Genomic DNA, 144,179 nt, shown 5'->3' on the forward strand with positions numbered 1-144,179 from the left:
AACAAATCTGATTCCCCTGCACATTAAAGATGGGGGAATATCACTAAACAAAGTGCATATGCACCATGTGTCCCTTTGAAATTGTGCACATGCACTGCTGCACAGCATCCTAACACAGCACACTGGCCACATGTTTGCATCTGGAACCCAAACAGACTTTTATACCCCAGAAAACTGTGAATGACAGAAGTGGATTGGTGGCAGCGAGAGCAAAAGAGAAGGCAGCGAGATCAGCAGTGATGCAGGCGAGGAGGCAAAGATGAAGATGCTAAGATCTTCTGTTGGATAAGAAAGGAGTACAGATGGTCTGGGCACGTACAGAGCGACAGTGGATATGTTGGACAAAGGATGATGAAGATGGAGCTGCCAGGCAGGAGGAAAAGAGGAAGACCTCAGAGAAGATTTGTGGATGTAGTGAAAGAGGACATGCAGAGGGTTGGTGTGACAGAGGAGGATGCTGGGATTGGAGGAGATGGAGGCAGGTGTTATACCCCAGAAAGTCTGTCTATATTAACACTGTGTGCATTTGGGGTCCAACATAATTTTTTTCCAGCTACAACTAACAGCGTCAGCATCGTCTCCCTTGTGTGACTGATGGCTTCACTCTACGCTTAAAACAGCACTAAATAATTCTAGTCGAGATCTTCAGCCTCCGCTCTCTCTATCATTGCCCAACCTCACTTTTACAGTGTGGAAAAGCAAGGTGATCTGAAGCCACGTCTCCATGCTTTGACAGACAAGCTTTAATTGTTCATAATCAAGCTTATAGACATGTCCAAAGCATTGTAAAAACCAAGATACCAGAGAGGAACAAGCAACTGAGGACAAAGGATTTTTATGACACAGGTAGAAGTTAACCAAGGGTATAATACGGTAAAACATTTCTCATGACGTTGTGGTTCATTATATATAACACTCGCTGTTATAGAGTACCTTTCAAATAAAATGAAAGAAAAAAAGTTGGAAAGAGCATTGTTGAAACACACACCATTTGTGTCACATTTGAATCATCCAAAGGAGAGAAAAAAATAAAAATAGAAACAAAATCTTTCTGCTCACAAATGATTTTCCCTTTTATTTTAAAGTTTTTTTTCATATACAACATTATATTTACATGTTCTAGTACTATTTACACAAAATTAGCAAGTGGCACTGTGTAGTTAGTTCTTTTTTATTCTTGATCCCTACAGGTGTCTTATTTTCAAACAAAATTAGAAAAGATAAATTAAAAAGAAGAACATTTGAACAATGCTTTATGCCTCATCTTTTTCTCTCTCTCTCAGTAGGACTTCCTGCCAATCAGCCTTCTACAAAGTGCCGTCTCATCTTTGTTATCTTTACAAAAATACAGCTAACCTGAGCCCTCCCCGCGCCCCTCCACACTACTTCAGCTCAGTACCCTTGGACACACAGACAGTACCGATTACGTGTCAACAACAAAAACACGTCGAACACAGACGGCTCGAATCCTCCGTCATCGACTTCTCACCGCACGTTTTCTCCTCTCAAGTTTTTTGGTGGCACTTTTAATTCTGCTGCCAAAAACAAAAGCTTCACTTCTTCCAGAGTGCAGACTCACAGATTTGGGCCTGCGGTGCATTTGTCAATAAATGCAAAAGTTTAAAAAAAAAATAGCCGACCCTCCCATGACTAGCCTCAGTTTGTCCTTCTGTGGAAAACAGGCTGTTTGATACTGTACCCACGGTATTCTGCACGGATGTGTCACTCGCCTCGAGGCCGTGCAGAGAGTGGGATCCATGTATAATGATCCAAAAAGAGAGGCAGCTGGGGAAAAACAATGAGGAGAGCGAACTGTGGATGTTGCGTGGGCTCTGCAGAAATGACTGAAGTGTGTTAGGCCGATTTTGGGAGAGGGATGCAACACAGGAGAGATTAAGGAGGAGGAGGAGGAGGGAAAAAAGAAAAGAGTGAAGAGGAAAGCAGTTTCGAGGCTCTTCTTAATCCCACCTCTACATGTGGCCAAGGATGATTCAGCTGTTTGAAAGGGAGACATGAGCACAAAGTGAATTGTTTCACAGGCGAAGATTCAGCCCGTTTCTTTTTTAAACCACACTTCAGGAAGGCTCTGTTTCTATTTTTTATTTTGTTTCTTCTGTCTTGTTTTTTCCAGAAACTTGAGATCAGGTTCGAACAGGTTTGCGGCTTCATGACACAACCTTTAATTCCAGTTTACAGACAAGCAGGCTGAGAGCCGACAGCTGACAAAGTACATGTTAGAGATGGCTGAGGAACAGAGAGGGAGAGGAAACGGAGGACGGAAACCACACACACACACACACACACACAGCGGTATTTGTTTCCAGCAGAATCCGCTGCGAGAGCCGAGATGAAAATCATCACCACACTCGAGCACAGCAGCATCACCGGTTTTTAAAAATAAAACCGACTACCTGGGTTCTGTGAATTGAAAATACGAAAATCGTCTAGTCTCACTCATCGTCTCCACCTCAAAATCTAAACACGTCTTACAAAGATGAGGTACCGTTTAGGGAAAAGAGAACAAACAAAAAGGGAAATATTGGCTGAATGTTGCGTTTGTGCTGCTTCTGTGACAACTCTCAAGCACCGGCTGCTTTCAGACCTCTCACAGCTCAGAGTTTTCTCAGGTTAACGCCGAATCACGTGACTGCTCAGCGTAACCACACTTCCACCTGGACTGTGAGCATGCAGCCGGGTTTGCTCCGGTCTGGGCTGAAAAAACAAAAATCGAAACACGGGGAGATCGATGGAGGGAGTGATTAAAGTTTGCTGTTACTGTGCAAACGCTCTGGGGGGAGGGGGGTGAAAAAAATACTGATTGCACAAAACTTCTAGCAGCTTTCACCCACAGATGTCTGACCCTCTTCCTGTTCCTTTAAACCTTAAAGACCTGTGCAAAGAAAGCAAGAACTATCTGAGTTGCATAAAGAAGACCAGTATTTCCAGCCTGAGGAAGCAAGGTCAACATATCCAGGGGTTCTTTCTCTGCTAACCCGGGTTCTCTGCTTCAGGCTCACATAAAGCGGCACGTCTGCCTCTTCTTCTGCAATAATGAAATGGACCAATTAACTGAAGTCACTATATTTGATTTAGAATTTGATGTGGCTAGAGACTAGAGGTGTGAAACATGAGAGGATACTGCAGGAGACGTGGGAATCACTTTAGTTTCATGGCCAATTGAACATTACTGAAGAATTTTCTAATCTGTGCAGTTTCTAATCGTCTTCATTTCCTGCAGTGTAATTTAAAAAAACCTTAATCACCGAATGAACACATTCAAATTCAGTGCAGCAGAGTTTATGTTGCTGTAGCTTCACATCTGTAACTGGGCTCTACAGGTTGCATATATAAAACATGAACGGCGTTTTCAGGTAGACAGTGAGGAAAATGTGGCGCTTCCTGATGATTTTAAGCCAAAACCAGTGTTTTGGCTTAAAACACAACCTGCTCCGGACCGGGTTCAGCAGAAGGTACCGCCCGGCGTGATCCAGCTCGGTAAAAAGAAGCCATCTTTGTCATAATAAAGACTTCAGGCTCCACATGAATCCTGATCCACAGTGCACCCCTCTGGTCGGAGAGATGCTGTCCGGCTCGAGGACGCCGGGGTTTTTAGTGAGATGATATCTGCAGGCTACCAGCGAATCGATGCAGGAGCGTGAAAGTGAGCGAAAGCGGACGGGAGCTGTGTTCACGAGGATCAAAAACCCCACCAAACGACGTCCACTCGTGCGTCTGTGGGCTCAAACACACCACTCACAGCAGGATCGAGTACCAAACTCCCCCCAGCGCCGAACGAGAGGCGAGACGAGAAAGATCAAAGCAAGTACAATAAATTAAATCACTGTTGTTGTTTTTGCCCCCCCAAACCACAAAAATCAAAAGAAATAAAGAAGTAGTTCGAAGAAGAGGAATCACACTACTTTACTACCTAAGATTTAATCAGGAAAGCATGAAGCTCTAGACTCGTACAAACAAAACATACAGCGTTTTTTTGTTCAGTGGACAGGGTTTGACACAAACTAAAACACAATAAATACTCTGAGGAACAAAAGATAAGGTTTTTCTCTTTATCAGCTAAAAGGACACAAAAAAAAAAAAAAAAAAAAAGGCAGGTCCGTCTGGCAGACTCGCTCCGAAGGGGACAGGGCAACCCTTTGGGATTAAAAAAACTAAAATAATAAGAGAGAGCGGAGGGGATGCTTTCCATCCACAGTGGCGGCCCTTCCCCTTCGTACTTATGGCACTACAGCAACTCCCCATCCACGTTTTATCATCTCAATCATTCTTTGTATTCTTTTTGTCGTTACCCTGAACATTAACTCCCCCTAAAGGTACCTGTTCGACACAGCTGGGTTTCTTTTTTAACTCATCACGTCCAAAGGTTTTCATGTCAGTTTGTCTGTTTGTTTCATTTTTTGTCAGCTTAAAGTGCAACAGTGCTTTTGTTCTCTCGTCCGGCCTCCTCCCGGTGAGCCCCGCCCACCCACGTCACGGGTTAGCAGGATCGGGGTCGGGGTTCGCGCTGGTCTCGCTCGTCACGCTGGTGGCGCTGGCGACACTCGGCTCCTCCACTTCCTCCTCCTCTTCTTCCTCTTCCTCCCCTTCTTCTGTCACTTCTCCCACATCCAGCACCTCGACTTCGTCGTCATCCTCTCCGTCCAGCTCTTCTTCCAGCATCTCCACCTTGGCCGCCTCCCCTTTCTCTGTCGTCGCCGCGGCCGCCTCGTCCCGCTCCTCTCCCGCTTTCTGCTGCTCTTTCCGGTCCTCCTCCTTCTCGTCGGCCGCCTTCTCTCTCTGCTGGTAGAGGGCCGTCTTCAGCGGCTTGAACAGGTCTTCCTCGTAGACCTTGAGGATGGCCTCGCACACAAAGCGGTACTGGCTCTGAAAATAAAAGCGGAGACAGAGTTTAAGCTTTTAAAGTTTACAGCGACGGAGAGAGGACGGACGGTGCTGCGTACGCACAGGCGTCTGTATCATCATGGCCCGCTGATCTCTCATGGTCTTGACGATTTCTAGAGGATACACCGGCTGACCGCACTCCATCAGACACAGCGCCGTCTCCATGGTGATCAGAACGCCCGTCCGACCAATCCCAGCGCTGGAAAAAAAAAAAAATCAAGAAAGACCATTTGATTGTTAACAATGCACACTAATTATTTAATGAAGTAACAAAAATCTCTGTAAGCAGCAAATAAGCTAAATTCCAACAATTCTGAGACTTTATGGATATCGTTTGTGCGCTATACTGTCCACCACGATGTGAAGGAGGCGGGACTTAAGGTACAATAAATTGCCCTGAAGGAAGTAATGAGGAGCAGGTGAGAGGTGTTCAAACATTTGAGACCTGGGAAAGGAGAGAAATCACTTTCTGGTCATGGAAACTGGAACTTTTTTTGGACGTAAACCTGTTTGGAAGGTCTGATGGTAGAGTCACTGGTTTCACTACATCCATCGTGTAATAGCCAAAAACCGATTCCAGCTCAGACAGGGGAACTTTTATCCTTTAATCTTTGGCTCGCCATGGTCACATGGTTCACACACAGACTGGCTGTACCTGCAGTGCACCACCATTGGCTGGTCCTGTCCAGCCCGTTTGGTCCGTACGAGAGCCACAAAGTCCAGGAAATCAGTAGAGTCGTCGGGAACGCCGTGGTCGGGCCAAGCCACGTACTGAATCTGAGTGATCTCCCTCTGTTGCTCGCTCTGAACACACACACGCACACACACACACACACACACGCACGCACGCGCACACACACACACACACACACACACACACACACACACGCACGCACGCACGCACGCACGCACGCACGCACGCACGCACGCACGCACGCACGCACGCACGCACGCACACACACAGAAAATAAAGATCATCAGTGGACGAGCAGTGCTGGATTATGGAGATGCAGATACAGATTTATGGTTGGTAAAGATGTTTGAGATGTGCACACGCTGATGACTTCTGGGATCAGAATTACTGACAGGCAGTGAAAATTCTGCCGTCTAGCATTCATGTGGATAATAATTTGTCAGGTACCACCCAGTTAAGACCCTCACTGCAAAAGAAAAAAGCACCGTTCACAGTCAGCTCGGCGAAGATGGAAAAAGAGCTCCGGGCCCACTCTGCAAACTCGGACCTACGGTGTAACATCAGTCTGATCCACGGAGCTTCAACCTTTCCACCTACAGGACCCAAAGGACCCGACGCTACGGTCCCAAAACCAGACGCCACTGGACACTCCCAAGGCATCCAGGATTCTCCGACTGGGTGGAGCGACGGTGTAAATACAACGTGTTTGAAAGGGAAAAGTTAGACACGGCTCGACTCCACAGCGGTGATGCTGCTCTGCTGCATGTGCTGCAGACCGCGAGCGTTACAGACGACATCAGATCTGCTCTGCTGAACAAACATTGATGATACCGTCGTCTAATTACCCCGGGGCTCTTTTTTCTGCAACGTCTTTACACCAATACATCCACGGCCAGCCAATACTAGCCCGACCACAAATGCTCCTTTATGTTTTTATGTAATCTTTTACACAAAGACCTCTTCTTCATGATGGAGGGCACTGAAGACCAACTGAGGGTATTCACCCTAACCTCAGTTAAGACCTAAAGCTCACAAAGAATTCTTTACTCTCAAATGTCAACCACACTCACGCCAAAACAACGTATTGTATTTTATGTGGGAGACCTCTAAGCATGTTTCGCTGAGCTCTGCATCCTGGGGATACACAACACAGAACCCTGTTTGTGTAATTATGGCCTTTAGACACGTTATGAAACAGGTAGAGCGAATAACTAACAGCAGTTTCTTTTTACTCTGCTGGACCCATTTGGTAAATCAAATCTTATGAGAGCATTTTTTATTGTCTCTATTGGACGCTGAATAAACACAAGATATCTTCTCTCTTTTGTCGATTCATTAGGGAGAAGGAAAATACAAAACCGTGACTGAAAAATAGAAGTTGGTAGGATTTAAACCCCACGGGATCAGCATGACACACACCCCCTGCAGAAGAAACCAAGCACTGACCACCGTTTCTTGTGCGAATCAGAGCCGCTGTGTTCCTCTTTAATACTGCCTTGCCGTATCGCCATGGTAACACATCTATCTCCATAGCAACAATCACAGGCAGAGGAGAATGCTAATTGGCTCCTCTTATAGCCGTATACTTTAAAGGTCACGCTGCGTGGACCGCACGCAGGGAAGCGATCGGGAAAACACAGACAGCTGATCCGGCATGAAAGCTCCCCGTTTGGAGGCTACGTTTACACGTTACACACGGGAAACAAACAAAAGCCTTCAGTTTAATTATTCATACCCACTTTGAACCAACTTTATATATCAACTCCCCAAACAGTGCCCATTTAACAGGAGACAATACAGCAGCATGTGGTTCATTAACGGGGATCCATTATCCCTTTTTTTTACCGTTTCCATGGCGAATGCTCATATTAAACAATCAATGAGGTCACACAAGTAATGCCTGTGAGCCAAAACTTTAATTTCTTGCAGGTTTTTCTGTTCTCGGGTCTGTATGACATCACCGAGAGCGGACGTGCAGGCGCGGAAGCCCCACCCACCTCCTGTGTGCGTGTCACCTGGGCTCATGCTTCACTCCACATCTCTGTCACATTCAGAGGCACCTCCTTCAAAATAAGGCGGCACACAAACAGCTGGGTCAGCTGATTTCTAGCACTGAATACCCCAAACTGGCCTCCCCCTCCTCTTCCTCACTGGGAGCTCAAAGCGGGATCTGCTATGCTCATTTCCAGAAAGATGTGTTTACTTGGAGTCAGAGGAGCTTTGGAGAAATCCGTTGGTTCGTGTTCCTCTCTCTTTTCAAACCACCCTCCTTCAGATTAAAAGATAAGAACAGAGGGGTAGGTGGAGCCAGAGCGGGGTGTGGATGACCTTATTAAGAATACCTATGCTCTCTGACATCATCAGAGCCAAGTGATGAAAACAAACCCACAAACGTTTTTAAGACACACCACTGCAGGTCATCTATAAGCACCAGTGATGTAATTATAATTTATTTGTTTTATTTGTTTTTTAAATTACCATAAAAAATATAATAAATCAAAGTATCAAACAAAGAACAACAAAGAGTCTAGTTAAAGGGGGTGGTTCTGTTTTGCTTTCAGGCTGTCGTGGCCCGTTCTGGCGCCGTGCTGTACTCTGGCTGTGTGTGGTTTAAAAGAATGAAAGAACTAAAAGTGCGCCGCAGCGCGCTGCAGGCTTTGACGCCACAATCAAACCAAACTTACGTCCCCGTTCTTCAAACCATCCTCATCCCACTCTCTGTTCCTCTGCTTTCTGTCTTTCTCCTTTTCTGCAATGTGACCGACTGGGGTGTTTGGGTTGTCGTGGCAACCAGATCCCAATATGTGGCCCGCATGCTGCAGCGGGAGCCAGAAAAAGAACAGCCCACACTGGTCACTATGGCAACACACCTCCTCGGGGTCCTTCGGCAGCTCATCCTTCCTGAGACACCGTTCCCTCTCTGCGATTGGACCCGGAGTCTTCCTCTGTGGCCCCCTCGCCACCCCACTCTGTGTGTGTGTGTGTGTGTGTGTGTGTGTGTGTGTGTGTGTGTGTGTGTGTGTGTGTGTGTGTGTGTGCGCGCATGTGATTACCGGTGTGTGTGTGAGGGTCATCTCCCGGACCAGGAAGGCAGAGTTGCCCTCTTCATTGTGGCACGTGATTGTGAAGTCTCCGTATGTGGCGCTGTTGTCTGGGTTGGGCCAGTACTGGTGACACTTCACCTGTAAACACATCAAACACCTTACGGCTCTCAGCATCCACCCATCGCGCCCTCGCTGTTACATTTGAAACCATTAAACACGTCCAGCTTCTCTACTTTCTCATCCCTGGACGTAAACTGTAGATCGAGTCCAGAGATTTTTATCTGCATCCCGGCACCGTGTCTGGAAGCTTCATTGTTACGTAATGTTGTGTTAAGGATTACTTCTTTCCAAAACTAACAAAGGCTTGAGCTGCAGAGAAGTCTGCAGTGTGTGAGACTTTGCAGACTTTTGTAAATAATTAAATATACTGAAGCATTACAACACTGCTCGACCAGACGCCTCAGCATCGTAACCTGTGTCACTTACCGGCAAAACGTTAAATTCAAACGGCTCTTTCTAACACTGGCTACAGTACATTTTCAGTTTCCTGCCCTCGTCCTTGAAGAGATCTTTTACATACCCGCCCCCTCTCGACCTGGGTAGTCAGCATGACCACCATGGATGAGCCCTGCTCCCACGTCATCTGCCAGAAGTCGGGGCAGGTGTTGGGCAGCGGGCCCTGGCACGCAATGTAGCGGTTTATCAGGCTGGATGCAGGAATCTCCATCTACACAGGACGAGACACACACACAGAGATCAGAGGTTCAGGTTAAAGAAGCAGAGACTACATTAGATTTGCATCTTACTCCAACTTATTTTCTTGGTTTTTTTGGATCAGTGCTTGTCCCAATACAACATGTCATTAATTACACTTTCTAGCTAACAGAGAATAAATGAATGGTCATTTTCCGTGAGCGTCCCAACTCTGTCAAATCAAATAACAGTCAAATTATCCCAGGTCTTTATCAGATTACCTACAGCCCCTGAATTAATAATGACACTGATGAGAAGCTGGATTTGTTCATGCAACAGGCTGATTAGACGGCGGGGAAGCAGGGCCGCTGTCCTTCACACCGAACAACTACCGAGCACAGAGTGAACAAGATTTTAAAATGCCGTCCTTCACACTGAAACACTGTTTGCAAAGGTTTTCGTGTGTTTGCTGCAGGGCACAAACCTCCAGTAGGTCCGAGTCCTGAGAGGGCATGACATGAACTGACAGAGAGCCACCACAGGAAGGGGATTAAATTCATTAAAATATTAAGCTCTTATATTAAATTCTTACCATGAAGCACCCATTCTCTGTTTATAACCCTCTGATACACACAAGCTGCCGTTAGCTTTGAAAAATAAAGGCCTGGCGGGCACTATCTGACCATGCCACAGCCTGCCATGTGGCAGAGCCAGCCCAAGAAGTCTGTGCTCCAGTTTCGGTTACTTAGCATAACTACCAGATTATGGGTGCAGCTTTCCAGGATTCACTGACAAACTAGCACTCAAGCCCCTCGTCCAAATATGGCCACAAGGAGCCAAACTCACGGCTCCGAAACTGGACTTTGGGAAGCAGCGTGTGATATGATAGTCCTGTATAAATGCACCGGCTGTGATTCAGCATCGGTGTAACAGAGCATCACACAAGCAAAACTGCAGACATTAAAGAGAACTCACATTGATGTAATTTGCATTGATGTAATCATCTGTGCTTTTCAGAATGACGCGGGTGGCATCATCTGTCGGGAGAGAAGAACAAGAGAAGACGGTAAGATTACAAAGAAAAAGAGCAACAAGTCCAAACTGTGTCTTTAATGCATGTTTGGATTTAAAGGAGGACTTTGTTCTTGGATCGTTACTTTGTTACTTCTGTTAAAAGTTATTGGAAAAAGTCAGAAAGTAGAAGTTGAGGGGAAATGATGAGAAAAGGGAGAAAGTTTGAGAGCACAGCGCTGTGGGGTCACGTACAGGGAGAGATGTCTCTGTAGCGATTTTTGGAAACGTTCTGAGGTAATTTGGCACACAGCATCGTCATCCCCGGCCTCTTCCTGTACAGTTGCTGCAAGACAAGGAACAGAAATATCAGCATTTGTCTTGGTTTTGTGCGTTTTATGTATTATAAATTTTAAAAGCGCATGAATCAGGAACATGGAGGAAAGAATCTGGCAGCAAATTAATCAACAAAGTATTTAAAAATAAATGACAAACCACCAACTCAAGCCTGCAGTTTCACATGTGTGTGAGCGTGTGAACTTTTTTCGTGTCCTTCTTACATCAAACTGTGCCAGTATGGCTCCGCCGCTCAGGCCTTCCTTCAGTGTGACCATAGAGTCCCTCAAAGCATGCTGGTCTAGCTGGGCCGGGTCCTGAGGGGATTTCTCAGGGATGTACTGAAAATCCGGCTCTGGATCCACCTTCTCCTCCACCACGTCATAGATGGCTGAGCCGGAGAGGAGAGGAAAACAAACTGTAACAGGAATCTATGAGCTTTTCCATCTACTCTCACATACATACGGATCACCGCTGCTAAGATTAAACAAAGTTTACAATAATGAGCTCAGCTTACATCCCTGTAAGGCAAAGGCTCTAATCTTGGATCCGCATGAAAGCGGTTGTGTCGACCACGCGGCTCCGACTACAAGCTGCTCAAATCTTTCCTTTGCAGGACGCAGCCAATCAGGAATGAGGAAAAGGAGGAAGAGGAGTCCAAACAGCTTGTTTAAGACAGTAGATGAAATGTGCGGATGTAGCCAGACTTACAGAGGACACATTAATGTTAACGCTCAACTGTAAGCCATGCAAAGCTACACTAGTGGAGCCCAAGAATAAAAACATGGAGTTAAACAACAAACTTAGAGATTTTTAAAAAAACAGAACTCAAGCGTAACCAGTTTACTGCACAAAGAGAACACGTGTCCTCTATGTGTAAATACTTACAGTCCAACATTTCAACAGCAAAACTGAATAACGTAAAGACATCGATGGACTCTTCTATCTGCTTTGATCTGTTTCTGACCCCCTTAACACACCAAAGAGTTTCTCTGTTTCATCATCTTTAAGAGCACTTCTCCCCGCTTCGCTGATTAAAGGAGGCGTTTTAGCACGAGTCTTCTATGTGGTGAACACACATACGGCCGAGACGTACAGATACCACCACGTTCGGCTTCGCAGATCTCATTTCCACGAGCTTCTGACCACATGTAGCTGTTCATTTTCAGGAGTGTGCTGCACCATGTGTTCATACTTTAAACTTAGCCTGTAAAACACTTCATTCGAATGTTTACGGTCCTTAAATTAAAACCGGCCGCACCGCACAAACTGCAAGTCTCATCAGGAGCAAATATTCAAACCCAGTAAGTGGCAGAAGAAGCTCAGTAACATACAAAGACACTCTGAAGGTTAAAGCCTGAGGAAAAAGTGGAAGATTTTTTTGGCAAATATATGAGTTACTCACATAAGCATACCTACAGTACTAGTGTTCGAGAGTACTTACAGTTTATACATTTACAAATATCCTCTAAAAGCAACAGATGCTTTAAGTCCTGTGAGCTGTCATTCATCAGACCAGGACACCTCCTTGCATTGCTCCGTGGTTCATTTCTGATGCTCACGTGTCCGTTGTTGGTGTTTTCGGTGGTGGACAGGGCTCAGCAGGGGCACCCGGACTGGTCTGGAGCTCCAGACACAGCAAACTGTGATGCTTGGTGTATTCTGACACCTTTCTATCAGAACCAGCATGAACTTTTTCTGCTGTCTGTTTGATCGAACCACACGGGTCAGCCTTTGCTCATCCGTGACCGTTGGGCACTCTTGACCCTGTCGCTGATGGATACTGACCCCTGGGGGACACCCCGGGAACACCCCACAGGAGCTCAGGTTCTGGAGATGCTCTGACCCAGTTTGGCCTTTTGTCAAATCCTTACACTCGACCATTTTTCCTCCTAACATCAACTTTGAGGACAAAATATTCACTTCCTCCCTGACATATCCCGCCCACTCGCAAGAGATAATGCATGTTATTCACCTCAGCTGTCAGCAGTCAGGACGTTACACCTGAGCAGTGTATAAGGTTTAATGCACTGGGCACTCTAACAACCACTCACCATTAGGTCTGACCAACAGGATGAGCTCCCCGGAGTGGCTCTCGCAGCTGGCCTTGATGAACATGACTACCTGGTCATGGGTGTGGTCAGAGATGTCCCGCCCATTAATCAGGACTACCTGGTCGCCCTCGTTAAGGCGAGGCACACAGAGGTCAGCCTGAAGAGGAGAAAGAGAAGAAAAAAATAAGATAACTGAAGTTTTGTGTTTCTGAAACTTTTATACTAAAGCAGGGTCAATCTGACTCGTCGCCACGGAGACCTCTGAGAGAGTTTGGGCAGCTGAAGACGTGTTTTTATGAGTGAGAGGAAAAAATGTGCAACTAGAGTGTAAAGACAAATGAGGTTCTTGTTGACTTACTGAGGTTCCTGGAGCCACTCTAGACACAATGATGGGCATTTTCTGGTCAGCTCCACCCTGCAGACACACACACACACACGTACGTTAACAGCGTCTTACACAAACGTCCTTTTTATTTTTAGGGTCGAGTTAACATTTGGGAAAGCAGTGCGGATGTGTCCGCATGCATACAGATGATGTGCCCACGGGCAAAGGTTTACACCAGGCATAGAAATAAGCTAGAAAAACACAAGTCAGGCTGAGCGGCTGCAGGAGAGATAAAAGGTGGCGAGGGGAGTTTTCACTCCTGTCTCCTCAGCTCTCACCTTGACATTGAAGCCGAAGCGTCCGTGTTCATCCGGTCTCATCTTGATCAGGACCAAGTTATCGTGAGGGACTACTCCGTTCAGCTGAAAGAACACGAGCCGTCACTTCAATATCACGGATCAGCACATTGTCAAACAACAGGTCAGAGCGCTCAGACTTTAACAGCGGCCGAATCTGTAAGCTTAATAGATTCATTCTCTTTCCTGTTACACGAGTTGATGATAAAACTGCAAATACATTACAATGCACACCGCTGTAAATGCACCACAGTACACCAGTAAAAGTGGTTCACTTCAGAACCAGAACTTTTCTTGCATTTTTGGCACAAACATCACTTTTTAAAAAATGTCTGATACACATAAAAATAATGAAATAGAATGAAAAACTTCAACAGGTGTCATAATATTTGCAGGTATATGTCACCGTTTCCAAATCATTTAAAACCACCTCTAAGGTTTAGTCTGTTTTACATATATTTCCAAGCAGAGTGTGCCGCATCTTTTCATCCTCATTTTCCCGGATTTAGGGGCTCATAGAAGAAATAAGTCTTGGAAACATAAACAAGAACTACCCCGACTTTTTAAAATGATGCCAGTCGATGCTTAAAAGCCAAAACAATGAGCTAAAAGAGGCTAAACAGCTTAGAAAGATTATATAAAAACTGCAGAAATATAAAATACTCGGGGATTTCTCTTCATGCATTTAGATATTCAAATGTCTAGAATCAGACCATCTTTGAAGCTAACACAGTTTCCATCTGCTTGTACTGAAACTGTTGCAGTATTCTTTTATGAGGCCTTCATAAACAGTAACTGTGTCGCCGTACTGACCGTGGTCTTGTCGGCATTGACGGGAACGTCATACATCTCATTGAGGTGATTGTCCAGCAGGCTTTGCTGGGAGTGGGCCTGGATGATCTGGCTCAGGGTCTTCCGGCTCAGCTGCTTGGGCGGGAGAGCTGGAGGCTGGCCATCTACCCCATCTGGAGACCTGAGGCAGGCAAACAGCGGGAGGAAGAAGAAGAAAGCAGCAATAAGGGAAAAATGAAGGTGAGATGACAGCGAGAAACACGGTTCAAATTCCTTTGTGTCGCCATTCGTTAGGATGCCATTAGTAACACATCAGTGTTAGCCTGTGAAGCTGCTGTGAGCGCTCGAGGACGGACAGCAAAGCTGCAAACATGCATTCACGATAAAAACACGACAATGGTCTTCCTCTTTGTTAAAGAGGTGGACTGAAGACAAATGGAGAAAAGCAGGAGAGGAGACCGTGAGACACAGGGAGGCTTAACAGCACTGTGTTAGTCACAATGCATTAACCTCGATAAAAGGGCTGCGAGAGGAAGGAAAACATCCCCCCCTCCATCATCCCGACAATAAAGAGGCAGTCGGCGTGTACGGCGAAACAGCAGCCAGGTGAGGCTTTCAGCATCATCAGGGCTCGGCCTCTGCTGCGTAAAAGCATTTCATTCCACATCTGCATCCGTGCGTGTGCGCTGCTGCGTACGGGCGCTCCTCGGGGGCAGAAGCACAAGTCAAAGAGCATTGCCTTTGTTTTGGCTTCTGCTACCGCTGTCACTTTGTCTCTTAAACACACGAACGCAAACTAACATTTATTATGGGTCAAAACCAGGTCAGGCTTTCAGAGAGAGAGGCAGCGCGCAGCAGGCCTGAGCCGAGACCGCGCATCATCCTGCATTATGCATCTGCTCGGTGCGACAGCCACAACCTTAGGCCAGGCCCGGGATAAGGACACGGCTGAGCCCTGCTTTTTAGTTTTCCTTCTATCAAAAACTTCCAAACTGGATCTATATTTATCACTCGATAAATTTTTGAAAGCACAGTGTAAGAGGGACCCAAATGAGTGTGCAGTGACAGAAAAATCATATGCGGGTACACGAGAGGGCTAAAAGGAGCTGCTATAAAGTAAAATGTTGCTTTGGAAACCACAAAAAGACAAATTTAAAACCTGTTTCAGTGCACACCCAGTTTTTATTTTCCAACTAAATAATTCACCAAAGCCTGCCTTTGCTTTGAATTCAGAGAAATGAGTTTGATTACAGCATAGAAAATAATTTATTATGACATGCAGGCTCCAGGCGCTGATGTGCCTAACTTTCATTTAGGTGCACCAGCACATAATTTAGCTGCGCGCGAAAAGAACGGCACGCCTTCTGGCTCTGCAGCGAGGAGTCTGCGTGTGCAGCGCCGCACTGTTGTAAAGAGGATGACCCAATCGACGTTTAATCCGACAATAACAAATGAAAGAAAATCCACTGTGTCATAAACTCCCAGCTCCGGCCAAAGGCATAATCACGCCAGGCTTTTTCCCTGACGCTGTCAAGGAAATAAAGACACTGCAATTAAAAATAAGGATCCCTCCAGTGTAGTGTGGTTAGCTAAACAGATCATTTTCAACTTCACGCCACTAGAAAACAGAACATTAGGGTTTTTTTTAAAGGGCGTGGTGACGAAAAGCAGATTCTCGTTTTAGTTTAACTGGAGGAAAATCTCCAACACGTAAAGCCGAAGAGTGATCCACCTGGAAACACGCAAGCAATGCTGCAAATTCACTCTAAAAGGCAGAATTTATTGGATAAATGATATCAAAGCCAAACCACAGCGGTTCCAACCAGCAGCTGATATCAAAAAGTTGAGGTTTAAACCACTGAAGCCGAAAGACGTACTTAAAAACGTTTCTTCTAACGGTTAGCGTCCCAATTCTCTTCTGCACAGTTGCAGAAAACATTGAAAGAAAAAGGAACGTGGCTAATACTAATTATAGTGCTGTGCTTCACTTCTGACTGAAGAACTGTAGCTGAAAATAGCATTATTTTAAAATTTGTACTAACACTTTAAAATAATTTGACCTACAACTGAGCGTGCAACATCACAGTAATTTTTTAAATGATATTTACCTATATGTACTTAAAGCTGGGTAGACTAGAATAACAGTAACAATTCAGGCTGTTACAGGAAACAAAGTAATTGTGCTTTGAGTACATTTAAGTAGAACTTCATGTATGTTACATTATAACTAAATTTAAATAATGCATTCAAATAATTCCAAATACTTCACAGGCAGCATTATTAAGTGTAATTAAAATAATTCACGAGGTTTAATATTATCAGTGAATTCATAGCTTTTATATATTCTCCAAACTGTGATGGTGTTTTGCTTTTAACCTGAACAGGTAATAAGGATCATGAATGTCTCTTCCTCACTGACCTGAGGTGCTTAGAGACTAAATGTGAAGACTTGTTTTCATCAGGAAACACCAAAGTCTGAAGGGTTAAACATGCAAACTCCAAAATAAAGATCTGAGGTTCATCTCCATAAAATGCTGTTTTGGCCTGTTTTTATTTCCACTACCACGATGGACAAAGCGCACAATAACAGAGAGGGAGGAAGGGAGAGCAGGTGATTATGTCATGTTTTGGCTCCGTAACAGAGCGATGAGCCACTGACTTGGCGTGTTCGTCTGCGTGTGCAGCTTTGTAGGCAGAGGAACTACCACTTAAATGTTACTTAACCATCCTGACGTCCAACTGAGACATCCATCTCTCCTACCAGCTCGATGCAAGATTTCAGACGCCGAAGCAGCCGTGTGGAACTTTATTAAACGACTCGACAAATATTTCACAGTGTGAGAGCATTTTAAGGAGATCCAGAAAGCACAAATACACGCACACACAGACACACACGCGCGTGCTAATTCCTAGTTCAGCCCTGTTGCACAAGCGCTCCGCCCTGCTATGCGCTATAAACACATTTTACGGGCTGTTTTTCAAAGGGTTCATCTTTCCACTGGGGCCAGCTAAGTGACACTGGGAGGGTGTGAACTGTCGGGAGAAGCCACAGACACCGACAGGCAGACTTTAAAAAAAACAAAAGCTGTCAACTCAGCAGTACTCTCAGACTAAATGTGAGGAGTAAAATGTAAGTTCTAAATTAAAGGGTGGCTGTGTTTGGGGGACGCTCTATTTACGAAGCAGTCAAATTATGATCCAACCACCGCTCCGCCACCGAGTCCAAAGCTGATGTTTGCTGCCCAAATACAAAGAGCTTGAAGAAATGTGGGTGGGACGTGCATTAAAAGGAGAAGGAGAAGAAGAAGACGACTTACGGTGTGGAGTCCAGGCTGATGCTGTTAGCCTGCGTGGACGAAGCCGACTTGTGATTGGAGGAGAAGACGGGCAGGCTGGGTGAAGCGTGGATCACGTGATCCACCAGGTGGCCGACCGACGACGGCCGTAGTCGCGTGCCTTCTTGGACAAACAGCGAGTTCCTGACAAACAAACACGCAGACACACAGTGTTCAAGGGCAGCGATGGAAACGTGACCCCGAACGCATCGTTTATTTATTTACCCAGAAGACGTTTCAGATTTAAAGCGTGTGATCTTTACAATTTTACTCATTTTAGATTCACGTCTTGATTTATGTTAACTGTAAGGCTACAAAGGAGGCCTTGCTTATTAAAACATCCAGATTTGACACTTTAATGACGCTGTGCCTTCATCGGATTCATAACAGATGCTGAACAGATTATTCACCTGCTCTCTGTCATCTTTAAGCCTGCCTTATGATTTCTCCTCCTGTAAGGCTGAAAGCCATAAATGGCCTTTTTGGTAGAGGAGATCACAGCAGTGCTACTCAGACTGAAGCCGATGTTTCTCTGGCTGAATACTGAGTTAACAAACGTTGTGGTAAAAGAGGCGGAGCCACTCAGAACCAGCAACGACTCTTTAAAAACTCGTTATCACCTACCAATTAATTCTTCACAAGTTTAATTAAAAACCAAACGGATGTCCAAAAAGAGAAAAAGGTTTTAGAAAGAAGAAGTTCGACCAGTGCCTGGTCTGTTCTCTCCACGGGCCAGTGAAGCAGACTTTTACCTGCAGAAAGACAGCAGTTTTATTTACTTTATAAACTTCTAGTTAATCTATAATAACAGAACATAATCTGACCTGAAAACAAACACAGCCTCAGCCCTGTGAGAGAGGAGTGGACGGGAAATATCCGATATATCCTGACGAAGGAGAAACTCCTCATCAGTGAGCGTGCATTTTAACATTTAGTGTTCTTTACAGGTGAAACTATGCAGAGATTTTGAATATTGTTTAGGGCAGGGGTGGGGGAACTCCAGGCCTCGAGGGCCAGTGTCCTGCAGGTTTTAGATGTGTCCAACACAGCTGATTTAAATGGCTAAATGACCTCCTCATCATTTGAGTCAGGTGTGTTGACCCAGGGTGAGATCTAACACCGGCCCTCAAGGCCTGGAGTTGATTTTACAAATAAAGTCCCTGAAATAAGCTCCTCATCAAAGTCTCTACTGCACCAATGAACCTACAACCAGACTATTTTCTGGACTTTTTCCACATCGGCACAATCTGACATGGACTCTGCACCAGGAACTGGCAGGTGAACATTTGCTCTCTCACATCTCTGCTGTCTGAATCCCAGAGAAGTCCAAGTCTGCGGGCGAAGAGTTACGGAGACAGCTGAAGTGTACTCAGAACTCACTGATTGGGCGTGCCAGGCGGGGAGCGAGTGGGCAGGCTCTGGGTCTCCAATCTCTCATCTGATAGGCTGTTCCTGCTGACCGACTCCCAGTCGGTTCCACTCACCAACTTCCTGGCCAGCGGCTTGCTGGGAGACCTGCTCAGACAGACGCACTAACTCAGCTTTCCACAAAATGAACACGAATCATCAGCTGACCATCAAGAACCCGAGAATTACCTGGCAAACACTCTGTCCTTGATGCCTTTCTCCTTCCCGTACTGCACAGACTGCACCTCCGTCCGCCCGCTGAAGACAACAAAAACAACTCTTAAGTTTAGGACAGTTTCAAAATGCAGCCATCGAAGGTTTTCTGTGATAAATCCATACATGCATATCGATTTTATTTAACACAACAAGACCATGCTGCCTTATTGTACTAACATGAGGCACTTCATCTGAACACCATGAGCTGCCTGCCAACCAGTAACAAGCACAACATATTTTATCTTCTCAAACAAAGTTAATAAGATTTTTAACAGCACAAATTCACAATTCAGGTCTATGCTTATTGAAAAGTCAGTCAATATCTCAACCAAACACACACGCTCACACTCAGTGGAGCCAAACATCAGACGAGCCTCGCTCACGTTGCATCACTGCTGCTCAATAATGCATCACAAGACCTCCAGCTCTCAGTTCGGCTCTCGCTCACATTTCATAGAAAAAGGAAACGAAAAAAATGGCGCCAGTGAAGTGAAACAAAGTTGACACAGTGCAATGTCATAAAGCAGCGAGGAGAAAACCTCATTTTATGTTTCGGTGCCGGTTCCAACTTGAAAATAAAAAACAAAACAAAACTATCAAACCAAACGGGAACGAACACTTCGTCTGAGAGGAGGAGGGCGGCATTACGGAAAATGTGAAATGAAATGCACGGCTGGCTCTCACGTGGACACAAACGCTTCCTGCAAAACTTGAAAGAAAACGGTTGGAAGGCCAAACACGAATTCAGTTACTTTGTTTCAGGCAAAACATGAATAATTAAGCCGTGCTTTTCTGGGGCAAGGTAGTGCGAGAGGGTTCAAAGGCAAACAGCGGCCACTTTCAGCGTCTCAGCCTCGCAAACTGAAGTGAAGGAGGAGGGCGAGACAAAGCATCCATCCACATATCTGTGTGTGTGCTGGATGCGCGAGAGCCTGGATGTTCAGAGGCTCTCCGGTGTTTCTCTGACAGCTCGTGTTTGTGGGCTGCGGTTCTCACCAGTATCTGAACTTTGAGCCCAGGGTGAAGTAGTAGGCGAAGAAGTTCTTCTGTGGCGGGATAGGCCGCTCCAGCCTGAAGAAGGTGTGGTGCTCCACGCAGGCTTTCCACAGGTTTTTACAGGCCCGGTAGTTGACCATGTTGAAGCCGAGCAGCGTCTCACGAGACTCTGTCTGTGTGCAGCGAGGAGAGGACGGGGTTAGTTCATGACCTGCTCCGATCATCCATAACCGTTAGCTACAGTAACAAACTCTGTAACAAACTGCTGCATACTGCCGCCCTGTTATTACTGTTTATTCTCTACTTTGAGCGATTTCAGACAGGTTCTTTTCTCCTGAATCACAAAGGGCCTTCAGGGGGTGATAACTGTGTAAGAAAGAAACATCGTGTGGCTCAGAGAGCAGCAAAAATCCAGGAAACCCCCGTCACACTTCATTACTTTTAGATAAGCTTGTCTTTAGTACTCTGGGTCTATTTCAAACATTTAGCTTGTTAACGCTTTTGGTCCTGAGCCAAAAAATAGAAATAAATAAACAAGAAGCACAAACTCCACCAGGGCAGCTCCCACTGTGGGCAGCGTTTACTTTTAACTGTTTTTATTTTCTATATTTTGTTTTCTTTGTTCTTTTTAAATGTAAAAGTGTTTTTGTTATTTGCACTGCTGAGTATAATTATTATTAATGTGGATATAGTCCATCCATCCATCCATTCGCTTCCGCTTATCCTTTTCAGGGTCGCGGGGGGCGCTGGAGCCTATCCCAGCTGTCATAGGGCGAGAGGCGGGGTACACCCTGGACAGGTCGCCAGTCTGTCGCAGGGCCAACACACAGGGACAGACAACCATTCACGCTCACATTCACTCACACATTCACACCTAGTGACAATTTGGATTATCCAATTAACCTATCCCCTCAAACTGCATGTCTTTGGACGGTGGGAGGAAGCCGGAGTACCCGGAGGGAACCCACGCAAACACGGGGGGAACATGCAAACTCCACACAGAAAGACCCCGGCCTGATGGTGGAATTGAACTCAGGACCTTCTTGCTGTGTGGCAACAGTGCTAACCACCGTGCTGCCAAGTGGATATAGTGCATTAATTAAAAAAAAAAACAACATACTAAAATAACATTACTATGACTTTCAAAGTCAGATCAACCAGATTGACCTTGTTGGAGAGGTCAGAGGTCAAATCTGACCTGATATGTGATCGTTTCCTTATGTTGAGAATCCACAGCTCACGTCTTAGAACCACAGTTTCTAAGCTCGAAGGCTTTTTGTCCATTTTCCAATAATAACTCATGAAGCTGACCTTGAAGACCTCGGTGGGTGGAAGGCAAATTTAAATGGCTTGTTGAGATGAGCCCACTCTACACCCCTACAACGTTTATTAGAATTAAGTTTTTAAACTATTGTGTTTACAGACAGAATAACGCACACACAACACACACCAGAAACATGAGCTTAACTTTAGACGGGCCATGAAACCAAGCTGTTTAGCAGCTCACCTACACCCGAGCTCCACCTTCTGTACCTGACTCAGTGTCTCTGACCTGTGCTGGTCTCATGCTGGCAAATAGAAATACTTGTGCTGCGTGTGCTCTCACATGATCAACTTTCCTGTGTGTTATCATTATCATTATTATTGTCATCAATAATAACAACTGTTTCTGAATTTGTACTTCTTTTTATGGATTTACTTTTTATTGTCGCCTTTTCTTAATTTCATTAGTCATTAATTCACTTGCTTACATTTACTGATTTAGTTTAATATCATCTGCTGAGCTACGAGCTGAAACATTGTGCTTCCACCTGGAATGAAATGTGCTCATACAAAAGCAACAACACATTCAAAAATGAGGAAGCTTAAAGTCGATGCTTGAGAATGGGAGTCGCCAGCGGCTGTAATTGTTTGTTTTGTAATAACTGGGTTTAAAATATTACGTCGGGTTTAAGAGGGCTAAATGACGACTGGAGAGTAAATATTTGTGGTGGAGACAAACATGCTGTTTGTTGTGTTGAAAGCAGAAACACATTCAAGGGTGAAACAAAGGATGTAACACACAAAGGGAGGGATTAAAACAGAGACGCCCAGGACACAGACAGCAGGGGGTTAATCTGATGCTATCACACACAGAGGTTAACAGGTGTGTGTGTGTGTGTGTGTGTGTGTGTGTGTGTGTGTGTGTGTGTGTGTGTGTGTGTGTGTGTGTGTGTGTGCGCGCGCACTTACTGCCTCTCTTCTCAGCTGGATGAAGAACTGTTTGCACTTGAAGGAGATTTTCACTATTTTCAACCTGGAAGCAGAAAAGTGGAGTTAAATTTTCAGTACTGAGACGCTGACGTTACACTTTCAAACAACCCAACACGCTCTCCTCTTTTTCACTCGTCACACATTTAGCCTGTGTCGCCTCTCTGCTGTTTCGTCTTCTTCTCATTTCCACCCATCCAGCCAAAGTTAACTAAAAGTAAACTGAACTTAAAACAAGTGGAAAGACTAATTAAAGCAAATAAAAATAAAAGGAAATGTCTTTAGTTTTATGAGGATGTCAGTGTGACTGTGTTGAGTGCTTTTATAACTTTATAATTTTTTTAACTTCTTAAAAATTACAATCTGACAAATCATCATGAAACCAAAGTCATGGAAGTCTAAGAGCGAAAAGAGTCTAAGAGAAGAACGAAAGCGTTTGGTCCTCTTTAGGTTTGTGAAGATTTCACCTCTCACCCACGAGACACTTCTTCAGTTCTAAGAACAAAAGGTGGAGAGTCGTAGTGGGGGTTATCCCTTTGGAAGTGGCAGTTGATCTACTATTGATTATGTGAGTCACCAAGGTATGAAAAAAAAAGGTGTGGGTCATTACCGTCACTGAGGGTGAAGCCACTGTGAGACCTTCCTGAGAGAGAACAACATACATCTGAACGTCTGAAACAAGCAGCCAATCATGGAGATGGAAAATGAAGCCAAGTGCCAAAACTGCAGTTCCTTTATTGGCCACTTGAGGCTTCGTGCCCAACTAAACAATTTTAAAAGCATGTTTAGAGCTAGGTTTAAAAAATCCAACAGTACAACTGAAGTGTGAGTGAATATTTTTATAGCTCATCTTAGAGCAGGGATGCTAAACTCATCCTAGCTGTGCTGGACCAGTGAAACCATTTATTCCCTGAGAGAGCTCAATATGAGAAAAACAAGTGCAACTTCATACATATGTCTCAGTTTTTCTACACAATAAAGAAAAGCTGATGTAATAAATTAAAGAATTTCTAAATTTTTAGGCTTGAACTGTAAGCAGTAAGACAGCTTGTCCTGTTACTACAAAACAGAAAGTTTTTGTTCATTCACAGAAAATGTCTTTTTTTCTGTCATGTCATTTTTGATCTATGACTTAATTAGTTTGGTGTTGTATGACTGGCCATGAGGGAGGTCTTTATCAGCAGGAAAAGCTGGACAACTTATGAAAATGCAGTTAAAAGTCCAAAGTTTATCCCCTCATCCACATTTCCAGATTCAAGTCTTTGCCGAGCTAATTCTGGGCCCCCAGCCTTATGTTTGACACCCCTGTCTTAGAGGATACCATTAAGGCTTAAAATTAAGAGCACTGCGGGAAAAAGTACCACAAAACCTACTTTTACTGATGTATGCAGACACTGAAATGATGACCGAGTCCAGAAACCACTACGTGACCACACGGCAGCTACAAGCGCTCAATGAAAGTAAAGCAGAGAAGCCTCGAAAGGTTATTTACAATCAGTACATTTTTAAACAGGCAGGAGTCACAGCTCTTAGACTTACATGATAAGATCCGTGTGTACAGATAAAATCCTTCAGGATTGGTCCCACTGTCAGGTGATTTTTCTTTTGTTATGCTAAAGGATTAATTAGGCTTTATTAGGGTTTATTAGGGTTTTGTCAAGTTTAGTGTTAAACTGTCATGGAATATTTACATTTTAAAAAGAAACTGAATTAATTAAATTAATTTGGAGCTGGTTCTGGTTCTCACACAGTGCCTTTGTACTCCTGCTTGCTTCTCCGCCACAATCTCTAAGTCTGACCCAATCTCATTTCTTCTCAGCTGGCTGACTCATGTGTCCTGTCAACTGTTCATTTAACCTCTGACCTCTTGCCAGAGCTTGAGGGCGTGGGCTAAAAGACTGTGCCAACACCAGAGAGTCCGAGGCTTTAACCACGCCGATATTATCTCATCAATCTGTGCATTACCTGAAGCGCACACGCTATAAAAGATGACTCAGAAAACCGCACACGCGTGACCACAGTAAGAAAGTCTGCTGATGAGCGGCAGGAGCAGAGTAACCTAATCCCTTCCTCTAGTTTTGTTGCTGCTGTGACTCATCGCTGCTTGCTAAATATATTTTACATACTTGCTCACACACACACGTGCATGGACACACACACTTATTCAGAGCGTGAGTCATGCCCCATCTAAGTGTGGCTCATTTGTCAGGCTGCTGTGAACAGAAATAGGAAAGAGGCAGAAATCTAAATGTCTCTCTTGACCGCTCCTCATCTGACAGATCAATCTGCGATAAGACGAAAGGAGAGGCGGCGTGAGGTGTGGCGGGAAGGAACCGGACGCAGGAACAGCGAGCTTGTATTAAAGAAGAACAGAAAGAAGAGGAACAGGAAGAAAAAAATCGGCGAGCGTAGGCCGAGAGATGCTGTTGACTATAATGTTTCTCTCCCGCTCCCTCCCTCTCTCACACATGGTAGTCAGCAGCTGTTGGGGACACCGCTGTTGGTCTCTAAATTTAGCTCAACAGACTGGATGCACACACACACTTCCTTTAGCCTATTTTTCCTCCACTCAGGACGACTTTGCATCAGCTTCTCATGCTTAAGGGCTCATTCCACGGAGACTTATCCGTACTCGCTCAAACCGGAAACCGAGTCTTAACCCTAAGATTTCATGGTTTGGCTTTCCTGTGGCCCAAATGGAAAGAGCTCAGAGCTCAGATTTATGAATATAGGCCTCACAATGTCTGTAATACAAAATCCTTCCATCGAATCAAACTCATCTTAGCAAAAAAACAAAACAAAACATGCACCTACACACACACACACACACACACAAGCCGCTGTGCGAGTGTGTTCAGGGTGTATTAAGCCTACACATCTTCCAGCGTTACAGAGGTTTGAGTAGTTCATCTCCCACCCTCAGCACCCATTAACATTTAACCACCCACAATGCTACAGCAGAGAATGGGAGATTTCCAAGAACTGATGCTTCACAGAGAGAACGAGAGCAAAAGGCATAAAGAGCGATGAGATTAAGTGACTTGGACACAGAAAGAGAGAGAGGGAGAAGCAAAAGCAGGACAAAGAGAGAAAGACGGAGCAGATTTGACGCCTGTAATATTTTCAGGAAACCTAGTTTCACACAAACCCCCCCCTCCCCCCCTTCCCAGAAAAATCTGGTGAAATCATCTGTATAATTCTAGAAAAGCTCACCAGAGGCTTAAACATTAATATGCTATGTCAATAATCACCATGTGAGGGGTTTCCAAAATATTATGCAGCCCATTTCTCAGCAAAAAGGGTTCCTGGAAGCAGTACAAGAGGAGCTGGCAGCAGACCGATAGCGCAGAGGTGGATTTGTGACAAGAACATCCACCGTTTGATTCCCCAGTTCAGGGCAAATTTGGCAGGAAGAAATGACAGAGTATGAAAATATCAATGAAGTACGCTTTCTTTCTTTCCCCCAGCAGTGCACCATTTTTCATCCATATCGGATACATGCCAGGTTCTCCGCTGGCTGCAGAGCTGCTTTCAAGCAACCTTGATCTTTGGCTCCGAGCAGGTGGTACTGAAGCCTTGGATCATAAGCTTATTTTGGGTTTTTTGATACTCCAAAAATAATAAGTGGGATACACGATGTTTACAGGAATACATACATGTTTCAAAAAGCATATGTAGTTTCTAAGTTTTTAAATCTATCCGATTATCTGGGTGTTCCAGGGGAAAGATTCTCCCCGTGGTGTCCCTCAGGGTTTAGTACTCGGTCCTCTCCTGTTCATCTTGTGTATTCTCATTCATCATCACATTCACTGATAATGCAACTCATTCCACTCTGACCAACCACTTCACTGAAAGTAAACAACGAAGAGGAGTCACCTGTGAATCCCATATGCCACAGGTCCACACACCTTCAGATTTAGAGTCATTTTTGGACACGTACCGACCAGAGGAACCTCGTCACATTTTTAAATATATCATAGAGGAAGTCCTCCTTTTATATGAGTCTACACATAAAGCAAAGAACTATAAACTAAAAGTTCTTATTTCCCTGGTGTGTGGGGGGTGATATTAAGTGATACTACAGGGTAAACAGGTACTAAAGAGGCATCCTTGAGTGACGCCAATCCACGTGGAACAGTCTAGACCGGCGGCGTCAAAAGGCTGGCCCCAAAGGATCCGATCTGCCTGCGCAGAGGAACCTCTCCGGCACTTTCTCTCAATTTGTAAATCGAGACAGAAAATGACACTGAAACACGGTTTCAACCACAGCGGCTCTGAGGTGTCAGATGCTATCCTTTGCCACAGACTGGCATAGTCTGGTAAGGAGAGCACAGAGGGTTCATCGGCTGGGTATTTCCCACACCATCGGGGTGCTGGTGCCCATTCTAAAACCAGTTGGATCCAGTAACATTAAAGGCTTTGTGATGGGTCAACGTAAGAAATAAATCAATCAAGTTCCTTTAAACTTTTTTGCTACATAAATCACACCAACATCTGCTGGAAATGGGAAAAGCTCCGTCTAAGCTCAGTGCTCCTTTTATTCTTACTACTTACAAGTCACCTCTAATGTTATGCTATACAACTTAAAGGAGAATAAAACAGGATAAAACAGGTTCTTCTAACCACACAACTCACATTTCAAGTGTTATCACAAAACCCACGACACACAACCACCACTCAACTCTGATCTCGGTTTCCTCCAACTTGTTGTGGTTGTAGTCTCGCTGCCAGCTGGAAGCTATGCTCACACAGCATCATACTGGCATTCCTGTTACCACTGGAAAGGCAAACATGGGAAAAAAAACACCCTGGAAGTCACGCAGAACTCAGGGGAGCATCCCAGTGGGTAGTCATCCTCAGGGATTCCCCAGAGCTCCCTTTGAAACCTTGCTTTTAAAAAAACCCATGTAAATCCAGTCATAACACTACCTCTGTCACTTCTGCTTTTCACGTGTGTTTCTCACTTTGCTTTGTTGTATTTTAAAGGACACAGGAAAGTACAGAAACCGAGCCCACACACACAGTGATGCCTGTGATCTTCTGTTCTTGAGGTGTGGGTCACTCACCATGGGAAATAGTTGATCCGTACCCTGTTCTTGTAAACCACAATTCCAGCAGACATCACCCCGATGAGAATCTCTGTGTTACTCTGGTCCTGAGGAGAGGAGAGTGGGACAGGTGAAAGAGCGTGTGGTGAAGGTGGAGGCAGGTGAGAAGACACAAACAGACCCAGAGGAGGGAGGAGGGGAGTAAAACTGGCTTCCTCACTGTGACTCTGTGTCCTAAATCTGACACAGAGTCACAGTTTTAAACTGAGCTTCATGATTATAGCTCTCATACGCATTTCATATTTTAACTTTAATTCTGCCGTCACATTTAATCCATGCTCGAGTCCCGTTTGTACATCCCATAATAACACAGCTGAAAAAAAAAAAAAAAAATCACTGCTCTCATTTCTTTCAGCAGCTGGAGCTCCACTCTCTACTGCCTCAGCTGGAAATTACAACAGGCTAGAGCAGCTCTTAGGTTAGCATAGGAGCGTTTGGCCTCGCTGCTGTGAAGTGGAACTACATAAATATAACAGAATGCAGATTAATGGTCAGGAAGCTCGTGGATAAAAAGAACTGCATCACAAATATGGATTAAATGAGGTTTTCCTGCTCTGCTTCTATCTGTTGGTGTCACGATGAGAGCTGAATGCCAATGTGCGGCATTTCTGCAGGGTGTGGGCATCAACGTCAGCTGTCCACGCTGCAGCTCCACAGACCTGATCTCAGTCCCACAGATGTGATTGGCTCTGTGATAACAGCGTATGAACCACGTTGTGACAGCAGGGAAGAGGGAAACCTTTTACAGATTAAAACGTTGTGATATCAGTTTTGAGGACAACGGCTGAGGGAGGGTCTGGACTCTGCATTATCACCTAACTGCTCGCGGTTGTTGTGGGGGGGAGGGGAAGGAAGCAAGACAGCTAGAGTGAGATCACAGACAGTGGACATGTCTAACAGGCCTCCAAGCTTTGGTGGAATTAAAAAAGAAATAAAAATGTAGATAAACTGTAAAGCTCCAGAAGCAAGGACAAACTCATTGTAACACAGTCTTTAACACACAGGCGTTAACAGACTTACCCTTGCATAGTGCAGCTCTACCCCATAGAGCTCCAGCGTGCGTGCTGTGTTCAGATAATTAAACTCTGACTCGGCCGGAGATAGACCGCTGAGAGAGAGAGAGGGGGGTAAAAGAGTGAGAGAGGGTGAAGCAGCCGTCAGGAGGCCGTGCGGAGCAGCGACGACGACACGGTGTGTGTTAGACATATGGAGGCGGAAAATACACAAAGAAAGAAAAGCAGCAAACAAACGAGCCAGGCAGAAGGAAAAGATCATTAAACCTGCAGCATGTGAGCCATATGTGTGCTTTTATACAGGGACAGTAATCAGTCTTACATATTTCTACTTTATTTGGTAACACTTTATAATAAGGTCCATAACTAACAGTGTAACACCCCAGTAATCAAACTGAAAGTAATTGAATTTACCTACAAATACTTAAAGGTTGGCGTAACCAGTCAGGTTTTGACAGGAAACAAAGAAATAATTATACTGTAAGTCCGTTCAAGTGATGCATGAGTAATTTTAAGCATTGCATAACTACAGGTATTTTATAGAAACCAATTATGCTGCAAGTGATTTTAAGTATTGCATAACTTCTTGATAATGTTGCAGATGAACAAACAATATTTCCCCATCTTTCATCGTAACTGTACTCTATGGTTCAGTATTATAGATTAAACTTAGCTTAACCTCGCCTAACTTCCAGGTACATTACAGGAAAGCAGACACTCCTTTCTGTACACTCCTTCTGTGAGTTTAGTTTGAACAGCGATTGTGAAAGAAAAATAAATTACGCTAGACTTGGCTCCATCGTTATATGATCATGTGGGACTGCAAATTGTAAATGTATTTTTCACATGTATTTGGTCAAACAAAAGCACAGCTGGATATTAGAACATGCATCACGCACGTCAACACAACGAATATTAAAAATGTAAAAGTTGAAGGTTTAAAAATTTCTCAGTTTCCCCTCAAAACCCGACTTGTTACCTCCTCATTCTACTGTACCTACCTTTAAGTGTTTGCAGGTAAATATAAATAACAATGAAATTTGATTTAATTACACGGAATCACGCCCTTAGTTGTGGCCTTTAACATACAGTATGAACGTGAAGGTGCTGAAAATGAACATGAACAACCAATTTTCAATTTTCCGCCTCCACAGGCAGGAAGCTGTACCAAATCACAGATGTGTTTCAGGGTGTCTCAGCGTACCTGTGCTGCTGGTGATGTTTGGCGACCTCTTTGTGAAAGTCTTGAGGGGGGTTTGGGATAAAGGAGTACTCAGACAGGTAGCCCGGACTATGCTCTGCTTCACTGTAGTCCCCCAACTCAGCTAGAAAGAGAAGAGAGAGGCATGTTAGGCTTCAGGATGTTCAGTTTTTCCCATTCTTGGCTCAGACATATTCATCTGTGGGAGTGGATATATCCGTCTATTGTCACCTGGCCCCACCCAACTGCTGTTCAAACCTTTTGTTTGAGAGGGGCAGCCAATCAGGAACAAGCTGACAAAAGATTTGGTTTCAAGACGAATAAGGATTATTCTGAACACTTAATCATGCAAAGCTACTTTGGTGGAGTCACTAACTCTAAGTACTAACTGTGCACTTAGTTTTACAACACATCAGGAGGATGTTTGTTAACAACATCAGATTCCTCATGATTTAATAAAATGACCTCATCATTCGGTGGGATGTTGGATGTAATTGTGGAAGTGGCTCTCCATGAGTCTGGAGATTTAAAGCAGTGCTTTAGGACAGCGGTCCCCAACCCCCGGGCCTCGGACCGGTACCGGTCCGTGAGTCGTTTGGTACCGGGCCGCGAGAGTTGAGGCTCAGGTGTGAAATGTATGGTTTTCAGGGTTTTTATCGGTTTTCAGCGTTATTTTATTATCGTTTTTATCGTTAACTCGGTTTTCCTGGGTCTTTTCACGTGTGTTATGAATAAATCTTCTTTTTTTCGGTACCGGTACTAGTTTTATTTTGTTGTATTTATCCGCGACACCTTAAAGGCCGGTCCGCGAAAATATTGTCGGCCATAAACCGGTCCGTGGCGCAAAAAAGGTTGGGGACCGCTGCTTTAGGAGACACAACCCTATTACCTTTATGTCATCAGAACTGATGAGACTCTTCAAGTCTGAACAAACTATTATTGTCCAACACAGTTTCTCTCCACCACAGGCCAACCAGCTGGCACGTGGGAATATACAGACCCGGACCTCAACATCATTGGATCAGTGTAGGATCGTCTTGACAGAGAACGACACGTAAAATATCTTAAAGTGACCTTCTTTTCTCTTATATACACACTGTCACAATTGGGGTTTCACATTAAACTCATTAAACTAAGTGTGTGAAGAACTAATGCTCCGCCTCTGAGCCCAGAAACCCCACCCACCAGATGTTTCAATATTCTGTCAGGAGGGGCAGCCAATCAGAGGAGCGGAGAGGAGGTAAATCTGCTAGTTTCAGACAGAGGCCAAAATAAAATACTGCAATAAGCCCCAGTAAAGAGCAAATGTGAACCATCACAGAGTTGGAAATGGGAATAGCTGTATCCTTCAAAAACAAAACATTAGTAACAGATGAGTGCAATAATAACTGTCAGATCTCTGATAGCTTTCAAAGAGCTCTAAGATGAAGAGCTCAAAGTGAATCCAGCGAGCTCACTAGCTCAAAACCATCAGTTCACTCAAGCAGTCTCTCGGCTAACCTACAAACCTGGTGGCCTGAGCGTATTGACCAACCAATCAATTCTAGCTCACCCTTTTATTGATGTGTACACACCACCAGGGACGCATGTGTGTGCGGTCAATAGCTCTCGTTTCATACAGTTTAAGGTTGGTTTTATTTTAAGCTGCAGTTCTTTCTTTACCAAGATTCAACGCGAAGGTCAATGAACCTCAAAGACTCGTCAACCTGATCTTTCTTTGTGGATCCATCTCTTGATGTGAAAGCCATACTCGGCTGCCGATTGGCTCAAAGTGGGAGATACTAGGTTGAGCTCAAGGGTCTTATAATGATGCTACTGATGATTTACTCACGTTGCAGGTAATTTAATAGAAGTGTGTATATGTCAATGTGGACACTTGTGTTTGTACAAGTGATACACTGTGGTAAGATTAGGATGACATTAAAATTCTTTTGAACTTCTTGGTTTTCAGGCAGTCATTTTTTGCCTTTTTTTCTTTCAGAGTGCAAGCTTTGGTGTTGGATTTAGAGCTGTGAGCACAGCATTTGGGCTGAGCTAACTGAATTAGCAGCATAACAGCTGCTTCAAACAGTTTTTCCCAAAAGTGAACATGTATCTTCATAATCTATGCTGGCACTGAGCGACGTGACAACACGGCCCTAGCTACACTGTAATGTGTGTGTGTGCCTGTGTGTGTAAAAGCAGTAGCAGTGTGATTCATCTAGACTAGGCCAAATCTGCTCTGTGACCTACATACTGAAGCTGAGGATATTCCCAGCAAAACATGTGATAGAGGAAGAGAGCTGAAAGGAAGAGGGAGGCAGAGTGGAACGAGGTAAGAGAGGGGGTTTACGAGCACATAAATCGGGGGAGGAGGGGCTGAACATCGAGTGCAATGGCCTAGTCTGCAGATCTGCGTGGATAGTAATGAACAGGTTGCACTCAGTGGGTTTTACAGTTATAGTGGTTAAATGAGGCTCCAGAACAGCTAAAGTAAGGTACAAGGAAATCACATCAAGCCGAGTGCAGGAGTGGATTTAACAGATCTGATTGGATAGTAAAACTTTATTATTATTTAATTTTTTATATCAAATTCCCTTGAGAGCGGCTGGATTTGAAATGCTGTTAGTGAGTCGTATGTGCTTTATTGCCTAAAGCTTGATTTACACTTGTGTGCTGAACCTCTGCTTTGCTGTTGGCAGCAGAGCATCTGCATTGCTCTGCCATCACCAGTGAAACCGAGCTAACTGTGTTGAGCCTGAAGCTAATAAATATTGAACAACAGTTACAGCCACTGAAATGCATGAAAGGGTGAAGCGACTGTCTATGCACGCATCACTAGAGCAATGAAAACCAGAAAATAGGCTGGTCCCACTGGCGTGTAGTGTGCTGACTATTGCATTAGCATTCTAAGCTATACAGCTACATGCTACAACATCTTATTTAATGGAGTGTGCTAATAAGTGTTTGCTGTATATAATACTACCAAGCTGACCTGTTACAGCTGCTACAACAGTACATTAGCACATTACACTAGAGGTTTCCATGTATAACAATCCTGAGTGATGGCCGAGTATCTACAGGATCCACGCCAACGTTCTCCTGAATCCATCAGTTGCTTCCATCGAGCAGCACCTCGTAGGACGGTCGAGAGGTAGAAGATGTCCAAACCCCAACGCAGATATCAGAGGTTCCTGTGTTCCCTGGTTGGCTTCCTGAACTGTTTTGGGAGCTCTAGAGTTGAATCCATCCAGCCGGACTCTGAGGCTCTTACTGAGTGGCCGTGTCTCTAAGCCATGCAGCATTACAGACGTGGACATCGGCTTCTCTGGTGACTGATCTGTTTCCATTTTGGTTTCCGTATAACCTCCATGTCTCCAGCAGCTCGTTGACCATCAGCTTCTGGTTTAAGGTCATCAGTTTCTCAGATGAGGAAACTCAGGTATGCAATCGCCACAGTGTCCTGTCCAGTATCTGGTATTTCACTCAATTCAAAAAACACGCTCAAAGAGCCTAAAATGCTCTCACATGGCAAGTGAAAATCGCCAGCCTTTGACACAGAAACGCAACAACAAAGAAAAATGCTTTAAAACTGGGGCAGCACATCGGGGGAGATGGTGAAGAAAGAAAAACGTTTAGCTAAAACATTTAATGTTGAGAGTCTAGTTTCTATATTCTCCCTGTTTGATGCACCCACAGCGTTTCAGAGTGGACAGAGCTGCTGCCGTTGCAGAGAAACGCCGTCACCGCAGGCTTTCTCACCACTTTCACCTCTGCATGTTATTTATGAGCAGCCAATTTTGCAAAGAGAAGCCACAACCTTATCGAATATTTATACCACTGGTGTTAATATCAAATATCAGCACGTGGCTTAATTGAAATGTAATGGCTTCAGAGCAGCAGTTATAAATGCACTCAGGCAACCACAGTCATTACATTTAAGAGCGTGTGCAGCTAAAGAGAGTCCTAATGAATTGCCTTTCCATTGTTAAGTAGAACGGGAGCACCGAGGGAGCGCTACTTACATTGTACGGCGTAGGAAGCCAGCAGCGCGGCTGTGTTGTGAGGACAGGGCAATCTGGAAGTCGAAGGAAGACACACACACACACACACACACACACACACACACACACACATTAAACAGATGTTTCAGCCTTGCATCAATACAAAAGTTATTACAGTTCATTTCAAAGAGCAGAGATTAGTTATCATCAATAACAGTAACACAGAAATGTGGAGGGGAAAAAAATCTATTCGTTTGTGTGAAGAACCAAGTAAGAGGAAGCAGTGAGCCTTATATTCACTGACAAAAAGGATAATGAGCGTGTCGTGAGTGCTTGTACGAATGCCCAATGAGCCTACGTGCGCTGCATTAACTCATATTTCCTCCAGTCACCCACATCTTGGCTTTAAAGCAGGACCCACTGTGCAACAATCAGAAGAAGGCTGCCTGAAAGCAGAGGTGTCAACCTCGATTTCACTCACGCACAACGCCATCTGATCTATCGGGGCGGACAAATACAACCATCGCATAATAACGCCCTCATTTTCCCTCCATGAAGAAGAAGAGGACACTCACCTGGGCCAAAGCAGATTGAGCGATTCGTTTAGAAAACAGCTCGAAATGAACGCTGATCTGATTTTTATTTTTACCTCCATGAGTTTTTGTAATTAAACTACAGCAGGATTTTTACATCCTTTATGATTTAAAGAGCTTGTGCTCATTCAGAGGGCCGAACTATTCTCTTTGGCAAGCTGGACCTGTTCCGCGACCCACATGTTTGACACCCCCAGGCTTACAGGTAGGGGAACCTTTAAGCGGCTTGTTTCAGGTGACCTATGCTGCTGCACCAAGGCCCAGTAACGCAAAAATATGGATAATATTGAACTGTAAGTCATGCAAAGTTACCCTGGTCCAAAAATAAAAACATGGGAAATCCCCTTTAAAACATTGGCCAGTTAAAAATATCTGCATAATGGTGCTCATGCCGTAAACACACCTGTATGAGTGCATTTGGCCCGAGGCAGAATGCTCCACCTAGCTGACACAGCAACAATGTTTACACAAAGAACAACACACTCACCTTCCAGTTAATATATCCTGTTTGATCTGCAGAAAATACTGGTACCTGAGGAGGAGGAACACAGAGCATCAGGACAAGTCATCAGTGAAACACCAGCACAGCTGTAGTGATACTGTCATGTAAGGACGAGCACCCAGCAGAGGCCTGGTGGGAACATCACAGTTCTAACTTCTGTGGGATGGATGTGAAGTAAAGGAACACCCCACAGCACAGACCTTTGGTCTTTTTGCCTTAATTTTACATTATGCAGATTTTTTAATGACAATTTCAGACATTAAAGCTGTATTAAAATATACTTATATATATATGTAGTTTAGGTTTCAAACCTCAGGGTGAACACTGTTAAGGTTTTTCTGTGTACTACACTGCTGTCAGGAGTGCTTGTTAAACCTGACTTGAATGTACAGTGCATCAGATGGGCATGTCAGATCCACGGCTCCCTATTCACTTTTACAAGCTCTGTGCAAAACCGTGATAAGGCTCCGAGAGGCTGAAACGATCTCTGCAGAGCTGTGATCGCTCCTCTGCACGTGCACAAAGCACACAGTGGATTTGCAGAACATTTTATATCATAAAAAGATGCTTTTTAAAAAAGATTTATTGATCTGCATTCAGAGAGAAAATAAAGCTCAGATCCTGAGAATCAATTTGCTGTTATTGGGGTTAAGGTCACTGTTTTTAAATCTTTTTGTTCTTCATCTCAGACTTTTTGAAGAATCTGAGAAAAACTGATATGGGCAATCTTTAAAAAAAAAAAAAAACCGCTTCGACTGTTTATTTACTTTACTTACGATCTACATAAAACGCATTCGTCTCATATTTTGTATAGATACACTTAACAGAATGACATTTTTTGTTTGGGAACTCCGGGACTGTACTGATGTTTCCAGCTGTGTGTGGCTCATAAAAGCGTCACAATTAAAAACTGGACACATTGTTTCCCTTTAACAGTCTGCAGCCAGGTCAGAATTACTAAACGGGACAAAACAGCGCTCATAGATCGCTTCATTTCAGCATCAAGCATCAGAGTTCCCACCTTTTACATGTAATCAGATAGTACTCCGTTTTATTTGTTTTGTTGTTTTAAATGCCAAAACCCAGTTTGGGATGTCCCAACACATAAATCTGTCCCTAAATCTTCTGGACAAAGAAAATCTCCCTCTTTGCTGCTCAGACTGAAACACTTCAGAGTATCAAAGTTGATTTTTTTACATTAGCGTGTTTAAACACCTGCTACTACAAGAACTACTGATGGTGTGTGTTTTGTTGATGCTGATGCCATTACTGACGACTGACACTGAACGCAGCACTAACATCTACAGAAACACCATTTGCATTGCAAAGCTCCTGCTTGCAGACATCACTGCTCCATTTCTGAATGAAACGACATCAATACAGCGAGTTCGAGTTGCTCTGCTTTGATTAGCACTTTCTGTGACGCTCTGTCAAATGACAAAAACACTTCATTCATTGTGAGGAGCGGATCTCGTTTACAACTGAGCCTTTATTCCTCTGTTAGTGAACTTTAATGTCAGCGTTTAACAAACTAAGTGGTTCCTGCTGTTCTTAGCCTGTCGTAGAGTTAGAAACTCTTACCGTGTGTATTCTTCCTGAAGTTTATTGGGGTCTGTCACAAAGAATTTGACTCTGAAGCTTAAGTTATGGGGAGACCCTCCTGGAAAAACAGGGACAAACAGTTAGAGGAGAGAAACACTCATCGGCGAGCGTCAGCCTGTGAGATAAACATGTGCTCTCTATTCAGAGCCTTCTTTAGGAAACTATGCATGTGGATTTTTGTTTAGTGATGCAAATAAATGAGATAATTAATAATAAGTGTAAAACACACACGTACACTCATGCTGCTTAAGAAACAAAGCTGCAGTGTTTTTTGTCAATGAGCCAGTGGACATGAAATAAAGTTGAAGCGCAGGTCAATCATCGCTGGAGGAGGACTGCAGATTTCACTCGAGCTTAATTGTTCCACACGTCACATATTATATTACTCGTTATTAAAAACAAGAGCGGAGTTGAAATAAAGTTTAATAATGGCTCAAAGCACAGGCAGAATTTTAAATGACAGCGTGGACGAGAGGCTTCCGCCTGAGGTGGCGAGTGGATTTTTAACCATTGCTGGGACCACGCCGCACGCTGCAGCCTCAACCAGCTGGGAAGAAAATTAATAAATAAAAATCATGTAATGGAGTTTGACTTGAGTGAACGTGTTTGGCTGCAGGATGAAGTGAATTAGCTGAGCTGGTGTGTGCGGTGGATTTCACATACTTTTTAACTGTTTCCTGACGGGCTTATTGGGATCCAGCCAGCGCTGTAAAATATTGATAGAGAGACACTTAGAGACACCATGAAGTATGAACACACAACTTCAATTATTTACCAGTGGCCACACACACACACACACGCACACACGCACACAGATCATTACTCGCAGACAGACATGATTTAATTTCATCACACTGGTCCTTAAACAAGCTTTTATCAACTCCCAGCTTTCCCAACAAAATACAGGATCAGATTATCTCTTTTCCATCGGCACAGTTTAAATTTGCTTTACATGGAGCACTTCTTTAGTAAACACATGTGACCTGACTTACCAAAAGGCCAGAGTCAAACTATAATGAAACTAGCTAACCGAGTAAGGCAGCAGGAGGCGGGTCTGTCGTGTTTAAAGATCAAATGTAATTCTTTTAAATCCCCTAAAAACACAGCACCATTAAACTGATACTGGTTTCTCTCAGGCGTCCTTCAGGCAGACATAGAGACCGGTCGGCAACCTCCTGGCAACAACTGGTTGCTAAGGAAAAGTGAGCATTCCGTCACTGGCTGCTAGCAGTCGCTAGGTGAAATTGGTTGCTAAGAGACATAAGATGCTGCACTAAAAACTGTTTTGTGATTTCTTTGGCTGTTATCAGGTCGTCATCAGGTTGTCACGGCAACTGTTACCGTATTTTGCATGACTATTTAAATGTTAACGTGAAATTTGCACCTTTTTAAACGTGTTGGTTGCAGCAGTCAGGCGAACTTTTACTTTGAAGGCAAACCTTGTAGTGCTAGTCGTGGAAGACTAGTCAGTCACAGCAATCAAATCAATCACGAGGAGGATTTTGGTGCAGCGCCCTCTTTGCAATCAATTTTACACAGTGACAGCCAGAAACCACTCGCCATACATGTTCAGAGTGCCCAGAGGATCACAGAGGATCGGTCTATTGACCTGCGACACTCAAACTTTAGGTTGATAAAGTTTAATTTGTTGCTGATCTTTACCCAGCAACACATTGCATAGTTTCAGTGCCCATTAGTGCCCCACAGACCGACTGTGGATCACAACCTCATAGAGCCCCACTCCACAGAAAGTGCCCATCCCTGAATGAAAACAGTTCACCCACTCAGAGCTAAAAGTGCTTCTGACATCTAACATGATGCAGATGGAAACAACACTAAGATGCATTCATTGTCCACACACACACACACACACACACACGGCTGTCATACTAACTGGTGCATCTGATGAGTCGTCAGTCAGGTGCAGGCCAAAGTAGTCCCTCTCGGTCAGCTCCAGGTGCTTGAAGACAGCATCCAGCAGCACCTGGCCATTATCCGACTTCTGCAGAGAACAAAGGAAAACACGTTCATCCACGCTGAGCTTTATTTACTACCAACATATAACGACAGACAAAAGTTAAATACACGATCTGCTTGATTCACCTTCCTGGAAAAAGGTTTCATGTGAGAGTCACTGATGTAGACAGGTTTAAAAAAACAAAACAAGAAACAGAAACTACCCATCTGCACTCAAGCTTCCACGAGACTTTGAGATAAACATCAGTTTCAAGCAAAGTGCTGAGCAGGTTTAGTTTACAGATGGTTTTTGATCAGGATTAAAAGGGGGGGAAAAAAAGAAGGAAGAGGAAAGGGGGGGTTCTCCCTAAACACAGAGTCCACAGAGAGCCAATTAAAAGGCTGTAAAATGTGAGAAATCACTTATCAAACGCATCATTAATATCACATCGTTTCCTGAGAAAACAGCGAGGGTGAGAGGAGAAACCGCGGGATCACAAGTGGAGCAGAAAGTCACACCTGATCTGCTGCAACTTTAAGAAGAGGAGGAGGAGGAGGCAGGGCACAAATGCGTTGCTCCATCAGAGCTCCCATGGGAGAACACACACACACACACACACACACACACACACACACACACACACACACACACACACACACACACACACACACACACACACTTTGCCCTGCTGACACAGTTTTACAACGCACTGTTTGTGTGTGTGTGTGTGTGTGTGTGTGTGTGTGTGTGTGTGTGTGTGGCAAACAGACACAATGTTAGCTGACAGTTGACATGTTGGCATGGCAGCCTTCTAGGACAACTGTGTGTGTGTGAGAGTGTGTGCATGTGTGCAATCTACTAATGTCAAAGCCTTGTTAAGTACGAGTCGCTGGTGTACTGAGAGAACTGGTGACTTTTCGGCTTTCCAGTCACACTCACATGGCTACATTTAACAAGAGGAGCGCTGCAGAGAGGAAAAACGTAACGCACGTATTTTGAGCGTTGAAAGAAAATTGGGAGACTGCAAAAGACCAGGACGGTCTCCGATGTTAGCGCCTCCCTGATTATAAAAGGCTAGCTGGGAGGTTAGCTATAAAGAGCTTGGTGCAGGCGTCAACATAAAAGGGGGAAGGGCACAAGCTAGCTCAACAGTTCAAGTATATTAGTCACAAGGGGCACCTTCACATCTAATAGCCTTATGATTGAAACTCGTACTGAGGTAACTGCGCCCAGCTGCTTAGAAAATGACCAAAGCTAGCTCCCAGTACCTGTGATTTTAATATGAAATATGGGCTAAACATGGAAGAAAAGTGGGATGTCCTTCATCCATATTTTGTCTCTTCCTCAATCCATGCGTTAAACAACAAATGAAACATGTTTTCTCCTCAAAATCAAAGTGTTCTTAGCGGTGCTGGCCAGGCTGACAGATGAGGTCGGGCAGGAGTCTCTGTGGACTATGTTGTGTGCAGACAACACTGTGATCTGTAGTGCACATCCGGAGCAGGTGGAGCCTGAAGAGGTGGAGGTATGCACTAGAGAGAGGAGGAAACAATCCAAAGCAACTGTGATGAAGAAGAGAGTTCAGGCAGGGTGGAGTTGGAGGAGACGAGTCTCAGGGGAGCAGCTGGAGTTACAAGATGGCTGTGATGTATGGTTTGGAGACGGGAAGAAAATACAGGAAGAGAAGAGGAAGAGCTCAGAGGAGGTTCATGGATGTAGTGAAGGAGGACAGAGGATGCTGGGGTTAGATGGATCCAGATGATCTGCTGTGGCGATAGATGAAGGAAGCAGCGCTTCATCAACATCAAGGCTCTTACATTTCCCTCCCATCATCACCACACCTTAAATTTGGAAAAATGGGGCAGTTTAAAAACTCTATTAATGCCTCTTTAAGTACGTTAGAAGGGCTTTTGATATATACTAATTTTTTAGGATGATATAAAATCAGTTGCTAGAAAGTTTTTAAATTCTGGCTGCTTTAAAGGATCTGGTGGAAAGCCCAAGTGTCTGAAAAGTCTGATGATTACAGCCAGCTGACAGCGGCTAACCGAGAGAATGAGGAAGCTAGCGGTGCTAGCCTCTCGAGTGACACTTTCCTTCTGAGACTCTTGATAAACGTGTCTGCTGCCTCCATGAGAAACTCTGTGTGTGTGTGTATGCTTCTCCTTTGTATGAAGCAGCTTTTCAGCTCGATGTGGGAGCCCTCTGTGCACTTTTACACTGCAATCCCAGGAAACCCATCGCCTGTGTGTGTGTGTGTGTGTGTGTGTGTGTGTGTGTGAGAGAGAGTGAGAGCGGGCATGCTTGCCTTTTGTGTGTATTCCTGGCTCACTTTTAACAATGTATGTCTGTTTGCTCTCACAGCAATCGCACATTTGGCTCGTACACTTTTAGAATACCAGAACAGACTAGCACGCACGCACGCACGCACACACACACACACACACACACACACACACACACACACACACACACACACACACACACACACACACACACACACACACACACACACACACACACACACACACACACACACACACACACACACACACACACACACACACACACACACACACACACACACACACACACACACACACACACACACACACACACACACACACACACACACACACACACACACACACACACACACACACACACACACACCTCCTTGGGACTTTTATGCAACAAGCTGCACAGACTATGGCAACAGCAGTTCCATATTCTGGATAGCTCATGTGGCAGTTCTCAGTGAGCGACGAGTCAGAAAGAGCAGAGAAATGCAGAAAGACTTTCAAAGAAAAGAAAAGAAAGAGAATGCAAACGTAAGAAGAGAGAAAGTCACAGAGATGGAAAGAGAGAGGGAGCGTGGAAGAAGAGAAAACGAGTGATTGACGATGCGACCGGGTGAGACAAACGCTCTTTGTGCCCTTCACCAGCACCGCGGAATGAAACAGTGTCTGTGTGCGTGAGAATGAAGAGAGAGGAAGGAGACATGGTGATAGAGAGCAATCAGAGCACAAGAGATTGGCTGAGAGCAGAGGAGGGGCAGAGAGCGAGAGAGAGGGGGGAAAAAGATGCTCTGATAAGTTTGTCACCCCGAGGGGTTCATCTTCAGGGGTGGAGGGGAGCGGACCATCGAACATCAAACACTCAGGGGGAAATTCCAGTGTTTTATGACAGGTTAACAAAAAAATGTGACATTTTTATTGAAGTCCTTCCACAGGAAACAACTGAGTGTGTCAAAGTGTGTGTGTGCGTGAGCATGTATTCATATCTTTGTGGGGACCAAAAATTGGAAGTTTACTATACTTATGGGGATCAGAATCATAGTCCCCACGAGCTTGAAGGCATTTTTGAGACTCCAAATGTGGTTTTAGTGACGGGTTACAGTTGGATTAGGCATTCATCTTTCATGGTTAGGGTAAAAGGCTCGGGAAAGCATTATGTCAATTAGATGTCCCCACAAGACATGAATATCCGACGGGTGTGTGTGTGTGTGTGTGTGTGTGTGTGTGTGTGTGTGTGTGTGTGTGTGTGTGTGTGTGTGTGTGTGTGTGTTAAAGAATGACGGAATTTCAGGAAGTATGAGGCAGCTTGTCCAGGCAGGAAAGGAACAACGTGCAGGTGGAGGCGCTGACATCTATAGCTGTCTTCCTTTTCCAGTAAACTCAGCAGACTTTCAGGATGAGAACCGAGGGACCGATCTGTGATCTCTGCGTGACTGTCCACCTCGCTGAATGAGCAGCACCAGCTCACATTTAATGCACTGAGTCAATGCCAAAAAGTACGACGGCATTTGATGCACAACGGAGGTGAAAACTCGTCTGACCAAACAGTGATCTTCGTTTTAAAATCAGTGGGCAGCCTTGTTTTGCTAATATTGATTTTAAACAGCCCTAAAACAATGGACGTCTACTAAAACAGACGTCATGCTGAGGCCAAGAAACATGCGAGAGCGCACACGTATAGCACATCCTGCCCACACATGCAGTGTGACACCTCCCTCACACCTCCCTGGTTTCAAAGCAGCGTGGTTGCATTCACTATTTTGGCTCTTCCAGTCACAGAGGTGGAGCGAACCGTTTACTGTTACACTCTCATTTTTCTCACCATCGAGCATAACCAACTCCACGAAACTGTCAGCACTACAACAACACACGCAAATTCTGCTGTCCTGTCGTTGGCTGCAAAAACCAAAACACACGGAGGAAGTGAGAAGTCAAGAGCGAGTGGTTGTTCACTCCATCAGAATAACATCTCCAAGCTCTCCGAGACTCTTTTGGGCTCCACAGAGAAAACTGATAAGGAATCAAAAATGAGGCATTAATAAAAGAACAGGAATCACCTCAGAAGGAATTTAAGGGCATCTCCTAAACAGAAATACTGAGTCAATAGAGTCCCATTAAAGGAAAAAAGAAATACAATAACTGAAAAGGGGGAGAGGTGGCAAAAACTCTGCTTGGCCTCTAAAATTCCAATAAAAAAGAAAAGTGCAGTTACCAAGCTGAGCTCAACGATGGACCTACACAAAGGTCTGGGGTTAAAGATTTTTGGCATGTAATAACTAACAAGCACACTCCACTCACGCCTACAGCTGGTTCAAAATGAAACACGTAAATAAAACGAGCAAATCACACCCGTCGTGGCGGCGCTTCACTGTCTGCATGTGCACCTTAGAGTCCATTTCAAAGTTCTTATCTTTGTTTTCAAATCTTTAAACGCTCGCGCCTCACCTTACCTCTCTGAGCTCTGTCTGGCCAACAGAAACAGAGATCCAAGCTCAGAGGGGGCGGAGCCTGTCCATTATTCTACCTAGTGTGAGTACTTACTCGTTTTTATTTCAAAATGGTTTTTATTGTGTGCATACAGCACTTTGTATCTGTCGTGCCTGCATTTAAAGTGCTTTATAAATAAAGTGGGTATGGTATGGAATAATGTTGGGCTAATACAGAATGTCCAAGAGAAATGTGAGCACAATAAGCCCCATTTAAAGCCATTTAAATCAGTTGTAGTGGGCTGGCCGCTTCATTGACAAATGCCAGTTCAGCTTTTGCTGTTACATTGAAGTCAGGTCTCTTACTAGTGTGTTTAAGTAAATTTAGTTCACAGGACTGCCCTTGTGATACACACATAAAAAACAGAAAACAGCAGTAGTGTGCAGCTCTGATTAGCTGGCAGTTTGATGGTTTATACTTTAAGTTTGTTTTTGTACTTTTCTCCTGTAACTGGTGCCGACTGGGCAGATGATCCCAGTGAGATTTCAACTCATCGATCTCTATATGTAGTACAGCAGTAGAGTAGAGGGATAGTACCTAATCACAGACATTTTTGTTCATGAAATATTCAAATGTAGTGATTTCAATGATGCAAACTGGGACACTTGGTGCTTTCTATACATGTGTGACAAACGAAAGACTGAGTCCCTGAGTCTGGGAAAAAAACCCAGTAACCTGGGTCTTTGTTAAGAGCTGCCTGATTACCAAATAGCTGTTACACACAGCTGAATATTCATGTTGGGTATTGTGGTTACTTTGGTTCTGCTTTCCTGTGAATTGACCATGCTGCTAACCCTGCTTTTGTATGTGGGGAGGTGGGTTTTCCAAGCATGCATGTGAGGATATGTGAGGATAACACGTGAGGTCATTGTATTTTTCTTTTTTATTAAAAAGCAATTTTATTTGGCCCAAATCGTTCTTCTCATACTCCGGATGTTGATCTTGCAGCTTTAACTTCCCAACTAAAGAGTTCGATCACAAATCTTGGAGTTAAAATTGATTCTGCACTTACCTTTGATGGTCACATAAACGGGGCGGTAAAATCAGCATTTTATCACCTCAGACGTTTATCAAAGGTTAAGCCCTTTCTTTCCAAGCGTGACTTGGAAAGTGTTATTCATGCCTTTATTACCTCACGTTTAGATTATTGTAATTCTCTTTTAATAGGGGTTGGGCAGGGCACTTTGTCACGCTTGCAATTAGTGCAAAATGCTGCGGCACGATTTTTAACTGGCAGAAGAAAATTTGAACACATCACTCCGATATTGGCCTCTCTACACTGGCTTCCAATTGAATTTAGGATCCTTTTATTGGTTTTTAAATCTCTAAATGGTCTGGCACCTGTTTATTTGGCTGACTTGTTGAAGCCCCACGTCCCCACTCGTTCCCTTCGGTCAGCTGAGCAGTTGCTGCTTTCTGTCCCAAAGTCACGGCTGAAACGTAGAGGAGACCGAGCGTTCTCTGTTGCAGCGCCGATGCTTTGGAATAACCTTCCTCTCCATATTAGACAGGCTACATCAGTGCCAGTTTTTAAGTCTTTATTAAAAACCTATTTTTATTCCTTGGCTTTTAACTCTGTGGGTAACTGATTTTTTATTTTTATTTTTTTACTATGTGCATATTAGTATTGTACAGCACTTTGGTCTACCAGGTGTGTTTTTAAAGTGCTATATAAATAAATGATGATGATGATGATGATTAAACGCTGCAGTGGTGACTAACTGGTGTGACTGATGGTTGCTGTGGGTTTTTGCTTCATTTTCCACACCGAATCTGAACGTAAGGTGAAAGCAGATAAAACTGCTTTTATTATTGATCGTGTTTCCGATGACGACATGGGTGTAGCTATTACTCAGCGATGAATGCCTCTGGCAGGTCTCTCCTCCTTCTGCAGTGGGTTGGCAAACTATGAATATGAAATTTGGTACCTGCACCGTGCAGGCGTGCAGGACGGAACAGCCCAAAGGAAAAGGAGGAGGCGATCTGATATTTTTCTTCCTGAAAATTAAGTAAGCTGAGTGTTGTTGCTAGGCAGTTTTGAAGTGAGTCTCAATTACGTAGGTGAGAACTACACAGATAAGGTCTGAAATGTTCTGACTGTGCAGAAACTGTAAGTCCAGGGGCTGTTGTTCATGCATTTATGAAACTGTGACACATTGACATTTAAACAGGCTTCTTCCCCAAACTAAATGTGAACACAGGGCAACTCTACGGTTATTCAAAATTACAAATTAGAAACTAAAACGTAATCTTTAAAAGAAAGGCTCAGCATGAATGCCATTAAAAGACAAAAGTTACAATAAATATCTGAACGTAAATCAGAATACCTGACCTTCTTGCTGAGTTATTGTCTAAAATACAGTCGTTGCATTGATCGTTGGTGCTTTTCTTGAATTTTCCATCGTAAGCTGAAGCACAACAAATACAAAACTGACAAGAAATGATGGAAACCAAGCGCTCGATGCTTGAAATTTCATCGACCCTTCCTTAGACGACATTTAAATTACGCTCGGCGCTCTCTAAAGCTACAACAATATCTGCAATAGCACTTTACACTGATATTATTTCAGCCTACGGCTTTCCATCTATACGATCATCAATACAAGCCCCTCATGTGCCTCCCACAGCCAACCCACACACTCGCACACCACGAGCCCCCACGGTTCCCATGACAATAAGAGGCTGCTTCTGGATTTTCACTCTCCGCCGGAGTCACGGCCAGTCGGCCACAGAGAGGATCAATAGAAGTATTGTTGCTCTCGGGATGGCCTGTCCTTCCAGGAAGTTGCTGCTGCTGCGGGGGCCTGATCAATGAAGCTGGCAGAGAGGCCGACAGAGCTCACACTACATTGAAGTTCTCACATTTGGCTAATCTTGAACACACAGATGGTCTTTTACATACATGGCTTAGACTCGTATGCACGACAAGAGTGACAGGAAGTGAAGGAGCAGTTACAAAGTAGCGTGGAATAACGCACAAAGAGTAAAAAGTACGACTTCATTATCATATCAGCACTCATCAGATATAATGTTCGTATTGTCATTCGTGCTTTTCTTTCAGTAAACACAAATCTCAACACTAACAGGATGTGATGTGTCTGAGAGGATGTTATTAGATGAATTGCGCTGTGACTCAAAGGGAATTTCCCGGCTGACTTTGTGTCTCTCTGTCACGGTGCTTGATCAGACGGAGAGAGCCGTGACAGACGGCCGTAACATCAGTCACAAGCTGGCTCGTCACCTGGTTTGAAGCACATGCACCGCGCTCACTTACAGACACCCTGCTTTATTTTCCCCTCGAGCTTTGCCTGCGTGAGACTGAATGCTTGTAAAGCGAGATAAAGACCGACTGATCAACCGCTGAGATCAAACCTCAAAGCCAGAAATGGAACAAACTGAAGCCAGCGGGACAAGTGAAACCCTACCCATTAAAGTATCATCAGAACACGAGAGAAAGAAAGAGAGAGAGAGTGAGTGGGCTGCCTTTTAAATGTCTGCCAATGTGTCGAAACACAAAGGATTTTTTTCCCCCACCGACTCTCAGATGAATCTGAGGTGGGCTTGAGGGGAAATTCACAGTAACGGAAAAAGGTATGTAGGAAAGTTGGTCTGAGAGAAAGAGGAAGGGGTTTGATACTGGTAGTTTTCAATTCTTAAAAAAAGAAAAAGAGCAGACGAGACCACTGTCTTCATCAGAACGAATAAACAGGAGATGTCATCGTCTGGGAACAATTTCAGTGTTATTGAGAAAAACACTTTAAAAAACAAACAAAAAAACAAAAGTAATGTTCTGCCATGTGCTTTTAACCCGCACTCACAATTAAAACAAGGCGGTTGGGACTGAAGGGGGTTTACTTACATTGACTTTGAAGGCCTGGACTGTGTTGTCCAGCAGCAGTACGTTGCACACAACCTGTGTGTGCTGCCTGTCTCGCTCCAGCTCAGTCGCCCGGACATTGTAGGATCTGCCAGCAGGCAAGCGGAAGCGCGCGCTCATCACGCTCCTACCAGGGTCTGCAACGAGAGAGGACACAGCACAGAGGAGGAAAACGATGAGTGAGAGCAAAACCAAAACGGGGCTCGATCAGGGTCCAATCTGCCAAAGATCTAAAATTGCCTGTAATGAATGCATAACACCACAACACTTAAGGTGCGCTTTAAGGGACAAAAACCTCTTTGTTCAAGGCTCGATCCATCTACAAACAGATGCACAATACGGCACGCAGCGACGGCAGCCGCGCAAGCCCGTGCAAGCAGGTCGAAGCATCGCCGAACGAGTGTTTCATGGGAAAAGAATGTCAATACGCAAGCGGCAGATTCCCCGCCAGGGGGATGCGGAGCAGCCCGCCACCTCAAACACTCACGGGACAACCCAGGATGACACATTTTATTATTTTAAGAAGCGAATAGATTTTGTCAGCGAAGAAAAATGCAACAACCGGGGCCATACTGTCCTATTAAACTGTCCTGTTTATTACATGGAAGCTTCAAAAACCACAGCACATGGTATTTGATGGTATCTTTCCAAACAAAGAACAATTAGGTTTTAATCTTAATGGGGAGAATTAATGCAGCACGCTGTTAGCACGCCGCTATCCAAAACAGCAAAAGCCCTGTGACGGCAGAGCTGAGTAGGTGCAGCTCTCACCGTGTGATCTGTGCAGACACACTGTGATGGTGATGATGATGAGGAGGAGGACGCAGCTCTCACTTCCAACATGAAGACAAAAACACGAAGGCTACAGCAGCGTGAGAGCAGCGAATGAGGACCTGGTTCACACAAAGCGACGAATGAGTAAGCCTCCTGTAATCACTGGACGGATATCGACTGAAGGTAAAACATTAAGGCGTGAGATTTATTTCTCTGCTTTCACACCCTGCTGAGGACTCACTTTCACGTGACTCTAGTTTAATGTGTTTGTAATCTCCGTAGATGAACAGTTCTTTTAAAGAGTAAAGACAAGATTACGGGCACCTGTTCCACATGATTTTCATACATTAAAATGCACATTCTCATTCTCAGATACTAGAGCAGCTCTTATCCAGAGTAAGTCTTTATTATCTCATACCAGGCCTGATCGATTTTCCTTTAAGCTGAGTTTGTTCTGGTTGGCTGCTCCATGCAAACCGAGGGTTTTAAAAAAGACGATTGGTTCGCTTTACACAAAGAAGAGACCTGCGATGCAACTTGGAGAGCTTCAGAGGAACAGATAAGCAGACCTTGTCACCTTTGTACACAGCAGCTGAGCTTCCTGTTTGCCAAATTCAAGTGAAGTGGCGACTCTGAATTTTCTGAGCAGCTTCAGAGAAATCAGACGTGCCCGTTTCCCCCACAGTGTTTCACTTTTCCTTTACAATAAACTGTGTTTCTGTCTGATTATCTGATTAGTGAGTAACAGTTCAGTTCTGTGAAGCTTCTGATGAGAAGTCAGTGGCTCACAGACTGTCTGGAGTCATCATTAAAGCCGTCTGTCAGAGGCTGGTCAATGAAAACAGAGGAATGATATGATGCTGCAATGAGCTCCAAGCCCTTCCTGTCCACATCCTGCTTTTTTACTTTTAGGTCATCTAGCATGACTGCAGACGTGACAAACCCACAGGGGTCACAGTGCTGTCATGACGGGCTGCTGTATCTGTAGCGATGGATCTGTGGATGGGGAGGGCTCTCCAAGCTGCTCGTCACTACACATGAGCACAAACCACGATGACCTACTGACAGATGGTGCGCTCTCTATAAATGCACATTTATACTCAGGTCACCGCTAACAAACTCTCTTTCACACACAGACACACAATAATCTAGATGTCATATGCACAGAGGAAGTTCTTGTATATGCTTTGTGAGAGTAGTCTCATTCAAAAATAGACACAATGACATGTGACAGACATCTCAAGAAAGCATCCATCACCCACACCCTGTGGTCACATTATATTACTTCATCATGCTGAATGTCCAGTGACTTAAGAAAAACTCAGGAAAGCATAAAAATACCAGAAGTGCTCCGAAAGTGCAAACCTCCACCAGGGCCGATGGTTTACTTTGAAGGGAACAGCATTATATTCTCTATATATTCATTTAGCTTTCTTTGCTCTCCTTAAATGGACTTTAACTTTATAATTTTACCCTGCTGAGACTCATTTTAATATACCTGACACAATTCATGTGGATATCATACATGTGTAGGATCATTCTTTTTGGTAAAATGTCTGTAAATGTTTAGTAATAAAGTGAAACATGTTTTTGATTGAAACAGTTACAACCTGTTACTGTAACATTATCATTCCCTATATGCCTACATCTCATCAGTCGAAACACTAGCAGCAAGAAACACAGTTTTAAATGATCAGATCAATCTACTGACCTTCAATACACAAGCTCAAGCTATAAGGTGTTTTTGCTTTTGGTCATTTTTTAATCAATCATTAAGCTGACTTGAAGACCTTGGTGGATATAAGTCAAATTATAGCTATCATGTATGCAGACAGAATGACGTTTTTAAAATAACATTTTTAAAATTCATAAATTTATCTCTGATGTTCAGTAACAATCTCAGAAGAATGCTCAACTAGCAAAGCATTAGCCCATCAAGGGAAAAAGAAGCTATAATGTGCAGCAAGCTGATTGTTTAAGATGTCACTTAGTAACTAAACCGATCACACAAAGACATCAGTCCGTATCGGTCGTAATCACGTCAGCGGGTCACAAAGTTTACCACGTCCGCTCACAATTTCCTGGGCAAGAACTGCCACAGCATCAGAGCACAAAGTGTTGCAAGATGCAGAGCTGGTCGTGCTGTAGGTGCTCCTGGTGGGATCGGTATATTCTGCCAGCGGAACGAGCACGCTGGCCTCAGTGCAGGCAAACGCACGCGGACGTGGCCAAGCATGCGCGATGGTGCCAGCCACAGCGCTGCAAGCTTGGGAAACAGAGCGAATGGAGCAAGGAGACGAGCAGAAACGGATGCAGGGATGAAGCCATGAAGAAGGAAGGGAGGGACGGAGCTATCGCTGGCTCTCTCCGAGGACAAGCTGTGGGATGTATAGATGACAAGCCCTGAAACGCACACACGCACACCACAGGCTGTAACGCCTGCCCTGCCCTTTTCCTGTCCTAATGTTTTTCTGCTTATCCACATGAAGACAATTTCAAAACTGCAGACTGGATGGGATCATCATGAGCAACCAACCTGAGCCTGAGAGTTTTAATGATCAGTTTAAAGTCCGGCATAAAACCATTGTTTAAAATAAAAATGAATAAAAATATTTTGTCATAAATGTTTTTCATCAAGGTTTTATCTCATTCGATTTGTTCTCAGGAACCTTTACTAGAGTGACGTAATTAATCGAAATGTCTATTTAATTACAATTGTGGCCTCCAAGGATTAGGAAAACAAGATAAAAGAGATAAAACAATTATTGTGCCTGCTTCCTTTCACAACAGTGCTTTTATTTTGTCTTCTGAGCCGCAACAGCAAGCAGGCTTATTTTCAGCCTGAGCCACACACAGAATCTGGACACAGTCGAGGACTGGATGGATTAAACTGGAGGTGCTCATTAGTTAACTGGTCAACTAGTATAAACGTAGGAACCCACTTAAACAGTCTAAACTGGTTAATCGGTGCCTTCATGCACAGCATCTTAAACATATCATACTAGATTAGTTTGCATAGGGTTGCTATGACACGAGCATCAGCCTTAGCATCCATATGTCTGTGCAGGATGTGGCTACACGTCGCTCCATTCGTCTGCTTTTCAGTTCATTTTCCATCTTTACAGTGCTGCAGGACCATGCTGGGTGGTGCAGCTTGCTTTTACCTGGCTTCTTTACAACTTCCTGTCACAGAGTGACAGAAAGCCATCTGCCGGGGTTGCAGCCCTTGGCGTATAGAAGGAACAGTTAAAAGTGTTGCACAAAGATAAGGTAATTTGTTTAACTGACTAGTATTTGTGGTACGGATCAATGAGTCGACTAACTGGATAATAGTTTAAGCTCATTTGTTTTTCTTCAGGTTTCTTTATTTCCAGCTCAATCTTCTACCTTATTCATCTCTTTCCTGTCCTATTACACCGTTTCCTCTTCCACTCTTCCTGCTCTCGGTGTTCTGAAATGTTCTGCTCCGCTGTGGTCCTTCCAGCTTTGCTCTGCTGAGCTGGACAGGACAGCCACTCTCCCCTGAGAGAAGCCTCCGGAACTGCAGGAAGCAATTATTGTAGCGTGCTTCCGAAGTCAGCGGAGCTTACAAACAGGCAGAAATGCAAGTGTGTGTGTCTAACCAAGGGCCCTTGACCCTCAAGCTTCCCTCACTGGTGGGCTCCTGCGGCTCCCTCGGCTTATTGCAAACACAGACGCTCCCGCAGCCTTCCTGTCCATGCACAGGAAAATGAGCCTTCATGTAAACACATATATAACCATGCTGATATTAGCATGCGCACACAAACAGACTTATCTAACGAGAAGATTGGGCTGGGCATTTCGGTCATTCTAGTTTAAAGCAGCGTTTCATGATTTCTTCTGTAGGTTTGTGTCTCTCTTCTCTCTCGTTCTCCACACAGAGCAGTTCCCAACATCCCCTCTGCATCTGCAAGCACACCCGGCTCCAGTGTCCCAATTTTACCTCGTTTGTCCAGTTTCATTCTGATTTTTTTTTAAATAGCAGCTGCATAAATTTGAGCTTTTTTCCATTCAATAGAGTGCTGCCACACAATCGCAAGGTCTCTGTTCAGTGAGTCGGCGCAGATGATTGCCCGGCTTTCACCAACAACTGAGCATTTACCCACATTCAGGCAAAAGTGACCAAAGTATCACTTTTGCTCCACACTGTATACATGGCTCTGCTGCTATTAGGATGCACACCACTTGTGTACATAATAAAGCATATCCCAACAGGGCTGAACCACCGTCCTTCCTCGTGCCTCTTATTTATACCAACGTCGTCGAAGTCCTCAAAGCGAAAGCTACATAACTGGCGCCATCTGCTCCAGCTCAAATACGGGCTCACGGCTGAACTCTGCTTGCCTTTTACATTTCTATTTATAATCCCGATTCCTTCAAAGGAACTGCTACGTATGGTTTTTCTGTCCCTTTGTGCTGCTTTGGAACAGTTGAAATAAGAGGCTTGCAGTTAGGAATCCCAAAGGAATTGTGCATAACCGCTTCACAGCGCAGCATAAACTAGGTCATACACAAACAGGTGGTCAATTACAGATGTGTGCCACTGCGCGTGTGCGCGTTTGCAGGCAGCTTGTGATTTCCGTTTTCGTTATAAATGATTAGAAAAACTACTTTAAAGCCCTCGTGGACGATTTCAATCAGAATAAGAACGAGTGACGCTGTTGTGATTTGGTGCTATATAAATAAACATGAGGAAATAAACTGTATTGTTTGGCATTAAGACAGAAAAAAAAAAAACCTCCTATACCAGGTCTTACATCCTCTCCCCCCTCCCCCATCAGACCACCACTATGAACCCTTTGATTTTAGGGCAGCAACAGCATCGGGCTTTTGTGCGTCTCTGATGGTCTGGGAGTCCAAAAACTCGGGCCAGTCAAGGCGAGAAAGCTGAGGCAGCAAATAACCTCAAGAAGAGAGAGGTATCAAGACCCAACAAGAAGTCATAATATCATTTATAACAGCAACTCTGAGCAGTACCAGAGCCAAGTCAGACTTTCTGTTACACATGTTCGGTTTTCCAGTGCGGTGCTTTGACTGTAACAGATGCTGCTAATCCACAGATTCAGTAAATCAAATCAACTGTGCTAATTATAACCTATAAGAGCTAAATGTCCGGTTCAGTTTCTGCCCCCTTTGGTCTCAAACTCATCATCATTCAGCCGTACAGAGCTGCAAACCTCTGCAAACCTCTGCTTGAACCTCATCGAGCGCTTGTGGAATAAACCTCTCCAAGAGCATGAATGAAAATCCTGACTCAGCCGGCCCGACTGCATTGATTAGAAAAACTACACCATCCATTCTAGTTCTCAGCTTTCCAGAAGCACTTCATCGGGCATTTCAACACAAGTGCACCAACGTGTGCTACAAAACCAAAGAGCAATAACAGCCTAAGAGGGGGACATTTCATATTACGTATAGAACACGGAGCACAGTTAAAGCAGACACACGTTTAAGGATTCATACTTTACAGATTGTATGAAAGCGTAAAAATATAATTAGAGCAAACAAATCTGCTGCGCAAAGAGCATCTCATAGAAACGAAACCAGAAACCAAAAAGTTATTTATATTTTGAGCTTCCTGACGGTACCGCTTCAGTTCTTATTAACTTCTCTCACGCTCGATATTTCATCACTGAATTAAGCAAATAACCTCAGACACGACACAGACTTTCAGCAACACTAAAAGCTTTCTGATGAAAAAGGAAGCACTAACAGAGATTCAGCGTTTCACATTTAAACCTCATAAAATGCCTTTGAGATCACGAGCTCCATTTGAAGATTCACACATCAGTTGTGCACTTTCACCTGTAGTTAAAAAAAGAAAAAAGGAAAATAACCTGCTCCTGAGTCATAGATGATAAACCGCTGAATTAAAAGTTCCAACTGGGCCCCAGGGCAACGTGATTACAGCACACCTACTAAATTAATAACAATAAAACATATTTTAATAGGTTTTTGCCAAAAGGATAAAACAAGGTCATTCAGTCAGTAAAGCCGAGTGTTAAAGGTCGAGTGTTAGGCAATCAACAATAATTAGAACTATCAAAAATGGGAAAATCATGCCCATTATTTCTCATATAACAACATTCAGATGTGATTTGCGAGTAATTATTAAGGCGAACTAGCAGAGTCTGCTCACTTTTTTAAATGGTTTACACTTACGCTTTAATATTTTTATGTGCCTGAGAAAACGACTCCATCTCCTGATCCACCTGCTGCTAACCTGCCCTCCCCGTCCATTCAGGGAGTCACTGAGGAGCGGGAGGAGGTTCACCGCCCGCTAACTGGAGTTTGAGTCCAAACACAGATGAGAGACTCCCCGGAGTGTCACACAGTGGGCGCACTTTTATTTGCACACGAGTGTTTTTATATATGACATTATTAAAAAAATTGCTGAGTCAGTCCCAGCTGTGTACACGGGCAATGTGATCGAAACAAGACTGGTGATGTTAAAAAAGTGAATAAAACTTTATCCTCCAGCACTGCACCAGTTTAAAGAGGAGCGCTGTTAATATGAATGTAACTTACCTCATTAGTACTGAAGCATTCAAGTCTCTTCATAGCATAAATCACAGCTTTAGTGTTATTATTGCTAATGACATTAACACAAGTCCACCAATTACTGCATGAGGTCGGAGCAGTAACTGAGCAGCTTCATTCTAATGAATTTAAGAATAAATCCTAAATTTGTGAATCCGATTTTCCAAACAATGCAGAAACATTCCCATATTCTTTGAAACTAAATCCCTGACTTTTCTTCTTCTTCGCCTCCTCCTCCTCTTCGTCCTGTCTTTAAGTGTCAGTATGTCGTGCGAGTCCATTATGCAAATTACAGTCATGGAGCAGCCATTTACTTCTGCACACAAACACACACAGAGCCATTGATAAAAGCCAACACCTGTCACAGATTCCTGCTGAATCAAAGATAACACAGAGGAGACTTCTCAGCTCGTTCTCCCGCTGCAGTCCTCATCTCTCCAAGCATCTTGAGTTCCATCTCATCGTCCTATTAGATTTATTATAATGTCATCATCTTCACAACCTCCTCTCCTCCCATTGGCCCTTCCATCCTTCACTTTAATCTAATGCCACATGTACCTTATCACACTTCCCCTTCTATAAGCTTCTCTTCTCCTTCCTTTCCCGAGTTATTGGCGCCACCATCTCCCCTTTAGAAGCCGCTAACATGCATTTTCTGCTAAGAGAAGAGCTAACAGGGTGAGAGAGTAACATCTACTCTCTGTGTTGCATCACTGTGAGTTATTTGAGGACAGATTAATCTCAACAGCTGCGCTGGAATAAAGAAAGGTTGCGAAACAGTGGTCGTTCCACCACAAATGCACAAAAGCAACACATCTTGTCCACTTGATTTGTCTGCAAAACAACATTTAGCTTCAACTATGGCACCCTTCAAAGCCTGGAGACAAATAACCGCTTTGTTGTTTGCACAACAGCCCTGAACACATCTAGGTTTCATTTCAATCCAATCTGTAAAGGGCACACTGAACACTTTCTTAAAATACTGAGGAAAAATAAAACATCTCATAGTCTGAGTACGGTAAAAGAAATAAATGAATTAGAGTAGACAATCACACCTGGGTTTCTCTTCTCATGCACACGCATGTCGCATATTGTTATTTTTGCAATGGTATCAGTGGTGACTGTCTCACATTTGAGGTTTCCTGCTTTTAGCTAACAGTGCAAATAATCATTCATCTATCTATTCATAATGTTTATTATGTACACAGCAGCATTTCTGTGCGAGAAAAATACTGAAACAATGCCAACAAATATCCTACACGTGGTTAAAAACTGATTTCATTAGCACATGTATTACTAAATAAACAGGTGAAAAGCAAATAATATATATAAAACACAGCTCACAACAGACGAGCAAAAGCTGAAGGACGGGGTCAAAAAACAGCACGGAAGAAAAGACTACAAAACAATGCATTAAAAAATGCATGGAAGATAAAAATATTAAAACTGAAAAATGTGGAAGGAAACGAGGAAAAACAAAACAAAACAATACATATAAGGGGATATAAGGGCCATAAAAGGGCACCTTAGGATGTACAGCTGCAGACCGGATCACGCCGGGTCATCGTTTGTGCTCTGAGGCTCGGGGCCAGACGCAGGCGTCGCTTTAGAACAGATCCACAAAATCAATTGTAAACAAATACAGGAAGTCAATGGAGATAAGTCAGGAGTGGGTGATGTAAAGACTACATTTGTCTGTCACCGGCACTAATGAATTAGCTGGACAACAATAAAATACCACTTAGGGTTGTCAGAGTGGTCACTGATGTTTTAAACACACCACGGAAAGTTTGGACTGGGAATGTGAGAGGGGAGGGCCACCGTGCCCCCGTTTATACAACAGCAGGCCCTGCTCTGTGCAGTAATGTATGTACACACACACACACACACACACACACACACACACGAGAGAGATGCAGGTCTGATTAAAGCTGCACATTCCCCCAGATTTCTCCTTTCCTGCTGACGCCGGCGCCTTTACATGTAACCGGGGTCGGTTTCTGAACACTCTGCAAATTTCCACCCGCGTCCACCCCAACCCTGCACATTCCTGCCCCACCAGCAGAGAGGCCAGGTGTTCTATAGCAAGCCCACGCCCTCCTGCTGCAAGGCAGATAGATTAGCTCAGTGACAATGCAGCACTTCACACTATCCTTCGAAAGATCCCAGTGATTGCATTTAATGTTAAATGTCTCCATTTAAGTGGCAAACACAGCTCAACACACCTCCATATCGTGCATTTAACAGTTAAAAAGGGTAAAATTGTTTCAAAATTGTAACTTCATCTGAAGTTAATTTTAAAAAGACTTTATTTTCAAACACAGTAGAGGATTTATCTGAACTACACTATTAAAATAATTGTTAAACATGGATTTAAACCATTTCTGTGCAAATGATTAATTTAAAAAAAAAATAAATAAACCAATAAAAAATAAGCAGGTTTTATTTTAATATAATATATGCTGGTGCCCACCAAACAGGTTTTAGCCATGAAAAGGAGATTAATCAATAGGTCACTGACTAAATAGTTTAATAATTTTTTAAAATTGGGCCTTAATTTACTTACGCTTGAATTAGGTGTTTTTGTAAGACAGCCAAAAATAACAAAGTGTAAAATAAGGTAAAACAGACCCGCAGTCCTCACCCAAAAGCATTGAAATATTAATAAATGAGTAAATAAGCAAACTACAAGCATCTAATGTCGATATCAGTAAAACTACCGCTGAGATTCACCGTGTCTCTGTGCCAAGCTGAACCCCGTTCCCTGAGTCTGGTACTGTAAGCGAGTGTGTGTTTAACAGTCTGTGGGATCAATAAGCTGTAAGTTAATCAGCCTCTCTTCATTAAGGTGCTGAAACCCCGTTAGAAGCCAAACACACTACAGTAGACAGGAGCAGGCTCTTTATGTATAAGCAGTTTGAGATTATCTGAACCGTGTGTGTCTGTGGCCTCATCACCAAACTGCTGCCAAATTCTAACCATGTTTGATGTTTTTACAAGATAAAAATTAAACTGAACAGCAACACACGTCTAAACATATTTGCTTGTGCTGAATCTTAAAATATCTTCACGTGACAACTTCAGCTCAAATTCCAACAACATGCATACATTCAAAACATGAACAGAAATATGCAGCATTAAGCGCTCTGATGCTCTGACCATGTGACCAAAAACACAAAATACTGTAGTGTGAAGCTATTAGTGGGCAGGCAGAATTTCAGATCTTTGAATCATTAAAGTGGAAACTGCCTCAAAGTAAGTCATGAAAGTAAAAACATATTCCAAGATATTCCTTTGGAGGCAGGTAAAATCTTTTTTTTGTAAATATTCAAATCCTTCTAAGCCCATCGGAGCAGGCACGCTCCAATTTGTGTAACTTTTTTAAAATCCCGGTAGAATTGCAACCACATAAGCTAGCGCAATAATTTCTTTTGCACATAAAACCAGAGGAGTTGCACTTACATATCATGCATTCAACTTGTCCCAGGTCGCAGTTTCCTTCCACATTTGGCTTTGCAAAAATCGCGTAAAAACCGCTGGCAACAACAAAAACATCCAGAAACACGCTTCTCCAATTCGATCAGCTGTTTATAGCACTTCCTACGTCAGCGCGAACTATCGCATGTCTGCCATTACCTGCAAAAACTTGACCTTTCAAAGGTTTACTGGTGTTTTTAAAAGTCACGTTTGACTTTATGCCTTTCTGTGTAGTTTCTGGGAGGCTTAATTTCACTGTTGGAAATAGTTAATTTTGTTTTATTTTAATGAACATGCTGTTTTTTGCAAATTGTGTATAATAATATTTATTTTTGTTTTTCCTGCAGTTTCTAAAAATTGGTGTATCTCAAAAATGAAACTATGAAGACACTCAAAATAAATTTCCTGTGGTTGGAAACTATTTTGGGCAACTTTTTTGCATTTAGAATTTTAAGGGTTATACCTCTGAACATTCTGTAACTAGGAATAAGTGTAAAAAAATTAAAACGATTTTCAATTTTTTGTAGTTTACTGCACTTTTTTGCAATCTATGTAGTTACTATGGACTTTATGTAGGCGTATTGTTAAAATTTGGGATATAACGGTTGTATTGATGTATAGCAACTTAAAATGCTCCCAGATATGGCACTACAGCATGTAAAAATATAAAGATAGATCCATGCTAAAATATAAAGCCTATGATGGACTTGAAAGAGTTAAAAAACAAACAAACAAACAAACATGTTCCTGTAGAAGTTAACAAGAAGGCCAGCATAAAACTAAAAAATGGCTGCAGTTCAGTCAAATCTGTTAAAAACAAACTAATTGTTGGTCTATGGTGACTGCAGCACGTGCAGAGCTAACATAAACAACATGAACAAGAGTCGCCCATATTACCGGTCGCTCCACATTTTTCTGACCCTCGGTAACAGCAGATAGCCAAAACACATACATGTGGGTCTGCAAAGCTTTGCAGAGCAATTACAGAGCTGGGATTAATCCTAGAATGGTCGTGTAGGTCAGCGGTCCCCAACCTTTTTTGCGCCACGGACCGGTTTATGCCCGACAATATTTTCACGGACCGGCAATGAGGTGTCGCGGATGAATACAACAAAATAAAACTAGTGCCGGTACCGAAAAAAAGAAGATTTATTCATAACACACGTGAAAAGACCCAGGAAAACCGAGTTAACGATAAAAACGATAACAAAATAACGTTGAAAACCGATAAAAACCCTGAAAACCATACATTTCACACCTGAGCCTCAACTCTCGCGGCCCGGTACCAAACGACTCACGGACCGGTACCGGTCCGAGGCCCGGGGGTTGGGGACCGCTGGTGTAGGTGGTGATAGTTTTGTTTTCAAATACCACTTTTTAAATGAAAACGCAGATGTGAGGAGTCAGCCTGAGGCACGGGTTTTTTCTTTGTCAGCTAGGAACTAACATAATATGTCAGTCTCTCAGACGGGACGGCATGTGACAGTCAGGAAAATGACATGATTCACTTACTCCCCTTCACCCTCAGGACGAGCCTGTACTCCTATTCTCAGAAGCTGTAGCTGCTGAGGTCAAAACACTCAAACACCAAACCAATCACTACTCATCTCATCAAAGTTCAAACCATCTCTTTATTAGAGGTGTCCCCTTACACTACTCGAGCCTTTTTTCCAAGAAGATGCGCATGTTTTATTGTTGCTCCTTGCTGAGAACTTAATTAAACAGCGGCTGACATTCAAAATGACACAAAGGCAGCTCAGAAAACAGGACGAGGAAAAGGCTTTTTGCGATGAGCACAGCCTTTAGATGCAACACAGCTCTCTCTTCCCTGGACGTTTCTGCAACTATTACGGCAGTTTTACTGACATGTGACCATATTATCATATTATCAGTGTGCAGGATCATTTTCCCCCCACAGTTAATGAGTTATTAAGGTCCTATTACAAAAGAGAGACAAAAGGCCCTAAAAATTTATGCAAACATGGACCTAGAGGATTCTCACCACGCCAAATTATGCAAATGCAGCAAACATACAAACATCAGCATCAGTACATAAACAGCCAAAATGGGTATTAATGCAAAACAAGCCAGGAAGCGTAAACGTACCTCCATATATGTGCATCCATACAACCACTCCTTTTTCTCCTCATTCCCAAGCACACCGCATTAAAAACAAAAACACCTGTTGCTTTAATGCAAAACCTTCAGAACGGCTGATTCTTGCACTAAAGCGCCAGCATCTCAAACCCAAACATACAGGCCTAACCCCCCAGCATGCATTTCATTTACAAACACAAAGGTGAGAAGCAGAAAATCCAGCCACACCATTAGGTCATGCCAACACTGTAAAAACAAGCGCTACGATGGGGGCTCTGCTGATACTGAGCCCACCCTGATGATGTGCATGCTCTGTGGAGCACAGCAGAGTCGCACAGTGAAACAGAGAGCAAACTGAAATTAAACATGCACATATAAATAATGTAAATAACATAAATAATACACTTTATTTTTTGAGGACACCAGTCAAATGCTCCAAACTACACTCTGCCATCTCGCCTGTCACTCTCACGTCACGACGCAGTGATGGCACCAAAGGGAGTGAAAAATCTTGAAATTGGGAAGTGAGTGCAGATGTGCATGCCTTGTGTCACTCAGCTGTGGCCTGGCCTAATGTGCAACAACCTCAAACCAGGTTTCACGAACTCGGGTTAAACAGTGCTTCATTTAGCCCCTTCTGCATTCGCTGGAATTTACAAAGAAAGATGAGTGCAGCCCCAGTCCTCAGCACCAACTACTGTTGTGCATCTACTGTGTATGCTTCTCTGCAGACACAGGCTTAAATCAAACAAGGGCACAAACATTAGGTAAATATCCTAAGTGAAACACTTCCACTCTCGCCTCTTTGTTGCAGTGATGGCCAACAGTTTGAAACAGAGGGACATGCATGCAAAGTCTTCCACGCAGTCTTTAAGGCTACGTCCACACGTACGCGGGTATTTTTGAAAACGGAGATTTTCCGTTTTCGTTTTAAAAAATAATCCCGTCCACACGTAAACGCAGACATGAAGGAAAACGCTGCTAGGAACATGCCAAAGCAACAGGTGGCGATATATTCCTAACCGTGTAGAAATGTTGGCCAATCAGAAGTCTAGAAGCCTCGGTAGGAAATAGTAAACAAATATGGGGCATAGAAGCAGAACCGAGTGGTATGTGTGGAGGGACAGTAACTGTGTGTGTATATGGAAGCATTTAAACACACTCTTAAACAGTATTGTAGAAATTCATTTCACCGAAACAATAACGTGGCGCACAGTGTGACGTCAAAAAAGGCGCACACCTTTGACGCTGCGTTTTCTCCGTTTTCCTCGTCCAGACGTAAATGCAAAAACGGAGTTTTCGAAAATATCCACCCTGGCAGGCGTTTTTAGAAATCTCCGTTTTCAGTGACCAAAAACGCCGCTTACGTGTGGACGAAAGGTGCAAACGCATAGAAAAATCTGCGTTTTCAAAAATACCCGGGTACGTGTGGACGTAGCCTAAAACGTCTGAGGTTTTTTTTTTATCACATACGTGCACTTCTGAGCTAAACACCTTTAGCTTGAGCTTCTGTTCGTGGTTTCTGCTGTGTGTATAAATCCACGTGCACAAATTCAGGATGTCCTCTGCATGCTACGTTACATTTACATGAGAATGGTTTTGTCCTTCGAGTGCTGTGGTTTAGGCTTTCAAACTCGATGTGAAGACAGGTGACAACAGGCCGGGCTGTGGCTAGTCGTACGGTAAGCGCTGAAGACACAAAACCTTAAAGAAAATTTAAATATAAGTGGCCTTTGAAGTTCTTTATAATCTCCCCTAACTATTTAGATCCCCTGAAAAACAGCCAAAGGCTCTGCTGCGATACGGGCAATTCGAGCGGAAGATATGATTCAAAAGCAGTGTTGATGATTAAACAGCTTGTTTGAATGTATTATATAGCTTAAATAACACGAAGCATGTGTGTGGGAGAGGTGTTAGGGGATGTCTCTCCACCACGGCTTGTATGAAGAGGTGAAGATGAAGAGATGGAGGTGGGTGGAACACATTGCGGTTGGTAAACAGGGCCAAAACAGGAAAGCGTGGGCCTACCTGACAGTCACCTCAGAGCCTGTAAAATGTTGCCACGCTTTAAAAAATAAGGTTAGCTGCTGGTGAAAAAATACTGAGACAGCAATTTGTTGCCTTTTTTTTGCATCTCCTCAGGTACTTTAGTTTGAATTTTTGTGTGGATGAGCCGCCTTTCAGGCCACAATGTGCTTTGCAGAAAAAAATGTGACGCATGCTTATGTGCTAAACTCAAACAGCTGATCCAAATCTGCAAGCAGCAAGCTTATTTTTTTCCCTTAAGTTTTATTTCTGCTAGCATCACTCAAACCAGTGAACTGTAAATTTCCCGACGCAGTAGGGACAGCCTTCAGACGGCACTCGCTCAGGTTTGATGTGGAATACTGTGCGACAATAAAGCTGCAGCCGTGTCACTGATCCGAGTGTTGTGATGCACGCCTGACGTACGAAAAAGGGTAAAAGAGCGCTCGATTTAACCTGCCCCGCATTTATTTGATTTCACAAAAAGAGATGAGTGCAACCCGACACTTAGATGTTGGATCCAAAAAATGAGCTTCAACTTCAGAGTGAAGCTGTTGCACATAAGAGAAATGCCAAAAAATGGTTCTGAAAGCGACCAAACATCTAAAAACACATGACTTCAAAAAGGCATCATATCATTTCTGATGGTTTTTTAAAGGACGCTAATGATTTAAGGTCTTATCGACTGAAATGTAATGTCCCAAAAAGGATGCACATCTGTTTTTTGTTTTTTTTAAATATGTAGAAGGACTGGCTCATGCTTTAATACGAACACATGACTGCGGTATTGTTTTTCTAGCTTGTTCAATAAAGCCTCAGCTCTAAGATTCAGACTCACGTCCAACAAGCGCACACAGCTCAGTGTCTATGGATTGCTGTTGATCAATAAAGGGGACATATAACAATTTACCAGCTCCTCTAAAGATCAATACAGTGGTATTGTACTGAAACATGAACAGTCATATCCTAGGACACATAATATCTAAATAAGAGGCCTGTCCTCGGCTGCAGCCACTAAAAATCAGCTTTTAATCAGCCCAAGCAACAAGCCTGAACAACCAAACTATAAAGAGAAATTACTGCCACCGCTCACCGTGGAAGTGGAAGCTTAGCCAGTTTTAATCAGTCGGTAGGTTTCTGCTCGAGGGAGTTGCAAAAAAAAAAAAAAAAAAAAAAGCTCAGATTTATGGTCCTGTAATTAACATGTCTGAGATTAAAGTGACGAAATGTCATGTATTGTCCTCTCGCTAGAGGCTCCCATGCTGGCAGAGAGGCCGAAAGAGAAAGAGCGGGCAGAGTGGCCATGAGTCAGCCGGAGCCAGCCCCCTGCCTCACGCTGAAATCAGAGAAACCACAAGAATGTAACAGCTTCTGTTATTATCCCTCCCTGCTGCCTCCCCGCCTGATGGCCTGCCCCAGAAAATAGCAGCGAGGCTGCCTTCTCTCTCTCACACACTCTTGTTCTCATGTTCTCTCTATCCTCTCATTCTCAAATCTGACACACACAGTTTTCTCTCAGGCTATGGCTGTCCATTTTGCTTAGCTTTCTCCACACACACACACACACACACACACACAAAATTTAACTGATATAGGTCCAAATTTCAACAACATCTGAGTTTAATGGTATTCTGAGGCGGGTTTAAACAACAGTGTTTGACCACAGTTACATTGGTCTCTTTTAGCAGGACGACGCTGACTCAAAACACTGCTAACAAGTGACGAGCGCGATGTAGTCAATAAATTGCATACATACGGCACGTGCTTTTGCCTAAAGCGGCTCACAGTAACATCATTCGACAGTCGCAGACACGAGAGTTTCTTTTGTTGAAATGAAGCCGCACAGAGCCGCGTACACTCAGCAGCCTTTATGTAAAGCGCGAGGCTGACTCAGCAGCCCTTCAAACTCTCCGCTGACGAGTGTTGACCTGTTGCCTTGTTTGGCAGTTGCACAGAATTGCGCCAATGCAAACAATTAGGATTAAATACAAATCGCTCGCTATAGCCTCAATTTGTTTTCACAGAGTCCATGTAAATAACTAAATAAATAAAATAAAATAAAATATGGGGAGCTGTACTTTCCAAACTGGTAATAATCTGACAATTTTAGCCTTTTATTAGCTCTTTGCAAAGTATCTATAAGGAGGCGATTTATCAAATTTAAATTATGATCCTGAATACAAGAAAACTGGGAGAAAACATTTACTTTTAAAAAGCTTGTGCCTCATTTTTCGAACCAATAACATCATTTTACTTTACTGCGGTGTGCTTTCAGCCCTCCCTAAAACAGTTTAGCTCTGCTCAAGCCAAAATGACAGAAAGACAGCATTAGGTCAATGAAATCAGGCTGGAAGACTTCAAAGCAGACAAAGGATTGTGGATGGCCAGAGGCTGCCTTTGTCTCGTAGGCTTGAATTGTTGAAATTATGTATAAAATATTCCTCAATCAGGTGTTAGTGGTATTATAACAATGTGAACGTGAGTGGGAACAATGGTAACTGAGCCGTGAAGTGGTAGGCCACATAAAATCTCAGACCGGGGTCAGCGGATGCTGAGCCGCATAGAGGTTACCGACTTTCTGCAGAGTCAGGAACAGTGCAGAGATGTGTTCGTGGAATGGGTTTCCATGGCGACCAGCTGCACACAAGCTTTACATCACCGAGCACAATGCAACGTGTCATATACAGTAAAGATGCAGCCACTGGATTCTACAGCAGTAAAGGCGTGTTCTCTGGAGCAACCAATCACGCTTCTCCGTCTGGCAATCTGATGGACGAGTCTGGGATTGGTGGTTGCCAGGAGAACGGTACTTGCCTGACTGCACTGTGCTAAGTGTAAAGTTTGGAGGAGGGATTTATGGTGTTTTTCAGGAGTGGGGCTCGGCCCCTTAGGTGCAGTGCACAAAGCACGGTCCTGAAAGACAAGGATGAGCAAGTTTGGTGTGGAAGAACTTGACTGGCCTGCACAAAGTCCTGACCTCAGCCTGACAGAACATCTTTGGGATGAATTGAGATGTTGATCCAGGCCTTTTTGTCCAACATCAAGGTGTGACCTCACAAATGTTCTTCGGGGAGAATGGCCAAAAGTCCCGTAAACACTCCTAAACCTTGTGGCAAACCTTCCTAGAAGAGTTGAAGCTGTTATAGCCGATATCATATTAAACCCTATGGATTAAGAATGGGATGACACTCGAGTTCATGTGTGCGTGAAGGCATACGAGTAAATACTTTTGATGTATGTACTTAGTGTATGTCAGCTATAATCGGGGTTAGGGTTTATTGTTTTTTTGTTACTTTGTGACAAAGTCAGCTCTTTGAAGGGACCATTTCTATCCTCGGGCTTTGAGTTCAGCTGAGAAAGGCTGCAGAGGCCCAGAAATAAACAAAGGGGCGTGGCAACTTAAGCATGTTGACATCCCCCATCGCTGTCATCCCTGCATCGACTCATGCACAGTGAAAACATTTTCACAGCACAAATTTATAAATTTACATTTGGCACAAGCCACCTGCTGGCTAAAACCGACCAAATTATGGAGAGAGAATTTACAAACAGCTTTGTCTTGGACAAGCTGGTCCTGTGGAATATGATTCAAGACCAACGAGGATTTTTTTGACAGAAAACAGGCCTGACGTGAGGAAATAAGTAGCACGAAGTGAAAAACGGTAATGTCCCATGTTTTCAAACTCCTCTTTTAGTGAGTGTTTAGGTTGGATATGGAATCACTCCGGGCTTCCTCAACAAACCTCCAACAACAACAAGCAGCGGATAAAACCAGGTTTTACCATGTAAACCGTTGACGTTCCAGAAATAAGCCCGTCAAGTGCAGCACAAAAATAACGCTGCATGTCTGCAAAAGATGGCATAAGACTGAAAGTTTGGAGATGAGGTTAGCTATGTCACCAAAATAACACGACTCTTACTGTCACTAAGGTAGGCTGAATATCTCCTATGACCTGTTCTCATTACTTTTTAAAATAACTCAAACCATTATATTCAGGATAAACATTACAAACGGGCTAAATTTGGGATTTTGCAACTCAGTCACGTCAAAATTCCCTTTGTCTACAGATGAAGTATAAAAACACAGAAGCCCTTCAATGCAGTTCTCACATCGAGGGCACAGCAGAAGAAGAAGAGCAATCCATTTTTGGCTCTGACCCACTGTTCTTAAGCAACCGTGTCCTCTGACCCCCCGAGGTATTCAAGGCTCTTTAAGCAGCTGTTTCAAAGGCAGACCTGAGGATCTGAAGGTGACACACACACACCAAGCTCAGGTTGCACAGGTGGCAGGTTAAAATGGGCACGTGGCAATCGATCTATAACTCAAATGTTCATTGGCTTGTATGTGTCAGCGCACACGTGTCTACCTGCTGCTGGGTTAAATGGATGTGGGATGGAGGATAGTGAAGGAAAACAAGCCTGAACAAGCACAGGGAGTAAGGAGCAGGGAGTCAGCTGTACTCACATACCTGAGGATAGTAAACACGGGGGTGGGGCAGCACTGAAGAGGAGTCCTTTTTTCCCCTCTTGTTGTTAGGTAAAAATGTTCAGGAATAAAAACATGATAATAATGTTAGGATGTAGCAGTTATACTCATACACTGGTATAAAACTTTATTTTGCCAGGGCAAACTTGAATTACATTTCTTCTGCTCGCTCCAGAACGCTCTCCAAATTCAACAGACAACTTCCCCAAAACGTCAGATATGATTATCTCACTGGTGCAGCAGTCGTTTTACAAAGACATTCCCAAAACGCAGCAGATTGAGGGCATCGCGGAGTTATTACTCATAAGTACGATTAACATCGCATTTTCCAACTGGTTTTACAAAGTTTGCCAACACTCCCGATAATTTGAACCACAGCAGTCTGAACAAGAAGACTACAGAGAGGTAGACAGGTAAATAAATAACGAGCACAATCGTCTACAACTGGTTCTAGACACCCGATACCTGCGTTAGATGAGTATCTCCCCGGTAATTCTTGGACTATTCTAGGAGTTCAGTTCATTTTTTAGGTTTATTTATGGAAAGGATCACAGGAAGTTCCTGGTATTTGAGAGCTATAAGTTTACCGGTATTGATAAACTCATGAATGTAACCAATAAGAACAAACATCCATTGATTCACACATTAGACACGCCCACTCATGCCAGGAAGTCACCCTGTTTCCTTTCTGCCTCCACACCTATCAAACTGTCATTTCTCTGTTTATGCATGCACCCATCTCAAGTGATCAGTGGCTGTACTAAGATTTTAATGTATCCAAGTAATTCTGTCTCACAGATATAATCTCACCCTCTCATTGGGCTCACTGTGAAACAGTTTCCAAGCCGTTGGACTAGTTTGATCCGTCTTGTTGCCCAAAGTCGTCGCCTCTCAGGCTGATTTAAATTGGCCTCAGCCTTTCAGGGAGTCAGTCTTGTCTTTCAGAGAGGGTCAAACGTTGCAAAGGAAAGAGGTGAGCTGGGTTTATAACACCAGACTAAATGAGAGCAGCTGTACTGTCAGAGCAAGGCAGCCCCGTCATTGCTTTATTTTCATCATCTTTGTTTTCATAATTGTTAGAAATCATCATTTAAATTGAATATGAATTTTGTTAAATTGCACAGCCCTATTAGAACACACAAATGACTCATAATAGTGCCAATAAAGGATGCTGAATTACAATAGACGCCTCGAGTCACAATGTTTCCAAAGTCTACAGCAGTGTGGGTGTCAGAACACAGTGAATCACGTTGAAGACGGTAAGAAGACAGAAAAGTTCGTGTTTCCAGCGCATTATTTTTTTCCATATTTTCATTCTGTGGTTCTCTATAACAACGGGTATGATTCCAAAACTAGTCCTACCTGTATGCAAACACGTTACTGTCCAAAATCCTCAAGTGCCTTTTTCTTTTTTAAAATCGGGATCCTCTCCTAAAGCCATTATAACACACAAAATTGGGAAAAAGCCTGAAAAACTGTGCTACAAATGATCCCCATAAGTTTGGTTTAGATGCGTTTTCACTTCTGGGAAAAGTTCCGTTTGGTATAAGTGAGCATGCTGCCTGGGTAGACCACGCAGGATGCAGCGAGAAGCAGGAAGACCACATACTTACAGAGTATTACCTGCACTATTCTTGTATTAGACAAGACCAGTCATCACACAGACTTTTAATTAGGGCGCTGGCAGATTAAAGGCTGTATCGGGCATTTGCGTTCTACTCCGTCAACTAATGCCAAGAACAGTTTAGGGATGCAGTGAAGAGAGGCTTTTCATGAGATCTTTATCCCTTGAAGTCTCATCCTAGGGCCTCCGCTGGGAAAAAAAGGACTGTGGATGATCCAGGCTGGCTTGATGTGATGATACAGCACGACAGCCACTTAAAGCTTCCAGATCATCCAACAAAGACAAAGCTTAGACTTTGCTTAGACTGCTCTAACAAAAAAATTTAACTGAAAGCCATTTAACCTTACACGCTGTGAATAACGGTAACATTTATGTCACCTTTGTAAAAGTAAATGTTTGATTTGTGATGGTTATTTTTTGCATGCCAACCTCAGTTCAAAGACAGTTACAGAGCAAATATCAGCGATTGCTCTGATTGAACTTAACCCTAAAAATGAACCCGTCTGCATTTCTGCAAACAATCATTTTATCACCTAATTGATTCTTTATAAATGTGTCCATCGGTGACGTCTTGTTTTATTTGTCCATTAGCATGCAGGATAAGTAAGTGTTACATTTAGAATATATCTGGATGTCTTTTAAACAACTCAAATGGCTTAATTAATGATTAAAATCATCATAATTTTCAATTCATTCTCCTCAACTAAGCAATGGAGTAATCGATGCAGCTCTACGAGGCATTAATTGCATTTGCCTAAGGAATAGGGGGTCTGCATCCTCCTCCCCTTTGCCTGGACAGCATGCTGCTTCAGCTAATCAAACCATTATGACCCCCTGCTAAGTGAGAGCACCATTATCATAATATGCAGTTTCACCTGATTAGTTATGCGTGACTCAGGCACACCGAAGCTGGACACAAAGAAGATTTCTCAGAAAGTAAATCAAACATAGGCAACAAAATATATCATGAAGAACCGCTACAACACCTCCATCCAGTCATAACATACAGCATTCATTTGCAAATAATATTCAGTGCAAGAACAGCTACACCCAATCCACAAGGCAGTTTTTATTTTTGTCCTGCTGTTCACAAGCAGACAATTATTATTTTTAGTCTGGGATTTAGATTTTGAAAAACTCATGCATGTCAACCTCCCGCTTTACTTTCCATTGATATTCAGACAAGATGGCTAAAAGCCTGTCACACTCATCCACCATTTGATAACTCATTCGTCGCAACATATCAAAAACAAAAATCTGTGTCATTGTAAATGTGCCACTATCCGCTTTCCATTTTGGAAGTCTGGATCTGCCGAGGCACCTTCATCCTGGCGTCCTGTAGCTGTGGTATCTCGCGCCAAATAAACACAGCTGTGTTTGGAGCTCGGGAGACGGTTTTCGCTAAAAAGTCGTGCCATATCCGCCCAAGCAACAGACCACTAACTAGCTGCCTTTCTGAGAGATATCTGGCTGGATATTTGTGTGAATGAATGGCTGCTGGTTCGCTTGTGCACAGCCAGTCTGACAGACTAAAGGAAGTTCAGTCCAGCGCGATAATGCTGACGGTGTACGGGTAACTGCAGAAAGCTGGCATGATACTCCAAAGTGAAATGGCCAAACTCGGTGGATCAATGGTTAAACTTCCATTTCAGGTGTGCAAACAGGACTGCGAGTTGTCCAAAGGGTCATAATGAAAGGTCGCCGGTCCTCTTGGTTAAACATGAACAGGGCTGTGAGCAAAAGGTCACAGGAAGCTGGTGTCAATCAAATAAAGAGGGCAAAAATGACAATGGACTCAAAATGTTTCGAGTTTTACAAAAAGTTTCTGACGGGCTTTTTCACAGCGTTTCTGGCAACACTTCCAAGCCTACTTATCTGAGGCTTGCAAATGCTAGCATCTTTAACGCATGATAACGTATCTTGCCTGCAGCACCCAGCCAGCAATCTTCTTACCAATACTGTCGGTTAGCAGCAACACTAAGCTGTCAGCGTGGAGAAGCACCACGCTGAGAGGAAGGGTGTGCCTTCCAACGTTGAGACTAACAAGAGCTAGGCAGCCGGACGAGGAGAGGAGGAGGGAAGGAGGGAGAAGCAGAAGAAAATAAGGAAAGGACAAAAGGAGAAGGCAAGGATGGAAGAAATGCTGGAAAGATAAAGTCAGACGTTCCCCTGAACAGACATGACTTTATGACAGTGCAGAACTCAGCATCAAGTCCTCAATGAATTGAGTTTTCTGGGCTCTTTACAATCACATTTCCCCAACACTCCCAGCCCAACCCTTACTGTACACATAACAAGGACAGCAGCTGACCTTTGGCCAAACTGCTAGGTGGGCTGGTTTATGACCTATGTTTAACCGAGGGGCTGACATCTTTATGCACCTTCCCTGTAGTTACAGAAATGGTGTGATGATAAATTGACAATGAGAGGACTAATCAAGCTGAAATAGATGCAAATCTGCTGCACTTCCGACCTCCGTGCGTCACTTTTTTCTGACTTATGTGCAACACTTGTGCTGGTGGTTACTCTGGCAATCACCAGCACAAGTATTTTGTGATCCTCATCCATATCACTGGCTTGTTTTGATTGTCACACAGCATGGGAGGTTGACATAGTTGTAATTTTGTTGACAATAAAGCTCCCGAGTGAAATTAAACAGCTTTATGCTCACATGGATACGCTTATGCACTCACTGCAGTAAAAAGACCATCAGATATTTAAGGTCCTATTGAACAATAGAAAATTATGAGCAAAATAAATGCCTTGCAAACTCTAAAGATAATCATAACATATGTTTAATATCTGTTTTTTTCATCTTGGCTCATGTAAATCATGAAGTTTAGCCACGTAAATATTGTCATCGGCCAGAAGGATGGCACGCTCTCTGTCCTCTCAGCCAGAATCGTGCACGCATTCTGCTGCGTCTTCTCTTTTTCTTTGTTTTTTTTGCAGAACAAACCATAGAGCGTGCACACACATGCATGCACGCACACACACACGCACAGCTGTGGCCAAACGCTTGTTCTGTTTCTGCTTTATTGTTCGACATCTTGTAAATTTCCACCAGGACGATGATGGGAAATAATCTGAGAGGATTTTTTGTTGTACTCTTGCAAATATTGACCCTGCAGTATCTCCAGTCTTATAATCTATGATTAAACCTCTGAGTTTTGACACACCGTCTTCAGGCTTAAGTTTTCTCCAAGTCTTTTCAAAGTCTTCCAGTCTGTAGCACCCATAAATGCATAAGATACAGTTTGCCTCCTCATCACATTCACTGAATCATTCACAAATCTGAGCAGGTTACCTGGGGATCTGATCATTCCTGACACCAACGGTGCTCCCGTGGGAGCCCCCTGCCCTCTGCTAGCAGGTGCAGTTTATCCCAATTACCCTTGCCACACCTGTGCCCCTTATGTCTTTCTCCTCCTCGCAAACACACACCCCCTCCTAATGTACACCGCAGGGATGGCGGGTTCAGGTGTGGCGCTCAAGTAAAGCAGGGCTGTTGCCGCAGGCGATCTAAGCTCCACCAACTGTGTCTATCCACTGCTTAAACCTCTTCAGATTGGGGCAGAGCAGACGGGGTCAAAGCAGGATTCTCCTCAGAACACCGCTTATGAATTTATAATGTGCATAAAAATAAAAACGATGAGTGCATTTTTATTTTATGGAAGCAAACTTTGCTCTGCTGTACTTTGTCGTATTTAGATGCTAACACAGCCACGGCACAGCATCCACTCCCACTGTGTGCACCAGTGTTGGGGTGGGATTCTGCTTCATGATTATGGATTGTCCGGTAAACGGATGGACACTCGCATCTTCAGCTCAAACCCCACCATGGTTTGGCTTGTTTTCAAAGCAGTATCATATATTTATGTTTCATATTTAAAAATAAATCTTGCTACCTGCATTTCATAACAAAACCAGCATCAGTTGCAGCACTAATGACTGCACAAGCCAGCAAGTCCTTCAGACTCTAATGCCAAATAATCCTTGCTTCCACGGCTTAACACATGATATGGTCGCAATCAACAGCCTGGAATACTGTCCCAAATAAAAATGTGATGCATGACAGGCCTAATTCCCAGTATAAGTAGTTCAGCTCCAGAAACCAGCAGCCTGAGCCAGGGATTCCCACATGGATTCAGGTCAAGACCAACACCAAACAGCAGCTCGCATACATTTCTGGGCAGCAATCTGTTACCTTTTTTTGGAGGGGAAAGAAATACACAGAAACGCTCTTGTCGAAACAGTTCTGTGTCTAATAAGTGTAAGTCATGTGTTGTATGCCAGCCTGCCCTTAAATCTAAAAATGAAATAGTCCCAATAAATAAAAAAAAGAGCTCATGGACATGACTTCTCCTTTTTTCCCCCAAAATCAGTCAGCATGACTTTGACATGTATTTCAATAGGAAGGATGTTTTGTATCTACAGCTGCTGTTTAGTATCATCCGGCTTATTTAGAGGGTCCTGTTTCCCTGGCAACTAAGAAAGAAACCTAAAACCTAACCCATTAGCTAATCCTAATCCAGTAATTTCAGTACTTCTAAAGCCTAAACCTCAGGAGTAGTTTTTCTTGCCTAAGCATAACTCCGTACCTTTAATTCCAAAACCAAACAATGGACTTCCTAAGGATGATTAATAAAGTACTTCAAATAACAATTGAAAATCTGTCCATATTTGTGCATATTAAACAAATATGTAAGACTGCTTTCTTCCATTTGCGCATCATCTCTAAAATTAGAAATATCCTGTCTCAGAGTGATGCTGAAAAACTAGTTCATGCATTTATTACTTCCAGGCTGGACTACTGTAATTCATTATTATCAGGAAGTCCTAAAAACTCCCTGAAAAGCCTTCAGTTAATCCAAAATGCTGCAGCAAGAGTCCTGACAGGGACTAGAAAGAGAGAGCAGATTTCTCCTGTTTTGGCTTCCCTTCATTGGCTTCCTGTTAAATCCAGAACTGAATTCAAAATTCTGCTCCTCACATACAAGGTCTTAAATAATCAGGCCCCATCTTATCTTAATGACCTTGTAGTACCATATCACCCTATTAGAGCACTTCGCTCTCGCTCTGCAGGCCTACTTGTTGTTCCTAGAGTATTTAAAAGTAGAATGGGAGGCAGAGCCTTCAGTTTTCAGGCCCCTCTTCTGTGGAACCAGCTTCCAGTTTGGATTCAGGAGACAGACACTATCTCTACTTTTAAGATTAGGCTTCAAACTTTCCTTTTTGCTAAAGCATATAGTTAGGGCTGGACCAGGTGACCCTGCATCCTCCCTTAGTTATGCTGCAATAGCCGTAGGCTGCTGGGGGATTCCCATGATGCATTGAGTATTCCTTCTTCACTCACTGCGTGCTTATACACCTCTCTAGTTATTATTAATCTATGGCTCTCTTCCACAGCTTGTCTTTTGTCCCATCTCTCTCCCATCCCCACCAAGCAGTCGTGGCAGATGGCCTCTGCTGGAGGTTTCTTCCTGTTAAAAGGGAGTTTTTCCTTCCCACTGTCACCAAGTGTTGGCTCATAGGGGGTTGTCTGATTGTGGGTTTTTCTCTGTATGTATTACTGTAGGGTCTTTAACTTACAATATAAAGCACCTTGAGGTAACTGTTGTTGTGATTTGGCGCTGTGCAAATATAACTTAATTGAATTATGGGATTCTGGTTGTGGTCTCTGGTGTGAGCAGAGGAGGCTCCCTCACCAAACCCTCCAAATATGCACTTTATTACTCTTTAAAAGAGTGAAAACATTCATTTTTTTTCGCACATGGACACAAATCAGTACATTTAGGACCATCATATGAAATTTCAGGAACACAAAACAATAGACTGAATGCAATGACAGTTTCATGAACTGCTATATGACTCTGCTGTTCATGCACAGTATGTCGTGCAGGTTGGAAGCCTGGGTTTGTTTTGGAGAACACTGAGCCCAGCTCCTGGTTTCCATTCAGAGGACATCACTCTAAAGTCATGTCACAGTTTAGTCAGGGAGCGAAGGGAGAAGGAGACACGGCCAGATAAACAGCACAGAGCAGGGTCCATATGATCTCAGCAGCGGTAGCAGACTGGGGAGCAGCAGGCAGCAGAGGAACCGACTGCGACCCAAAGATGTGGCACGGATGGTGGGGGATTACGTCATCGAAAAAAAAGGAGGACGCCTCATCCCAGCGAACCCCCTTACATCCATTACATTAAAACCTCACCGATCAGCACACCGTCTCCATCATTTTATTCACATTTTTTTTTTTTTTTTTTTTTTTAAAGAATAAATACGAATGCACGGGCTGTGTTTCAGCAGCTCGTCCACGCAGGCCCCCCTCCCGTGACATTTCAGGAATGTGACATGTACACAAACGGTGCTTCACCAACAATTATTTAGCAACGACTGACCAAAAACACACCACCAGCTCTGTGGTCGCTGAATGCACTTACACACCGTTCAAGCTACATGTTAAAATAAATCCACGGAGCCCGTCAAACAACACACGGGACGCAGGAACCGTGTAATAAGCGCTCACTGGTGCCTATCGCACGATAAGAGGTGTGTGCCATATTTAAAGCCACAACATTAAATGACGCCGCGCTGGTTCCAGAGAGCGCTAACTGCTCATTAAAGGGCTTATTGTGCGCTGCCCGGTGACTGGCAGATAAACGAACCGTTTATCTTAACAAATGAAACGGATCCGGGGAGGCTGCTAACAAAGTTTCATTGATTAAATAAGCCTTTAAATGCTCACTAATGTTGCGCACATTGGATCAGCTTGTAAGCTGCGAGATATTGAATGGGCTAAGAAACAGCTAGCAAGCTACACAACCGCTGGCTATTAAGGCTGTGGGAGAAAATGTGGATGTGTTGGAGCTTTTTATGAGATTCCACCGAACAAACACAAGCGCAGTTGCAAAACGTGCCTTTTGAAACAGCGCTCTCCCGCTGTTATTTCGCAATTCTGGCTATTTGGTGTGTGCGGGAGCAACTTGGATAAAAGTGACAGCGCTAAGCTAGCTAGCTAACCCGCGTCAGCTGGCTCCAAGAGGGGGGAAAAAGCTGTGACTGAGCGTCTTTCTTACCGTCATAAACTGCTCCAGGGGCGTCCAGTTTTTAAGGAATACAAATTTTGTTATGTGAGGAAATGGTCCGTGTATACAGGGGGGTGGGGGGGCGACAGAGCCCGAACATCCAAGATCAGTCCAGCCGCTGCCGATAAAATCCAGGCGACATCTTTATCACAGCACTCATCAGTGGCTCGGAGTTCCGCGCTGATTCACGCACATCCATCCAGCAGAGAGGGGCCTCCTCCGGGCTCGACCATGCGACTCGCTCGGTGACGACGGATAATCCACAGGACAGGACCCCCAGCGGTAACCATTGGCTAGACGCGGGGACCAGCAGTCATTTCAAGACCACGGAATGAGAAAATAATCCCACGCATGCACCGAAACAAAGAGTGAACGTTTCAGGCGCGAAGAAAGCCGCACATGAAAGCCGCAAATTAGGAAAATGTTGCGTTTCTGAGTTTCCCAGCACGAGCCTGTGCGCTGTTGTCAGCACTCCCCGCTGTCTCCGCAGCTGCTTCGCCTGCCTGCCTGTCTGCCCTGCAGCACAGCAGCGGCAGCGCGGCGACGTAATGGCGCAAAGCGAACGCACAGGGGCGGGGCCACGCGTCGCACACAGGTAGAAGTGCCGCAAAATCTGACGCTTATCACCCCATTAAAGTCTGAACCGTCAAAAAGTTAACCAGAAAATTCAGCGTTTATTGAACCCTCCGACTTTTTTAAAAATTAATTAAATATAAATTTGCGTAAACGACTTTTAATTTGTATCGCATTTTCTACATCCGGCATTTTTTAAACGTGTTGCTTAAAATGTGCTGGTGATCAAGAAGTCTCATAAACAGACTTACCAGATATGATACACTAGGTGTTAAGGGGTTAAGGGAGGGCGTAATAACCAAAAAGTTTGTTGAGCGGGGGTGTCAAACATAAGGCTCGGGGCCAGTATGGGACTCCAGCCCGTTGGACTGCTTTGGAAAACGTGAAGGAGATACATTTTTGAACTTCTAACTTTATTTTCAAAGGTTTTGCAGCTTCTCCAAATAATAAAGACACCCCCCCCCCCATTCCTATTCACACTAACCCAGTGTAAATAAAGTGGTAGTTAAATTACAGAAAAGGTCTTGTTTTTCATAAATTTTTTTGGTGATTTCAGAGTTCTAAAAAAAGTTTTCTGTGATTTAAGAAAAACGTTCTATATTATGATGACAGGACAGTCTGGAGAATGACATACCAGAGTTTTTTCTGCAATTTTGCACATTTATTTCTTACAAGTTAAGCCCAAAGAGCCATGCTGACAGATTTCTTTCATTTACTACAGCATCATTTCTTTATCACGAACAAAAACTCAGACATACTGCTGAAATTACAATTCTTTTTCTTATATTAAAATATCTACAGAAAGGGGAGTTTCACTGTTCCAGCCCATTTAGATCAAAGTAGGCTTTATGTGGCTCACAGTGTAAAATGACTTTGAATTGTCCTCAGTTTCTTTTCTGCTGGTGTAACATTAAAGGCTCAGCTTGTTTGCCAGTTAACTAGAAGTTGGCTTCATGGTTAAAAGCTTCAGTGAAGAACTGAATCTTTTAACTATGTCTGTTAATAGATTGATGGAAATTGGTGTGAGACACGTCAATCTTTATGCATCTAAAACATGTGTCCTGTGTATTATCTTTAACCATTTTTTCTTTCATCTACTTCATATTAATGTGTTTCAAAATACAATAAGTTTGACCGCGTTTTACCAAACGCAATATTGACAGAAGTGTACTCTGTACAACCAGTTTCAGGTGTGAGGTTGCCATGGACACTGTAAAAAATGGACAAAACTCTATTTTTTTTAGTGTTTATTGAACCTTCTGACAAATAAAAAAAAAAAAATCAATATTAATTACCATAAATGAGTTTTATTATGTATCAAATCTGCTACCAGCTTTTATTTTCCAGTTGATTACTTGAAACCATAATGTGCAATTAATTTATGTTTATCTGAGAGGAAAAACAACACAGATGATGTAAAAGTCTCAAAACGTACAAAAACTCACGTATCAAATGTGATACAGTAGTAATGTCGGGCAAAACCTCCACTGTCATTGACATGAGGAGATGACACTAATAATGTTTATCATAGAATGTTGGGAATAAAGTAACGTGTGTCGAATATGTTTCTGAATGTACTCATTAAGTTTTTCTTAATTGTAACTGCAGCATAAGTTGTTATAATGACGACTCCTAAATGCTTGGCCCTATAACAGAACAATCAGCATTTTACATAGAGCCAAATCACACTAACAGTCACCTCAAGGCCCTTTACATTGTAAGGTAAAGACCCTACAATAATACAAAGGAAAACGCCCAACAGTCAGACGACCCGCTATGAGTGGGCAGCTGGCGACAGTGGGAAGGAAAAACTCCCTTTTATCAGGAAGAAACGTCTGGCAGAACCATGCTCAGAGAGGGGGACAGGACAAAAGACACATTGTGGAAGAGAGCCAGAGATTAATAATAACCAATGTTTAAATGCAGAGTTTTATATTGCATTAAAATAAAAAATATATATAGGTGGTTCTGCATACCTGATATGCATTTGATTTCTCTATTTTCCTGTATACATACTGACAAACTGCACCAGGAGTAGGTGCCCGACCCCTTAACTTGCACACAAACACATACAAAGCATTTCCACCTTCCATGTTTGCTCTGCAGGGAGCTCTGTATCTCTCTGCTAGAGACAAAAAGCTGTGATTTTCAGAATAAAAGTACCTGTTCTCTTTCATTTCAAGTCCAAGGCTGCACATTCATCGATTCATCAATCTATTTCCCTGTCTTTCATTTCTAAAAGACAGTAGGTTGGTAATCTGGGTTATACCGCCCTCAAGTGGTTGGCAAAAGAAACAAGCCACGCTGTGGCAAACAATGGACCATTGTTGAAATAATTCTGTGGGGAACACAATGAGGTAAGCTGATGAAGCGCAGTAGTAAGAAGAAGACAATGACCCCAGTGTTGTTGATCTGCATAATTCAAAAGCTGCTTTGTAGCTGATGGAGTGGAGCAGAATTTTAAAAGCTTCTTGTCTTGTTTTCAATGCTCCCCTGCTTTCTTTTGAACTTCATCATTTTTCCAGCATAGTATGAACTGATGGAGAACAAACAAAAACACATTTATATCCTGTGTATTTGCTAGAACATTTCCAGATGAATATTGCGGTATGTCAACGCCCACAATGTGCTGCATAACCACAGAGCTGGAACGAATTCAGCATGTTGCTCAAGGGCACTAATGCACTAAGGATGGTGGATATTTTTGAGAAGAATGCAGTCACGCTTTCGTTCTGCCTCACCACCTCTCCCATCTTCACGCATCTTATGTCTGGATTTTATCAGAGCATGTACCTGCACACGATCCCATTCACTCAACGGTGAAACAGACTTCTGTGTCACTGAAGGACAGCGATGTTAAAACAAAATAACAAATCTGTCTGCACATCTATCTACAACACGATTAATTGCATGCTTCTATATTTAGCTCAATCCACGGGGCATAAGATTGGAAGTGTAATTAAAACGTTATATGTGAACCTTGTTAATATGCAGACGGGTGACCTGAGGGAATCTGAGTGAGTCACTGTAAGCTGTGTTAAGATTATTATCACCAAACAGTTTAGTTGTGCAAATTGTGGATCCTTACAGTAGCCCTCTCTTTAAAGTCATTAGGAGTTATTTATTCTGAACTGGGAGGTGTAATTGCCCCCTTACAGGTTTAAGGATCTCTGTATACAATCAATGCTTTTATGTGGTGGTGAAGCATTCCTGTTGATTAAGAGGCCACTGAATGGTTTGATGAGGATGACTCATGTCAGGTTTTATGCATTATGTGGCTTTTGCAGTCAGCTTTGGCAGATTTTGGACTCTCCATCTTTATCATCGTGACATTAAATCAGGTGTTTTCTTTTTGGAAGAATTCCTAAAATAGAGTTTGAGACTTTCAGGTTCCATTTGAAGGCACAAAGGCAGCAGCAGATGGTGACCCTTCTTCTTCTCCTTTTAGCTGTTCCATCACCCTATCTTAGCAACCTCCTCCGTCATACCTCCAGCGTCGTCTCGCTCTTTTTCTCCTGCCTCCATCTTCAGCATCCTTTGCCCGGTGTATCCACTCTCCCTCCGCTGCACCATCTCAGCCTTGCATCTCTAATTTTGTCTCCAAAACACTGAACATGATCTGATTGATGTTGTTCTAATCTTGTCCAGCATCTTCAGCTCGGCCTCCTGTTTTTTTGTCCCTACCACACATCACAGCAGGTCTCAGTAACACCTTGTAAACCTTCCCTTTCCCTCCCGCTGCTCTCCACCTGTCACAGTTCACCTCTGACACTCGTCTCCACCTACTTGACATATTTTTTACTTTTAAGACATTTTCAAGAATTTCAATTTTCAACTTTTTCACATTGTTACCAGTCTTCCTCTCATTCACACTCACATGTATTCTGTCTTCCTACTCCTGACTCTCACTCCTCTTCTCTCCAGGGCAAACCTCCACCTCTCCAGGCTCTCTTTCACCTGCTCTGTACTCTTGCTACAGAAGCAGGTGGTGAGCCAACACTTTAATGACATCCCTTTTTCCAGTGAGATGCTGGGAGGTCAAAATCTGAAACAGACTCCATGCATTTCTAAGGAAAAAAAACTGCTGTGCCTAAAATTGGAATCACTGGCCAGAGGAGAGCAGACAGCAAGAGAATCGGCAGTGATTGCACAGAGGTTTTATCAGCCACGATTTCCTCCCATGGAAAATACCCCTAACCTCTGCTGGAAACTCCACATAACAGTCATTCCCAAAGCTGTTGAAATGTAGACTGGTTCTTAAAAAGGCACAAACGCAGACCTTGCCCTGCACATGGACTTCTTTATTGTGGGGTTGTCCTTTGTTCACATTTGGCCAACAGAGGGCACTGCTGTACCAATAATGTTTACATTATACACGCTTCCCTTAGGTAACATTATTAGAAAACCTGCATACATTGTCACTGCTATGCAGACGATACCCATGTTGGTTTCTCCATGCTGAATCAAGCAGTTAAACTGTGGGCATGTCAAAAAGACAAAGACCTGGATGACCTCTAATTTTCTGCTTCTAAATTCAGATAAAACTGAGGTTATTGTACTCGGCCGTAAACATCTTAGAACATGGATGGCATTACCCTGGCCTCCGGTAACACTGTGAGGAATCTTGGAGTCATTCTTGACCAGGATTTGTCCTTCAATGCACATATTACACAAAAGTGTAGGACTGCCTTGTTCCATTTGTGCACTCAGAAACACCTTGTCTCTGAGTGATACTGAAAAGCTAGTTTGGCTCGCTGTTTAATCCAGAACTTAACTTAAAATCCTGCTCCTCACATACAAGGTCTTGAATCATCAGGCCCCATCTTATCTTAATGACCTTGTAGTACCATATCACCCTATTAGAGCACTTCGCTCTCACACTGCAGGCCTACTTGTTGTTCCTAGAGTATTTAAAAGTAGAATGGGAGGCAGAGCCTTCAGTTTTCAGGCCCCTCTTCTGTGGAACCAGCTTCCAGTTTGGATTCAGGAGACAGACACTATCTCTACTTTCAAGATTAGGCTTCAAACTTTCCTTTTTGCTAAAGCATATAGTTAGGGCTGGACCAGGTGACCCTGATGCCCATGATGCACTGGGTGTTTCTACACCTCTCTGCATTTAATCATTAGTTATTATTAGTCTCGATGTCTCTTCCACAGCATATAAAGCACCTTGAGGAGACTGTTGTTGTGATTTGGCGCTATAGAAATAAAACTGAATTGATTGGTCTCAGGGATTTTTCAAATGTAACACCCTTTTCTAAGCAGCTCACTGGTTCAGTTGCTATGTCGAGGCATTTATTGCACATGGGAGAAACTAATCTGCACATGCACTGATTATTTGCTTAAAATGCTCTGTTTTACAGAGAGAGGCATAACCTTTCAGCAGCCCACAGTATAAATCCATCCAGAGCATATTATAGAAAGATACAAATGCATGTATGTACATGAGTATGTTTTTGCACCTGAGTGAGAGAAACAGGAATAGCACTTATCGGCATCTGACTAATACAACTGATCACACATATGACCACAAACACAGGCAGGGAAACAGTTTATTGGTACACTGTGCCCTACACGCTATCGTTGTTGCATAAAGTCAGCAAATACATGACCCCTCAGGACTTTGCTTATTACAAATTACATTCAGCACATCCGTGATGACATAATTTTAAGAAAAAACATGAAAAGTCTTGCTAGTTTAGTTCCCATCGCTAGCGCTCCTCTCACACTTTCTGCTCTTTCAGCAGAGCGAGGATCTGCTCCCTCCTGGAGGTGTACGGCGTGTGTTTCAGCTGGAGGACGTGAGCAGGAAACAAGTTCCCACTGGGAGCGTACATATCCTCTCCCTTCTGCCCCATCAGTGAGCGCAGCGTTTTGTTTCTGGACAGAATTTTATCGTAAAACTCCACCCCTCCTTTGGCGTAATCGCGGGACACTCCCGCCGCACGGCGGTCCGAGCTATAGTCAAGCCACTGGCTGACGGCGTCTGAGGTGAGGAAGTAGGAAACAGCACCAATGCCAAGTGCAACAATGTTCACAGCGCCGCGCATCAGCGCAGGCCCACCATACAACCCGAAAACTTGCTTCAGCACCACGCTGTACACCCAAACCCCTCCCAGGCAGAACGGAGCGACAGCAGCGCTCATGACGGGTCCCCCGGACTGCAAGCGGGCCACCTCGCGCGCTATGGCAAACTTCTGCGCGTCGAGGGAAAACACAAGCGCCTCCTTTAGAGTCGAACCGGACTCACTGCTCCAGTCCACCGTTTTGCCGTTGATAAAAATGTTGCGATTGGTAATTCCACTCGGGTCATCGTCGGTGCTGTTGAAGTTAGCCGGCATGCCGATTTGGGCCCCCGCAGGAAGCCACGGGACGCCAGCGCCTACCGGATGGAAGCCAAAGGACGCAAAGGCCGAGAAATTCTTGGGTGAGCTGACGCCATAGTCCTTCAGCACCTAAAAATGACAATAACAAAGCAAAAATGTGAATTTTATGAAATTCATGAAAGAACAAATTTCATGTTTTGTGAACAATTTGTTACGATTTGTGTATAATGATGGTTATTAATCTCAGACGCCTGCGTCTATCTTTACTGCTATTTTCCTCTCATCAGCAACTAAAAATATTTATGCATAATTCCAGCGACAATCGCATGCAGATTATAGCTGAAGTCTTTTGAACATATCTGAAGTGTGATGTTGAAAAAAATAAGATAAATTAAAACCTGCTGAAAAAGATTTTCCAGCTTTTCCGACAGCACGACCGGCTCCCCCCTGTGCCAGGCCTGATAGAGCTGACGGTAGGAGACGTCAGGGAAAACATGGTAGAACATGTTGGCGGCGAAGACTCCGCCGCAGCTCGCAATGAGCAGTGGAGTGCGGTACTTCTGGAGAAGCACAGAGTACTTCAGGAAACGTGATGCCATGGCTTTTATTTTCTTCCTTTTTTTGGCTCCCGTGTTGTTTTCAGCTGCAAGCTTCAGTTGGTGACATCTGTGAAGAGGACAGACGATGCATCCATGAAAACAAGCTGCATGTCACAGATATATAAAAACTGTGACACTGTGCTGACTCATCCTCCCCCCAGGAACTGAACATGTCATTAACATGTCACATAGCACGATCTCATTCGAGGTTAGGGCTCATCATGCGGGCTAACACAACATCAGTGCACACGACGTGGATATCACAGTTTACTACAATCTTAAACATTTTAGTTAAATGAACTTGAGCTGCGTTAGAATCACACAACAAGCTGAAAATCAACTAAACTTGAAGCCTCAGGCTGTGATTGGCTAGTCACTTCCACCTCTTCTGCATTTTGTAACATGGAAACATTTAAACCTTAGTGGAGTTACTGTAGGAAGCTCAGATCCTTTAAAGTGTACAGCAGGATGTTGGAGACGTCTACCAGTCTGCGGTGGCGAGGGACATTTACTTTGCTGTTGTCTGCTGGGAGGGGGCCGCATCAGTGCCAGAGATGCCAGCAGGATCAACAAACTGACTCACAGGCTGGAACATCATTGGCCAGAATCTGGGGGCGTCTGAGTCAGCGAGGGTTGGAGGTCATTGAACAAACTGCTCTCCATCATGGACAACCCATCACACCCGCTCTCTTATTATTAGTCTTATTATTTAGACTTCTTTAACTGAACATCATTTTTATTTATAATTTTCTTTCTATTTTTTTTTTTTTTTAAATCTCTACATCTTAAAAATATGTTTATTGAGTAACATGCTGCTGTAATGCAGTAGTTTCCCTTGAGAGATCAATAAAGTATCTATCATAAGTGTAGTTCATCTAAATGAAAGACGAAAACCGTGGAGCTGAGTGACAGCACAATTCTTCTTCTATGGTCTGTAGTAGTATAGCAGTACATGTAGTATTATAGTACCTCATTAAAATGAATACTTACAGTCACACAGAGACAACCTGACGTGGTGACAGTCCCAAATAACAACTTTAGTGTTCAGGATGAAGTCAAATCCCCAACCGTGATAATGACGTCATCATTCATGGACTTTAAAGAAGCGGTTCTGCACTTTTTTTTTTAAAAACTCGCTGAGTTAACTCGCAGACTAACTTGTTTAGTAGTTTGGGGTCAAACTTAATCATAGTCAGTCGTGTCTTCACTCAGGACTCGCTGTTAGCAAACAGGTGAATTAAACCGAGCTAACCCTACAACCTAACACCTGCCTAACACCTGACCGCGGTCGTGTCGTCAGAGACACACCAACAGCTTCTGAAGCACACACAGGCAGGCTGTCACTGATGAAACGTGAAGTATTTCACTGCAAACGGCAACAGCGACGAGCCTGTTAATGATGCTTTTACTGCACATGACGTCAGCAGCCTTAACCCTTACACACACAGCCGTAAATGAGTCACTTCTCTCCATTTAGCACGAGCGCGTCTGAAACACCTGCTTCAGTTTCCGCTCCGGTGGACACTCACCTGTTGTCCGCATCTTTACCACGAGCCGCACACGAGACACTTTCCAAGGACAGCCGCACGGCATGGAGACATAACAGTGACCGGAAAGCGCTTTAGCTGTCGTCATGGCGTTTCACGACAGTTTCACGACAGTAAAGTTAGAAGGCTCATTGATTTGACGTGAATTTTTGTTATTATTATTATCTTGAATTACTTGTTTTTCTGAAGTGGTCTTGCTAATAAGTCTTTTCTTAAAATTTCTGTTTGTTACACAATTAAAAAATTATATATTTAACAACATCTAACAACATTGTGAATTCATTTACCAAAGCTAGTAAATAAATAAATAAGCTGTATGAAATGAACTATTTGTCCAGTTATCGAACATTTAAATAATTTCCTATTTATTATTCAACCTTAACATTAATTATTAAACCTAATGCATTGTGCTCAACTTGATTTTTAAGCATTAGGAGAGCAGAACATGTTTAATCAGTGTGCATTTCTAAAGCTCTGTTCACATATATGTTATACATTTAGTCTAACTAAAGATATCAGTGGTAGAAAAGAGAGTACAGCACCAACAGGTCAAGCTTATACACCTTATATTACGGTATGTGTAACATTTCTGGCTAACAAATAAATAAATTCATAAATAATAGTAATAATAATAATAATAGTAAAAAAAAGCCTTTATTGAATTTCTATTTCAGCTGAAATTAAAATTAAATTAAAAACACGATACAAAGAAAAAAAAAAGAAAAATTCAACAACATATATTTTCTCATCCTGTTTTGTTTTATTTCATAAAAAAATCAAGTCCTCTAAATGGTAAAAAAGTGCTTTACAAACTGACTGTATGTGTTTTGTATGGGTTTGCACTTTGTTTTCTGTACTGACTGCTATGAATGAAGCTGAGGTATAGTTGGCTGGCAGTGTCCTTCTTTTGGTTTTAAGTTGCGCTTGGACAACTAGGTTACCTCCGAAATGCTGCTTCCTGTTGCACAGCGGCGAGGTAAAAAGCAACACAACCAAAAATATGATCTCTCTGCTGTTCCAGTTTATTGTGCTCTTCGTGACATCGGGGATGTCGGGGAAGGTCGAAATCACTGCATGTTTAATAGAACAGACTTCAGAAGACTGTCTCTCTAACCCTTGACCAATTTATAGCCTTACTACGCAGACTAATTTCAGCACAAGTACATCCGGGTGACTCTGTGATTTAAATAATTGGTTGGTTAGTATCTCTGTGTCCTCACAAACCTAAAGGAGAAACCCACAATGGGCGGTCATAATTTTCGTGCATCTATCTCTGGCTTTAAAACTCAGTATTAGTCAAGTGTTGCTCTACACCTCTAAGTGTGCACGAGTTCTCCTTAATTAGCCTTCACTGTGCACACATTAAACACCAAACCCAGCTCTGTTATTTTCCTGAAGCTCCAAATTTGTTACTGTGCTGAAAGAGCAGAAAACAGCTCCGGGCCACCTCACAGGCATTTTCTGTCCTTTGCTGATGGTACACATGTGAACCTAAAAGCCTCTCTCACAACGTTTCTGCAGCTTTTTCACCAAACCTCACTGTGCACGACAAACTTTTCAGCTACCATATCTGTGTTAAGCCAGCTGATGTGGCTCCACCACACACAGGGTGGCAGATTTCTTGTTGCTTTTCTGTGTCCAGCCGTGATTTTATTTAGCCGTTCTCTTCCTTTGGGTTATAAAACGAGCAGATGAGAATCTGCTGCAAACTGGATCACAGGTTAAGGAGAGGAGGACAGCTTTATATGATAATCTCACTTTACTTCAAGGGCAGGAAGGAGATGTTGCAGCAGCTATTCAAGGCTTTGCTCAGTCATGCGTCTAAAAATGTGTCGCTGACACTTTGCATGTGTGAATTTGGTGTCAGCCTGAAAGCAGCCTCAAAGATGTCTCTTGCAATATGCGGTCACATTTCCCTCCATAGAGTCTAATAATTCAAAGTAATGAAATATTTAGCAGAGGAGTCCAACACGGTTACGCTGCTGGTATAATACTGACCTGATTAATATTAACAGGCTTACATGCAGAGATGAGCACAGGAGGAGAGCTGGGATTGATGAGGCTTGGGAATAATTGTATGAAATATTAGAAATGTAAAAAATTTGGTTCCCCCTCTGTGGAAAATTCCAGTAAAACACCAAACAGACAGATGTTAGTAATGTAGTCTAGATGGGTACTTTTTTTTAATATACAGAGGGGAATCTAAAAGTATCAGCAGCACAGGCTGAATCATAGACTGTTACTTGTTCCCCATCTAGGGGTGCCCTGCATAGGAGGAAGTGAAAGTTGTGCACTCAAAAGTGAGAAAATAGTCAGTTTCATGTGATGAATTGATAGTGTGATGAACTTTAATGATAATCGTTTTAAAAGGAACTACTACTATTACTTCTACTAGCAAAGGGATGTTAGTTAAAGAGTGAAAACATGCTGTGTTGAGGGAGATTTCATCGAAGCTGGGAGAACATTGTGTGCTGATTGTATGTGATAGCTGGTGGTGTTGAAATGGAAGTGTGCTCGGGTAGGGCATCCTTTTATGAGGATGGGAGTAGTTGTATAGAGATCACACCGAGCAATTATTTCAGTTCACCCAGAAGATTACTTTCAAGTTCAGCACCCAGTATTTTACACAGCTTTATTTACCTTAAAATAGCTTTTTACTCTTCCACAGAGAGGAAAGGTTGTAGGTTTGTTGGTTCGGGCCTTTCTGTGCTGAAGTGGAATATCCTCTCTGTGCCTCTCAGTGTTTTTGCTCAGATTTCACTGCTGAATCTATACATCCTGTTCTGTTTGTCTCAGTGACCATCAAAATTAAAGTTATTTCACAGAATGCTTGAAAATAACTGCGCCCATACACTCAGTGTCCACTTCATTCTGCTTTCAACATTCCTCTGAGATTCTGGTCCATATGGACATGACTGCGTCATGCAGATGCTGGAGATTTGCCAAAGATGCTCTGTTGGATTGAGATCTGTGACGGTGGAGGTCGTGTGAGTACAGTGAAATGGTCAGGAAACCAGTTTGAGATGATTTGGGCTTTATGACATGGAGTGGTCCTTAAAGAACGGACGTAGTCAGGAACAACACTCATCGATCCTCAGTTGGTACCAAAGTGTGCCACGTCATTGCCAGCAGCCTGAACTGCTGATACGAGGCAGGATGGATCCTTACTCTCATGATGTTTATGCCAAATTCTGACCCTACCATCTGAAGTAGGACTCATCAGGCCAGCCAATGTTTTCTCAGTTTCCTGCTGTTCACTTTTTGTGAGTCTGTGTGAATTGTAGCCTTCCTGTTCTCAGCTGACTGGGTGATATGCTGTGTGCTCTTCTGCTGCTGTAGCCCATCTGATTCAAGGTTCAACCCCAGAGATGGTTTTTGTGGGGAAATCGGGAAGATCAGCAGTTTTTGAAATACTCTGAGCAGCCTTGTTCAAAATACTTAAATCACCTTCCTTTTCATTCTGATGCTTGGTTTGGACTTCAGTAGGTTGTTTTGACCTCGTTTGCATGCTTAAATGCACCAAGTGATTGGCTGAATATACATTTATGTTAAAAAGTTGAACCTAATAAAACAGCCACGGTTCTTCACACCTGTTCTACATTCAGCACATTCAGTCATCAGCTTTTGGTTCTTAAGGAGCGGTTTGTGCTCTGACTGTGAGGTAAAGATGTGCAGTAGTGTTAGCTCAGGAGCAGACAGAGGACGTGACGGAGAACAAAATACTCATGTGGGGATTCAGCTTCAACATTCAGCTTTTACAGGAGTAACCAATAACCACATGTTGTTGTTGTTTTTTTATGGAATACTGTAAGTCACTTCATGGCTAAGTAGTCAAGGGAAAAACACAATATTCATGTAGGAATTCCGGGAAATGAGAAAGTAGATAAACTCGCAAACAAATCCGTCAGTAAAGGAAACATAGATAGACTTTATTTAGTTTAACTAGTTTGTTTATTGTGAAGTAATGAAGCAACAGCAAGAGCCTTGGAATGATGAACCAAAAGGTACAAGTTTGCATGTAGGAGGTAAAGTGAAGCAGGAGACGAGATGGGGATAGGCATGCCAAGGTTATGGCTGGGAGGTGTCGGTGTGTAGGGGGGACTCAGCAGATGGGAGGAAATTATTATCTAGGTTTCTGAGAATTATGTGACATTTGATTGGAATATAATTCAGCTGAACTCCTTAAAACAAATTAAAGTAACAGTGGGCGGTGATGAAATGTAATCCATAAAAGTTTGGAGAGGAAAAATCTGCTCTTGTCCAGACCGTTGTCACCCCCACAGTGGTATTTAGGACTCCCATGTCTTCAGTTCATCCTCATGTTTTGTGCCCTTTAACCCTTTTCTCTCATCTGTTTTCCAGAGAGAGTTACTCCTCAGCTTCCATGGATCCCTGTTGCTTTGAAGAGCCTGAGTTAATCCTTTTAGTAAGTAAGTAAGTAAGTAAAGTTTATTTATTAAGCGCTTTTCACAGACAGACAGTCACAAAGCGCTGTACACAAATATTAAAATAGACAATACAATCAATAGACATTATACACAATGTAAAAGATCAAATGTAAATAATGTAAAGAATATAAAATACATAGATCAGCAAAAGGCTTGTTTGAACAGAAAAGTTTTTAACTGCTTTTTAAAAGAATCCACCTTTTACCTCCCTGCTCCACTCTCCATCGAATCCCTCTCCACCTCTCTGGAAACCAATCCAAACAAAATCCAATTACAAGACTTACAAACTCATCTTAAACTCACCTTGGCTGTTTTTCTCTCCTCTCTGGGAGAATCCCCCGGCCTACCTGCACTTACCAGCTCTTCAATCTTTGTAATAAGATCTGTAAATGTGCTGCTGGCATCCGGGTCCTGTTTATTGAGTCCAATCCTTCGTTTAATGTGACTGAACGTTCTGGCCACTGGTTGGAGTCTGCAGACTCAGCCGTCGTGTCGGTCAGCTCGAACACATCCTAACTTTGATTGTTAAGAAGTTACAGGCAACACATCCGAGCCATTAACTCTGAAAGCTACAGAACCTTCAGCTCGGTCCTGTGGGACCAAAACTGGGCCCTCCACCCCGTCACCAACCTCCACTGCCCGCCCCCCAGCACCCCCACACCCGAGCCATTTGGGGGTGAGACACTAAGCAACCAACCCAAAACTAAACAACTAAATAAATACAGAGCAGCGTTATGTAAATATGTCTTTACTGTTGTGAGGAAAGAAGCCACTCCACTGCGTCACCAGGTGCTCAAAGTGTGGCCCTTCGATTACTGTCAGGCTCAGAGAAATAATATTGCCCACCCTGTTGGAGGCTCCAGCACCAATGTGACAACTTTTTGGAGAAGAAGTTAAAACATTATTGGAAGTCTTCCGATGAGTTTGGTAGAGAACTTCCTTTGAGCACATTTTCAGGCTCTTTCATTGCATCTGCATGGAGCTCGAAAGAGAATCACAGTCCACTTTTCTAATTCTTAATAAGGTTGACTATTCTATCTAGTTTAATCACCCAACAGTAAGCTCATATTTCCCCTCATCACTCTCAGTTCTTTGAGCTAATTTCACCCCCTTCTCTATTATAATGGTTTCCTTATGAAAACACAAATATGAAACCAGTGCACGTCATTGAACATAAACATACCGTCTGCAGGGATCTGTAGGATCTGGAAACAAGACTCCATTCATGGGAGACATTTATAAATGACACATGCACTCATACAGAGATAAATAGATGTTGTCGAGCGATGGCAACATAAGCTTGTGTGCACATTGAGGGCACAGCGACTGTATCACAGACTGGAATGGTAAAATTAAATCACTTTACAGTACGCATGTGTGTGCTGTGCGCGTCTGCATATTGTGATGTAATCAGTCTGTTCCTGGTATAAGGAAAGGGCTCACTAGTGTCTCCATGGCAACAGGCAGGAGGCAATAGAAGTATGTGTCTTTGTGTGTGTGTGTGTGTGTTTGATGTGGGTTTAAAGGGGAATGCACATAGAATTCCACATTCTCCTCTACTGAGCTAAAACCCTAAATAAGGGTTTGCTTGATGGTGATGCACGTCACACAGGACCGTGTCAGTCCTCTGACTGATGCCCGGCCCTTCTGTGGTGGTTCCTCAGGTCTTCTGCAGACTACATGCTGGAAGAAGCTACGTCCCTATGACTGTGGAAAGATTTAGGCAGGCAGATATTAGCATTTAAGATCTGCCTGAGAGGACTACACATAGGCTAAAGACAGCTCGGAGCCTATACTGTCAACTCCTTTCACTTTATTAAATAAACAAGAGCTAATTTCAAGTTGCATTCCTTCTGACCCCGAAATAAATCCGTGTTTATCCATCAAGTGGTGGAGGAGGTCTTGCTCCGCTCACACATGCACACAGATGTCAGTGGTGTATTTATGGCACTGTGCAAAGTGAACATGAAGAACACTGGGACCCTTTGATACCCCTTCAGAGGAAATCGGCATTGCAGTTTAAGTGCAATCTGTTACTGGAGGTGTAGGGTGGCCACAAGAAAGGCTCAACCTGCAGAATCTGAGGAAACACGAGTAGATGCAAAGCAATCGCTCACCAAATTAACATCCCATCAGCCTGCTGCCCGTGCTCGCAGTGAGACCTCTCAATTAATGACTAAATCAGCTTTCCAGCCAACTGATTTACTAACTCTTGATTGCTTCCTACAAGTCGACCATAGCCTTAATCAATAAATCTTAAGGTTTCAACAGGGCACGACTCTCACATCTTCATCAACACACTGGTAAGACCAAAGTGGAGGTCTTGCACTTGTGTAGATCTGAACAGCACCGTGTTTATCTTTGTGAACATGTGAGGATATATGGAAACTGTCAAATCATGTCACAGAAAACTTGGAGAGCTCAGATATTTCACATCAAGAATGAGCACGGCAACCATTATTTTACATCTGTAAACCTTGCATCTGAGAGGCTAAATTAAAGTTGTGCTTATTTGCAGGTATTTTATTCCTGGGCTCCAGAGTAGCTTTGCATGATTCACAGTTCAGAATAATCCTTATTTAAATTTTACTCTGCCTTTATGCAGCTCCCCGATTCATCCTGTGTCTGAAACAAGCTGTTTTACATGGTGTCTGTTTAAGGCCATCCTCCTTTTAAGCCAAGTTTGTTCTAACTGGGTTTCCCGTGCAGATAAAAGCTTTGGTGGAGCTTTTGTGTAACAGCTTTAAGATTGCTCTTAATGATATGTACACTGCCTGACATCATAAAGGCTGGAGTAGAACAAAAAAACAGTAACTGTAAATTGCACATACAGTTATCTCGTGTTTTCAAACACAGACAATGTTTAAAATGAGTGTCTGCAACTGCAACATATATGAATATAAAAGATGAGATTTCCATTCAGGTTAACAGTGACTGCCTCTGCTGCTGTCGGCCAAATACAAAGGAACAGGATGGAGGACGTTCAGAGGGTTTGTGTGCCAGAAGAGGAAGACAGATGACCCACTGTGATGACCCCTAGAGGAAGCAGGCAGAAGAAGAAGCCTGCATGATGAAGCATCCTTGGGTACAATACTGAACTTTGTGCCAAGGTCCTCGAGTCTCTCGCACTGGCCTGCTTCTCTCTTTGGCGTGTTGCGGTCACCTTCCCTCAGTGCAGCTCCTCCTGTCTCTCCGCCTTCCTCCAGGCACGCACCTGCCTGCAATCAGCTCTAATGACTCACTTGCTGCTTGTCTATGACTGGGCTAACTACTTCAAGCTTGAGAAAACACTCTATCGTTGTCACAATGTTGCATCAGCCAAGATACGCCCTCGATCCTGTTTGGTTTGTGTGTTTTATGTCTTGGATAACCTCTCTGTGTAACCTCTCTTGCTATGAAGCCCCACTCCCATGAGCCCTGTTTTGTGTGTGTGCGCACGCCCTGGGAAGGCCGCATTGGCTGACTGCCACAGCTGGAACTCAAATGCACCACCACCACCACCACCTTTGTTACTGCCTTTTCACTGTGCAAAAAACTTGTCAATAAATCTGTTGAACTCTTACAGTGCTTCACACCTGGGTGATGATTCTGTTAGCTAGTGACACTTTAATGCATCCGTGACACAGAGTGCTTAAAAGTATAAAAAAAAGGTACATTGAGTAACTACTAACTACCAGCCCACTTACCAAAACAAGGAAAACATGAGATTAAATTCATTTCCTCACTTCCTTCCTTCCACAAGTGTTTATGAGATATTATCAAGACCAACAAACGATTCAATATCACATTTACCACCGCATCAATCACATGGAAAGAATGACTGTGTGTGCATGTTGGCTGTGCGTGTGTGTGTGAGTACATGCTTTTAAATGGGCTTTCCTGGAAATGCTGCCAGAGAGCGACGACTTCATTTCCCATCACTTACTCACTGTAATGCGAGTTGTAAAATGTCTAACATCTGATTATTTTCAGAGGTAAAATGCATATCGGCTCCTTCTTCCTCGTTTCAATTGAATTATTTACATCTTTCTCCCTCTCTCACACACATATTTCTGAGGGTTACTGGAAGTCAGTTATTACTTTACTATTCTATTCTATTACTATTCTAAATAGACCCATCAGTAATCACACTTGTATTTGAATATGCAGTCTACGTGCCCACTCATGAACAATGTTAGCCTCAATCTCTGTCATGAGATACAGTACTAGCTTTTTTGAGTGTTTACTCTTTGTTGGCTCCAGGTTGATATTGAGAGCATACACTCACCTCTTCCAAACAAGCTTACGGTATAAAGTTTCCTCTTTTAAGCTCTACTGCTTAGTGCGACTAATGAGAAGCCTCTGTTTAAATTAGACAACCCTGTAGACCTTGCCTTTCAGAGTTACACTTTATTATGACATGCAGTGTCTTATCAAAGTGTTGTGAATGAACCTGATGGCTCAAATGTAACTTCTAGTCATTAAAAAAAAAAAAAATCTATAAAACAAACAGTGGTTACTACGTCTATGTGCCAGAAATGAACCTTGGAGCATGTGCAATTATCTGTTCTCGGTGATACACATTCTTTATCTTCAGTCATTATCATTGCAGTTATGCACAGTTCGGCTCCTGTTCTCTCGATTCGTTTTATTGACCTCTTGCAAAAACAAGCTAACAGTGGAGTGATTCAGTGCATGTGCATGTTCACTCAAAACTGTTAACAGATACACTGTTACAGATACACGCAGTAAATGACACAGGTGAAATTCATGTGTAACCTCATGTCATTATTTAAATAATAATTATTATTACCAAAGTAAATATTCAGTAAATGAATCAATAGATACAAAAATAAAAATAAATTAAAAAAAAGGGATGATGCTGATATTTTCTATCACAGTTTTCAGCTTGTCTCCTAATGTGGAGTTTAATGATGTCAAGACTTGGTAATAAAAAATAAAGTTAATCTATGAGATTCTCACATGTGAGAGAATTAAATAATGAAATAACAACAAACTGCAAGTGCCAATTACTAACATCTGAAAAGGCTGTATGTGGGCATGCATACGCAATGGAAAAGAAAAAAGCGTGCAATCAAACCCCTGCACATCGCTGCAACAGTAACACCTTCAGTTTAGGGTTTTGGTGTTTTGACTCGTTGCTATGCTATCAGAGTTTAATGGAACAGGACCTTCAGTACTGTATAGGACATCATATAATATGTGTACATATGTGTTTTTTAAGTATTTAATATAATTGTGTGTTTTATTTTCTGTACATTATAAAATAATTTTTGACACAAAGTGGGAAACAGGGCAGGGATGACAAACTCATTTTACATGGTGTTTTATTAATGAAACTCATCTTTCTGTCAGTGTAAAGAAGTTTAATTTCACATTTAAACCCTGATATATTTTAATATAAGAAAAAAGTGTAATTTCAACAGTGCATCTCAGTTCTTTTTGCATAACAGAGAAATACTGCTGTAGTAAATAAAAGAAGTCTGTGAGGACGACTCTTTGGGCTTAAATTGTAAGAAATAAATGCAAATTGTAAAATGTAAAGAAACATTGTTAGCGTTATTGTGAGTCTACTGTGAAAATCAGAATTTTCTACAGCAGATAGTGAAAAACTGGAACTTCCTGTCATTTTATTGGTCATGTATTTCTATTTTAGTGTAGTATGAATGGGAATGGGGGAGGTCTTTATGAGTAGGAAAAGCTGCAAACCTTACGAAAATACAGTTAGATGTCCAAAAATTATATCGTGATTCACATTTTCCAAACAATTGTGCTACTCTGGCCCTCAGGTCTTATGTTTGAAACCCTTGCTTCATGATTAATACTTATTAATACTTTATATATACATTATATCATATTATACTCTATATAATTATATTATATAGGCTCACATACGTGGATGTATAAGCGAATTAGACCCCCGAACAAGCTTCAACATCAACACTCAGTCCTTTATTAATCCGTTTGACTTCCCCTAAATGGGGAACGGTCAGTTTGACAGGACTACCCCTTTAAACGATTCCGCTGAAGAAAGGAAGAGTCCATTTCAGTAAAAAAGGGGGGTACTCCGTCACTGCCTCGTGGTTTTTCTAAATTTTAATACCAGAAACACACCCTGGAAAAAGACAGAGGGCTTATATTTATGTAATAATCATGAACACACATTTAATATCACACTGAAAAACAACATTTAGTCCTTTCGCGTCTCAACAGTAAAACCATTGTCCACCCCTTCGGGGGCGCATCTATTTTTAGCATCAGCTGTTGCAATACAAAGATTAGCTACTCGGTGTATTGTTTCGCAGATGTGGGCAGCTCACTCCCGTCTGAGGCGAAAGGGCGGCGGTGGTTTGAAGTCGAGCTGGAGGATGAGGAGAAACATGTCGGTGTGAGGACACGTCGCCGTTGCGCCAGAGGGAAGCTCGTTGTAGGTGAGTGTGAGACACCAGAGGTCGTGAATGCGGGCGTCGGTGTTCCCGCGGGTGAAATCTGCCGTTAACGCGAAAGCCAACAACTTACTGTAGCCTAGCTAACAGCCACAGGATTACTTCGAGTAATGACAGCGCGGCAGGCCGTCGGCGGCGATTAGCTCGCTGTAAATGAGTGTATGACCCACCGCATCACATTTGCGGAATTTCCTTTTTCAGTGCAAACTTGAAGAAAAAGATGAAGCAGCCGAAATCCGTTATTCAGGGGCGGTTACTGTCGGCGTCCTTACTGAGGCAGGCCCTGGCTCTGTGTGTCAGACATTTCCAGCAGGGAAGAGTCATAAACACAGTGTTTGCCTTTTTTCTTTTACTCTATTTCTTTATTTTCAGCAGCTGTGTACACACACACACACACACACACACACACACACACACACACACACACACACACACACACACACACACACACACACAGTGATGTCCGGCTGTGAGGCAGAAATCGTGTGCAGATTTAACCGCTGGACAGAGAGAACAGAGAGATTCTTCATACATCAAATCATAGGATGAGATCATTCAGAAGCACCAGTCAGCCTGCAGACACACACACACACACACACACACACACACACACACACACACACACACACACACACACACACACTATTAATAGCAAAGCGAAATCATCAGTTCATTAGGCTGTCTGGAGACAGATCCCTCTTTATCTTTTCATCAGAACTTCAGAGAAAGGCCAAATCCTTCTCCTCTTTCTCCTTCTCCATCTCCCCCTGCTGCTCATGAGGATGATGATGGTGGGCACAGTGCTGGATGCTCTTCTGACTTTTTCTGAACAGTTTGTGACATCTCATGCAGGTAAATTGCATTCAGATGGCTACAGACTAGAGTGACCAGGTGTCCAGCTTTATGTGGGACTTCACAGCCTTTTATCCTCTGTCCCCGTCTCTCATGTATTGACACGGTATTCTTCATGCTTGATGAGATCCAGCAGTGATTCCCAAATGATAGCAACTGCACAAAAAGTACATGAAAGGCCATAATGAGGATGAAGCTGGTCACTGTCAGGTCAGACTTCTGCTTGAGGGTTTCATTTACTGGGCTGAGTGAACTGATGCAAGCTAAAGAGTCAGAGCTCTCTGAGAGCAACTTTGTGTCCTGTGACCCAACATAAGATGTGGACCACAGGAAGTAAGAGAGTGTTTGTGTGAAAGTACAGGTTATATGCTACTGGAGCTTACTGCAAAACAAAATCATCATAGGTGGCGTGCTCAAAAGTGCCCTTGGCCAACGAGATGAAATTGTCATGGATGTTGTTGCAGTTGTTTTTTGGTGTGTCTTCAGCATAAAGTTTGAAAGTGACTGGGGTCAGAATTCAGAAGGTTGAACTATGCTCAACAGTTGGTTGTATTTTACTTACTTTTAACTAAAATCAAATGACTTCTATAAGAAGCACCTGGCTGAGGTAGCAGCCATTCAAAGAAAATGCTAAAAATGCAATAAATATAACATCAGCTGACAAACAGCCACCTCCTGCCTGATCCTTTGTCTTTAAATTCAGTGTTCAAAATAAGCGTGTTCAGATGTTTCTGCAACATATTCAAAGTTTAGGATGCGTTGATCTATCACAAATCAAGCAGCCGTTTAAAGGAGATCTGAGACAGAAGCTACAAGTTTCTCCATTGTCTCTCTAAGGATAAAAATACACAGTGCTGTTTTCTGTGTGTGGCCACCAAGTTGTAAAGAACACAGAGAGAGACTGTAAAAGTGAGGAGGCGGTGTGCATGTACACTATCACCATCACTGAAGAATTGCACAATTAAAATAAAAATCACAACTTCATGCAGTTTGAGGCTGTAATCTGCATTATTTGTTATTTAAAGTTGAAGCCACCTTAGCATTAGTAAGGTGTCTCACTTTGTTCCACATTTAGTTTACTGGGACGTGCTCATCCCGATGTTGTTTTTCTAGATGGACAAAGAGCTGATAAGGTGGAAGTGCCTTAAATCTGTTTAATGTTAATGGCCAGCAGGGGGCGACTCAGAAAGACGTCGGACCCTTCAAATGAAGTCTGTTTTTTGTAAATTGTGATACTTAATGGAGTCAGTGATCAGGCTGTGTTGGTTTCAGTTGGATTCTTTCCTCACTCACCACCGGCACCTTCAAAAGCGTGTGGAAGGCATTATATCCATCATTTTTACTATGTGAGGTATGCAAATAAGGTATTACTATTAACAAGGTATTATTATGTAATGACTCTTCCCAAACCAGTTTAGTTCCTACCTGGGCCACACTTCCCCAGTCTTATTTGGAAACACTTCCCTGCTCTATCACGTGATTTCAAAACCTCAAGAAGGTGATGGTGAAAACACTTGTGAGGCTTCACAACAGGACTTTCCTAACTAATGGGTGGTGACATTACGGTCACAGATGCACTCATCTTATATTGACTAGCAAGCAAATTGACAAATTTCATCACAAAGCACAGACAAGGTTATATTTACTGTGTTTCTGATATCGCCCTTCTAGTTCATGAGCTGTATGCAGTGTAGTGACCAGTAAAACTGTTCGTAATCAAATATTAAAAAAAACAAAACTTTAAAAGGATTTTAAAAAGTTCATCTTTCTTCCAATACAAAGACGCACCAGAAACATCCACGTTTAAAGCTGCTCCCTGACAGAAGTTTCCATGCTCTGTTATGGTAACACCAAGCTGCCGTGCCCTGGAGCTGCTTTGATTTATGACAGGAGCATGTCTCTGTACTGGAGTGATTGACTGTGGATCAAACTGACACACACACTGTTGAAAATTTATGGATTTTTCAGGCTGCACATCATCTGTTTATGCAGTTTATGTTTAAATAGGGTCACCAACAATGCTCTGAGACCAGAGGCTGCTAAGTGGTTGTGACCTACAATCATGAGATTAGTCATTTAGCGAGCTGTTTGCACTTTGTCCTCTCAGCCGTGGGGTGTTGGAGATCTGAGCGTGAAGTGTGTTACTGGAGGAAATGCGACGAAGGCGGGAGACTTTGATTGATGTGTTCCTGTTGGAGGCAGCCGTACAGTACAACATCGACTGCCAGAATGAGTTTAAAGCATCTGAATGTGAAGTGTAATTATCAAAGCCTGCTGCTGCTTAAATAATCATTACTTTGAAGCAGTCTCAGCTGTGCAATAAGACGCTGGCTTGGGGATAGCATCTTACTCCACACGGAGGCTGAACGTTATGTTTCTGTGCAGCTTTTGCTGCGTCTGCACGAGTCCAGCGTTTTGGAAAAGGTTCTTCTGGAAATGGTGCTGAGCCAGTTTTAGCTTGAAAACATAGCTTGTTTTTAGTGTTGATGGGCAGAGACCGAGACTTTTGAAAACCATTACTCATGTGCTTCCTGGCTGGATGGTGTCAGTCACTACATATCCTTCCCAGCATCCCCACACCCCTTACACGACCCTTTCCAGAAAAGTCCTGTACTGCAACTACTCCCACCCAGTCCGTCTCACACTAACATTTTAAAGTGCCCAGTGTACATGACTGGCCGTGTGATTATTCCACAGTCACTCCCTTAAATGCTCCCCACCACCACCACAGCCACCACCACCACCCAGGGGGATCAGTTCACTGGTGTGAACGTAACCTGTGAGCTGACCTCAGATTGCCGTTCTCCTCCAGCTATAACATGGCTGTAACTTCACTTTTCTCTCATCTCCATTTCTGCTCTGTTCGTTCTGCCTTCTGTTACCTCACCGCCGTGTATTTTACCAAACAAGCAGCTCGCTCGGCCATTAAAGGCTCGAGCAACAGATATGTTCGGAACCAGTCTGCGTGATGCTTGTCCTTGGACTGTGGCATTACCTTAATAATGTTAGCGTTCCCTGTTTGAGGATTAACAGTGTTAACATGAGACTCACTGGCTGTTTGCACTAGTTTTTTTTGCAGCCTGGTGTTTATTATTTTGTCCCTGAGCAGGTTTGTGTATTTAGATTTTTTTTAGCTAGATGGCAGGACTGTCACACATTATGAATGATGGGAGTTGTGCAGTGCCTTCTCTCCCAGATTGAACAGGTGAGAGCCACACTGCTGTTATTTTAAACAGGCTGATTATAGACTCTAATTTCTAATTAGAGGTAGTGGCATTCTCAGAGGTAGTGGCATTCTCAGCTATTAGCTGTTAGTTTTAAGGGTTTATTTATTTTTTTAAAAATATATAAGTAGTTTTCTTTAACGTCTAACATTTGCTGTGTGCAGTTATTTATGCACTCCTTTATTCTCTCCTGCTCTCCGCTCCGATCAGCTGGTTGGCGTCTTTATGACTTTCCAAGCACGCACGACTGAAGGAAGTTTTTACCAGCGCGCGCGCGCGTGTGTGTGTGTGTGTGTGTGTGTATACGTGTGTGTATGTTTGTTTATTTATTTACTGGCTGTGAAAGTGAAGTGAAATTTATTTCGGTCAACAACACAGATTATCGTTTTACATAAAAGTACTCAATCACACAGTAACCGAAAAAGGAATAGGCTGAAGCCTTGTGGCTTATAATTATCCTATCCTTTACCCCATAGGAATAATCAAATCCTTAACCAAGAAAATAAATAGCAATGATAAATAAGTTATATAACAGTTTGATTTCTTTTCAATGATCAAGAAATCAAGAAATTAAATCAACACAAAATTATTCATCAAACCAAATTTCCGTAACCTTGTATGATACAAATTTTTAAATTCTTCCTGAAAAATGACAGACAAACACCTCTTCAGTTCATCATTAAGTCCATTCCATAATTTCACTCCCAAAACTGACACACATCTATACTTACCTAAAGTGAGAACCAATGTTATTTCAAACTTAAGACCCCCTCAAATCATATTTTCCATCTCTTAGTTTAAACATACTTAAAATACAAATTGGAACATTATTTTTCATCACTCGATATATCATTTCTAAAGTTTTAGAATATATAATGTCCATGAATTTTAACATAGATGATCCTATAAAAAACTGGTTGGTGGACCCCCTATATCCAACTTTATTTATTATTCTAATAGCTCTTTTTTGCAATTTAAAAATTGAATCCAAATATGTTTTGTGTTCCCCCAAATTTCTGCACAATAGGTCATATAAGGCAAACAAAGGGAAGTATACAATAAATAAAGGCAGTTCTTATTCAAAGAATCTCTTGTTTTATAAAGAATAGAAATAGACTTGGATAATTTCCGTTTCACATGTTCTTCCAACAAAGTTTATCATCAATAATTACTCAAAAAAATTTTGTCTCATATACTCTTTCAATTTCAACAATATTTAAATTCAATTTTACTTTAATATTACTTTTACTACCTCCAAATAACATAAATTTTGTTTTACTTTCATTCAATGATAGTTTATTAAATCCAAACCATCTATTTCAGCGGTCCCCAAACCCCGGGCCTCGGACCGGTACCGGTCCGTGAGTCGTTTGGTACCGGGCCGCGAGAGTTGAGGCTCAGGTGTGAAATGTGTGGTTTTTCAGGGTTTTTATCAGTTTTCAGCGTTATTTTGTTATCGTTTTTATCGTTAACTCAGTTTTCCTGGGTCTTTTCATGTGTGTTATGAATAAATCTTCTTTTTTTTTTTCCGGTACCGGTACTAGTTTTATTTTGTTGTATTTATCCACGACACCTTAAAGGCCGGTCAGTGAAAATATTGTCTGGCATAAACCGGTCCGTGAGGCAAAAAAGGTTGGGGACCGTTGATCTATTTAACTTCATGAGTTCTGTTTCCACTGTTTTCAGTAATTTCTTTGTCCTTTCCAGAGCAAAATAAGTTTGTATCATCAGCAAACATCACATATTTTAAAGTATTTCTGGCTGTACAAATATCATTTATATAAAGTAAAAATAACTTGGGTCCCAAAACAGATCCTTGCGGAACTCCACAAGTTTTCTAAGTTTAGATTTCATGTTATTAATACTCACATATTGGAACCTATTATTCAAATAACTATTTAACCAAGATTGTACAACACCTCTTAAACCATACCTTTCACACTTCTGTAAAAGTAAAGAGTGATCTATCGTATCGAAGGCTTTATGTAAATCAATGAAAACACCTATTCCAAACTGTTTTTCATCCACAGCCATTGCAATATTTTCTATGGTGAATTATTGCTTTTCCTGCTTTTTGAATCCTGTTCCTCAACAAAAAGTTAGTTTCAACATAAAGAATTATTATTCTTAATCTACTTCAGCAAAATTTACAAAATAATTTTCAAAATGGATAAGTTAAAACATTAAAGTGGAATCTGTGTGGACTTTATCGTGTGTTTAACTTGGTGAATTATGGTTTAACACTTCATCTGATTGATGAGTGTTGATATCAGCAGTACAGTACAGACCGGGGCGTGCACTGCTGTGTTCCTTCTGTGAGTTATGGAGCTGCTTTGTTCCCACGTGAAGAGGGAAATCCCTTGATCCTTTCCCAACAGCAACTAGCCACGTCTTGAGCCCAGCGAGACTTTCTGCGAGGGCAGAATATCAGGCTCAAAACACACCAGCTTCATCCATTTTATGTGTAAATGCACACACCAGCAGAGCGTAAGCAGATGTGCTGCAGATTTACTGGCTGTGTGAGGGATGAGGGGAAAATGGCATTTTATGGTCAGCTGGGGCTGCCGAGTTCGGTGAAGACATGAGTGAGTGCTCCTGTTTATGTCCCACAGGGTATTTACTGAAATCAGAGTTGTTGTGATTTAATTTTGTGGTTTTTGGACTCGTGTAACGGGAAATACACATGAGTCTGAAAACTGTAGTCGTAACGTGTAGTTAGGTGTACTTTTATCGACTTGGAATGAATGTGGGAGGAAATGCTTTTAGAACAAGTGAGAAATCAAAGGTGTGTCCTATTTTGAAAGAATCTATTAAAGAAGGAGTGAACGACTTTCTCATGTAGCCCAGTGGGAAACTTAATTGCCCACCTCTGTATTAACATCTGTATTTACAAAAAAAAAAAAAAGGTGACATGAGTTTGGGTTAGAGTTGGACTGTTAAACCTTAAACACTGCCTTTTCTTTAGGATAATAAAGCATGACTGCTTTCTTAGCATAATTCCTCCCCTAAAATCATAATGTTATAAATACAGCAGGGATGGTTTCCCACAGAGGAATGCATGTGTGATCTGAGCACAACTTTTATGTTTCTTCTTTGTCACTGTGTACAAATAGGCAGTAAACCAGCTGCCTTACTGAGACAGTCTCTCATCCTGAACTCCTCCTGCTCTGCAGCTTTGAGGACAAAACTGGTTTTGATGGAGGAGGTAGATGGAGGACTGTCACAACAACAACAACCTGACCAGTGAGCAAGCTGCTCAGAAAAACACAAGAATGGAGAGTAGAAGGGCCTCGGATAGCTGATTGGAAAACATGTGAACACTTAACTTGGCAGTTAATCAGTCGAAGACGACGTTGTTCTCTCAGACAGACAAATGTATATTTAAAAAAACAAACAAGCAAAAAAACCTTTGATGCTAATGTTTCCTGGCCATATATCATATTATATTTTGCTACAGTTGGCTAGTTAGCATTTCTGTCCTGCAGCTGATGCCAGGTTTGAGTAAAACACAAGTACAGTCTGTTTAAAGTGAAGTGATAACGCAGAAGTGTCAGCAGATACTGTTTTGGGTGGTTTGTAACACGTTGTCTTTGTTGTAATTTAACACACTTCCGTTGAACATATCAAACATTTTAGTCCTCATGTTATCACTCTCCTTTTCTCGATGCATGTTACTGTCCAAAAGTCAGGCGAAGGTTAAAGGGTTAATTGTCTCTTTTGTGCTGGGGTTAAGTGGTTTGGCTAGTTTATAATAAACTGATTCTCCACAGTCTTCTGTGTGGTTTCTGTTGTCACCTGTCATTCTGTTTTTCTAAGACACAGATGCGGTTGTAGGGAGATGCCACCAAACAGTCTAAGAGTGAAATCCCGATGAACCTGATAAGGTTTATATGCGAGTTGGCTTCATCGAGAACACCAAATGTATGACTGGTGTAAAAACCACAGCTGTAATGTGTGCTGTGGTTTCAGAGTGCTTCATGGGGTTATTTGTGTTTCTTCAGTCATAGATGGCTTTTAAAGTGGAACAGACACCTATTTTGTGGCTTTGACAGCCAGCCAGACATCTAAACGACTAAAGAGTTTTTTTTTTTTTTGTTTTTTTTTTGTTGTTGTTTTTTTGTTTTAACATCAGGAATTTGACTCAGAAATTTTTTGCTTAACCTGGCTTGGCTTTGCAAAGGAAGGAAACGTCTTCCTTCCCTCCATTGTGCTGGGCAGGAAAGGATGGACTTTAGCCAGCTGACAGCTGTTTCCTGTACGACGGGGGAGGAATGGGTGTGTGGGTGGTAGGAGTGTTGATGCTAGTGGGTGAATGTGTTTCTCTTTTTTTTATGCTTTTATCTCTTGCTGCAGTTTAATTAAAACTATAAATCTGCAGGTTTCGTTTTAATGTGAAAGTCTGGTTTTAATTTTATGTGTTATATGTATTTGGATGGCTTTGGGTGCATGGTTTAATGTCTTTGCAATAAAATTTCATATACTTAATGTTACCAATAAAATGACCTTGGAGCAAATTTCTCTTTATGAACATTGGAGCTGTTTCATTTCTAGCCAAAGAGAGAGTCTGGAATGATATCGAAACAACAAGAACCATTTAGATAATTTCTTTTATTTATGTTGAGGAAAGCTCACACCCCCAAACTCCTCCAAAAAGCATATTTGTTTAAAAAAAAAAAAAAAAAAAGGGTACATCCTATTTAAAATTGTTCATTTTTAAAAAGTATTTGGTATCTACAGATTAGCAGTGCTGGTATCATCAAATCAGCTTTTATAACATCAGCAGACACACTTTTTTTTTTTTTTTTTTTTTTTTTCTTCTTCTTTTTTTTCTGTGGAAAAATCCTTTAAGTTTGAAGCTGTGTGGGGATTTTCCTGCGCGTGCCTCATGTTTCAACATTCTAATGAGATTCATATCTGGGTCTTTTTTTGCTTTTGAGCCATTCCAGTGTGGATTTGCCAGGAGTTCAACTTCAGCTTTGATGCTCATGGCCTCAAATTTTCCTCAGATGCTTCCCAAAATAAAAAATGAATAGTTGAGTCAATGACTGAGAGCTGTTCAGAGGCAACAAAACAATCCAGAACAATAAGATTTTCCATCGTTATGCTTCACAGTTACTGGCAAAACGACTCTGATTGTTCTGTTTCAAAAGGCCTGCTCTTTGTACCCTCAGGATCAAATTGCAGATTTACTCCAATGCTCTTTCTGGACAGAAAAGCCTTTTCCTGACATGAATCCCAGGCAGGTTATCTTCATGCACACTCTTAAAAGATTGCAGATGCTTTTTCTTTAGAACCAGCAGTTGCAAGAGCGACCTGTAGAGCCTGTGATGAAATTCTGGGACTCCATGGTGTGGTGGTTATTTGTCTGACATGTGAAAGATTCTAGGTTTGGGAGGGGATGACACACAAACCCGGTCTCATGGGCGTTGGTCACAAGGTGGTGTACTCCTAGTAATGGTTCCAAGCACAGGTAAATGGGAGGGTTGCATTAGGAAGGGCACGTGGAGGAAAATGCAATGCAAATTTATTAAAGCTCACTCGTCCCGAGCATCTGTCTCTGTCACACCAACCCTGTGCATGTCCTCCTTTATTACATCCATGAAGCTTCTCTGTGGTCTTCATCTTTTCCTCCTCTAACTTTGTCCTCAAACTGCTCGACCCGAGCGGTCCCTGTGATTGACTTGTTTCTGGTCACCCCAGATGAACTTTATCACACACGTCTCCAAGCTTACGATGGCTCTGGGTTGGACTGAAGGTTGGAAGCGTCTGGGCTGACTGTGGCTGTAATTTGGGTGTTGTGAATGATGAGGCAAAGTTGGTTCCAGCCCGTGCAGATCTAATTCCATGAAGGAAGTGTGGTGCGATTATTTGTCTGCTCTGAGATTATTTTTAAAAAACTGTTTTAATTGTATGCCTGGAGTTAAGAGTAGTCAGTGTCACGCATCAAAAACGATCCAAAAACAGGAAGCGAAACTAAAGCGGCTCTGTGCAGTGACTCAACACCACTCTACAACATTTCTGTCAACTTTGTCCTCGTATGGCCCGGCTTCCTCCGCCTCACTCCTGTTTCCGATTTCTCTCACCCGCTTTCCCGCTCTCCTCTCGTGACTCATTCTTTGTAGATTTGGAAGCTTTGAGGACAGCTGTGGTCTGAACTTTCTGCCACGACAGTCTGAGATAGCACGGTGGATATTAAAGCTCCAGCAACAAGGCGATGCCTGATTTGAACCACATAATCTTAGATTATATTTACGACTGTCTGAGTAGCCAACAGGCTGTTCTCCTGTGGTTTAAGTGCAGAATGCCTCTGAATGATTTGATATACTGAGCACTGACGCCTCTCCCACAGAAGGCTTCAGTTTAACCCCTTAATGTTGAAGTTTATTTTTGTACTTAAAGAGTAATTACAAGCTCCAGCTGTACATCTGTGTTTGAGCTGTCATATTTCTGTGGTTTTGTTGTCGTGAGACGATGTCATTCATTTAGTTTTGACTTGTGAACCACACGCAGGAACGCTTCCCACTTAGATTTAAAATGTGCCAGCTTATACACACTCTAATGGTCGTCTGTTTCACGCAGCAGCAGGATGACAGCATTTTCTTTTTTTTGTACTTTAGAGGAAAGCTCTTAATTCGAAACATAAGTATTTTGCTTGGCAGGGATTTTCCTGTGTTGTGGTTTTAGCTGCTTGCAAAGGAACCCCCCCCCCGCCTATGTTGTGATGATTTGTTTTTATATATATATATGTATGTATGTGTGTATGTGTGTATGTATGTGTATATATGTGTGTATATATAATATATAAAAATAAGTCATGTTTATTGTGATGCACATCCAGAGGCCTGTTTATGAGTCAGGGGAAGAAACCCTTTGATTGGAAGTTTTCAGACGGCTTCAGAATAACAGAGGTCAAGTGGAAGAAGGAAATGAAACTCGTCTGCCTGAAATAAAGAAGGAAGAAATGAGTTTAAACTAGGTATCAAAGCTTCAACAAGAAGTATGCTGAAAACCTAGGCTCTAGATGCCTGCGTCGCATGCACTTTTATCAGTTTACTGCAATTTTCTGATGAAAAGCTGTGGCTGGGATGCAGACATGTAAACAAGTAAATGTGTTGAAACAACATGTGGGATGTCAAGGACGTGCAGCTGCATTTAGTTTCATAATGTTTTTGTCTTTCTGTTTACAGAAATTTAAATAAAGAAACGTGTTAAATGTTTGTTTGCTCCATCCATAACCTGTATATAAAAGATGGACATAACCACAGTGCTGTAACTAGGGCTGGGTTGAAAGCCAACACCTCACAGATTGTGAAGCTGCAGGTTTCATCACTGTAAAGTTCACAGAACCAGCAGCAAAAGAAGATCCAAACTTCACGTTTGATAAACATTGTCATGAACTCTCTTACTTTGGCTGTTTTGCTTCTAACGTGATAAAATCACACTTCCTGCATCTCTCTCTCTCTCTCTCTCTCTCTCTCTCTCTCTCTCTCTCTCTCTCTCTCTCTCTCTCTCTCTCTCTCTCTCTCTCTCTCTCTCTCTAGCTGACCATCAAAAATCTGTTTTCTGCATTATTCGCTTGCTTATTATGCGTGCCACTCTACAAGAGAGCCTCATTTCTGCTGTTCAATACTAGAGCAATTTAAACGTTTTAATATTCTGCCAAATTGCAAATCGTTTAGTTCTGTCTCTAATGAAACCTCTGTAACGTTGCTCTACCTGATGCTGCTTAAATGAATCAATGTTCATATGTTGATTCATGGTGGTTTTTGTTTTTTTGTTTTTCTTGTTTTTTTTTCCCAGTTTTTTTTTTTTTTTTTTAACTACTGCAGAATATTGTAATATAATTATTAGAGATGGCACGATACCACTTTTTTATGTCCGATACCGATATCATAAATTTGGATATCTGCCGATACCGATATGAATCCGATAGTGTTTTTTTTTTTTTTTTTTTTTTTTTTTTAAATCAATAAAACTGTTTTTTTTTTTTAATATCTTGCTGCATTTTGTATAAGTTCATACTCAAGTTTAAATAAACAACAACACTAAAGCTATTCTGTTATACCTGTATGTATATATAAAAAAAAAAAAAAAAAAAAAAAAAACTACACTGCTAAAAATATTTCATAGTTCAGCAACACTGATCAATCCAATAAACTTAAACCTACTCCATCCTCCCTATTCTGGTATTTTAAAGAGTACTTAGCAGAAATATTAAGCAACCTAACTAATAGGGTTGCAAACTCCCAGCAAAAAAAAATTAGGGAACCACCCCCACCCTCCACCTCATGATGCTTAATCGACGTAATCAACTTTAATTTGATGCAGGCGAAAAAAAATGCACAGAAATAAATTATTTTTCAAGAATAATTAAATAGATTCAACATCTTTCTTCAACAGAATTGCAGACTGCACAGATGGTACCTTCCCAAAGGAAAAGTACTATAGCTTACTAGGGTATATTAGACTTAACAGTTACTATATACAGTAATGGACTTCTATACATTTTACATCAGATTAAAACTGGGTGTAAGATTCAGATAATTATTTATTAAAAGCTAGACATTTTAAATGAGAATAAGAAAGAAAAGTATGTCTTTGTGCCCCCTTTTCCCTGTTCATTCCCTATCGGCCCCCCTGGCTACACTTTGCTAGATCCGCCCCTGCACAGTTACCAGCCGTCAGCTACGTAGAAAAGGATCCTGGTGTAGAAAGTAATATTAAATACATTCTAACAACAGCTTATCAAGCTTAAACGTGCTGCTGTTGTTCAGCCGCTGGTTTCCTCTTTCTGGTGCAAAGTGGGCCAAAAACAAAGAAGAGAGACGGACTTGCCACAAAAAAGCCGATCAGCTGATCGTTAAGCAGTTTCATGATTGAAGTAGCGGCAGGAGAGGGAGAGGCAGTCGCTCCATATATCGGTTGTTAAGCTTAATGCGGGAATGCTTTACAAACATTCAGAGATGAACTTGCACACTTGCTTTACTTCTCTCTGGGATAACTTCCTCGGAGATTAAATGCTGGTTTGGTAGCGAGGCTACAAATACACACAGCCGCTCTATCACATGACCATACTGCTGCAACGTGCTACGGTTATGAGCCGAGTTACGCTGTGTCGCAAGTTTTGTGAGCTGCTTTTTTGATATTTAATGGATCGGATTACATTTTTTATTTCTCGCCGATATCCGATCCAGTAATTTAGGTCGGTATCGGACCGATACCGATACGTAATATCGGATCGGTCCATCTCTAATAATTATCTGCTATAAAAAGCCAGGCCAGGAAAATCTCCTTCATGTTTTTCTGTTTTATCCTTGGTTACTTTGACACAAAGTCATCTGCTGTGTCAGCTTTGTTTTTATACATAGATATAAAAATATAGATATGTACTGAGGCAGAAATATTATAATTCTGATCATTTGAGTCAAAATTGAATTGGGAGCTTGTGAATCAGAATTGAATCAATAATAAAAATCGGTGACGATTCCCAGCCCCAGCTGTAACCCACTGATGTGTAAATCCACCTTGTGTTGTCGCTGCTTTGGGCTTTCAGCCCGTGACCACATGCCGCTGAGCTTGTTTCTCTGGTGGGTGCAGCTCTGGGACGAACTTACTGTTACTCGGCTATGAAAATAATCCAGCGTGAGCCGAGCTGAACTCTGCCTTTTGGCCTCTCTTGCTCTAGTTTTCCCATCTTTGTTTTTCCTCTTTCTGCTTTGATCTACATCTACTGGCTGTGCTCGGTCTCCATGGTGATGTAAAACCAGCCTGGGGGAATAAAAATCTTAACACATCTCTGGCTTGTTCTCTCTCTCTCTCCCTCTCCCTCCCTCCCTCCCTCTCTTTGTTGTCAATCCCTCGTCTCCCTCACTTGGTTCTGCATTTCAGCCAGCCAGGTGCGTCTCGTCAGCCACCTGCTATCCTACTTCCCACCTTTACCGCCACTGTAGAGGGTAGCCATGGCAACCAGCGCCGTGCCAAGTGACAACCTGCCAACGTACAAGCTGGTGGTGGTGGGGGATGGGGGTGTCGGGAAAAGTGCCCTCACCATCCAGTTTTTCCAGAAGATCTTTGTGCCAGACTACGATCCCACGATTGAGGACTCATATCTTAAACACACAGAAATAGACGGACAGTGGGCCATACTGGACGGTGAGTTCCAAAGAACCAGACAGCTCGTAAATCTTCTATGCTTCTTATTTTTTCCTCCTTTTGTTTCAGTCAACACAACACATCCATCATTGTGCCACAAGTTAACATTTGTTATTGTTCTTCTTTCGCCTGTAATTACAATCCTGTGGCAGCTGTCTACACTGAGCTTTATATAAAACATCAGCTGTGGTTTTTCCATGTGAGAGAAACTGTGTATAATTCCATAATTTTATCCTTTCCCTTTATAATTACTCAATTTATATTTAAAGCATGCAAAAACACCGGAAAAATGGATCATTTCTAAATTTTTCTATCATTGAATATGTTAAGTCTTTTATGAACTAAGAGAACTTCTGACCTTTGCAAAGAGAAAATGTTACTTTTTGATGCGACTGTTACGCAAGCGTGTAGCTAAGCCATGAAAGTGGCACTCAAGATAAGGACGGTGGCCCACAGACTCCCTTAGATGTACAAATGTCTTTCTCCCAGTGTGCAGCGATTGTGCTGGGGGGGGGCATGAAACTAAAACTCACATGTTGTAGTGACAGCACGTCCACAGTGGCTCTGATAAAAATCACATTTTAAATACTGCTGATGTTTGTGTGTGGATCAGTTTTGTTTTGATGTATTTTTAATGATTATATGCATGTTCAAAGTGCGATCCTTGCATCAGATGGTGCTCGGGGAGTATGTCGTGTACTTGTGTGATTTAAGTGAAGAGCCCTGAGACCCTTCTCAGTGTATTAATGCATTTCTCCCGACATGGACACAGTACTGGACACGGCCGGTCAGGAGGAGTTCAGTGCAATGAGGGAGCAGTACATGAGGACGGGAGACGGCTTCCTGATCGTCTTCTCGGTGACGGACAAGGCCAGCTTTGAACACGTTGACCGATTCCATCAACTCATACTACGGGTCAAAGACAGGTAGGAGCAGTAAAAATAAACACACCTGGACAACAAAATAAAATTTTCTTGCAAAGTCTTTTGCAGCCCCTCTTTTCTTTGTTTATCTTGGAGCGAGTTTTGCAGCTAGTTATTAAAACATGGCTTTGAAGATAGTGAGCCTTATCAGCTGAACATTATACATATGCAGAGAAAGAAATGAATGCAAGGTGAGCTTACTGTATCAGTGCATTAAAGGCATTTGTTTATCCATATATAGGCAGTTTAAACTGTCCACACTTTTCCAAGTGTGTTGGAAAAGTGTGGACATTTTTTACAGTGTCTTACATGAAAGCACAGAGGATAGTATTTTTTGGGTGGAGAGAGTCACTTTTTAGTGTGGTGGTGACTGAACTTGTTTCTTGGCTTTGGCTGGACTGGAGGGTGTCAGAAGTCCTCAGAGGATGGTTACTGCTAACATGGTGCCAAGCAACCTGAGAAGGTATTTAATGACTGAAATCCTTGCCCATTCTTCTTTGCAAAACAGCTCCAGCTCAGTCAGATTAGATGGACAGCGTTTGTGAACAGCAGTTTTCAGATCTTGCCACAGATTCTTGATTGGATTTAGATCTGGACTTTGACTGGGCCATTCTAACACATGGATATGTTTTGTTTTAAACCATTCCATTGTTGCCCTGGCTTTATGTTTAGGGTCGTTGTCCTGCTGGAAGGTGAACCTCCGCCCCAGTCTCAAGTCTTTTGCAGACTCCAAGAGGTTTCCTTCCAAGATTGCCCTGTATTTGGCTCCATCCATCTTCCCATCAACTCTGACCAGCTTCCCTGTCCCTGCTGAAGAGAAGCCCCCCCCAGAGCATGATGCTGCCACCACCATATGTGACAGTGGGGATGGTGTGTTCAGAGTGATGTGCAGTGTTAGTTTTCCGCCACACATAGCGTTTTGCATTTTGGTCTCATCTGACCAGAGCTCCTTCTTCCACATGTTTGCTGTGTCCCCACATGGCTTGTGCCAAACTGCAAACGGACTTCTTATGGTTTTCTGTTAACAATGGCTTTCTTCTTGCCACTCTTCCATAAAGGCCAACTTTGTGCAGTGCACGACTAATAATAGTTGTCCTATGGACAGATTCCCCCACCTGAGCTGTAGATCTCTGCAGCTCGTCCAGAGTCACCATGGGCCTCTTGGCTGCATTTCTGATCAGCGCTCTCCTTGTTCGGCCTGTGAGTTTAGGTGGACGGCCTTGTCTTGGTAGGTTTACAGTTGTGCCATACTCCTTCCATTTCTGAATGATGGCTTGAACAGTGCTCCGTGGGATGTTCAAGGCTTGGGAAATCTGTTTGTAGCCTAAGCCTGCTTTAAATTTCTCAATAACTTTATCCCTGACCTGTCTGCTGTGTTCTTTGGACTTCATGGTGTTGTTGCTCCCAATATTCTCTTAGACAACCTCTGAGGCCGTCACAGAGCAGCTGTATTTGTACTGACATTAGATTACACACAGGTGCACTCTATTTAGTCATTAGCACTCATCAGGCAATGTCTATGGGCAACTGACTGCACTCAGACCAAAGGGGCTGAATAATTACGCACACCCACTTTGCAGTTATTTATTTGTAAAAAATGTTTGGAATCATGTATGATTTTCGTTCCACTTCTCACGTGTACACCACTTTGTATTGGTCTTTCACCTGGAATTTCAATAAAATTGATTCATGTTTGTGGCTGTAATGTGACAAAATGTGGAAAAGTTCAAGGGGGCCGAATACCTTTGCAAGCCACTGTAGCATCCGATGAGGTTCCCCTTTCCATTTAAGGCACACGTTACCTTACAGAGCGTCTTTGTCTCTGTCCTAGTGTGCCCTTATTAACACAAAGGGTACGCAGTTCAAAAGGTTTGTTTGCAAAAGCTATACGAGCAGTCTCGGAAAGCACCAAAATTTCAACTGAAAGTCTGTGTGAACCACTCTGTTAAATATAGCAAAAGAAAAAGAGGAAGTAGTTCATCATATTCATTAAAGACCAAACTTTGCCCTCGCTGACTCGGGCCGCGCTGACGGGTATGGTTATCATGTGATTTAAGGGCGGTTGAAGATAAAGGTCTCCTCCTTTCCTCGCTCTTGCTCACACACCGACGGAACATCAGTTATTTCCAAAGCTGAAATCTGTCGTCGTCAGTTCTCGACCGTGACTGACAAATAAAACTGAGTCACACGCAGGAAATGGAGGAAAAAGAACCCCCAGAACTGAACGAGTTGGAGTCTGTCAATATTTGGTGGCGCTCAACAGCAGCTGATTTATCCCAAATTAAACATGGCACGTTTTTTAGTGTGTTAGTGTTTCAAATGCAAGTGAGAATTAGTCATATCCTCCTATGACTAAGCATTTAAGGCTGTTTGAAACATCTGTACGCATCGATAAAATATTCAGTAATACAGCGATGCATTGCATCTCGACTCTGTGTCCTTATCGTCTCAGGGAGGCCTTCCCCATGGTGCTGGTCGCAAACAAAGTGGACTTGGTCCACCTAAGAAAAGTCACAACTGACCAGGGGCAGGAGATGGCTGCGAAGCATAATGTAAGTAGTCTTTCCTTAAGCACATGTCCCTGATGACTTATTACCGCCTACAAACAGCATCGGGGTTTTTGAATTATGTAAAGCTTTAGGTTTGAGTGTTTTCATGTTAGTCTGTAATAAACACAGGCAGTGTACGGGGGTAGAAAAGACCAGCATTCAAGGAAACGAGCAAATGGCATTTATAGGCCTTCAAGCTGCTATTTCTCAGCTTGTGTTTAGACGGGCAACAGTTCTGAATGTGATTAATACTTAATCATTATTGGTCTTTCAGAACCATCACAGACTTAAACTGTACATTACTGTAAACTTAAACACTTGACTGAGCTGCTCATGTTTCATATTTGTTTCCTCAGATAACTTATATTGAAACCAGTGCCAAGGACCCCCCAATGAACGTGGACAAAGCCTTTCATGAACTGGTTCGTGTTATAAGGTAACCTGATGACCTTCAGATCTTTGAAATAAATATACTGGGATGGGGGTGCACTTTATGTAAAGATGGGTCACCACTGTGTGAAAGGCAGCACTTCATTAAAACAGATGGAACTGACTACAAAAATCATGGTACCGACTGTGAGTGCAGGTTAAAACTGTTCCCGTCTCATTAAAGATGAAGTGAGGTTTGTTTTACAAGACACGAATTTCAGATTCTTTTACAAATGGTAAATGGCCTGCATTTGTATAGCGCTTTACTCAGTCCCTAAGGACCCCAAAGCGCTCTACACTACATTCAGTCATTCACCCATTCACACACTGGCAATGGCAAGCTACATTGTAGCCACAGCTGCCCTGGGGCGCACTGACAGAGGCCTTTTACAAAATCCTCCCGACAACAGCGCTCTGTCCTAAAGGTGTGTGGAGGGTGTATTAGTTTGAATATCATAGCTAATCTGCACATCTGTGACGGTGCGCTTATTATAAACTTGGTAAACGGGTTTTGGATCAAAGAGGCATTCCTTTTTTTTCTGCAAGACGATACCAAAACACAGTGTGCAAACATGACTATGCAGCTCTAATTAAAGGAGTCTGGGCCGATCTGCAGTCACCTATAACAAACGGCATGGCAAAGAAAACCTCAAAACTCTGGAGCAGCTGAAATCTCATATCAAGCAACAGTAAAAATGCATCAACTGGCCATAAAGCTGAAAGCTAAAGTGATGCAGCGCAACGCTGGACTGTGAAAGTGTTTTTTAGGAAGGATGAAAAAAAAAAAAAAAAAAAGGGGGGGGGGAAACAAGACCAAAGCCACTTCCTGTCTTGATCCGTGTAATTTCAGAAGAATTTGGTTTATGTACATGTTTTCTATGTGGTCACATCCTGTTTATAAGTCTGGCCGAACACTCCGAAGGGCGACAAGTAATCCCTCTCGTGGTGTCGGGGTTTCGTGCTCGTTACACAGCAGTAGATCAGTGCGTTCTCTCGCCCTTTTGTTAAAAAAAAAAAAAAAAAAAAAGATTACTAGACTTGTGGAAAGCTCTCATTGTGCGTTTGCCAGCTTGTAGCTGACTCATGAGAAAACGCTTCCCTTGCAACACACTTGGAGCTCGATGAATCAACACTGCCCTCCTGTGGTCATACTGTAGACATCCAGTCACCAGGGAGGTTTAAGGAATAATGAGCACTCATGAAATGCTATACTTAATCAGCAAGAGCCAGTGCATTGATTTATGGGTTGTTTTATAGCAGTGGACTCAGCTCTCTCTTTTCTGGAGACATGAGAACAGGAAAACATTAGACAAACAAACCTGGAGCACAGTAAAAACGGTGCAAAGGTTATAAAAAAAGAGTTTTATTAAAGGGGCGTAATGTACTAGTTCAAGGTGATCATTGCAATTATCTGCTATTTTAACGATAAAGAAGTAGTTTTTAAACTTGATTCCCACCACTCGGCGTCAGAAATGGAAATTGGAAACTGACCTTGTGGGTAAAATTTGGAGATTAAAATGATTTCCTGAGCTGGAGAAAAATGATCATTTATATGAGATAATTATAAAGTACAAAGTTAAAGTTTTGCTTTCAAATTATTAAAAAAGAGGTTTATGCCTTTTCTTCTTCTCTTTTTGCTGCCTGCAGACAACAGGTCCCAGAGAGAAACCAGAAGAAGAAAAAGAAGATGAAGTGGAGGGCGGAGCGTTCCACGGCCTCCCACAGGTTCCACTGCGCCATATTGTGACCAAGCTCGTCATCTCCATCATCTATCACACACTCGCGCACACACACACGCGCACACACATGCACACCAACAAACCTTTGGATGTCAGGGAACTCCCCAGCAGTGGTCAAACTACTGGAGCACAAAAGGGATTGGGGGTTGGTTGAGGAATGACTCAATGGATCCAGTAGGATGAAATCGATCTGAAATGTTGGACTCGGCCCTTCACGATGCCTCGGACTGAGTGCTACGCCTGCCCCCCTCACTATATGGTCCTTTTCAAAGGTTTTTCTTCTTTCTTTGACAACCTCTCCCCATCTGTACTCGTCCCTGAAATACATAGTAAATTCATAAATTAGATAACTATGAAACGTGGCACAAGATGACAAACTGTCCGGGAAAGACAGAGGTCAGAATCACCTTGGACTTGGAACCTTTTGTCCTCTTGAGCAAGGGAAGGAAAAGCACCTTCAATTCCGGTGGGAAACGCTCTGATGTGATGCCCGGATAGGCCGGCTTTGGATCTCTGTTCTCTTTCTGCAGAGTGGACGAAGCCGAGAGTGGTGACAATAGATGTTGTGCAGTGTCGTCGATAAGTGGACGGTGAGCCCAGTGAGTATAGTGAGCGTGAACATTGTGGTCATGTGGTTTTGAAATGTCAGTTTGGAGGGCAGCAAGTGAAAGAAACGTGTCATATCTGTCAGTGAATGCTACGAGCAGATCAGCAAGTGATTGTTATTGTTAAAGGAGAATAATGGGACCGGTTGGCATGACGACACTGATCTGTTAAAGGCCTTGTTTACACTCTTACGCAGGACTAGTTTCTCACGTGTAAACAGACGGCACCAGGAGCCACTTTGTCTCTAAGTGTTTGACGGTTGGTTCGGTTGCCTCTTCAGTCGTCGTCGGTGATGTAACGAGTGCAATCTGTTAAGTACTGTACGATCAGCTGTCCTGATACTTTTCTTTTCCTCCCATGTTTTTATAGCTAAAATATTACAGAAAAATATAATTATATTTGATATTAACAAACTGTGGCGATGTAAACAAATTCAGTGCTGTTTTACAGAAGATCTCCAGGAAAGTCTTAATGAAATAGAATAAGGGATAACAAGAGCTTCGTGATTTGCACTGGCCACTAACCAAAACCATGTGATGTCACTTTATTTCAGTCTAGAGGCTGTTCAGACTGCACCGCTGAATTCAGGACTACGTCATAAGATAAATCTGTGTGAAGGGGGGTAAAAACGGTAACCTGGGAACGTGTCGGCGGCACGGCGCTCCCAGGGCTGAAAGCCATGTTAGCTTAGCCACAGACCACGGTAGGTGTAGGGAAACTGCACACTAGAAGCAACAACACACTCAGTGAATCGGTGCTCGTGGTCGTGGGGTGGATAGGAATGTACAGTTTAATAATCTACGAAATGGCTCGTACTGTTAACGCACTAAAGTTTCAGCTGACACTTTGCTCTCTGGATGAATATGGACTCTTGAAGGAAGGAGTGCATCTTTTTTCTTTTTTTTTTTTCTTCTTTTTTTTTTGCACTTTTAATACGATTTCTCACTTTCCTATTGGCATGTCGTTTTCTTTCTGAATCAGTAATCAAAACGAGGAGCACGGTAACAACGTCTGAATGTAAAAATGGGAAAATGAAGTGAGCTGGTTGGTGTTGTAACGCTGTGTGCCTGTTGCCTCCGTGGTGATTGTACCAGACTAAAACTAGGATGGGACTAAAAACATTCAAAAGGTGTTTTTTTTTTTTTTTTTTTTTTAAAGTTCTGCGGTATTCAGTTTTGAATTTAAGAAGGCTGCCTGTGGAAAAATCATTTATTAAATGACAAATTCACCTGAGCGTGGAAGTGGGAATCGACCTCTGCAAAAGGAGGAATACAACATTGACAGTACTGATCGACATCTACTGTTCAAGGGACGCTTCAGAGTTTCCAGAGGACTCCAGCTATTACAGAAGCAACAGACTCCAGGAAAAAAAGAAATAACCGAATGTGTTTGAAAATGTTGCATCATGTGTGTTTGATACCATTTTGTATTATTGATATGAATCGATATGAATCTTGTGTGTTTTATAAGGAATTAAATAATTTATTACTGTCTGTTACCTCAGTGTGTCCCAGACCTGGACAAAAAAAAAAGCTCCCCACTGTTTTTTTTTTTTTTTTGTTTTTTTTTGAGTTTATCTTGGAGATTCTTCACATTTGAGTCTCATATTTTGGACCAAGATGAAAAACCTGTTTGGTCCTGAGCTGGAAAGGCATAAGGACCTCTGCTTTACTGGGTCCCAGAAATTTTCCAATTCCTGGTGAGGCTCGCGCTAAACTAAGCGAACTACCTGCTGGTATCTGTTTTTTGTCCAGAAACATTTAGTGATTGCTGCCTTTCTCGGGTTGATCAAAATCGCTGAGGAATCCTGAAAGGGCGATCGTGAGTAAATGAAGAGCTTCTGTTTGAATTATGTAACTGATTTCAGTTTTATACATCCTGAAACTTTGTAAGTGAATGAAAGTGGAAACTTTTACATTTGGTTTACAAAAAAAGGAGTTTTCACAAGTTGTGTAGCGTGTTTTTTGGCAGGTCTGTTGTGTTCTAACTGGCTGTGTCAGACTGAGGAGCTAGACGAGGCACAATCTGTCGCCGCCTTCTCTAGCCTCAGGGGTCGATTATATTTCAATAAAAAAAATAACAGTATTGTGATTTCTCTTGTTAGACACTTTTTGGGTGGGTGGGCTGGAGCCGTAGAATATGCACTACCCTCCTGATCATGTGATCAGAGTGGCGTTCAGTGGCTGCTCGTGTTTCCTGTCGTCTTGCTCGCTCAGCAGAAGCTCCCCTCGTTAATCTTCAGAGACGTCACGCTCCATCGACTTCAACTGTGAGAATGCAGAAAGCTTCACTTTTGTCTCATTGGCTTCGGTCCCTCGCGGGGGAATTTGGGCAGGTTGGCACACAGAACAAGTCCTGCATGCAAATCATTCATAGTCCTGTTCCTGCACAGGTGAACTGGGAAGAGGGTGCTCAGTGAGGCCAGGTGGACGAGCAGTGAGTCGTGTCCCCACATTAAATGATCTGAACATGAAGCAGAAAAGGTCGTCTTTGCATTAACTAAAATATTGTCTCTGCTTTAATAACACTCTAAACTCAAAGTGTTTTTGCACACTTACACGAATAAATGAGAGAAAAATGAACCATATTCTGCTTTGACTTAAAATGCATCTTCAACTCTTGGTGCAATTTGAGGGTCTCACCAATGGGGGTCAGTACTTCACTGTCGCTAAAGTGGTACCAAACGCTTTGCCAAGCACACCTTTGCATTGTGAGCAAACCCATAAGAGACTGCTTGAAGGACCCCCCCCCCCAAAAGGACAAATTCAGAATTAAAATGGCAAAAAAGTTATAGTCATTTATATGGAAATGGAAAAATACCAAATTGAGAGGCACAGCAGCCTGAATACATTAACCAGGAGTGATTTTTTTTTTTTTTTTTTTTTTTTTAAATTTTTTTATTTTGAGGGAGGAGCAAACAGAGCCTCATGTTACTGTAGCACTGTTCAGGGACTCTGGGGTCTTTACAGCATGTCCTACTTTTCATTAGAGCAAGCTGTGCATTCAGATGCAACCCAGACACTTTATTAGGTACAGTCTGCTAATGCTGGGTTTTGCCTTCAGAATCAACAAGCTGCCAGAAACATTCCTCAGATATTCGCTCCACATTGATGTGACGGTGTCACACGGCTGCTGCAGATTTGCCAGCTGAAGATTTCCTGTTCCACCACATCCCAAAGGTGCTCTGCAGGGATCTGCTGACTGAAGGCCGTTTGAGTAAAGTCAGCTGTCTTGTTCAAGAAACCAGATGATTTGAGCTTGGTGCCATGTTATCCTGAATGAGCCACCAGATGATTGGTGCACTGTGGCCATAAAGAGATGGACATGGTCAGCAACAACAGCTTATTTGGTAACAAAAGGACCAAAATGTGCCAAATAAACACATGCCGACACCATTATAGAGCCACCACCAGCCTGAACTGGTCTGTAACCCATGTGCTTTAAGGTTGGATGTACTGATCACTCAGGGATGCTCTGCATATCTTGGTTGTGATGAGTGTTTATTTGAGTTCCTGTCAGCTTAAAGCAGTTCGGTCATTCTCCTCCAGCATAAGCAGGTTTTTTCAGTGAACTTTAGCTCAGTGGATGTTTTGAGTGTTAGAACCTCATCGTTGAGTGCAACAGACTGTAAAATTCCTGTCATGTTTTTTTCTTCAAAAATATGAGGAAAAAAATATCATGAAAATTAATTAATTTTTGTTATTTTGAATTTTGTATCCCAGTTGTCATAAGGTGAAAGGCAGGGTATAACCAGGGCAGGTCGCCAGTCTGGATATTTTCCTGTTCTTTGGACCGTTCTCTGTAGGGACTGAGTAGAGACTAGAGACCAGTCCTTCTGGTAACAGCCAGCACACCACACTCAAACTAACTTAAACCGCCATGTTACTGGCTGATTAGATATCCGACATATCTATTCAGTGTCCGTTTCCACCAGAGAACCCACTGACACCTGCTCAGCCGGCTGGCTTAATTGCACTCCCATATCATCCTCTGCAAGCTTCTTTCAGCTGGATTTACTTGAGCTGCATTTTCAAGAGCAGAACCTCATCACTAAGTGCAATGGTACGCTCATTGATTGTTACAATGAAGCTGGCCTTCCTTTCAGAAGCATTTCAAAGGATCTCCTTCTTGGTTTTGTAGAATTTTAAGGACATGGAAGTAGGCTGTGCCTCTGCGCTAAAGTGCGTGCATTCTTAAATGGATTGAGGGTATACTGATGCTAAGGTGTTTTCAAGGAGAGAGAAGCTCCAAGTGAAAACCGTGCATTTGAAATGTAAAAAAGAGGAAGATGTGCTGTAAAGAGCGGCCTTTAAGTGAGTAAACATATGCGGCACGACTGAAGTGAAAGCCAGATTCAGCAGCTATTCACTCAAAGGTTTGTGTGCTGAAGCTCTGCTCTGTGTCAAAGGTGCAGAAAAGATTACCACAGCAGCTTTGACATCAAGAAAATTGGGACTTTTCACTTTGCTCCTTTATGTTTAACTCTCACCATGTGGCATCTAATAACAGCTTTATTAGAATGATTGCACGGTGCCTCACAATTTCAAATGGCAGATGTAACGGGAAACTCTAAGGGACGAATATGCAGCAGAATCACTGATAAAGATCCCCTTCATGGCCTTCTCGAAGGTGCACCCAGATGCCCCGCTGTGGTGCAGCTGTATGGAGAGTGAAGCTGTCTGAGAAAATATTCAGCACTTGGGTGAAGTATAAATGACTGGAAAAATCACTCCAGTAAAGCCTGAAGCCTAGCAACTACAGCCTGTAAGCGCCAGCATGGCGGCTCGGAGATTTCAACCCCAGCATGGACCTTCTGTGAGGAGCATATTTGCTCCAGCAGCACTAAGTTCTCCCACCAAGTTATTCTGTAAGGCTCGATTACTAAAGCTCTAAACTAACTATTGGGCTCATTTTTGATTGTTGGATTTCAATATTTAGAATTTCAAGATTGTTATTCAATAAAATGTTGTTATTACATACTTGAAAAAATATATATAGAAGAAAATGGATGTATACATCCATTTTCTTCTATTACTCCAGTTCAAGGTAGCAGGGGAGCTGTAACATGTTTAAGAAAAAGAAGTGCAGTTTCAACCCTAGTCTCAGTTCTTCCACACGATAAAGAAAGAGTGCCGCAGTGAATGACAGACATCTGTTAAGCTAAATTGTAAGAAATAAATGTGTGAAATTACAGAAAAGATTCTGAGAGTGAAAGATGGTAACTTTACTTTTTCTATTACTCTTTTAGTTTGAATGAAGCACAACCTGTGAAACGTAAGAAAATAGAAGTAAAAGTCCAAAATCTATGCCCCCCTCGATATTTTCCAAAGCCATCCCGTGGGCCAGCCTGAAGACTGTGCCGGGCTGATTCTGGCCCCCGGACCTTATGCTTGACAGCCGTGGTTTAGAGTAACAGGTCCACATATATCATGATCAGTTTGTTTGTTGCACTCTTCTCATGGTATATTTCTTAGATAACGAACACCATGCTTGAATCAGTAGGTTAAATAAGGATGCGACTTTCAAAGCCATAATTCCATGACTTCAGTGTTCAGTTTGTCCCTGACAGATTCCCATTTTTACCTCCACAGCCAGCCCAGGGTTCACTGCTCTGGTTCAGCTGATCTCATACCTGAAGTCAAACCACAAATTCACCTGAATCTGTCAAGGGCTGTGATCTTTGTCCCGCCTTCTCCAAAAAATCAGATTATGAACTTATTGTGAATAAGAATGAGAGTAACAATATTAATAAGAATATTAGTAATCAAAACAAAAACCCCTGTTTTTTAGCAGTTCGGAGGAGAGAGAGAGGCTCGTAGTTACACACTAGTGTTCTAATTGCAAGTCATGTTTTCTGGGAAACTCATCTGTTAACATGATCAGCAAAAATCCTCCTGTCTGTCTGTCTAGCTATCTAGCTCTTTCTTGATATTTTCTGGATCAATTAATTTGTTATTTTTTTTATTTAAAATAAGTGGGAATACCACTTTTTTTTGCTTTAAAAATTCAGTTTACAGTTTGTGACGAGCCAATACTGGAAAAAAAGGAATCACTTTCTGTCGCCGTGGAAATGAGAGACCTCAAACTGTCACCAGATCCAATCCCATTTTATCTTATTGTTATGCATTAATGAATAAATAAATGCATCAATAAGCGTTTGACAGATAATCCCGACAGGCAGCTGAGACACAGAGTCGGGTAGAAAAGTATTCCTGCTGCTTTTTTATTGCAGCTGTTACATCATGATTTGCACTGGTGTGAAAAGCTGACAAATCAAGGAAGAAAAAGCAGCTTGGAAAATGGTTTTTCCTCAGCCAGTGGGATTACTTTCATATGCTTCATACTTTAGTTCCTGATTACTGAGCCTGTTTTTGGTAATATTGTGGAGCTTCAAGAAATAAAGGGTTTACATGATTGACATGTTTCTCTCTCTCAGCAAAACTTTCATTTTTTCATAAGAGGGAGATTCAGAGAAATTACTTTGGAAAAAAAAATAGTTCCATGATGGGTTGTGTAAGGTCTGCCAGATTTTTTAGTTTCCGAGTGATGACAAATATCTGGCTCTGTTGTACAGTTGTACAGTTATATATCTTTGTACAGATATATAACTGTACAACATCTTATTCTTATTTCAAAATGACCTGCAAGGATTCTCTAGAAATTTGGGATTTCTGTTTATTCACAAATTGTGATTATTGTTGAATTTAAAAAAAATAATGTTTGTACTCCTTTCCCTAACATTCGTGGTAACCCATGGGCTTTCCCTGAGGATTTAACATGAAGAGGGTTGTGATGGCATCGTCTGACCAGTCACAATTATAGATAAGTGTACTTACAGCAGAATGACTGATTTTTCAAAGGCAGATAAAACTCTAATATTAGAAAAATATGAATGTATTAAATAGATTCAGTGAGGACTTAAAGTAACACAGCCACTACAGAAAAGCCAGCTGAGTGGATGAATGTATGGGAGGAAAAGCACTGTACAGTAAATTTATATTAAATACATTGTATGAGGGCTTTAAAGTCAATAACACTGGAGAGGAGCTTCTATCTTAATAAAGTTGAGCATATTTGAAAGCAGGAAGAATGCAGATAGTGTAATTTAGCAGACTTATTAATATCAGAGCTCTATTATTAGGACACTGGAGAATCTGAAGGATTATAATTTAGCTCTTTCAGCTGCAGACTCTGTGGTATTTAAGGGCCTGAGAGTAAAGAATAAATACCAAAACAGAAAATAGGTACTCTGCTTTGGGATCAAATATTAACCTGCTCCATAACAGGCTATGTTTGTGGCATAAGTTACCATGGTGATATACCAGGTAAGAAGTGAACCATCCTCATAGTACAGAAAATCCAGGGTTAATCTTGAAGTTACCTGGATAAGATCGAACCCTTTTCTGCTGCTGATGTGATAATAAAGGCAAACAAACTGTAAACAAATACAAAAGAAAAAAGATGCAAACACAGGGAAGCACAGAGATTTAGAAACCTGGGAGACTAAAGAAAGAGGAAAATACCAGTAAAACAGACAATCCAACTGTTATGATTCAGTGTTATGGATATTTTTTGTACTGTTTTTTTGGTCTGCCACACCAGAGGGTGGCATAGTTTGTGTCCTGTGTTATTGCTGCTATGTGAGTTCCAGGTGGAGGCTGACCATTGGTGGAGGACTGGGAGAGGCCGGCTATAAATGAGGACCCTTCTCAACTGACACGCCCCCGCCTACTTCCTGTTCCCAACGAACTGTGCATGTGGCTGCGTGTGAATTTGTATTCTGGAAGCTTTTTCCGTGTTGTAAATAGTTTGTTGTATATAGATGTAAATAGTTGTCAATATTTAATTTTACTCGGTAGCTGTAGGGGTGAGAAGCCATTTTTCTTTGGGAACCTTTTCTCCTGTTTTTGGTTAGGGAGGCAGGTAAGACACCTGTAATTTTCTTTTGGGGTTTTCGGTGAAGGTAAGCCAGCTGCATTTCATTTCTAGAGTTTTTTGGTTTGTTGTTTTGGCCATGCTCACCCTGATGCCCGCTACCTTTTGGGCCTTAATAAACTGACTGGCTGTTGTGAAATCCGTGGCAGTTGTCTTTTTGGTTCGTCTTCCTTGAGAGCAGGGAGTGTGGGGGCAGTTCTCCTTATTCTTATTTTCCTTATGTTGCACGCCGGGTTTCCCTGGGCTGGGGTGTAACATAATTGAAACTCGCCCATCTTTTTTTTTTTTCGGGGTTGGCTTGGAGTGTGGGCTCTTTTGTACTTTGTTCTTTGTTCGTTGCTGTTGTCGCAGGTCGGTTGCCTGTGTTCTTGGTTAGCTCTACTTTTCTGGTTGGCAGTTTTTTCTTGTGTGGGAGGGTGTGTGTTAGTATGGAATTTAAATTGGAGGATTTCACTTTAGGCCCAACTGAAGAAAAGTTGGACAGATGTAAAAAGGATGACCTCATTCTTATCGCCAATTTCTTTGATGTGACAGTGCCATTGAATGCAAAGAAAAAAGAGCTTAAAGAGCTCCTGTGTATTAAACTGCATGAAAGGGGGTTGTTTGGTGAGCCAGGTCCTGCAGAGGGCGTTGAGCTGGGTGCTGTTGCTGGTATTCCTGCCCCACTGAAAAATCTCCCTCCTCAACCTGGCCTTTCTGCGGAAGAGCTGCAGTTAACGCTGCGCATTAAGGAGGTGGAGTTAAAAAAGCAGCAGTTGGAGGTGGATGCCATGCACTTAAGGGTGAGGGCTCTGGAGATAGAGAGGGGAGCCTCTGTATCTGCCAGTCCTCCTACACCTCAGTCAGCATCCCCGCAGTCACCATCCCCTAAGCAAGAAGACAGCTTTGATGTAAGTAGGCACATCAAATTAGTCCCCGCATTTAGAGAAACTGAGGTAGACTCTTATTTCACAGTGTTTGAGCGCATTGCAGGTGCACTACACTGGCCAAAGAATGTATGGTCTCTTTTACTTCAGTGCAAATTGGTGGGGAAAGCTCAAGAGGTATGCACAGCTCTTTCCCTTGAGGACAGTTTGGACTATGACATTGTGAAAGCTGCTGTCCTGCGTGCATACGAGCTTGTGCCAGAGGCTTATAGGCAAAAATTTAGGAACGTGAAAAAATCTGCCACCCAGACTTATGTGGAGTTTGCCAGAGAAAAGAAAACTCTGTTTGATAAATGGTGTCATGCTACAAAAGTAAAAACCTTAGATGACTTGCGTGAGTTGGTGTTGTTAGAAGAGTTCAAAAGTCAACTCCCAGAAAAAGTGGTAACCTACTTAAACGAACAGAAGGTTACCACTCTTGCCGCTGCTGCTGTACAGGCTGATGAGTTTGTGTTGACACACAAAGCGGTGTTTTCATCTCCTGTTCACAGCCCACAAATCTGGTCTCCAAAGAGCACCCGTCGTACCACCACCTCATCCATTGAAAATAGAGAGTGTTATTATTGCCATGAGCAGGGACACCTCATTGCTGCTTGTCCCGTTCTAAAAAGAAAGGAACAGATCAGGAAGGGTAAATCTCCTTCTCCAATAAACCTTCTACAGACCAAACCTCATGCCTTAGAAGATGTGACTGTAATTCAAAGTGATAAAGTAGATGAAGAGTTCAAGCCTTTTGTGTCAAAAGGTTTTGTTTCATTGATGGGAGAAGAAAAAGAGGGTTCCTGTTAGTATTTTGCGGGACACTGGTGCAAAACAGTCGCTCATTCGTGAGGGTGTCTTACCGTTCTCAGCTCAATCTTATTGTGGTGCTGATGTGTTAGCCTGGGGAGTTAGAATGTGTGTAATGCGTGTGCCTTTGCACTTTGTGCAGCTCTCGTCTCAGTTTGTGTCGGGTGAGGTTAAACTTGGTGTGCGACCCCAGTTACCGGTTGCAGGCATTGACATCATCCTTGGAAACGATTTAGCTGGCTGCAAAGTTTTTCCGTTGCCTGAGGTAGTTGAAACACCACTTGCAGACACTAGTGCTTTTGATCTTGCCGCACCGAACTCTGTTCCTTTGTTTCCTGTGTGTGCTGTGCAGTGTTGGGACTAACGCGTTATTAAGTAACGCGTTACAGTAACTACGTTATTATTGTGGTAACGAGCACGGTAACTAGTTATTATGCCAAAACCAGGAACGCGTTACTCGTTACTGGGATTTAGATAGGCTCGTTACTCGTTACTTCGTGTGGTGGATATCGCGAGCTTCCACAGATTCAATAACATTAGCAAGTGGTGGAGGCCAGCAGGTGGATGAAGGAAAAGGGAGGCAAGAGGAGAGACCGAAGCGGCCGCCGGTCCGAGTGTCAGGTGAACTGAACTTCAGGTAAGAAGTTATGACCTGCAGTCTATCTGGGTCAGATATAAACCAAGTTTAGGTGGAGTTTATTTTCGTTATGCTGACATTTTCGTACTGCGTGCTAGCTAGCATGGCGGAGTTTCTATACAGCTGTGTGGGTGCTATGTTACTGATGTTGAACTTTATTTTGTTCATACGGTTAATTATTAGAGTTGCCAACCGTCCCGTAAAAAACAGAATCGTCTGGTATTCAGAGAAAATATTACGCGTTTCGTATTGAGGTGAAAAGGAACACAGTTTGTCCCGGACTTCAGCTACAATGAAAAAGACACAAAGCTGAAGCTGCACAGCTGCCTCTTCTTCTCTCATTCTCTCCTGTTTCTACTTCAATCACGAAACTGATCAATGATCAGCTGATCGGCTTTTCTCTCTTGTTTGTTTATCGCCCACTTTGCGCCAGAAAGAGGAAACCAGCGGATGTCGCGCTAAACAACAGCAGCATGTTTAAGCTTGATCAGCTGTTGTTAGAATTTATTTAATATTAATTTCTAGTATCAGCTGATGTTTGCTGGAGCCACAGCTGTAAAGCTGCTGGTCATGATATCGGTTTGGTTATCTGGTGAGAGGGAAACATGCAGATGAAACCAGGAGATGTCCTTACTGAATCATCAGAGCTGAACAGGTGATGGAGAAACAGGTTTACCTTTTAGGTGACATGAATGAGTTGAAGGAAGTTATGAGCTGTTTCTGAGAGACAAATAACACCAGGATCCTTTTCTAAGTAGCTGACAGCTGGTAACTGTGCAGGGGTGGATCTAGCAAAGTGTTGCCAGGGGCCAGGTAGGGCATTAACAGGAAAGGGGGCACAAGGAAATACTTTTCTTTATTATTCTCATTTAAAATGTCTCGCTTTAAAAAAAAATAATTATCTGAGTCTTACAACAAACAATTGATAGATTGATACATATATACCATCAGAACAGTGTACATCACTGTCACAACAGTGTTTATTTTCATTCAAAGGCTTTATGATTTTTCCTATAATGGTGGGCCGGTCTCTAGTCAAAATGCCCGGGACGATTGTTTTGTCCCAGTCCACCTCTGTATGCAGCTCATCTGCAGTCTGGTGTTACCTACATCTTCCTATTCAGAAGGCAGAATTTCCAAGTTCTGAGTACAATCAAAAGCACCACGACTGCAGTTTTTGTGTTGGATGTAAAAAGCAGGCTAGAATCATGGCGGCGGTCAACGACGGTCCAGGCGTGGGATTTCTCTCGTGGAAATGTGCACATTATTTTTTCCTTTCTGTTGGTAGGTGGCACAGTGCACTTGTGGCAAGTAAGCAAGATAGAAGACTGGCAATCTGGCTGGGTATCCAGTTACAGAAGCAACACATTAACAAGAGAATTCTGAGTAAAACCAAAGTTACTTTCCCTAGTAACTAGTTACTTTGAAAGTAACGAGTAACTTGAAGTAACTGAGTTACTTTTTTAGAGAAGTAACTAGTAATGTAACTAAGTTACTAATTTAAAGTAACTTACCCAACACTGGTGCTGTGACACGTGCGCAGGCACGCAAACATGGAGACTTGGTGGATCTTAGCGACTCTTTCTTAAGTGATTCAGATCCAACAAGCTTGCCACCGAATGTGAAAGTACCCTGTGTCAGTAGAGCTTCAGCCTGATGAGAAAGCTCTGACACTCCCAGTAGAAAAAAAAAAACAAACTTATAGAAGCCCAGAAAAATGATGAGAGCTTGTCATCTTGTTGGGCTTCTGTGACAGAAACCTAAGTGTGGAAATCTGCGTCTTACCTCATTGAGGATGGGGTGCTGATGCGCTACTGGACACCCAGTTCTGGCTGCACACATGAGGGAGTGCAGCAAATTGTTGTTCCACAGTCATTCCGTTCCCAGGTCCTAAGTTTAGCACATGACCACATCATGTCCGGTCACTTGGGAATCACAAAAACATACAACCGTGTCCTCCGTTACTTCTTCTGGCCTGGTCTCAAATCTGATGTAGCAAAATTCTGCCGCTCGTGCCATACATGTCAGCTTGCCGGTAAACCAAATCAGGTGATTCCGGCAGCTCCGTTAAAACCATCCCAGTCGTTGGGGAACCATTTGAGCATGTCATTGTTGACTGTGTTGGTCCTCTTCCAAAAACAAAGTCCGGAAACCAATACCTCCTCACCATGATGTGTACTGCCACCCGTTATCCTGAGGCCATTCCGTTGCGCTCATTAAAAACACGTGGGATTGTGAAAGCACTTGTTAAGTTCTTTTCTACCTTTGGACTGCCTAAACGCATCCAAACAGATCAGGGCACAAATTTTATGTCTAAAATCTTTGCCCAGGTCATGACAGAGCTCGGTGTCACCCATCACACTTCTAGCGCGTATCACCCGGAGAGTCAGGGTGCATTAGAAAGGTTCCACCAAACTCTGAAAAACATGCTTCGCAAATTTTGCACTGAGTCAAGCCGTGAGTGGGATGAGGGGTTGCCACTACTGTTGTTCGCCGTCAGAGAGACATGCCAGGAGTCTTTGGGGTTCAGTCCAGCTGATTTAGTTTTGGCCACACGGTGCGCGGTCCACTACGTCTTTTGAAAGAGAATTTCTCTCATATAGGCATCGTCCAAAAGAAAACATTCTGGACTATGTTAGTTTGTTTAAAGAGAGGCTGCATAATGCCTGCAATTTTGCTCGTGACGCTAGCAAAGGCTCAGGTCAGAATGAAAACCCATTTTGATAGAAAGTCTGTAGCACGGATGTTCCAGTCAGGTGATCGCGTGTTGGTTTTCTTGCCTGTCGTTGGTTCTCCCCTGCAGGCAAAGTTTTCCGGTCCGTATGTCATTGAGCGCAAACTAAGTGAAACCGATTATGTTGTGTTAACCCCTGATCGTAAGAAGAAAAGTCGCGTCTGTCACATCAACATGCTGAAGGAGTACATTGATCGTGAACGCTCTAGTCTGTCACCTGCTGTGTCACCTATTGTGTCAGTGTCCGTCTCTCAACCCTTATATAGTCCCTGCGATGATGGGTTGGATGACAGGCACAGCTCTGTTTCTGGTGCGGCGTCTTAGGAACTCTGAAATCTTGGCTGACTTGGATGTCTATTTAGCACATCTGTCTGATCCCGCCAAATCTGATGTCCGTGAGCTCATTAAAAATTACCCAACTCTGTTTGGTGATATCCCCACTCAAACGCATGTACTAAGTCACGATATTGATGTGGGTGATCACAAGCCCATAAAGCAACATGCATACAGAGTAAATCCCACTAAGCGTGCCATAATGCAGCAAGAAGTCCAGTATCTTCTTGACCATGGTTTTGCTCTTCCCAGTAATAGCTCTTGGAGCTCACCATCACTTCTCGTCCCAAAACCCGATCAAACCTCCCGTTTCTGTAATGACTTCCGAAAAGTAAATGCTGTTACAAAACCAGACTCTTTCCCACTCCCACGCATGGATGACTTGGTCGACCGTGTCGGATCAGCAACCTTCGTGACCAAGCTTGACCTCCTAAAGGGATACTGGCAGGTTCCGTTAACTGACCGTGCATCCGAAATCAGTGCCTTTGTTACGCCTGACCATTTTTGCAGTATACCGTCATGCCGTTCGGATTAAGAAATGCCCCAGCCACCTTCCAGCGACTGATGAACACTGTGTTACATGGAGTCAGAAATTGTGAAGTATATCTGGATGATATAGTGGCCTATTCATCCACTTGGACTGAACACCTCAAAACCCTTAGCGAAATATTTGACCGCCTGTGTGATGCCTCCTGACACTAAACTTGGCTAAATGTGAGTTTGGAAAAGCTGTGGTAACCTACCTAGGCAAGCAAGTAGGACAGGGTCGAGTCCTCCCTGTTGCCGCAAAAGTGCAGGCAATAGTAGACTTCCCAGCTCCTCAAGCGTCATGAGCTGCGTGCTTTTTTAGGCATGGCCGGTTACTACCGCAGTTTCTGCAAAAACTTCTCTGAGGTAGTAGCCCCGTTAACCAGCCTTGCCAGTCCAAAGTCACCATTCGTGTGGTCAGAGACATGTCAGTTTGCCTTTGAAGCTGCCAAGGCTCTCCTCTGCAGTGCTCCTGTACTTGCCGCCCGGACTTTACACGTCCCTTCAAGCTCGAGGTAGATGCCAGTGCTTTGGGGGCTGGTGCAGTGCTCCTGCAGGAGGATGAACATGGCCTTGACCATCCCGTCTGTTTCTTTTCAAAAAATTCATAAAACACCAGCTACATTACAGCACGATTGAAAAGGAGGCTTTAGCCTTGCTGCTCGCCTTGCAGCATTTCGAAGTGTACCTTGGGTCCAATCCTCTTCCAACAATGGTATTTTCTGACCACAACCCCTTGTGTTCTTATCTCGGATGCAGAACAGCAACCAACGCCTCATGCGCTGGTCTTTACTCCTCAAGACTTTAACATTGAAATCCGTTACAAGAAGGGCTTAGATAATGTCATGGCTGACGCTGTCTAGATCATGAATCAAACTTTCTGTTCAGGATGGAAAGTTTGTTCTTGGTTTGGGGGTATGTTATGATTCAGTGTTATGGATATTTTTTGTACTGTTTTTTGGTCTGCCACACCAGAGGGTGGCATAGTTTGTGTCCTGTGTTATTGCTGCTATGTGAGTTCCAGGTGGAGGCTGACCATTGGTGGAGGACTGGGAGAGGCCGGCTATAAATGAGGACCCTTCTCAACTGACACGCCCCGCCTACTTCCTGTTCCCAACGAACTGTGCATGTGGCTGCGTGTGAATTTGTATTCTGGAAGCTTTTTCCGTGTTGTAAATAGTTTGTTGTATATAGATGTAAATAGTTGTCAATATTTAATTTTACTCGGTAGCTGTAGGGTGAGAAGCCATTTTCTTTGGGAACCTTTTCTCCTGTTTTTGGTTAGGGAGGCAGGTAAGACACCTGTAATTTTCTTTTGGGGTTTTCGGTGAAGGTAAGCCAGCTGCATTTCATTTCTAGAGTTTTTTGGTTTGTTGTTTTGGCCATGCTCACCCTGATGCCCGCTACCTTTTGGGCCTTAATAAACTGACTGGCTGTTGTGAAATCCGTGGCAGTTGTCTTTTTGGTTCGTCTTCCTTGAGAGCAGGGAGTGTGGGGGCAGTTCTCCTTATTCTTATTTTCCTTATGTTGCACGCCGGGTTTCCCTGGGCTGGGGTGTAACACAACAAAGGCTACAAGGAAGAGAGGATTATTTATACAAACAGCAAGATTCAGGGAGTGGAAACAGCTGGAAGGAAGGAGACAGAGGTGCAGACAATAAAGAAAATCATAGAAGGGAAGTAAAACTCAAAGCTAGAGAGAACTACCAAAGTAAAACAGGAAATACTAACTGAATACAAGATGAACATGACAAGGAAACACTGAGGCACTCAGGCGTAAACATAAAAGGAGGCAGAAGACATCCCAAAAATGAAAAGTCAACTCATCTCACACATAACATGCGAGGAACACCGGGAGGCCTGAGTAATGAACACAAAGCCAAAGCTCCAAGGATCGCTCTCAGTATAAAACAATGACGAAGTCGATATTATCAAAACTTTCAGTGATATAATAACAGAAAAGTTCATCAGGACCCAAACTTAAATAGATCACCAAGAATTCAGAGACTCCAAAAGGCCATGACACGCTGTCTTTTTAACAGTGTTTTAGGAAGTCTGGGAGCTGTTTCTGAAATCTCGAGTCTGAAGCCACAGGTCTTTTAATGGAAACACACCTTTTGTTTGATATCTTTGAAACGACACTGAGGTCTGTGGATGAATTAGACCGGATGGAGTGAAATGTCACACATGCAAATGCCAGCTGAGGTAACTGAAAGGTTTCTAAGAAAAACACCAAATTAACATTTGGTAAAATTCAGTGTATGCAAATGAGAAAAAGGAAAAAGATCTAAGGGTCAACAAATCCTTGCCCCATTTTTTCTTCCAACAACTTTGAGAACAAAATGTTAAGTTGCTCCCTAATCTATCCAGCTCACTCACAGGTGCAGTGATGAAGCAATAATTCACCCGTCAGCAGTGTTGAGTGTAACATGTAACTGTTGAATTCAGTTATCACATTACTGTTACAATTACGTTTTTACTCATGTTACAAAGGTTCTCGTGCTGATTTCAGTTTGTGTCCAAAACGGTGAAGTGGTCGACAAGTCTACAAATTTTGACTGCAGATGTGTGGAGTGGAGATGTGGACATTAATTTTATTTTATGCACAAAAGGAGAAGTGTGCAAAGGTGAAGCTGTGTCCAGGACAGAAACAAATGCAAAATGCAAAACTTTGGCTTTCTGCAACCATCTGTGCAGATAGCATGCTTACGCAAAGCTAATGAAAAACCCCGAATTGATGTTAAAGCTGAGTGCATGCAGACCCCAGTCCAGCATCCAGAGCCTGAACCTTAACAGATACCAAAGGCAGTGAAAAGTCTCCATATGGGGTTATTAGGCACTAGGCCAAACGGGATGAACTACTTCCTTTTGGTCCAGGTCCTGTGCAAGCCCTGTGACCTGATAGCAGGAGAAAACAATGCAATAGCAATTGATTAGTATGGCCTTGTTTTACAGAAGCTGCTGAAGATGAGCATTTCTGATTTCCATCTCATATACAGGGAGACATCCAAAAACTCCTGCAACCAAAATGGATAAGTTCAGTTCAGTTTCAGTTTTATTTGTCATATGCAAGTTAGCACAGGGTCAACATTGCAATGAAATGTGTTTGACGAGCAGCACAGTCACTAAGCAAAATGAGCAAAATGTTTATAAAATATAGTAAAAAAAAAAAAAGTTTAACAGACTAAATATATATATATGTGTATACTGCGTGCTCCATCCTATTTTTGTGACTACAAAGGAATGTATGTGTACTTTAGCTTAGCTTAGTACACTTTAGCATTAGCTTTGTAATTTTGTTTTCCAAATCAGTATTTAATTACATCCATCATAGCTGACTGAAAATGTCGTCATTCTGGATCGATTGCTTTCTTACAATGACATATACATGATTGCTTGTCGCTTTTTTTAAACCAGTATCAAACAAAGACATGGTGACCAGTGCTGTCTATGTGCAAAGGTGAAATGCCACACAGGCTGAGAGTAATGTAAAGGATGGGTTGGGGGATTCTGTCCAGTTCAATTTTTCACCTGTTCCAGCTCAGGGACAGTATTTATCAAGCCTCACGGGCTAAGTAATCATGACCAATCCCCTTGATTATCTTAAACTCTTCATTAGTGTCAACTTTTGTTTTTCAAGCTTAAAGTTTGAGAAAAAGAAGAAGATAAAGATACTGTTTTTATTAACCTGGCGAAAATTCTTCTACTGCACATTCACCCAATGTATATACTATATATATATATATTTATAATGTTATCCCCCCCCCCCATGTTTTTGCACATGTCGAGGATCGTGTCAGGATACATTTCACTGTGTTATACTTGTATAACTATGCATGTGACAAATAAAGAACCTTGAACCTTGAAATGTGCTTTCATAGGAATCAATATTTTCATGCAGTTTTGACACGAAGTAAATTTATTAACAGAAAATAACTTTTGATACTTAGGTAAATTTAATATTTTAATATTAGGTAATTTAATATAATATTTATTCAAATTAGTTAGACTTTTACCAAAGTAAAATCTTTATTCTCACTCGAGTATGGCTTTTGGGTAGTCTGTGCTCAAGTGTTCAAGTGGAAAAGTATTGGGTGCGGTGGTTTTTAAGTAAATATATTATTGCACGATGTCATGTCAAAGTGCTAATTGAATTGCACCTCACCCTGTTGCACTTTCACGCCGGCTAGTTTTACCCTCTAACATTATTATTGTCTTTTCCAGAAGAACACTGTACAGGGGCTTGGTTGGTGACCCACTTGACATCTCCTTGCTAAAGATTGGAGAATCATACAAAGACTCTGATGTGACAGATCGACCTCTAACAGCAACTATGTCCATCAGTGACGAGAACACTCTTGTTGAGACAGCTTTAGACTTAGCACAAAAGGGCAGTGTGCTCTCTTACCAGCAGCCCTTATTACCCACAAAATCTGTGAGGATTCACAGAGATCCTCCATCTTACCCTTCATGGCCACTAAGTGAGTACAGCCTGGACCCCACAGAGCGTGTGCATGTGTGCACTGAGGAGGAACACTTCCACCTCAAAAGCTTAATTGTCACAGTGGACATGGCACATAAGATTGAGTCAGCAAGAAGAGAACAGACGCCTGCCCATGAGTGGCATCAGCTCTGCGGGCCAAGGATCACATCTTCACGTTTTAGAGAGGTATGTTTTGTGAGGGGAGAAACTCTGTAGTGTCTCTCAGAGAGAATCCTCAAAGGAACCAGACAGACTGCAGACATGAGAAGAGGGGCAGACATGGACTTTGAGGCAGCTGGAGAATACTGCAAAATGAAAAATGTCAACTACAGGCCCCGTGGGTTCGTTGCTCCTGGCTCGGTGCAGCACCAGATTGGCTGATCTGTGATCCATCTGCACCGACATCATTCTGACTGGTTGAGATAAAGTGCCTTGATGTGAAGAACTGTGTTCACTGCAACGATCTTCAAATACAGCATGGCACTCAGTCCCTCTGTGAAAGTCACTCCTACTACTGACAGGTGAAGGTTCAACTGCTTATAACTGCAATGATGTGACCTCATGATTTGTGCCCAGGAAGACATGCTGGTACAGCGCATCTATGTTGACCAAAAGGTAAGAGCATGAGAGGGAGAGGGTGGACCAGTTTTACTTTCACGTTTACATGCTGAAGTACCCGTCTGTCTCCAAAAAAATTTGATTTCTATTCTTTGGTCTTAAAAAGTAACTGGGGATTTTAAAGATGCCAATTTAAATGTTCAGTATCTTGGTCACACAATGAATGTAGACTCTTTGATTTCTTCTTCTGTTCTTCTCTAATGCCATGTTCTTCTCGTCTAATGCTATGTTGATGGTAAACCAACAGGGTGCTTGGTTGCATACTTAACTGCACATATGTTGAAATAAACCTTTCCTGGCGAGAGTAAAGAAAACCTTTTTCTCAGATTTATTTGGATTTGAAAAATCAGTGCGATGTTTTAAAGCACTGTTCACAATATTTACATTTGAGGGGCTACAGTAGGTAAAGTTTGAATTTCATTTAACAAACTTTTTTTTTTTTTTTTTTTTTTACAATTCATTGTCAACATTGATGCGTCTAATTACTCTGTCCACATGTATCCTTAACTGTGCAAAGTGCTGAGAGAACAGCACTTCGTCATGTGACATCTGTGAGTGTAGACTTTGCAGGGCACCAGGTCATCCACTCTGAGTACACTTTCCAGTCTCAGTTATTCAAAAGATATGATAACAAGAGTTTGGATCAATTTAATATTTTACCATGTTACTCCGTAGTGGATTGGACTGTGTCAAAGACTCTGGTTGTTTTTTCTCACATCACACCAGATTTGAATGTTTAAGAGTTGGATTACCTGCCGCGACAACATTGGTCAGGATTTAATTAAACTCACGCACAGTGATCAGTTAATGGGTTGAGCTCAAGGTCGTAGTCGCATTTGTCATTTTACGGGCAATAAACTGTAAATTGTGGTGGATTGTGGCTGGATGAGCTGCTACATCAGCGACATTCTGATTTCACTTTGTCAGGGTTTGTGTGTCTGTGTGTGTTTGTGTAAGATAGCTAAACTATATGTGATGAAATCAGGCAATATTTTACTTTTGTACTGGATTCATTTCAGAGTTATACGCTCATTAGGTACATAAGCGTGGGTCAGAAGCTGGTGTTTTTGATTCACTGTATTTTTCCAGGACTTTTGAGCCCTTATAAGGTCTCAAGTGTCTGATATGACTGTTGGGGTTTTCTCTGTTTCCTTTGTATCATCGTAGAGTCTTTACCTTACAATATAAAGCAACTCGAGGCAACTGTTGTTGTGATTTGGTGCCATATAAATGAAAGTCAGTTGAATTGATATATGGTAAACAGCAGATAGTAATACAAAAACATCAAAGGTTACCTCATATATCTGTGTTTTTAGATTTGTCCCTGTGGGACTTTTATGGAACAGAGTATGCTACATAATATCATTAAAGAATTATTTACAGAGGAAATACAATCAACAAAATATATAGTCTATATATTTTAACATAAAGTATTTAACACAGCATTTTCAGTTATAGTTAAAATTAAACTGTTTTTTTCCTCAGCTCCATCAACTGAAATTTAAACCATATATATGACATATAATACAGCACTAGGAGGACAATTTCTTTGATTTCTTGTGACACGCAGTAGGAATGTTATCATCATCCCATCCAAATTATTGCAATTATGGAGAAATTACACTGTGCTAATTTTGGTGACCAGCCTGAGTCTCCAGTAAATTTGTCACATATGTCAGCGTGCTGCTGAAGGGTGCCACAGTTCGATGAAATGAAATGCAAAGAAAATCTCCTGCCTGTCACTAACCAGTTTCTCAATGAGCAGCCCTCCCTCGTGATTAGATGGGAGCACAGCTAGTGAGCCGTGACCACTCCCTCGTCGAGGATATCTGTCATGTAAATCTGCAAAGCCACTATTTTTGTACTCATATATTCAAATATTAACCATGGCTCCTCTGTAGTGCAGTATAATAATATTCAGTATGTGACAGTATTTTGGTTCAAAAGCTAATTGCTCTTGCAATAACCAAAGCTTTTTTGACAGAACTTGTCACTTCTGCCCACAATGAAACAACTCTGAGATGCACATACTCGCTTCCCCTCCCACACAATAGGACACTGATGCAACTTTCACTCCTGAAACTGAAAGAAACTCACCTTAAGTGTCACTGACAGACTACGCTGTTTTAATGAGCAACCTAAGATTCTGCTGTTTCTTGTCCTCTCTTTATCATTTGGCACAACACAAGCAAGAAATAGTTTTATTTTATATTTTTGTTAAAGTCATTTTTATGATAAAAACTGTTTTATTGTCTTTGTTAAATAGACTCAACACGGTGTAATGTTACCCAGAACTCACATCAAATCACTGATGCAATGTTGGATCAGTCTTCAGTGCAGTGATCTATGAAAGAGAGCCGTGGCATCCCATTCTGAAAGATAAACCTAATGTAAATGCTGTACGAGCCCCCTCAGCACGGTGTTGGTGGCTAATTATATAAAAGTCTATGGAAAAACGACAGCACTCCTCACTAGATTCATGACCTCAGTAAAAGGCACGTCCGAGGTATTCAAACTCTTTTTAAATACTGCCTGATGTAAATTTGCAAATTATAGTGCCGTTTAAATGTAGAAGAGGCAATAAAAAAAGATATGTGCTCGTTTCAAAAACAAGATGGAAAAAATCAAGGGTGCAGAGTTGTAGTCCATAAACCAATGGGTGACATCAAGTTCTTTTATATGCATACTGTGTTTTATTTCATTATATGATCTTTAACAGGGGTCTCAAACAGGGGCCACTTGCAGCCCATATGTTGACGTGAAGAAATATAATGAAATTCTGTCTTTTGAAGTGACTTTTTTGTCAGGAAGGATTTCTTTGTTGTTGAGTGCGATGTTAAAATAAGTTCTTTAAAAAGCCAAAAATGATTTAATATGAAGGCAACATGAGCAGAGAGCACAAACATGCTGAGGGATCGGCTGTTAGCTCAGTGAGAGAGTCACACACTAATGTGTACACTGTGCTTTTATTTTGTTAAATATGAACAAAATGATAGCAGAAGTGCTGCCACGTGTCTGTCCAGAAAGAGAGGACCAGCTTGTTTATTTGGTAGTTCAATGAAAGGCTTCAGTTAGTTAAGAGTGAGTTTGCAGTTTTGTCTGACATACAATATTTGACATTTAAAAAAAACAAACAAAACTCTACATTTTTTTGGGAAACATTTGTGGGTGTTTTCTTGTTGGTTTTTTTGTGCTACTTGAATACTAAGTGGCCCTCCAATGAGATGACAGTGCCAGCAGTGGCCCACAGCTCATTTAGGTTTGAGACCCCTGACCTAAAAAGTAAGAGCTGGGTGCACAAACACATACACTCCCACTAATATCTGATTAAATGTCCATTAGCAAGTTGCACCTCGACCAGATGCTTTTGGTAGCCATCAACAAGCTTACCATTAAATATCTGACCTCTCTGCTTTGTTTTTTCTTTAACACCCTCTGAGTTCATGGTGATGTAAAACTGGCTTCACTGTGGACACTGATGCTGGTGTTCCAGTGGTTTCCAGTTCATGCCAGGCTTGAGCCTCAGTGGTTCCTGTGTTCCTCCTGAACATCCTAATCGGTTTCCTCTCATCCGAGGGTGATGGTTTGGGTTTTGTTCAGACCTCGGCAATGTAGTGACACATCTGAATAACTTGTACTCATGTACATTTGCTTAAACTGGTGAACATTTACAGTTTTCTTTCTTAGATCTTCACTGAGTTTCTTGGACTTTAAATAATGAGTGCTGTAAAAATAAAATCCCCCCAAAATTCAATATATAAATTTAATAAAGAACAGTTCAGAGAAATCATTAAAAGTCCAACATTAATACAACGTCTGTGATGAGTGGATGCAAACTTAGGCTGAGGTTTGTATTCACTGACTTAGAAGCTGATCTTCTGCTGACATTTCAGTTTTCTAAAGTTATTTTATGCATTGAGCTTATAAAGTGAAGTCTGTGATAAAAACAGATTAAGTAAGGCCATCATCCCAGAATGTTATAAACACTCTTTGTCGCTATTATTTAATCAAGATGCTTGTGTGGGGCCTTTAAAGTGAGAGACGCTGATAATCTTTCAAGAATCTCTCAGCTGTCGATATTTAAAGAAATGTTTTCCTTTCATCGGGTTCATCGGGGTTTGGAGGATACACAGCGTGAATCTTTCAAAGCCTTTGTAGGCTGTAGTATTATGTAGCATCTGCTCTTCCTTTTTACTAATGTCTGGGGATTCCTACCGTGACAGACAAGTTGGCTCTTTTAAATGTTTTCTCAAATCTCGGCGAACTTTAATGAGATGTTTTGTCACCGTGTCAGAATATAAATACACAGAAAGATGTAGGATGAGATCATAAAACTACCCCGAGTGTCCAGAGAGGAATATGGTCTTTTAAAGATATATAAGGCTGGGCTGAAATTCATGTTATTAGCACACACGCGGTTAGGTACACACAGAGTGGACCTCGAGTAAGCTGTCGAGCAGCAGCGTGATTAATCCGTCAGAAGCACGCTGACCTCCTGCTGCTCCCTCTGCAGGTCTTTGTGCATCCACCTTCTTGCCTCCAGATACCTGTCAGGTATAATAAGCACAGGTGACACCTGAGGTAATGTAGCTAAATTATATATTCCCAAAGCTCCCGAGACTAGTTGGCTCGTGGTAATTGGATAAAGCACAACTCTCTTTGGAAGATGCAAAAGTATCAACTAATAATGCAGCAGCCCTATAATTTCAGCAGGTAATGAGCTTCAGTGTTGAGATTGGCATACTGCCGCCTGAATATTAACCTTAAAATAATGATTTAAAGAGTTGTTGTGATCGTCCCAGGTGTTGCATAGTTTGGCTCAATGATGACAAAATGTTCAGCTAATCTCCCGGTGGTTTGTTGTACCGACTAAAGATTTTTATATTTCATTGTGTGCAAGTTACAACCATGACAGTTACAAGTCAGAGATTTTGTTTTCTCTTTTCTTTGTGCTCTTGTGCCCCATCGTTCTTCCACAGAACCCTGAAAATGTTACTGTGCTTGTCAGCATTTTAAGCAGAGCTTTTTTTTCTGCGTCAGATGCATTGTAAATATTTTAGAGCTACACGCTGTTGGCTTATCACTGCGCTTTCAGTGTCTCGCCATTAATATGGCTTGTTTGCTATAGTTGCAGGGTGCATAAAGATCGACCTGCACTCACCTCTATGGGACGATCCCCCGTAGTGCTCAAAGAAAAGTGAATACCCTTGTCTTGCTTTTGTACAGCACTGATTAAATATTGATTTTTTTCCCAGAAGACAGTAAAGGACATGTATATCTCTAATCACAACTAAGTGTTCTCGTGAAGACGCTTAATCAGTGCAGTGGTGGAGACTTGCACTAATCCATGAACAGCACTCTGTCAGATTTGGTAGATACAAAAGTTTAAGACCAGTTGAAAATGGCAAAAAAATCATATTTTGCATGGTTGGATCTTAACAAGGTTCCAACTAGAGCTTCAACATGCAACAAGAAGAAATGGGAGTGAGACAAAACATTTGTTGAGCCTGTAATTTATTAAAAACAACACTTAAACTGAAACAGGCTGTTTTACAGCTGATCAAAAGTTTAGGTTCTGCTGGCAAAGGCAAGAAAAATTTTCCATTTTTGAACGTGGTCGGGTTGATGAACTGCAGCGTGCCATCGCTGCTGAGGTGGTGGACACAGTAAGACAGTCATTTGGAATTTCTTAAATGATCCTGAGGGCTATGGAACAAAAAAGTAAAGTGGAAGACCCAAACAAATGTCACCAGCATTGAGTTGGAGGATCCATTTGACTGTCCGTCAAGACACTGGACGATCCTTGATACAAATTAAGGCCTTTACTGGTGCTGACTGCTGCCCCATAACCATCAGACGGCATCTGAGACTGAAGGGCTTCAAGAACAAAAGACGTCTTCAAAGGCCTCGTCTCCTAAACGCCACAGAACTGACTGTTTGGACTTTGCAAGAGAGCACCAAGCATGGGACACTGAAAGGTGGAAGAAAGTTTAACCTTGATGGTCCTGATGGTTTCCAATGTTACTGGCATGACAAGCAGATCCCACCTGAGATGCTGCAGGATGATGGACTTCTTCCAGGAGAATAACATCACTTTTTTGGACCATCCTGCGTGTTCCCCTGAGGATGGATGGCAAAGGAAGTTTACAAAAATGATCAAGTTCCAGACAGTAGAAGCCCTTAGTACGACTGTCTTCACCACTTGGAGAAATGTTCCCACTCACCTCGTGGAAATTCTTGCATCAAGCATGCTGCAATGAGTCTTTGAAATGATCAACATTAACAGTAGAGCTAGTCTTTCCCAAGTTCATGTTTGAAACTTTATTTTGGGGGTTTTACAGGTTTTTTAAAAACTTTTGATCAGCTGTAAAACAGCCTGTTTCAGTTTAAGTGTTGTTTTCAATAAACTGCAGGCTCAAAAAATGTTTTGTCTCACTCCCATTTCCAAGCTCTACTTGGAACCTTGTTAAGATCCAACCATGTAAAATATGATTTTTTGCCATTTTCAACGGGTCTTAAACTTTTGATCGGGACTGTATTAGCTATTCTTATAAATGCAAACTACACATATGTTGTTGACATATGTCTTCACCTTCACTTCCTCTTTTTAAAAAAGCATTAGAAACTTGTCATTAACACTTATTTGGAAGCCATAACTTCCTAGTTGTGCCACTTTTTGTCTCCTTATTGGAAAGTTGCCCAACACACCACATTCATACATTCACGTAGTCTTGCTCGAATGTGTGCCATCAGTGCATTACAGTTTTTCTCAGTTGCTTTGGTGCATTTCTCACAACAGAATTGATCTTTGCACCACTACTAAGGCTCTTCTCAAAACAATTAGTGCAAACTGCAAAACATGGTGGATAACTTGCAAAAGTGAGTCACTTCATCAAAAAGAAAAGTCAGTTGCTCAAAATAAGTAGTCAATGCTTCAAAAGCAAGTCCCTTAATCAAAACAGATAATATATTCATCAAAAGCAAGTACTTATATCAATCAAAGTGTCAGGGCTGTCACAATTACAAGTCAGTACACCAGCACCTTTGGTCACTAAATCAAATGGTTTGAACATGTTCTCATTGTGACGGATTTCTTTGTAAGTGCTTCCCAATGACATGTCAAGTCTGAAAACCATAAATTGTAAAGGAAACTCAAGACACTTCATATGCACTCTTGATAATATTCAATTGAAACTGTGCACAGCATTGTGCAACTGGGGAAATACAGTAAATCAAACATTTTACAGCAAACATAAACTCACTTAGACAGTGAACCTTACTGCAGTAGTTATGAAACAACCCCCCCCCCCCCGAAAAACAGACACTGCTGCATATCAATCATTGATATCTAGACGCTCCCGTCTGTCTGCCCACATATTTGCATCAACATCACAGCGAATGTCAGCTCTATCGATGCATCGGGGAAAGTATCTTCTGGAGTGTCGAATCCACCCTCTGCAGGACTCTGCTGTGATGTCATCACAAGCTGCATCCATAGCTGCTAGCAGGGTCATTTGGGTATGTGGATGCCTGTCATATACCTTCCACCTCCAGGAAGAGAAAAACCTCCTCAATTGGATTTAGGAATGGAGTGTAAGGAGGAAGAAACTCCATAAGCATCCTGTCGTATGCTGCAAACCATTGCCTGACTACAGCAGAGTGATGGAAGCTAACATTATCCCAAACCACTACATACATTGTCCGATTGTCACCAGGATCATCCCTTTCATTTTGTGGGATTAGGTCCCTATAAAGAGCGTCCAGAAAAGCCAACAGGTGTTGTGTCTTGTATGCACCAATACGAGGAATATGGGTGTGAACGCCATTTCCTGAGATTGCTGCACACATTGTAATATTTCCTCCTCGTTGGCCTGGGACATCAATGGTGGCTCTTTCTCCAATGTGATTTCGTCCACGCCGTCTGCCTTTTGCGAGATTGAATCCCGCTTCGTCAAGATATACAAACGTGTGCAGGGGTTCCCTGGCCTCCAATTCCAGGATACGCTATACAAAGGATGAGAATAAAAAAGTCTGTAATGGTGCATTTGGCACAACAGATTGTACAGTGTGAATTGTAAATAGGATTACAGTAACATGCATAAATGTAAGTGCAGTACATGGCCTAAACTTTTACAGTAAACAGAGGTACATATGCAAACATGTTTTACCTGTACATACTGGTGACGGAGCTCCTTCACTCGATCACTGTTCCGTTCAAATGGTACTTTGTACAATTGCTTCATGGACATTTCATTCCGTCTGAGGACTCTGTCTATGGTGGAAATTGATATTGACTGAATATTTCCGAAGATGGTGTCATCTTCTACGATAGTTCTTTGTATTTCTCTCAGTCTCAAAGCGTTGTTTGCAGCCACCATTGCACAAATCCTTTCCTCTTGCTGCGGAGTCAAAAGTGGACCTCTTCCACCTCTTCTAGGTTGTCTGGCAGTCCTTTTTGAGATGCAGATGAAAAAACACAAACATAAATAAGCGCAAACATGCTTACAGTAATTGTTACAGGACTATCATTCAAAACTCCTTTCTTTACAGCATTACTGTATTGTACCACAGCACACTATGCCACACCTGGGCCAAGTCTGCGCTTCAGTTACAGTACGTCTATATGTAAAGATCTATAAGGTCATGTCCGAATGCAAGTCTCCTATATGACTATGAAAGTGCAGAGCAAATTAGTTTGTGCTGAATAACTACATTACAGTATGCTCACCTGTTTTCCCGATGAAATGTCTGAATAATAGAACTTACAGTAGTTCTCCCAACATTTGGCTGCACCCTTCGACCAGCCTCGGCCATTGTGAGGCCATGGTTTATCACATGATCCACAAGTGTTGCCCTGATTTCGTCCAGGAACGTGTCTATGTGGTTGGCCTCTTCTTACCCGTTTTTTGTCCTCGCCTCCACCGATCCTCACCCCTCTTCCACAAGGCTGACGTTCCACGTTCTGCAGTTTTGTAGATTCAGTATGCACCTCATGCCAATCCTGTCTGGTGGTTTACATTATATATATACTTGTAGAGTAGGGGATACTGTAACGCGATTCACCTGTGACTGGGTAGAAGAGGCTTTTCATTGGTTACAAGTAAGAGTAACACACACCAATTTGCATTAGTGTGAGATAAGGTTCACCTGAGAAAAGTAATTTATGGAGATTTTCATGGAAACTCCTTAAAAATAGGGTTTTCAAAATGGGTGTACAAATTTCCAAAAGTTGAATCTGTTCACTCATCCAAGTGACTTCTTCAGACTGAAGAAGTCACTTGGATGAGTGACGAAACGTTTCTCCCACCAAACGCTACATCCAGATGAACAGATTCAACTTTTGGAGATTTACTTTCCTGGATGATTGAGAATGCATCAAGAGGGTGTACAAATTGTTTGACAAGATGTTCAACAATTTTGAGTGCACTGACACAAGCAATGAAATGAAGACTATTAGTTGTATGGACAATGACTATTCAGCCGGTACAAGTATAAATAATTGTGACATTCATGATAAAAGCAAGGAGATAGTGATGAATAGCAAGTCAAAAGTGACCATTCTTTAGATATTTGTACTTACTCAGCTGCTTCATGTCCAAAGGCATTTGCCACAAGGTTGTGCCAAA

General features: G+C 42.5%; 3 protein-coding genes across 4 annotated transcripts; 1 reads left to right on the top strand and 2 right to left on the bottom strand.

Annotated features, from left to right (window-relative positions):
* Positions 1-2,156: 2,156 nt before the first annotated feature.
* Positions 2,157-75,684, bottom strand: ptpn4a (protein tyrosine phosphatase non-receptor type 4a). The gene is made up of 27 exons (XM_031749559.2): positions 75,150-75,684; positions 47,011-47,165; positions 38,305-38,412; positions 37,074-37,116; positions 36,390-36,468; positions 34,794-34,838; positions 33,735-33,787; positions 29,734-29,854; positions 28,537-28,624; positions 27,475-27,563; positions 22,391-22,454; positions 20,159-20,331; positions 19,136-19,204; positions 18,920-19,054; positions 17,522-17,683; positions 14,226-14,385; positions 13,395-13,478; positions 13,090-13,146; positions 12,732-12,888; positions 10,902-11,068; positions 10,597-10,687; positions 10,306-10,367; positions 9,218-9,364; positions 8,647-8,775; positions 5,555-5,703; positions 4,963-5,098; positions 2,157-4,881 (listed from the first exon to the last, which is right to left on the bottom strand). Exons 2-27 carry the CDS (start codon positions 47,146-47,148, stop codon positions 4,489-4,491), a joined length of 3,099 nt encoding a protein of 1,032 aa, XP_031605419.1. The 5' UTR covers positions 47,149-47,165; positions 75,150-75,684; the 3' UTR covers positions 2,157-4,488.
* A 5,581-nt stretch (positions 75,685-81,265) lies between these two features.
* Positions 81,266-84,298, bottom strand: tmem177 (transmembrane protein 177). 2 transcript variants are annotated; one of them, XM_031749524.2, is made up of 3 exons: positions 84,186-84,298; positions 82,456-82,723; positions 81,266-82,186 (listed from the first exon to the last, which is right to left on the bottom strand). In XM_031749524.2, the coding sequence occupies exons 2-3, from the start codon at positions 82,654-82,656 to the stop codon at positions 81,455-81,457; spliced, it is 933 nt and encodes a 310-aa protein (XP_031605384.1). In that variant the 5' UTR covers positions 82,657-82,723; positions 84,186-84,298; the 3' UTR covers positions 81,266-81,454. The 2 variants fall into 2 exon arrangements, with proteins under 2 accessions (XP_031605384.1, XP_031605385.1); XM_031749525.2 differs by lacking the exon at positions 84,186-84,298 and adding an exon at positions 83,647-83,962.
* A 10,631-nt stretch (positions 84,299-94,929) lies between these two features.
* On the top strand, positions 94,930-117,656 carry mrasa (muscle RAS oncogene homolog a). The gene is made up of 6 exons (XM_031749527.2): positions 94,930-95,082; positions 109,062-109,325; positions 110,098-110,251; positions 112,701-112,800; positions 113,154-113,233; positions 114,874-117,656. The coding sequence occupies exons 2-6, from the start codon at positions 109,133-109,135 to the stop codon at positions 114,971-114,973; spliced, it is 627 nt and encodes a 208-aa protein (XP_031605387.1). The 5' UTR covers positions 94,930-95,082; positions 109,062-109,132; the 3' UTR covers positions 114,974-117,656.
* The last annotated feature ends 26,523 nt before the right edge of the window (positions 117,657-144,179 follow it).

This window comes from Oreochromis aureus, linkage group 16, assembly GCF_013358895.1.
Source record: "Oreochromis aureus strain Israel breed Guangdong linkage group 16, ZZ_aureus, whole genome shotgun sequence".
NCBI classification, from domain to species: Eukaryota; Metazoa; Chordata; class Actinopteri; order Cichliformes; family Cichlidae; genus Oreochromis; species Oreochromis aureus.

Excerpts from the sequence above, each read along its gene's own strand:
- tmem177 (XM_031749524.2), bottom strand. The coding sequence starts at position 82,656 with ATGGCATCACGTTTCCTGAAGTACTCTGTGCTTCTCCAGAAGTACCGC. Across the intron at positions 82,187-82,455 it reads TGGAAAATCTTTTTCAGCAG|GTGCTGAAGGACTATGGCGT; the intron begins GTTTTAATTTAT and ends TGTCATTTTTAG.
- ptpn4a (XM_031749559.2), bottom strand. The coding sequence starts at position 47,148 with ATGAGCGCGCGCTTCCGCTTGCCTGCTGGCAGATCCTACAATGTCCGG. Across the intron at positions 22,455-27,474 it reads CGGATCAACTATTTCCCATG|GTTGAAAATAGTGAAAATCT; the intron begins GTGAGTGACCCA and ends TTCTGCTTCCAG. Across the intron at positions 5,099-5,554 it reads CCAATGGTGGTGCACTGCAG|CGCTGGGATTGGTCGGACGG; the intron begins GTACAGCCAGTC and ends TTTTTTTTCCAG.
- mrasa (XM_031749527.2), top strand. The coding sequence starts at position 109,133 with ATGGCAACCAGCGCCGTGCCAAGTGACAACCTGCCAACGTACAAGCTG. Across the intron at positions 110,252-112,700 it reads ATACTACGGGTCAAAGACAG|GGAGGCCTTCCCCATGGTGC; the intron begins GTAGGAGCAGTA and ends TTATCGTCTCAG. Across the intron at positions 113,234-114,873 it reads GAACTGGTTCGTGTTATAAG|ACAACAGGTCCCAGAGAGAA; the intron begins GTAACCTGATGA and ends TGCTGCCTGCAG.